This window comes from Phyllostomus hastatus, unplaced genomic scaffold (genome assembly GCF_019186645.2).
Source record: "Phyllostomus hastatus isolate PE091 unplaced genomic scaffold, TTU_PhHast_1.1 phas_scaffold_216, whole genome shotgun sequence".
NCBI lineage: Eukaryota > Metazoa > Chordata > Mammalia > Chiroptera > Phyllostomidae > Phyllostomus > Phyllostomus hastatus.
The window spans coordinates 952,562-1,096,740 of record NW_025334018.1 but is presented as its reverse complement, the minus strand read 5'-3'; the positions used below and the strand labels follow the sequence as shown (position 1 = coordinate 1,096,740).

The 144,179-nt window shown below is 39.6% G+C and overlaps 1 protein-coding gene and 1 pseudogene across 7 annotated transcripts; both read left to right on the top strand.

Annotated features, from left to right (window-relative positions):
* Window positions 1–19,929: 19,929 nt before the first annotated feature.
* LOC123804569 lies at window positions 19,930–20,813 on the top strand (annotated as a pseudogene).
* Window positions 20,814–30,019: 9,206 nt separating this feature from the next.
* BCL9 (BCL9 transcription coactivator) lies at window positions 30,020–120,970 on the top strand. 7 transcript variants are annotated; one of them, XM_045816495.1, is made up of 12 exons: window positions 73,215–73,234; window positions 76,580–76,642; window positions 100,108–100,241; window positions 102,148–102,239; window positions 105,745–106,057; window positions 106,973–107,289; window positions 108,483–108,672; window positions 110,392–110,491; window positions 113,660–115,901; window positions 116,442–116,498; window positions 117,111–117,371; window positions 118,636–120,970. In XM_045816495.1, the coding sequence occupies exons 5-12, from the start codon at window positions 106,005–106,007 to the stop codon at window positions 119,751–119,753; spliced, it is 4,338 nt and encodes a 1,445-aa protein (XP_045672451.1). In that variant the 5' UTR covers window positions 73,215–73,234; window positions 76,580–76,642; window positions 100,108–100,241; window positions 102,148–102,239; window positions 105,745–106,004; the 3' UTR covers window positions 119,754–120,970. The 7 variants fall into 7 exon arrangements, with proteins under 7 accessions (XP_045672452.1, XP_045672454.1, XP_045672451.1 ...); XM_045816496.1 differs by lacking the exons at window positions 73,215–73,234; window positions 76,580–76,642 and adding an exon at window positions 30,020–30,423; XM_045816500.1 differs by lacking the exons at window positions 73,215–73,234; window positions 76,580–76,642 and adding an exon at window positions 95,831–96,278 and having other exon boundaries at window positions 106,973–107,067.
* Window positions 120,971–144,179: the final 23,209 nt, after the last annotated feature.

The following is a 144,179-nucleotide window of genomic DNA, read 5'->3' as shown; positions in this document are numbered from 1 at the left end:
ATGAAAATACAATGAAATTCTGTAATAAACCCAGACTTGATTTTAAAAAAGAAAAAAAAAATCAGCAGGTGCGTAAATACACACAAATCTTGGTGCTACACTCAGCACTGAACCAAGAAATTGCATGAGTTACCTTCACTCTTAGAACTACTTGCTTAGTTTTACAGGGAGAACAGTTTGCATAGGTTTGCTTTGCCACTTTTTCACTACCTGCTTAGTTTTATAGGGAGAATAGTTTGCATAGAAGTTTGCTTTACAACTTTTTCACTTCCTTACCTCTGCCTGCCATTTAACAAGCTCAAAGCAGGTGTCTATTCCTAGACTGAGACAGAAGCAAAATAAAAGCAGAGGACTGTGAAATGTATTAACTCCAGAGATCTGTTTCAGCATCTGTCTTTTTCATCCAGATAGCCAAGTCTTCATCCCACTCCAATCCCCCTCAATATTCAGAGAATTCCTTTAAAAACATTCACTCAGATACAGCTTCATAGAGAAGATGAGCTAAAGAAGCTTTCTTCCCCATAGATTCAACTACTAGTCTAAAGTATGTATTTAATTTCTCTGACAATCTGCATGGAGCTTTTAATTTTTTACAAGGGACTCTTTGAGCCATGCCTCATTTATACTGGTAGGCTCCATAGAAATGGGTACAGCCAAATTAAGATATAGGAGGAAATAAGAAACATTTTCCAAAACTAAATAACATGTGCACTGAGTTAAAATGATAGTCTATGGGAAAAAAACAAAGTTAGAAAGTCCAGGAAAAGGAAGAAAAGATGAAATGAGGTGGTGAGCCAATGAGGCAGGGAGATCTAGGAGCACTGTTCTGGATGGTAGGAAATGTAGAAAAGGAGGTTCTTTTATATTTGCAGGGTTGAATGCTTATAAAAGGATAGAGGGGAGGTGGTGGTAAATCAACCAGTCAGCCAGCCAGCCAGCCAGCAGCATTTGCTGGATGCTCACTGGGCACAGATCATTCTTGGTTCTAATAACTTCAGGGAGTTAGCCAGCCTGTAAAAGACTTTCCAAGATAAGCTTGAAAGCTAATGGAGGAGACCACCACAGAAAAACAATACCTCACCCTGGCTATGTGGCTAAGTTGGTTGGAGCATCATTCCATGATCCAAAAGGTTGCCAGTTTGATTCTTGGTCAGGGCATATGCCAGTTTGTATATTCAATCCCTGGATGGAGTGTATACAGAAGGCAACTGATCAATGTTTCTCTCTCACACTGATATTTCTCTCTCTCTCTCTCTCTCTAAAATCAATTAATATATTTAAAAATAAACCACCTCTGTGAACTTATGAGAAAGCAGAATATTATTGAATAATAAACACGGCTATAACCTAAGTATGAAGCAATACAACCCCATGCACAAAAAATGACTCAAGCAATCTAGAGAGTATAGGTTTAATAAATATGTATGTCAGAGTTAACACTTATTGAGTGCTTACTATGCAGCAGGTATGATATTAAGCATTTTATATACTGCATCTTACATATGGGAAATATGAACAAGCCTAGGAAATCTAAACATCAAATAATATGCCTGTTCATTTGAGTATTAACTGAAATGAATGAAAGGATATGGAGTAGAGGTATAAGAACAGACTTTAGCATTCAAGGATTCAGCATAACTAGTTGTGACTATTCATGAGCAGCCCTTAACGTATAGGACATGGATTAATTTGCAATTTTCTCAGATACAAGAATGACTGATAGTGGGCAATGACTCTCTCTTAGCTTTAGGGAGAAAACTGCTCACTGCCCACTGTCTATTTCTCAATACAATTTCATTGTTCAATATATTTCATTGAGTTTGTCATTATTCTTTTGAAATGATGCTTTACTGCATTTTATGGAGAGTAGTATAAACTATGATTTTAACTCAGAGATTGAAAACTTACAAAAATCTTCACAAAGGCAAAAGGTTTCCTGAATTGAGAGAGATATTGAAGTACACCTTTGGGTATGGGTAAATTCTCCAATGTCTCTCTTTAATCTAGTTCTAGGGAAGGCTAGTATGGAGTCAGAAGGGTCTGTATCTGAAGTTATATACAGCTACTGCTATGGCAGACAGCTTTGCCCTTCTTAAGTCTCCTGGGGAGTAACATCTCAGTATTATTGAGAGTTTGGGAGTGAAGAATTGTAAAATATGCTTTGGACCCTGGCCAGTGTGGCTTAGTTGTTTGGAAGATTCTCCCATAGATCAAAGGGTTGCAGGTTTGATTCCTGGTCAGGGTATGTGCCTAGGTTGTAGGTTTGGTCCCCAGTTGGGGTGTGTGCAGGAAGCAACCAATCAATGTTTCTTTCACATTGATGTTTATCTCTCTCTCTCAAAATAAATAAATAAAATCATTTTTTAAAAAAGATGAACACAGAAGAGCACCTTGAGAGAATAGCTTATTCATGCTTGTGATGAACAGTATAAAGATGAAGACCCACTTTTGGGGACAGATCCACCCAGTGCCCATATGACATTTCACTGTGAGGCCACTGATGCCAGATGTTCCTGTGATGAGTCTTTCTCATATTGCCACTGGTATGTCTCAGTAAACCCCCATTGACAGAGGTAGCCCAAGGGATTGTCAGTTCCTGGAAAACAAAAAATCCAGGTATTGTCAGAGCTGGCATCAGTGCCACTGATAGATGATAGTGTGGTACTGATAGTGTGGTGCAAGGTACTGGAACCCACCACTGTTCCAGAGTGTAGGAACTAAGAATAGAAACTAAGAGTAAGTATTTGAAAACCTTAACAGAAATTTGACCTTGCTTCAACATTCAATTTTATGTCTCTTGCATCAATAAAAAATTTGAGTTTGAATTTTATAAGTCTGTGAGGTTTTTTCACTTTATTTTGGTACTAATTATTTTTATTGTGTTCTAAAAGGTATCAGTATATGAAGGATTGAAATGATAGAATATTTAAAAACTAGTCCTCCACAACAGTTTGAGTACCCTGTTTTCAAACTGAAGCCTTGATCCATAAGTTAATGGTAACCCATTAATTAGTTGTGAAATTAATTTGTGTGGATATCAGCAGTAACAAAAAAATAAAATAGGAAATATCAAGGTACATTGCATATAGTAAGGATTAGTATTATTGTGTGAAGGTTTTATTTTAAAAAGTATGTGTAAACACATACAGACACATGTGTAGTTTTGTATGTATGTACAACACAGGAAAAGGAAAAATAAAAATTAAAAAAAAAACACAGGAAAAGGAACCTGAGATCCCCATGTTCTTAAAATGTGCCTCTGCTTTTCTCATGGGTAAAGAAAAATATTGTGCATTATTGGAAAACTATGTGTTGCCCATAGCATACATTTTTGTGTTATCTGATTTTGATTCTGTGGGAGTTATTTTACTACTCTGTAACTTTTTAGGTAACTGATAATTACCAGTTACCTAAATATTTGCAAAATATTTGCAGCATTGCAAAATATTTCTTGTCTGTAGACATGGAAATTTTGTCCCTTCTGGTAGAATTTTGATCCAATTCCATACCCATTGTCAAAGAAGCCAGTTTTGCCTTTTTCTGGACACTTATTTAAGTATTCCTGACCTAGAAAGGGGTCTTCTGTCTTTTAGATTTGCTTTAGAACTTATTGTAATATCTAATTCTCTCATTGATTGAATTAAATAAGATCCCTACTCCTGGCCAGGTAGCTTAGTTGGTTACAGCATTGTCCTGATAGGCACCGAGGTTGCAGATTTGATCCCCATTCAGGGAACATACAAGATGTGACCAATGAATGCATAAATAAGTGGAACAATCTAATCAATATTTCTCCATCTCTTTCTCTCCCTTCCTCTCTCTCTCTAAAACCAATTTAAGAAAAAATTAAATAAGATATTGAATGAGTGTTCATTCTGAATCTGTACAAGAGTCATGATTCTATTCTTTCTTGAGAATTGTAACAGAGATCATGGTAGATTTTTCAAGCCATCAAAGTTGTGATGTTTGTTTAAATTTAGGTCAACTCTGGTGAAAGGGAATCAAAGCCTGGGTCCCCAGCAAGAAAGGGGCTTCTTCCTGGGTTAACTTTTTGTGGCTGCCATGATGCAAATTTAAGGGGATTTCAATTGTGAAAGATCTTTCATGTGAAAGGTCACGTGTTGGCAATGATATTGACTGCCATTCTATAATATCCCCCCCCATGCCTTATTTTCATCATATTTTAAAGTACAGTTAGTTCTTACTTAATGTGGTTGATAGGTTCTGTAACTAAGCTAAACAAAGTATAATAAAACCAGTTTTACCACAGGCTAATTAATATAAACAAGAATTAAGTTCCTATGGCATTTCATCAACATTATAAAGAACAAATGTTACTTGAGGACCTTCTATACACATCTCTTTTACTACAGTTCAGAAAAACCTGAAGATACAATTGAATGTGGACTAGGTGAATCAGAAGTATAAGATCTCAGACATAGCAAGAAAGAACACTAGACTGAGAATCAAAGATCTATATCCTAGGCCCAGCTTCATCCCTGATTAACTGTGTGATCTAAAGCAAGTTATTTAACCTCTCTGGGCCTCAGATTCCTTATCTGCACATTGACCTAAGTTAATAGCTTCCTTCCTTCCTTCCTTCCTTCCTTCCTTCCTTCTTTCCTTCCTTCCTTCATCGTTCCATTTTTTTCTTTTTCAAAAAAAGCTTGCATACAGTCCCAATTTACCAGAACAACAACACTCTGTTCAACAGTTTGTCTGCTTGGTGTCAGCTACCCACACTGTGGTGCCCTCTACTTATAAGAACCCCTCAGAACTCTGAGGATGCCATGATATCACAGTCTGAGAGACATGGAACTAAAGAACACTAAAACTCTTCCTAGTGCTATGATGTTACAGTGAATTATTTTGTCTCTGAGTTAAGGGTACTAAAAAAATCCTTTCCAGGCTATTCTACCCTTCCCTTCCTTGCCCCACCCTCATCCCAATGACTATTTGCAATTTCAGTTCTGGCCTTTGGAGTCTTTGTCCCACCCTCAGTTCCATCAGCCCCTAGGATCTACTCTATAGCTTCACTTCAAAACATATTTATTCTTTTTTTAAGACTTCATTTATTTATTTTTAGAGAGGGGAAGAGATAGAGAAAGAGAGGGAGAGAAACATCAATGTGTGGTTACCTCTCATGCACCCCCTACAGGGGACTTCGCCTGCAACCCAGGCATGTGCCCTAGACTGGGAAGTGAACCAGCGACCCTTTGATTCACAGGTCGGCACTCAATCCACTGAGCCACACTAACCAGGGCCAAAATGCATCTATTCTAATAATATGTTTAATTATTTGCTTTCCCCACCAGAATTGAGTTCCCCGAGAGTGCAAGCAGAACTTAAACCTTTCTCTAATACTAATGCTCTAGTCCTTAACCATTACATTAAAAATGAAACAGTGACTGGTGTTGTGTCCGTACCATCAGCCTTACCCTTTTAAGTCATTTTTCCATTCTACAGCCCAGGAATTTTTTTTAAAAATAGAACCCTTATCATGTATCCTCTTGAAACTTCATTGTTTTTCCTTTGCCCTGGATACAGTACAAACTTGTTCATAGCTTACTAGGCCCTTCATAATCTGGATCACTTCAACCTCTTTAGTCTCTTTTCTGGCCACTGGCATCCTTGGCTTCAGTCATACTGAATCATTTGCAGTGTGTCTCATTCTACTTCTATACCTCCTATTTTTTCTGCTTGGCAAATTCTGCCTCCCACCCCCTTTATCCAGCCAGCCCCTGGTCACACTTGAGTTCTCAGCTCAGAAATTTTCAGTCTAAAAAGATCTCTATTCCCAAAGCACTGTGTGATTTCTGACCTTGCCACTGCCACTCTGCACTGGAAGTACCTGTTTATTTGTTGGTGCTTTATTTATTTATTCACCAAAACAAGCTCCCAGAGGGCTGAGACTCCTTCTAATTTGTCCAGTGTTGCATTTTGCCATAAGTTGGTTTCCTTAGAAGCAAAGTCAAAAACAAAGATTCCTAAGCAAATGTTTTATTGAGGGAGTAGTTTCAAGTGAAACCTGTAGAAATGAGAAACAGAAAAGAGGAAAGGGAGATCAGCTGTGGGTTCAGCTGAAGTCTAGCCTCAAGCTAGCCTCCAGGAGAGCTCTGAATGTTGATGACACCACAGAATTGTTCCATCTTGAGACTAGAGGGCTGAGCTTTCGCCACCCCCCCACACCCAAAAACTGATCATTGGTGGTAGGCTGCCCCCATAGTCTATGTGGGGAAGGGGCACTACCTTCCAGGCATCACTGGTGGCAGTATTTCTCACCTGTGGGGCTTCAGAAAAGAGTGCAGCTGTGAGTCCTTAATAGCAAGCATATGGGTACACCCTGCAGGTAATGAGGATCTACTCCACACTCCAACAACTAGAACATGTCCTGCCACATCATATGCAATAAATGTCAAAAGAATAAAGGACATAATGTTTTCATTCATCTACTTCTGATGTATTCCTAACTGAATGATTTTTCTAGTGAATTAAATCCCATAATCTTCCCAGTATTGATTTTTTTTTAAAGTTCTCCAATTTTTTTCAACCTTCTCTGAAATCTAACTACAGTTTTCCCAAACTTATGTAACTCTTGTTTCTCACTTAATGTTTTTATTAAGTCTGAGCCAACATGTGCATGACTGTTAATATTTCTACAACTTAATTAGTTGTAAAAGATCTGACTGGTCTTCAGTCAGAATGTATACATCTTCTAAAATCAAATAGAACTTATAGGGAGAAGTTTTCTGTCATTCTGAAAATTATGGTCAAATTTTATCTTTAAATCATTAGCCCAGAACAATTTGCTACAGAATATCTGTATATCTATTTGGGGGTCTACCCCAACACATCTGTCAATGCTGCACAATCTGTATATGTTTTCCAGGGCTGGGACCTTTATTTAGCAGTTAGCTGCTGCATGTTCAGATGGCCTAATATCAGCAGTCTCCTCTCTGGCTGGGAAGCTACAGAAAGTCCTATGAAAGGAAAGAGAATTATTCCCAAGAATATTCCTTTCTTCAAGTGGATGGAGTCCTACTTTTTGTTCCTCAAGGACATTTTCTTTCTGGAAGTAATTCAGCCCAATCACACTCAGCCAAAAGTTAACGGCCTTAAAGATACAGCCTTGTGAAAACTAATAATACCTCACACTCACCTGTTTAAAATTACTTTCACATATAATATCTCATTTGATCATCACAAAATCCCAGTGAGCAAGGACCCTTTTACCCATGGGGAAACTAAGACCTCTAGATGTCAAGTGGCTCACTGAAGGTCATACAGCTATTAAGTGGCAGAGCCACAATTCAAACCCAAGATTTCTTATGCCAACTATGACAGGATTTTCAGATTATCTTCCTGTGTAACATATGCCCTCCTGAGCTGTTTGTTGAGTTGAATTACCTATGGCTTCTATTATTTATGTTCAGTGCTTCCTTATTTAGTATGGATAACAAAGAGCAGGTGATGAGCTGGTCTGTGTCAGCTAAAGCATTATGCCATTGAAGTCAAGGTTATTGGTTTGGTTCTCAAAAGACCAGTTACCTTCATCTCAAAAGTATTGATCTCACTTCCAGTATTACAGAGCACTCCCCTAATCAGAAAGAAATGGGCAAAAGAATTTGAATACAGTAGATCATATCCATCACTAATTCTAATTCTAAGCAATATGTGTAAGGAAATATTATTATTTTAAATTTTTTCCCAGAAGAAGGGATAGAGAATCAGTGGAGGTACCCATAGAAGATTCTGGGCCAATATTCAGTGACTTGAGGAGATCTAGCCCCAGAAGGCTTTATGAAGGAGTGGGTGAGCCAAGCTGAAGTGAGAGCAAGGGCACAGGAAGAAATGACTTCTTCCTGTCATAGCTGGGATACCCACTCTAGCACATGTCAGGTCTTCAAAGAGAAGGTCACAGGGTACATTTTCTACAAGAGATAACTTGCTGGTGAGAAGTATGAAAGTATCATGTTCCAGGGGCTAAATTTCAAATCTAGAGCACCAAACAAAACTTTCATTCAAGTTCACCTTTCATCTCTATAATTTAGCCTATGGTGTCAACAAAGAGCAAATGTTTTCAACCAAATGCTTGAAAACTGCAGAGCTATTATTGCTAATAATGTTTATACCATTCAACTCAATGATCACTAATTGACAGGCCCTATAGCCTGTTTTACATCCATCACTCTACAAGTCCCTATTAGTGGGATGCATGAAGTTCTGCCTTTAAGTTATCATGCAAGGAGTGAAAACATTGTAATATATAATTCAAAGCAAGCAAAAATGAGTGCTAATTAGTGAATGCATTCTAGGAGAGTAAGGGGGAAAGTTGGCTCTGACCAGATTCCTTTGGAAAAGATTTATCGGAAAGGACTGAAATGAATTTGAAGGGATGTTGGGATCTGAATCTGAGGGCAGAGGGGAATGGAAAGAGATGCACTCTTCTGAATCCAGTGCCCCACTTATATTCTCTGGGCCCACCTTACTATTGCAGCCATTGCTGTAGGCAATCAGCCTTGGGCAAGTGCAATCTGGCAGCACTGTAGCTTTCTGTACATTAAGCCACACCCACTTACTCTTGGCTTCTCTGTTCTGCTGCCTGCAGGAACCTATTCAGCCACTCTGATACTCAAGTAAACATGAAAGTTAACACCCAACAGACAACACTTAATCAATGGAAGCGGAAGTTGGTGTACTAATACTTACTGATACTTCTTCCACCTTGTGGGCTGCCAAGTCTGAGTATATTACATAAGGGCTCTTCAGTGGGCTTTAAGTAGGATTGAGCTCTGGTTGCCCACAGTGATGATCAGATAAATAAATTAATCATGAATTGGCTTCTCTTTCTTCACTGTTTTAATCTTCACAGACTCCAAATCCCCAAATCTGTTCCTTAGCATCACTTTCCCAAATGGATCTCCTACATATAAGACTTCATCTTGGAGGGAATCTGAACTAAGGTTAAGAATGAACTTCTTGTTTTATGTCAACATCCATGAAAAGTAGCTGTTCAAGAGATAGGAAGAAGTTATGCAATATGAGACAAGGATGGGGGTACAGATACCACACTTCTTAGTCTTCTGATCAACTCTTTTGAGGTGGCCCTATGGGGACTTCACTTAGAGCCACCAGGTGTCTTCAAAGAGCCCCCTGAGGCCTGAATGAAGAGGAGTCCCACATCTGTGTGGTATGAGACACTGAGCGGAAAGCATCCCAGTCCTGTGCCCACTTCTCCTCCCAGAGGTCTGTGAAATATGAAAGGGATTCTTATATTCCCAGGCCCAGGACTGTGGGGAGGGAGAAAGCTGTACCTTGGTTTGCCTACCATACCCTCTGTGGGAAGCCTGTGCATACCATCCTCTCTAATCCCCAGATCTTAGCACTTGGGAGGAAAGGCTAAGATCTTCCCAGGATTCCTAGCCCATTTCTAGATGGACACTTGCTCAGGCTGCAGATAGCCATGCTCCCTAGATCACTGAAGCCCACAGTGTCCCTATCAGAAAGAGTGCTCAGGGGATATCCGCCCAAGATGGAGGCATAAGTAGACACACTGTGCCTCCTCACACAACCAAAATAAGGACAACAAAAATTTAGAAACCAAAAAAACAACCAGTACTGACAGAAAATTGAACTGTATGGAAATCTGACAACCAAGGAGTTAAAGAAGAAACATTCATCCAGACCAGTAGGAGGGGCAGAGTCGAGCAGCCAGGCGGAGAGTGCTTGCAGTAAAGCGGTGGCTGGCGGACCTCAGGCATGCAGGGGGGCAGCGGGCAGACCAAGTGAGGTGGCAGTTACAGAGGGCCGCAGTGCACAAGGAGGCTGGCAGACCAGGTGGACCCATATTCACTTGCAGATAAAACAGGCAAAACTGGGGAGTGAGACAGTCCACACAACCCAGGATCCCAGCTCGGGGAAATAAAGCCTCAAAACACTAATTGAAAACACCTGTGGGGGTTGAGCCAGCAGGAGAAACTCCCAACCTCACAAGAGTGATCATTGGAGAGACCCACAGGGTCCTAGAACATACACAAACCCACCCACACAGGAATCAGCACCAGAAGGGCCCAGTTTGCTTGGGGGAAGTGGCAGAAGTAACTGAAATCTGTCAGAGAGCCAAGCAAGCACCATTGTTTCCTCTTGGACCCCTGCCTCACATACAGCATCACAACCCAGCAACCAGGTTGCCCCATCCTGATGAACATCTAAGGCTCCACCCCTCACTATGTAACAAGTGTGTCAAGACAAAAAAAGAATGACCCAAACAAAAGAACAGATCAAAGCTCCAGAAAAAATACAACTAAGCAATGAAGAGATAGCCAACCTATCAGATGCACAGTTCAAAGCACTGGTAATCAGGATGCTCACAGAATTGGTTGAATTTAGTCACAAAATAGGTGACATAATGAGGGCTACACTAAGTGAAATAAAGGAAAATGTACAGGAACTAATAGTGATAGGAAGGAAACTGGGACTCAAATCAACCGTGTGGACTAGAAAAAAGAAAGAAATATCCAACTAGAAAAGAATGAAGAAACAAAAATTCAAAAAAATGAGGAGAGGTTTGGAAACCTCCAGGACATCTTTAAACATTCCAACATCTGAGTTATAGGGGTACCAGAAGGAGAAGAGGAAGAGCAACAAGTGGAAAAGTTATTTGAACAAATAATAAAGGAGAACTTCCCCATTCTGGCAAAGGAAATAGATTTTCAGGAAGTCCAGGAAGCTCAGAGAGTCCCAAAGAAGTTGGACCCAAGGAGGAACACACCAAGGCACATCATAATTACATTACCCAAGATTAAAACTAAGGAGAGAATCCTAGAAGCAGCAAGGGATAAGGAGACAGTTACCCACAAAGGAGTTCCCATCACACTGTCAGCTGATTTCTCATAAGAGACCTTACAGGAAAGAAGGAGCTGGAAAGAAATATTCCAAGACATGACAGGCAAGGACCTACATCCAAGAGAGCTCTATCCAGCAAAGCTTTCATTTAGAATGGAAGGGCAGATCAAGTGCTTCTCAGATAAGGTCAAGTTAAAGGAGTTCATCATCACCAAGCCCTTATTTTATGAAATGTTAAAGGGACTTATCTAGGAAAAAGAAGATAAAAAATATGTACAGTAGAATGGATCTCACAATAATGAACTCACAATAATTAACAACCATACCTAAAACAAAAACAAAAGCAAACTAAACAAACAACTAGAACAGGAACAGAAGCACAGAAATGGAGATCACATGGAGGGTTATCAACAGGGGAGTGGAAGGAGCAGAGAGGGGGAAAAGGTATAGAGAATAAGTAGCATAGAAGGTAGGTAGAAAATAGACAGGGGGAGGGTAAGAATAATAGGGGAAATGTAGAAGCCAAGAACTTGTAAGTATGACATATGAATATGAACTAAAGGGAATGTGGGTGGGAGAGATTATACAGAGTGAAGGGGAGTGAAGGGGGAAAATGGGACAACTGTAATAGCATAATCTATAAACTATATTTAAAAAATAAAAGTAAATAAAAATGTGAAAAAAGAGTGCTCAGAAGGGCCATCAGATCATCTTACTCTGATTTTGGCAGTAAACCTGAATTTTTCTGAATGCAGTGCTGAGTTTTGTGTCTCACAAGTGAAGTATGATAATAAGAACTTGGAGAGGATCTAACAGGGGTATGAGTTTAAGAACCATATCTAGGCTGAATTCCTAGAGGTAATTTAGCAGAGGTAATTTAGCTTAGTGAAAAGAAAAGGTGTACAGGGATGCCCACAGTCCCGATGACTCAGGCAGACTACTCAAACCAGAGGAGTGGACATTGTATGACAGGTTAAAGTTAGATAGAACTGCCCCTTGTAAGGACTGTGAAGATTTTGAGGAGGAAGGGGTGAAAGATGGTCAGGGAGACTGAAGAGGGAAGGATTGCTAAACAGTGTTAATGCTAGTATTTTATGCTGAGTCAGGGTGGTGGTGGGCTTATTCTCAGCAAGCTCTCTGGCCCTGAGTACCCCATCAAGGCTAATTCTACCCTGTTGTATTTGAAGGGCCAGGGAAGTGATAAGGAAAAGGAGGAGGGAAGGAGGACAGTGGGAAAGGAAAGGTGACAGTAATTACTATGTGTACACAGATTGCCCACTTCCAGTAACCCTTAAGGTCCTCCAGGGTCTTTGATATGGAATCTCTTCAGGAAAGCAGTATGGCCTAGGGTTACAAACATTGGTTTTGCAGTCAGACCCAATGGTCCTAGGACTGTTTGTATACAGGCTGAACAACCATCACTTGACAAGTACCTTCCAGCCTCAGTGTCCTCTCTAGAATGGAAGCCTTATGAGGACAAGGACTTAGCCTTATTCACTATAATGTCCCTAGAGCCTCATAGAGCACCTGGTAATACATATTTGCTGAATGAATAAATAAACCTGTAAAATGGGATAATGTTAGCATTACTCCAGAGGCAATAAAACATAGTAATAAAGAACATGGACAATGGAGCCAGACTTCCTTAATCTGAATTCAGGCTCAGCCACTTCTACCACTGTCACTGTGGCAGGTAAGTGAATCTCTCTATGCCTCTCTGTACCTCAGTTTCACTTGTAAAACAGAGACAATGGGACATCTACCTCAATAGGTTGTGGTGCAGCTGAAAACAAGTTAATAGCCCTGGCTGGTGTGGCTCAGTGGATTGAACATCAGCCTGCTGATCAAAAAGTTGCCAGTTCGAGTCTGGTCAGGGCACTTGCCTGGGTTGCAGGCCAGGTTCCCAGTTGGGGGAGTGCAAGAGGCAACCAATTGATTTTTCTCTTGCACATTGATGTTTCTCTCCCTTTCTTTCTCCTTCCCTTTCCCTCTCTCTAAAAGTAAATAAATAAAATCTTTATAAAATAACAAGTTAATAGATGTGAAATATATAAAATAGTTTCTGACTATATATTTATTGGATATTATTAGTATTATGAGGGTTAATTGATAAACTCCAGAAAAAACTACTCAGCATTTCAGGTTTCATTCTATATACCCCTGAACTATTCAACTCTCATATAATGAAATGTAACAGATATTATTATTAAATATTTTTAAAAATGAAAATAAGCACTTAGCTCATCACCTTCTATATCAAGCTCTCAGTGAATGTTAACTGTTCTTATTGTTGTTGTTGCTGTTTTTATTATAAGAAAACCAATCTGATGTCCCCAGGCCTGAAGACTGATGATAAGGCCACAGGTTCATCTTCAGGGTCAACTTGGAAAAGGAGCAGGCAATGGCAGGCTTAACTAAGGAGGGATCCCCAGAAAAACTGCTGTTGGCATTGAATAAGATGGAAGTAGTGGGAATTGAGTTAGCTGAAATGTTTAGCCTGAGGCTGGAGACACAGCTTTGAACAAGAGCAAAACAGGAGAAAAAGAGGGATGTGAAGAAGTGCAGGCACTGGATAAAACTTGTAATATACCACACCAATTTCTTCTTCTGTAGTTTGTTACTTCTATTACTCATCAGAGGGGCTGGTTCAATTCCTCAAGAAGTATTTAGTACCAGTAGAAATTGGTACTATTTTTTTCAGCATTGCAATCAGGGTCTTGGGAAACAGAAGTGCATTAAAAGGCAATCTTGTCTCTGGGGTTTACAATCTCTTGAGAAAATAATATTAGACAAAAAACCAAGACTGTATGTAAATATGACCCAAAGTGGACAAAACAGATCACTACTACAAGTTAAGACAAGGGAGACATCAATTCATCTTTTCATTCTTGCATATATTCATTATTTAGTTGACACTGAGCACCCACTGTGCTGAAGATCATAAAGGATTGGGAGCTTGGGAAGCTACATGCCTGTCCTCAAGGAACACGTACTTTCATGAGGAACTGGTGGTGATCTGTATGAGAATAGCCCCAATACAGGGCAGAATGCCATCTTGTCTAAGAAGCTTGCTTGGTGTTAGCATTACCAAAGGAGTCTACCTTGTGTAGTCTTGTGCTGCTTTCTGAGGATGGTGATCCTTAATTTGATTTGTAGGGTTGGTACAGTCTAAACAGATGGGGCATTAGCATGCAGAAATACACTCACAAAAGCAAAGATAAACATGGCTTTTGTTTTATTGATTCATGAAGGCATTGAACAAATTTTTTTGAAAGTATGTATTACAGGTCCCCCACCTCCTGCTACTCAAAAGTAGAGTGTTCCTATGAAAACTTTGTATGCCAGAATTCGGTAAAGCAAAAAAGCAATTGCCATTAATTTATATGAAAAAATTTTGAGCATTCCAGATCCAAAAACTAACCTACTCAGTCATACTGAATACACTTAATTACACCAATTTACACTTTGTGTATCACCCTCACGAGCTCTCTTAAGCTTTTCTAATATCTGAGGACACATCTTGCTAATGGATACGCAAAATAAATTGAGATAAAGTACAGAGGCTAAAACAGTTCAAAGCTATGGCAACTTGATGCTGAGATGTTGAGTGTAGTTCCCAGGAAAGAAGCTTGGAGAAGACACTCTTGCAGCTAGGGGTATGTACCACCTCTATACGGAATGGTTCACAACAAAACAAATGCTGAACACTATTTTCACCATTTTTGTAAAAGTGAAAATCCTCTTTGTATTTCTTTTGGTTAGTGAAAATAGGTACTATTGTAGATCTTTTATAAAAGCAAAATGGCTTTAACCCAAACACATGAAAAGTTGGGGATATGGCTGAAAGATGAATAACACATCATTCCTTCCCTCAGATAGTGTGTGGTCTAAAGCAGGTGTCAGGCACATAAAAAAGGTAAATTACAGTGTGATAAGTGTAATGTAACAGTCGAGGTATGTGTGAAGTAGCATGCAGAAGAATAAGATAGGGGTTCAGTGAGTGACAAGGGAATCAGGGCAGTGCAGGCACAAAGGACAACCTGTACAAAGGCTCTATCAGAAGCACACCGGATGCCCATGTATAAGGCCAAATGAAGAGTGATAGGAAATAAGGTAGTTAGACAGGGAGGGATTAGATCATGAAGGTACTGAGAGGGCAGTCTGTGAACTTTGAACTTTATTCAGAGGACTGGGGAATCACCTAAAGTTTTCAGGGGACATGACGTAGCACATTTGCATTTGGGAAAGATAATGATAACAATGTCTTCTTACATGATTTAGGGCCAGCTGTGGTTTATAAGGCTTAACCTCACAATAACCTTTATCATCTCCAGAAAGATGTACCAAATTTGCTCAAGGTCACTCAAGTAGTAAGGAGCAGAAAGAAGATTTCCTGTTTTCAAGGCCAAATCTTTAACCCCTACACTCTGCTACCTCTCTCTGACTGCCGTGTGTGTGTGTGTGTGTGTGTGTGTGTGTGTGTGTGTGTGTGGGTGGGGTGGGGGTGGGGAGGATGGCAAAAGACCAGGCAAAGCTGTAGTCAGAATAAAAGATAATGAAGCCAGAACTAAAGTGGTGGGGGTAGGAATGTAGAAAAGAGAGTCCAAAAATATTTAGAAAATAGGCTCTGCTGGGTGTTGTGATTGATGATATGTATATTATTAAAAGAGGTGGAGGAGAAGAATGACTCCAGGATTTCTGCTCCTATGACTGTGTTTCTTGTGGGGCCATCAGCAATGAGAACCACAAGAACTGAAGGAAGTAGGTGTGGAGACAATAAGTTGAGGTAACTATGGGACATCATGGTGGAGACTTGAGCCACCAGTAGTGGAGTAGACCCAGCAGGAGCTCAGAAGCCAGGTCTGGGCTGGAGGCAGAGACTGGGATATCTGACAGGTTGGCTAGGATGGGCAGGGCTGATTACACTGCAGAGGACATAGATGACATATGGAATTAAGTTGGAAGACAGTTAGGAGTCACTAAGCCCCTTTCATTAGGAAAGCAACATGGTCAGTGAAAGCTTTTGAAATGTCAAATGTTAAACTAAAATATCCAAGAACTAAAATGGAACTTTATTTCTGGCCCCCATTTTACTCTGTGGTGAAAATAACACCTCGGTAAGGATCAGCCAGCAGCCCCATGCTCAGGGTCTGTGGGGCTTAGTTCTGTGGGGCTTAGTCAGCATTGGAAAAGACAATTGGTCCTTGACTGTTGTCACCTTTCATGCCAGGGATCCCAAGACATTTTAATTTCTGAGGACTATAGACTTGCTCCATGAGAGTTCCCATTATATGCTCCTTGCAGGACTTCAAGATCTCTCCTGGTCTGGATGTGGTGAAAGGTCAGAGGGGTCCCAGCTTGTGTCTTTGTTTTTCTTGTTTCTCATAGCACTTCATAACTCAAAGGTAAAGGATGAAAAAATGTTAGAGGATGAAATGGAGGGGGAAATATTAATAAATTTCTTGAAATATTATCCTGTCACATAATGCAGATCATATTTTTTGGAAACCAGTTCACAACATTGGACAGGCTCTAATGGAGTGAGGAGAGAACAGAGGAGCAGAGAGACCAATTAAGAGACCATCACCCTCACATGGGTTGAACAGGCCTGTTTTGGGGTTGTTGTTTTTTTTTTTTTTTAACTTATGCATTTTTGAGAGAGAAGGGAAGGGAGAGAGAAAGGAAAGGAGCAAAACATTGACCAGATTTTACAAACCCCCAGCTGGGAACCTGGCCTGCAACCTAGGCATGTGTTTCAACCAGGAATTGAATCAGTGACCTTTTGGTTTGCAGGCCAGAGCTCAATCCACTGAGCCACACCAGCCAGGGCAGGACTGTGTTTTTGATAATGCACTTCCCCCTCTCATTTGATCCTCACAGTGACTCTGGTCTGTCAGTTGGTACTTATCATCCGAATTTTACAGATAAGGGCATTGGGAGAAGTAAATAAATTAGACAAAAATCATCTAGATAGCAAATAGAAGAGCTCAGCCTTAAAACCTAGATCTTCTGATGAAAATCTTTAAGAGAAAAAGAATCCTTTGTGTATTCTCCAGCCTCCTTACATCCCACAACATCAAGTTGCCTCTATAGGAATAAGGTGTTTTAAACATCAGAGCCTAAAGGTGCCTTTGGAAGCTGTATCTTGAGAGAAGATCCCACTGGGGAACAAGACCACATACCTCAAAGCATTCCCCTGGGCTTTGTAAGGGACTTCCCACTGAGAGCTGCTTCCAATGCCCCAAGTCAACTTCTGAAGGTCCCTGGATCTTAACTGCTGCTGTGTAAAGCCAGCTGTGACAACTACCTTGTAATTCTCACTGATGAATCCCCCATACACACTTTCAGATTCTAACCTGCAGGTGTAGCTCCTGGGAGGACACTTTGTAGGAACTTGTTCAAATCATGTAGCCTCTATAGGAACAGTTTCTCAAAAAAGTGGTTTATAATTTCTAATCCATAGCAGGAGTGAGAGGGTGGATTTAGAGGAGGGAGGAAGTACTGATGGGGAGGCAGGGAATCCAGGATTTTGAGCAGTGAAGTTCGAAGGAGAAGGATAATCATTGCTTCTGGAGATGAGAGGCTGGTTGAGAATTCCTGTAAAGGTAAAAGAGAGAAAGAATAAGATGTGGTAGGTGGAGCCCCGTCTATAAAGAGAAACTGAAGTTTCTATTTTCTCACTGGATTGCTGGGATTGAGGGTCCCTGGCCCCACCCTCATGCTCTTCAGGGATCTCCATTTCAACCAGGCAACTCTTCAGGTCCCCCACCCTTCTCCTCCTTGCTCCCCTACAGGACCCTCCTCCTCCACCATTTCTAGAGTATGTGCATTGCAACCCCTATACATTCATTTGCCATCACATTTCCTGTATCTCTCTCCAGCCTTCCTTCTAGCTCCTTGCCCCTGGAGTTTGATCTAAGCCTCCAGCCCTAGAGGCCCATATTGCTTACTCCAATGGTTCTTAAACTCTAGCCTGCATCAGGATCACCTGGAGAGCATTTTAAACACAGATTGCTAGGATTCTCAGTTTCTGTTTCAGTAGCCCTGGGGTGGGGATTGAGAATTCACATTGCTAACACATTCCTAAGTGATGCTGATATTAATTACATGGTCATTCATTTTGCCTTAATTACACACTGTCCTGTATTGATACCTTAATTGAGTGTGTGTATCCTGCCTCCCATATGAAACTGTGAACAATTCAAAGGCAGTGATGTGGAAAGTACTTGACTGTATCCTCCACAGTACCTCCTGGCAGACTCAGAGCAGGTACTCAATCCCAATATAATTTATTAATTCATGTGAAGGGTTAGTATTGATTTTAGGTTAAATTATGAACTAGGCACTTTGCTTACAGGAACCTCCTACTCTCCTCTTCTTTCCTCCACCAATTTCTGTGCCACTCACTCTTCCTCCTCCAGGCTGAACCAGGCTCCCCCAAAACATATGCCTACTCTAAAATCCTGGCATCTGCCCCTCAGAGTTGATAGGCAATTCTCAAAAGAAGTTAAACTCAGAAGGAAAGAAGTGAAACAAGGCAGTAACTAGAAAAGAGTATGATGTCCAGGAGGCTTTCTGTTTTATCTTTCAAGATGAACAAGAGCTGAGCTTATTTAAATACTGATGGAAAGAAGCCAGCCAAGTGGGAGAGGTGATAGTATGAAAAGAGAAGGTATAATAGATAGAAGGGGTATTTGAGAAGAAGGGTAGGCAGAATTCAGAGTACAGGGAGAAGAATTAGCCTAGATAGGAGCAGGGACACCTCTCCCATTGTAAATGGAAATAGGAAAGAATTGGTTTAGATGCAGAAACAATGAGGTTTTAGACCCTAGGTGACTCCTGGCTCTAACATCTTACGAATCCATGACATTAAATCACCACAGTGTCAGAGGCTTAATATGTCACCTCTCCTTGGTAAAGCTTTAACCCAAAGAAATAAATCTTTCATGAGAGACTCTCAGGCTATAGGAGATCTCCTAGTGGGGCAGCAGGGCCTTTGCAGTGACTCTGAACACCTACCATCTTGCTATCTATACAAGGTAGAATTGAAAAAAGAGGATAATGTGTTCAACTGTAACAATGTAAGGTCTAGAGCAAGGTCACAGAGCTAATAAGTACCAGTACCAGATTTAGAACCATTCTTCTCCTCACCCCAGCTGGTCCACCTATCTCATTTATTCTCTGACTACCTAAAATTGCAAAGAAGTAGGGGAAGAATTAAGAACAGCTTCTTTGGTGCCCTTCCTCCAGGAGCTTGCCTGCACCTTTCCCCTCTCCCTCTACTTTCCCCCAGGCACTTACCTTTTTCTTACCTTTACCCTTCTCTCTCCTGATCTCAAAGGGCCCCATCTTTTGACTCTATAACTTGTTTCCTGAGCCCTTTCTTCTTCTACTCACTTCTTCAACCTCTGTAACTTTCTAAATAGACTTTTTCTTAATTAAAAAAAGAAAGGAAAGAAAAGAAAAAAGAAAGGAAAGAAGAAGGAACAGTTTTTTCCTAGCCCTTAGAATGGAGACTTGGAATGCCATGTACCTCTCAGACCCTCACAGCCCCAACCCATCTCAGGGGCTCTGAGAAAAACATGAGGGTAATAGAAGTAATAACAGCAATAATAACCAACGTGTCAAATGCCTCTTTGATTAAATTAACATGCAAAATCATAGGAAAGTGTCAACAAATGTTAAGTTGTCATCATCATCCTCTCCTTCTCTTTATCATTACCATCATCACTATGTGCCCAGGCACCATGCTATGCATTTATTTATTGATTTATTTATAAAGATTTTATTTATTTTTTCAGAGAGAGGAAGAGAGGGAGAAATATGGGGAAAGAAATAGCAATGTGTGGTTGCCTCTTGTGCACCCCCTACCTGGGACCTGGCCAACAACCCAGGCAAGTGCCCAGACTGTGAATCGGACTGGTGACTCTTCGGTTCACAGGCCAGTTCTCAATCCACTGAGCCATACCAGCCAGGGCTACATTTATTTATTTTTAGAGTACATGTTTTTCCTAATTTCCAAAGCAATAGATAGTTAATGTTAAAAAATTCAAACAGGAAAAATATAACATAAGAATGATAAGTATGGCTTCTCCCCCTCCCCCAAGGAAACATCAAGTGGCAGATGACCCTGGTGCTGCAGGAGGGCCTGGATGCCCTGGAATTGTAAGCTTCTGGCAGCTTCCATGAAGGATTTGGCAGCCACATCCAGGGCTGAGGTTGTGGCCCCGGTTAGTGTCAAGGTTGGGGTCCGGCCCAAAAATGAGGAATGGATCCCTGGCACCAAACTGGGCTGCCTGGTCAAGGACATGAAGATCAAATCCCTGGAGATCTATCTCTTCTCTCTGACCATCAAGATATCTGAAACCACTGACTTCTTCTTGGAGGCAACCCACAAGGATGAGGGTTTGAAGACTATGCCCATACGAAAGCAGCCTTGCACTAGTCAGAGGACCTGGTTCAAGGCATTTGTTGTCACTGGGGACTACAATGGACATGTTGGTCTGGATGTTGAGGACTCAAAGGAAGCAGCCACTACCATCCATGAAACCATCATCCTGACCAAATTCTCTATTGTTCTTGTGCAGTGAGGCTTCTGGAGGAACAAGATTGGCAGGCCCCATACCGTCCATCCAAGGTGACTGGGTGCTGCGTGGCTCTGTGCTGGTGCCCCTCATCCCCACCCCCAGGGGCGCTGGCTTGTCTTGGCCCCTGTGCCCCAGAAGGTGCTGATGATGGCTGATACTGTGACTGCTATGCTTCAGCCAGGAGCTGCAGTGCCACCCTGGGCAACTTGGCCAAGGTAACCTTCGATGCCATTTCTAAGTCCTACAGTATCTCATCCCAATCTTTGGAAAGAGACTGTGGTCACCAAGTCTGCCTATCAGGAATTCACTGACCATCTTATAAAGACCCACCCCAGAGTTTTTGTGCAGAGGACCCAGGCTCCAGCTGTGGCCACCACATAATTTTATACACAAAGAATAAAGTGAATTAAGCCTGTTAAAAAAGAAAAGAAAAAGAATTGTACATGTGGTGTGCTGGCAAGAGGAAAATCTCTGGATAAAGACTGCTTGTGTTTACATTATGGCTCTACTGATACTAACTGTGATCTTGGACATGTAACTTAACTCCTCTGTGCCTCATTTTCCTCATTTGCTAAATAAGGGCAATAATAGTTCTTATATCATAGAGTTCTTGGGAAATTTAAATATGATAAATACATAAAACATTGAGCAGAGTGGTTGGCACACAGTAAGCAGTTAATATAAGGTGGTTATCATGGATATTATTAATGTTGATATTTTAGAAGTAAAGTTCTCCATAATTCACATCTTAGAGGTAATATATATTGACTGTTCTTCACATATTTTTCAGGTTTTTTCTATCTATATTTACATCTCTCTATCTCTATCTCTATCTATCTGTAATATGGGATCCAAGGTATGTCATATTGTTTCACATCTCTTGGATCACTTCACAAATATTATGAATGATTCTTGAAACAGCACTACAAAGTAACAAAGTACATATTAATACACTATATTGTGTATAAATGGATGTTCAATCTTCACATCCCAAATGTTCAAAGGAAACTTCTGGAGGCTGAAGTATAGAGCATAGGTCAGCAAATATTTTCTGCAGAGGGCCAGGTAGAAATAGTCTAAGCTTTGCAACCTTTATGTTTTCTGTTGAAACTAGTTAACTCTGCAGTTATAGTGTAAAAGCAACTATAGACAATATGTGAAGGAATGATGGTGACTGTTTCAATAAAACTTCATTAATAGAGATGAAAATGTGAATTTTATATAATTTCCACATATCATGAAATATGAGTCTTCTTTTGATTTTTTCCCAGCAATTATTTAAAACTGTAAAAACCATTCTTAGACTGTAGGCTGTAGTGTACAAAACAGCAACAGGCAGCTCAATTTGGCCTTCAGGTCTTAGGGAGCAAACTGAATTGTCATTTGGAGCCTGGCTGAAAATTAGAGATGCAGAGAAGTGTAGAAGTCATATCTTAACACAAACTTCCTGACTTCTCAGTCGGAAGTACCTTCTGATTTACTTGAAATGCATTATCCCACCAAATCTGTTTAAATCTTACTCTAGGTCTAGAACACATGCCACATCCTTTGTGAAGACTTCCCAAAATTCTGCTGAAGAAATAAACACCGTTCCTTCTTCAGATTTTCATAGCACTTCTTCTACAGGACTATATACTGTATTATTTTCACTTACCAGAATCCCTAATAGGCCTCAATATTGGAAGTTCAATTTATTTGTTGTACTTTGTGTCTTAGTTTTCCTATCGGCTGCCAGAAAAAGAAACCCATTAGAACCAGTCTAGGAGGATATTTAGAATCAGCAAGATCTTACTTAAGAGACCCAAATTCAGGAATCCTCCACCAAGGCTAGAGCCATGGTTTGAAAAGATGACAAGAATCTTTTCTCTCTTTCTCTCTGTCTTTCTCAGTCTCTCTCTCTGTCTGTCTCTCTCTTTTTCTCTCTCTCAGACCACATGGACTCACATCTCTACTTTTCTGAGTAAGGTGATTTCATTGTTTTTTTTTTTCCTTACTAGTTGACTCAGTTCAAGAGTTAATAGAAATCAACTAGCTCTATGAATCCTAATTTTGAATTTCTGGGAGAGTCTTAATGGCCAGAGGAACTGGCTGCATGGTATAAATATAAGTGCTAGAGCTTATCTGAATGTAAGTCCAGGGGTTATTCTCCAAGAATAAAGGGGATGTATTGGGCATACAACTCAAAATGCCTGCAATACTTGCTGGTCTTGATTATCTCACAATGGCTTGTGCTGTGGTTACTTGTGGGCAGCTCCCTCTTTTCCACTGTCTAGACAGTATGGGCCTTTAGAACAGAAACACATTCTTACTTATTTTGGTGTCCCCAGGCCTAGCAGTGTTTTGCACATAACAGGTAATCACAGATGCTTATTAAATTGAATTGAAAACACCACCTTCTATTCATCTTTATGCATCTTTCATCTTTATAAAAGGTATATCTTCCATTGCTAGGCAAAGCTATGTGGCATAAAAGATACATTTCCTTTTCTTGGTTTCAGTATTTTTTTTAATTCAATTGTCTTTAGTTCAGATAATTGGATTATTTCCATTCCAGGTTTTCAGAGGTCAAGCAACCTCAAGTCCAGATGTACAATGAATGCAACATTATTTCAGATCAATTATCTCTTTCAGTTTTGTAAGGCAGAACAACTTGAACTCTGGAGCGAGGTTAGTGAGAAACCCTTTTATATGTACATCTTTGAGTCAGCCCAAAGTAAACTCAAGGCCTGTTTGAACAGAGAATTACTTAGCTGTGGCTAGTGGCCTAGGTAGCTGCTGCCAATATTGGTTTCTAAGCAGGCTTATGAGCAGCTGAGTGCCCTGGATCATACCCTCTGCCCATTAAGGAAGGCTGGGGTAGCTCAGCCACTTACAGACACCAAGGTCAGTCAGGAAAGGCAGTCCTCTCCTAGCTGGCTCAGTAACTGCTGCAGAGTGTCTCTCCATTGTTGGTTACATCTCCTTTGATCTGTTCCCTTGGGGGAGATGTTGGCTCATTGTTTACCAAAACCAGTGGCTCCCACCAGTGGCTCTGCTGCCTCTTTCTGCACTGATGAGCTGTAAACTTCACCAAAGAGAAACAGATTTGATTTTCACGAGGAGATACAGATACAGCCCACAGCAAATGTTATGGTGTTATGTTATAGCATTATAGTGTTATAGTTTGTGTATTCTGAGCCTTGGCTAACGTTGAGTCTTTCTTGGATCTTCTAAATTCCCTTCTACATTCTGATTGGAAGAGAGAGGAGAGGACAAAGTGTCTTTTCTGTCCCACTAAAACACCAGTTGTATTATTACACATACACTTTGTTCATAATAGGCACCCTAAGACTTTCAGAGTTGGGATACTTAATAATGTGGTTCAAGCCTGATCTTTCTCCCAACAGGACTGTGTGTGAGTGTGCAATACAGATGTGCCACATCTCATGAAGTGCATAGAACTCCAATTTATCATTACTTAACCCACTTAAAAAACAATTATAAATATGAGTCAAATACATATGAACTCAAGCAAATTTCTGATTAGCAGTCTCTTTTAAAAAGCTTCATAGGTCTTTCACAACAATTAGAGCTTTTTTCAGAAAGTTGCCAGGAAAAGGAAAATATTAAATAAATGTGCTTTAAAAAAATGGTGTGATAATATCTTGGGGCATTTAGTTTGTTGGCCACTTCCAGGATGGTTATTTCCTCAGCTTACCCACTGTGAGCCCATTCTTCTGATTTATTGTAGTGTAAGAACAATGAAAAAGCTGTATTCTTTGATTCTGAAGGAGGGAGATTTGTATTTTTCACTACAATAATGGTCTATTTTTACCTGCCATCTCTCACCAGAGTTCAGTAATGTGAATCACTTATTAATATATTTTTAAAAAGTCAGATGTGTTTCCTTCAACTTTTTTTAGGGGGAAGGCTATAAAAATCATAGTTCTTAATTTTTACCCATCTCTTAAGGCTTTGGGGGGAAGTATATTATAGTTTGTGTATTATCTAGATGCTTTTGTCTTCTTTCTCTTATACTGTACCTTTTGGCCACTTGATTTAGTGACTTGAAGCTTATCTGGGAAGAGAAGAAAATGAAATTTACACTAATAATTTTTAAATTCTTTTAAAAAATGTTTTGTTTACACTTTAAAAATATTTTATTTATTTTTAGAGAGAGGGAGAAGGGAGGGAGGAAGAAAAGGAGAGAAACGTCAATGTGTAGTTGCCTGTCATGTGCCCCCAACTGGGGACCCAGCCACAACCCAGGCATGTGCCCTGACTGGAAAGCAAACTGGCAACCCTTTGGTTCTCAGGCCATCACTCAATCCACTGGGCCACACCAGCAAAGGCTAATAATTTTTAAATTCTAAAACAAAAGTTTGTGCCCAGCCCTGTGGCTTAGTTGGTTGGGCATTGTCCCACAAACTGAAGAAAGATCACAGGTTTGATTTCCAGTCAGGGCACATGCCTGGGATGCAGGTTTAGTTCCCAGTAGGGATGCCTATAGGAGCCAGGCAATCATTATTTCTCATATCAGTGTTTCTTTCCCCCTCTTTCTCACTCCCTTCTCCTCTCTCTAAAATCAAAAATAAAAATAAAACATGAGTTTGTCACATGCTGTTCTGAGATTCTTGAACTCTACTCTGGATTACTTTGAGGGATTCTTTCAAATAGTATTTTTAAATAACAACATCATTTCTCCTAAGATGCTCTGTATAGAAAATATCTTCCTGGAGTAGTTATGTTTACAGACTAACAGTTCAAGTGGAACCTAATTAAAGTAAAACAAATGATAATGCAATTAGTATGTCTTTTCAATTATCTGTGGTTTAGAAAAATCAATGGCAAGATAGATAATATGAAAGCAATAAAAAGCAGGGGCTCTGCATCAGACAGAACCAAGTTTGGGACCTTTATATCTATAAGCTGTGTGACCTTGGGCAAAGTACTTAATCTCCCCAAGTCTAAAATGACAACAAGTGTGACATTTAACATTTGTTGATTACTTTTCATGTGCTGGGCACTGTGCTAATTATGTCACATGCATTTGTTATCTCATTTCTTCCTCAAAATAATCCCATGAGAAAGGTACTATTAATATCCTCACTGTACAAATGAAGAAATTGAAACTCAGAAAGCTTGAGTAATTTGTCCAAAACCACAGAGCAGTAGAGTCCATAACTCAATGTCATGTTTGCCTGGCTCTAGAGACAAAGTACATAAACACCATATAATCTCATGTCCCTATAGTAGCACTGTCCTTACAGGGTGAGTTGGGAGGATTAAATGCATATAAAGAGCATACCTGGTTAGTGTTCTTAATTCTTATGACATGTTATCACATAGTATCAGCTAAAATTTGTATAGCAGTTTACTATTTATAAAGCTTCTTAACATAGTAACTCAGTAATTCATGATATCATGGGAAATATCAGAAAATTGTGGCTCAAAAATGTTAAAAGACTTGGCCAGGGCCATTTAGCTTATAAGCTAAATTATTTTGGAAACTCAGATCTTTTAATTCCCAAACCCAGTAACTTCACCATGCTTTTTAATAATTGAGGGGTGGCTTTATTTTTATATGATTTATTATTAGAAGATGGGGCTGTTTTCAGTTTGGTGAGTTCTAACCTTGCCTGCCTCTAAATTGCTGTTTTATCTTTCTGTTTCTTGATTTTCTGCCTGATTTTCTCCTTTACATCAGATAATTCATCTTCCAGAAATGTGTAGAAGAGAAAAGCCTTTTTTGCCTGACTCCTGTATTTTTTTCCCCACACTTAAAAATATATGGCTAGATAGCTATCAAATTGTGAATGGGCTGTGTTTTTTAACTTTAATTTTAAGTAGGATGTTTAGAAAGCTGAGCATTTTTCCCTCATTAAAAAAAGGCACTTTAAATGAAACTTAAGCTTCAAAGACTCATAGGAACCTTCAAAAGCATGTGCTAGATGCAGGGAACAGGGGAAAGAGTACTGAGGAATACGAAGCCAGGATCCTTCTTTCTTTAAGTCCAGACTTGCCCCAGATAAGAAGATTTTGAAGCAGACTATTTGCCTCTAATATTTCCTCACCCTCTCATATTTTATGCCATCTCCTAGTGCCCCTTATCTTTCTCTTGCTCTGATCAACCTCCAAATCAGGCCTATGTTAACAGTAAAGAGTATTCTAAGTTCTAAAACTATCTACCTGCTTCCCCTAATCTTTCCACTTTACTCTGAAATCTAAATGGTTATTTTGGTATGAACTAGGTATTTGGAGGAAAATAGCCTAATGAAATAATTCACACTAATAAATGAGAGGCAATGCTCCTTATATCTTCTAAAGGTGTTTGCATTTTTAAAAAGATTATTACTAATGCAAGTAAATTTGTTATTGATGAGAATTCTAGCAGTGAAACTAAATAAAGTGAAAAATAGCTATTATTTAGAATTATTTGGAAGAGGTGTGCTGTAATGTGGGTAGACCAGCCCAATGGGTGTCTTTTCTTACTCTTTCTCTTTGTGCTACCATGCTCTCCAGCACACATGCACACATTTCATCTTTTAACTTGGCTTTTAATTTTTTCCTCATTGACTGGACAATTATTAGAACGATAACATTCCATTGCTGGAGAGGGTTCAAGAGCTAATGTCATTAGCTCATTTTATAATTGAGGAAATAAGGCTCATACAGCAGGGCTTGGTTCACACACTGTTGAATGCTAGAACTGGCACTAGAATCCAGGTTTCTCCCCAAGAATCCAGGGCACTGTTTTCTACACTCCAAGTTTAACATTCAGAGACATCTTGTAAAAATAAACTTAGAAACACTCATGCATTGACTTTGCTCATTCATCCACTTAGATTTTCTTTTTTCTCTTTGGAGTTGGCAGGTAGAAGCCATCAATGCTGGAGGCAAGATAATCTTACCTGTTGTTCCTATCAGCATGTTCTGATTCAGAGTGGGGAATCTCTGTCTTCTGCAATTGTGGAGGAATTGGAAAATTGAGGTTGTTTGGGGGCCTTTGCATATGCTTTTTCATTTTCTACTCATGGGAGATATATGATTAAACAAGACAAGTAAAAATATTAGGATTATTATTGCATCTCTTCTTTTTCTCTTACTGAGCATTTAGATTTATAGTCAAATAACTAGAACCATTCTTTTCACTTCTTAAGCAGGACAGCATAGTGATGGTGATTGTGGTCTGTGGAGAGGCTGGCTGTCTGGAACCATACCTCAGCCAGCACTTCCGACTGAGTGAACTTAGACCATTACTGAGCCTCTGTGCCTCAGTTTATTCATCTGGAAAATGGGAGCAATAATAGTTTATACCTTATGGGGTTACTTAATATATGTGTATGCTTAATAAATGTTAGCTGTTGTCATCATCATCATCATCATTAATACTTTGTGGGTGTCGTTAATTTGTTTTTTAAATTTTCTTAAAGAAGGGAAGCCTCCTTGGTCTATGCAATCCACTGCCTGGCAATCTGTAAAGTGTGCAGTCTTTGAGGTTAAGTTGACCTTCTGTACTTTCTTGCCTAGGAGGCCTCCATATGTGCACAGTGAGTCACCACCACTTAGAAGAGGACAGTAAGTCCATAGCCTGTTGAGTGGAGGTCAGAAGTTCCACTGGCTCAATGAGAGGATCCAAACCCAGCCCTGGGGTGCAGAAAGGAACAGTATGCTTTTATGGCTAGCAGGACTTGGGGTGCTATGGAGAAGCTGGGCTACTCAGATCAGAGGGCATAAAATGATGAATTGAGCTGGGTCTTTGGAATCACATAAACCTGAGTCTGATTTCAGCTCCACTTCTACCTTGCTGAGTGACCTCAGGCAAGTTATTTAACCTCTTGATACTTCATTTTTATCATCTATAAATGGAGATAGTCTTAATAGAAATGACTTCATGTATAGATGTTTGGGAAAATGTTTAGAATCAAATAAGTACTCAATCAAAAGGTTTTATTATCATTATCACCACCACCATTGTCATGAATGGGACTCATCAGGACAGACAGCTCTAAGGATCAGTCCAGATGAAGAAGCACATTAAGGAGAAAAGGAAGCAGGGACAAGAATGTCTTGGATGTGGTGAGTTTTAGGCAGTGACAAGCAATTTAGTTAGTACTAAATGTAAAAAGTCACAATGCTATTCCTATTGTACCACTACGAAAGAGTAAGTGATATGTGTTCACATCATTTGAATTTAGTAGAAAAAGATTCTGAAGAATTTATTATAAACTACCTTCATGCAAAAATACAAAACTGGTTTAGTGCTCCACTTAGTTTCCATTCAGATCCTGCTGAGCTTCCATTCAGATCCTGCTCCTAGAGGGGTAACCATCCTGGTCTGGGCAGACCTTGTCATGCTGGTGACTCCACGACATGCTAAAATTATGAATGTCACATAATCACCCTGTCATTCTTTTTTTTTTTTAAATCTCAATTGGCCCTCCTGATTTCATGCCATCTGCAAATTTGCACATCCTTTGTGCTTCTTTTGCTCACATTTTATGCCTGCCTTTGCCATCTCATTCACTCTGCATGTTTCAATCTCTAGGCTTCCATTTTTCTTTTTCATTTTTAATGCAGTACTTTTTTTTCTCTTTCTGTTCCCCCCTTTACATCCCCACCTTCCCCCTCCACACCAATCAAATTCCTGCTTGCTTCTTGCCATGTTCATTATACTACCTCATTCCCATCCCCCCCACCCCATTCCTCGAAAACAGCTCAGAGACTCACCCTTCCCCCTCCAACTCGAAATGCCCACCCTCCATAAATTCCAGCAGCCTGGCAATCAGTAACTTTAGCATCACACTTCACAGCTCTCAGAGTTTACACTACTTGTTACTACTCTCCTTGTGACTGCTCTCTAGGATTTCAGCTTTAAATTTTTTTAAACATCCACTTAAAAAATATCCTCAGTACAAGTTGAACCTTCTGTTACATTTACTCACACATTTACACATTTTGTGGATTTATTTTAACAAGTAGCTCAGGTCTGTGCTCAATTATACAGTGAAGAAAGGCTAGATCCTTGGGGAACACATTTTTCCTTACTATAATGAAGAAAACCATCTAAACATTCAGCAGAAACCCCAGTACTGGGTCCACCCGTTCCCTTATCTCTTCACTCCCCCAATCTCAAGCTGACGGGAGTCATTTTCTCCTCTTCCTGGAGCTCAGACTGTCTCTCAATGTGTGCATGTGAACATATGTGTGTGTTGCCACTGCTGTTTTTCCAAAAGGCTCACCTTTCTTCTGCCATTTTACCAGGACCTAGAAGGTGGCTCTCCCGCTCTCCCTCTGCCTCTCTCCCTGCCCCCAACTCAGCTTAGGCTTTCCCCTGTTTCTTAACTCCACCAATGCAGCAGCATCTAGCTGAGCTACTCTAGGGTGGAGGGGTGAGGAGAGAGAGAGAGAGAGAGAGAGAGAGAGAGAGGGAAAGAGAGGGAGAGAGAGGGAAAGAGAGGGAGAGAGAGGGAGGGAGGGGAGAGAGAGAGAGAGAGAGAGAGAGAGAGAGAGAGAGAGAGAGAGAGAGAGAGAGAGAGAGAGAGAGAGAGAGAGAGAGACACTGCATGTGCGTCTAGGCCAAGCCGGTCTGTCGCTGGAGAGTTTTAGTTTGCTTTCAGAAGAAAGGAGGAGGGGAGACAAGGGAAGAGGAGGAGGGAAAGGTGGAGGGGGGAGGAGAAGAGGGGGGCGCAGAGAAGGGAGAGAGAATGTCTTGTTTGTGGCTTGTCAGCAATTGCTTGAGACAAGCTTCCATGTGTGAAAGCTACTTGGCATGAATGCCTGGGCTGTACCAAGTGTCACCGCAGCAAGAGGGGGAGTCAGAAGAAAAACAGATCAGACCAGAGCAGACAATAGGCCCCTAAAGTGTTCCCCCTAAGTTGCTTTGATGTTGTCCTGGTGTCTTGATACCAGGAGCCCAGGGACTGAAGGAAAAGGGTCTTTTTTTGGTCTTCATTCACTTTCTCCCCTCAGTTTCTGAAATGATTCTCCAGAATTTCTCCTCATAAAACAGGTAAGAGCCCTAACAATTCCTTCTTCTGTGGCAGGCCCGTGCCTGGTAGTGGGGGTCTCATTCCTGCATTGCTCAGGAGCGCTGGGGTCCTGGGATGCAAGCTCCCGCCTTGCCCCTGAAGACTTGCAAGGAGCTTGGGGCTAGGGGTGGCCCCTCTTTCTGGGGAACCCCAGAAACACGATCTGTGCCTCTGGGTTGGTGGGGGAGAAGGAGTGGATGGAGAGGGTGGGAGTAGGGTGTGAGGAGGAAAAAAAAGAAGCCTAAAAGAGAGGGAGAGAGCAGAGCTCTCCTTCAGAGCAGCCCCAGCCGGAGCCCAAAGAGGCCTTACCAGCCGGGAGCCGTGCGCCCTCAAGCAGAGCAAGGGCTGGCCGGAGCTCTGCTGAGTACCTGCAGAGGATGCATGGAGCTTTGTGCATGCGAGTGTGCCGTGGGTCTGTGTGTGTGCATGTGTTGGACTTCCCACATGCTGCCCTGGCGTGCCTCATTGTGAAGGGGAGGTACCCCAATCCTTATCCTGAGCCCAGACACTCCAAGGCAGAGTGGCATAGCAGGCAAGAAGGGAGAGCAAGGGAACTCTGCCTGTAGACAATCCAGAAACTTTCTGGTCTCGGGGGTTTCTTTGGGGGTGGATACTGTAAATGAGTTGACGGGTACCCCGTGCCTCAGTCTCCCCGTCTGTAAAATCCAGAGAGCTGACTGGGATCATGTCTACCTCCCTGGGATTCGGGGAAAGAGCATAGATGATTTTGTCTGAAACGCGAGGAGAAATCTTCCAGCTAGAAATGCTGGGCATCATAAAGTGGAAGGATTATAATTATTCTTGATCATTACCATTATGATGATCAAACCATTATTAAAGACATCCTGAGATAAATAGATTGGGAACACAGATCAAGTGTCAGAGCATTTCTAAGGAAACAAAAAGCCTTTTCCACCTGTTGGCTTCTGTCCTTTTCTCTTGTGTCTTTTCATTAGATTTATTGGCCGATTTGTTCAGAGAAGGGTTGGAGGAGTTGGGTTTTCCCTTTTCCTCCTGGGTGTGTGTGTATTTACATATACATATATATACATACATGCATATATATATTTTTTAAGGTCAATGTGAGATGCTTGGGGAAGAAAATGTGCCTCCTGTTTTAGAAGTTTATTCAAGACCTTGTGTTTTCTGGTGTTGGCAGGGCATGCAGACACATCTGTAAACTCTGCCTCGGAGGTTAAACATTTTTATTGTGGCTTAAATGAGATTTATTTACAATTGCTGTTTATTAGAGAGTAAATATCTTACTGTGTGTATGAGGGTAAGAATGTGAAGGCTGTCTACTCACTGGTGGCTTTGTGGATATAACCTTTTGCTTTCTAAAGTGACATCTTGAGAGATGGGAGTAGAGGGCTAAAATCAGTTCCTAATAGTCATCTTTACAATTTTTTTAAAGATTTTATTTATTTATTTATTTTTAGAGAGGGAAGGGAGGGAGATAGAGAGAGAGAGAGAGAAACATCAATGTGCGGTTGCTGGGGGCCATGGCCTGCAACCCAGGCATGTGCCCTGACAGGGAATTGAACCTGCGACACTTTGGTTCACAGCCCACGCTCAATCCACTGAGCTACACCAGTCAAGGCAATCTTTACAATTTTTTAAGGAAAAATGTCTGCTTTTTTTCTTGAATTGTGGCTTTCCTTTCTTCTGTTCTTACACAGTGATTGCTTCAAGGTTCTCAGTTGTAGCTCTCTTTGAATTCTCTGGGGGAATTTTGCTTTCTACCTAATTCTAGGTTTTCTGTGACTCTGTTACTTGTCCAAAAAAATCTGTAAAGGTCTGGGAAGTCATGCCTTCTTCCACTCTGACTGTAAATCACAAACTCCCTGTGATAGCTAGAGATTGAAGAAAGAGCCAGCCCTGGTTAAGAACATTGATGTTCTTCCCATAGAGGCCCAGAGAGCCCGACTTCTGGGTATGGGAAAGGAAGCAGGCAAAATTATTAATTGGCTTGGATCTGGCAAGAAGCTCCTCTCCCTCTCTGGCCTCCATATAATATTTCCTCATTGGAATAGAACTGAACTTCATGTTTTAAAACTTAATTGTTTTCTATTTTGTAAGCAGAAGATCTTACCATGGTTTGTCTCTGGCAAGATTTTGGGGACCAAATGTCTTCCAAAAATGTTAGAATTTCAGAACTGTAAAGGAAAAGAAAGCCTATTCATTGAGTTTTAAATGAGGACACTAAAACCTAGAAAAGATCAGCAATGACCTGAGAGGACTCAAAGAAGCTGCACACCTTGGGGTTTGGAGTACGCTGAGGGTCCTCATGCCAGCTACTCTTTTACTGGCCTCTATACTTGATTTTGCACAGGCAGCCCTTGGGCCAGCCACAGATAGGCACCTTTTGGAGTTCTGCCTACTGTGCTGGATTATAGCAACACACTCAGCCCTGCTCATGGCCAGGACACAAACATGGCAAATATGTCACAATGTTAATTTTCATGAATTAAGCCCTATATTTGTTCATTCAATTCATATTTTAGGGGCTCTTACTATGAGCCAGGCACCTTGCTGGGCACTAAGGATGTAGGAGAGATCAAGGCCAATGTGCTCTTGTTCCCAGGGAGCTTGCTGTCTTGGTGATATAATCAACATTATTCACATAGTTAAACAAATTGTAATAATATTGATAATATACATTGAATGGCATGCAGATACTATAATGCAGGGCATAAAGTTGTGTAAATAATTGACCTAAAGTTTGTAACTAGACATAAGGTAACTGTCCTTTTCCTTTTGTGGCTGAGTTTTTCTTTCCCTAGCCAACTTATGCTCACACAGTCCAGTGTTTGCAAAGACGCTTGAAAATTCCCTCTCCTTCTCCCCAACGTCTCCCACCCCCTACACAGTACAACAGAGACACAAATAATATCTGCTAACCCTTTACACTTGTACCATTAAAGAACTTCGCACTCGTTGTGAGCTGGCCTATAAAGCAGTCATTGTCTGGGTGATTCACGTTGGTTATGGCCTCTGTGTGCTGTTAAATCCTAATGTACATTGGAGAGGACGTGTGGTCAGTGTGGCTCTCTTCATTTTACTTAGTTCATCGTTCTTCCAGTTGATACTGAATGCTTAGCTGCAGGAAACTACCATTATAACTGTCATCTTGGAATTCCAAAGACAATAGTGAAATGAAATGGCTTTCCTCATTCCTCCCAACAAGGACACATATCTATAAAAGGAAAAAAAATTAAAAACCTCTTCAATGAGTCTCCTTTCAGCTGTATTATTAAAATCTTACTGGTTTCATGAAGTAAAAGGTAGGAGTATCTCCCCCTCCTAACCCCTCTCTGCCCATTTGTGGTCTGGAGAGAATGTAAGGTTGAAATGCTAGTCACTTCCTTGGAGGCAGATTTGTGTTAATAATGCTTGTACCACCATTTTCAACATTTTCTTTCTCTAGTACTTGGAGGTGTTGTTTTCATTGTTGTCAAGACCTCACTTATTTTAGGTTAATTTAGCAGTTTAAAAGGAAGACTAACGTGCCCACTCACACATAAATCATAGGTTTGGTGCCTATACTTTGGGAACCCACACAGGTTGTGTGATTTAAGTCTTGTGGTGAGCAAAATCATTTCTGCGCACCCGATGTTGTTAGGCAGTGAAGTAATCAGCCCACGTTGTAGTGACAACTTCACCCAGAGCTTGCCATCCATCTGCATTTGGCACCTGTAGCCATTGCCTTCTCTCATGAGACATATGACTTGATTTGCAAGACTTTGATCACTCCTCAGCCCCCCTCCCGGGCTCCCAATGTGTTACACACTGGGGAGCTGCCTGTGGGGGAAGCATCTGAGTCTCCTTGGAACAGTAATTCACAGAGTAATCTGAGTGAGGAGTTAGTTACAAAGTGCATAAAACAAGAATGTGGTTGGGGAAAAGATTTAACAGAACCTTGGGAGCCAGACAGCAATGATACAGGTCATCCTTAACCCTAGAGGAATAAAAATGAAGACCGTGATGATATTTAAAAAGTTGCATTGTGTGGATACTGTGTATAAATAAAAGCGCTAGAGCTGCTAATCCTTCAGAAGGTAAAATCAACACAATGTGCAGGAAGTTCCCCAAAGTTCCCTGGTTACAAATACTGCTTTTGCTTGTAGTTTTATTGAAAGTAATTTTGTGGGGTTTTTTTTCCCTCCAAGAGACATAAACAGAAGATATAAAATGGAAATTTTCTCCCTTTTATATCTGCTTAGTTCTCTTTTATAATAGCCCTGTGAATTAAGTAATATTATTATTCTTGTGTTATATTTGAGTAAGGTTATGGGATTCACTCAAGAACTCACAAGAAAATGAAGGGTGAGGTGGGTAGCTGATCAAATTTCTTTGTTCAGCCAAATGTCTTCAAGAGATGAGAAGCAAAGAAGTGAGAAAATCACCATGATATTCAGGTCAAAGGTGTTGTGTTGACATGGCATTAAAATAATTGGCTTGATTTTTCCCCTTCATTTAAAGACTAAGATTTAGAGTGTTGATCCAAAAACAAAAACAAAAACAAAAAAAAGGCGGGGGTGGAGGGGGTGGATTTCCCCAATACTTATTTAATAATTACATGGTTTTTATAAAGTACATTGGACCAGTTTCTGGTTTGGGTTTTGCCAGTCGATGACCCAGGACTTCCCATTCTGTTTCTCTGGACCTCTTTCAGAATGAAAGTATTGAACTAAATCATCTCTAAGTTTCCTTCTGACTGTTATTCAGTATTTCTCTGGTTTTATGAATAGGATCTTCCATGTATCTGGTCTTTTGGTCACCTTATACAAAGCCCAGTTCAAGAACTGTAGTTGTCAAAAGGGAAATGTTGCGAGCTATGTGGAAACACGGGATTCATTCCTATACATCCAAACCATGTTGATATTTTAAAGTGTAAAGTGCAATAGGAAAAAGTAGGATTGTGTTTTATTTATTTTTATCTTTAAACATATTTTACTTATTTATTTTTAGAAAGAGAGGAAGGGAAGGAGAAAGAGAGGGAGAGAAACACCAATGTGTGGTTGCCTCTCACACTCCCCTTACTAGGTACCTGGCCTGCAACCCAGGCATGTTCCCTGACTGGGAACTGAACTGGCGACCCTTTGGATTGCAGGACAGCACTCAGTCCACTGAGCTACACCAGCCAGGGCAATATGTGATAACTCTTAACACAATTTTTAGATCCTCAGAATAACTTCCTCTACTGTGTTTTAGAAATATCTTGCTTATGGCAAGGGAGACCAGTTCTAGGCTGCTTTGACAATTAGTAAATCAATGACTCAAAGAGAAGGACTCTTTGAGTCATTGATTTCTACCAAAAAAAAATATGTAAGATATAATTACTTTCTTTTCTCTTGCATCATTTTTCCTTTATTTTTTAAATATATTTTATTGATTATGCCATTACAGTTGTCCCATTTTTTCTTTTCCTTTATTTCCCTCCTCTCTGCACCCCACCTCTCACCTTAGTTCATGTCCATGAGTCGTAATATAAGTTCTTTGGCTTCTCCATTTCCCATGCTACTCTTAACCTGTCCCTGTCTACTTTGTACCTACCATTTATGCTTTTTATTCCCTGTAACTTTTCCCCCATTCTCTCGCCTCCCTGTCCCTGCTGACAGCTCTCCATGTGATCTCCATTTCTGTGATTCTGTTCTTGTTCTAGTTGTTTGCGTAGTTTGTTTTTGTTTTTGTTTTTAGGTTTAGTTGTTGATAGTTGTAAGTTTGTTGTCATTTTAATGCTAATATATTTTATCTTATTTTTCAAGATATAATTACTTTCTAATTGCATAAGGAAATTTTGGAGACTATACGTAATAATTTTTGACTTATTTTGTTCCTTTATTCTTGGTTGCTTAATATTCCTAACATTAGATATGTTGTTTAACTTCATAATAATCTTAGGAAGTAGATACATAAGAGAAATATATTATTAACTATAAAGATGGGTAATAAACTTCTGAAGAGGTATACTAGCAAACTTTTTAGAATGTAAGAATATACTCTCTAGAAATATGTGACATGTTTGGTTATTGATGAATGCTAAACTATAAAGGAAAACAAAAAGCATATTCTATATGTTGTAATTACCAAAAGTGTTTTAATGTTATTCACTTAAAGATTCAAAATGCCTCTAATCTAAAGCTTTGAAGAGTATTAATAATTTTCATAAAAACCATAGGCACTCTTTTCCTTGACAAATAATGCACAAACTCAAAATTAACAGTAGTGGCAGTTGAAAAACGCCAAGCCATCATTTGTTCAGAAGAGAAACTTGTGAACCTAGAGGTAGTTTTTAAAAAAAATCTAATTCTAGATATATTGGATTTTCTATTTTCCTTGGGGCTTGTATAGTAAGTATAGCTTTGAGGAAAAATTTGGTAAGGGTCAAAGGCATACTTGCTGTAAGATGCCTGAATTGGTGATTTATTGTATAGAAATCTGTAACATACTGGAATGTTGAAGGCAACAATAATTAAAAGAATGCAGGATTTTAGCTCCTATGCCAGCGCAGAGGCTGCTACGTTTGCCTGGCACATCCTTCTCTTTACAAGCCAACTCCTAGTGCTCTTTCAAGACTCATCCTGGGCATTTCTTCTGGGATGCTTCTCAGACCTAAACCACCCTATCTCTCCTCCACTGATCCTGGGCTGGGCCTGCACTTACGTGGCCCTATTATACTGTCCTGAACTCATCTGCCTACTGCTCTTGGCTGTGGTCACCTCAAGGGTTCAGACTGTTTTTAGTTTTTGTACCCCTAATGTCTAGCACAGGGCAAAACAGATCAATAAATGTTGTTGAATGAATAAGCAGTTCAAATGGAAATATAGCTTATTAATTACTATAACTGAATTCAAAAAGAATAACAGTTAAAAATCTTAAATTATACAACCTTATGTACCACATCAGAAAAAAAGAAATATTCTTTTGCCCTGGCTGGTGTGGCTCAGTGGATTGAGCACCGGCCTACAAACCAAACGGTTGCTGGTTCAATTCTTAGGACACATACCTGGGTTGCTGGCCAGGTCCCCAGTGGGGGGGGGGCATGTGAGGGACAACCACACATTGATGTTTCTCTCCCTCTCTCCCTTTTTCTTTCTCTAATAAATAAATAAATAAATAAAATCTTTAAAACAGAAAAAAAGACATTTTCTTTTATATTAGGGGATTTACTTTTCTCCCCCTTTGCAAAACATAAATTACAATTCATAACAAAGTATTTTTTATATCCCTGAATCCTCGCTTTTCTTATGTCTAGCTTTTCTACTCTAAAGTTTGTTTTGTTTTCCATTCTTGGACCTTGTGATTCTCTACCTAGGAGTTTATTTTTCATGTCAAAGAATCACAGGTGTCAAATGAGTTGGTGAAGGTTGTCTTGATATTTAGGTAGTAGCTGAAGATGAGAAGTTTCTTCTATCTTGGAAACTGGGAGAGACCTTTGAGGAAGTATGGAAAATTAGGACCTAGTCAGATAAATGATTGACTTCCAGGAATCTGCATTTGTGACTCATCTGAAACAAAGGTGGAGTGATGCAATTTAACATTCACTTACTAAAAAAAAAGTTTTATGTGTTGAACCTTCTAGAAAAAGGGGCATTGATTGTGAGGATATTCACAGAGGGAACCGAAATCAGAATTGGAAATGTTTCAGATACTGAGGCAGCTCTAAGAACAATCTCTTCTCTTATATCAACCTTGTTCTCTCACTGTGTGTTTGTCATCTATGAAGGAGTTTCCACAAGACTATCAGCTGATTTCTTAAAAGAAACCTTGCAGGCAAGGAGGGGCTGGAAAGAAGTATTCCAAGTCATGAAAGGCAGGGACCTACATCCAAGATTAGTCTATCCAGCAAAGCTCTCATTTAGAATGGAAGGGCAGATAAACTGCTTCCCAGATAAGGTCAAGTTAAAGGAGTTCATCATCACCAAGCCCTTATTCTATGAAATATTAAAGGGACTTATCTAGGGAAAAGAATAAGAACAAAAATATGAACAGTACAATGACAACAAACTCACGACTATCAACAAACCAGACCTGAAAAAACAAAAACAAAAATAAACTAAGCAAAAACTAGAACAGGAATAGATTCACAGAAATGGAGATCACATGGAGGGTTATCAGTGGGGGGAAAGAGTGAGGAGAATAGGGGAAAAGGTACAGGGAATAAGAAGCATAAATGGTTGGTACAAAATAGACAGGGTGAGGTTAGAATAGTATAAGAAATGTAGAAGCCAAAGAACTTATATGTATGACCCATGGACATTAAATAAGGTGGTGGAATGATGATGGGGGAGGGGTACAGGGTAGAGTGGAATAAAGGGGAGGAAAAAAATGGGACAACTGTAATTGCATAATCAATAAAGTACATTAAAAAAATAAGAACATGGGAACAAATAGCACATTTATAAACAGGAAAGAAATTGGGAGAGGAAAGTGTATTAGAGTTAGTCCTTAGATGAGTGACATCATTTAATATATTTATTAAAAAGTAAGAGTAGCTGAATAGTGAAAGCAAGACTATATTGGCATGAATAGCAGAGGCTAATTTAAAAAGCACGCATAATCTTGGAATTAGGGACCGGGGTAAGAATTAATAGGAATACCAAACTTCTTAGGGAGTTTCTACCTATACTTTCTTCCTGTATTTTCTTCCTTTACTTTCCTATTCCTGGAATAATCTATCACCAACTAGTGATATAACACTGGGATGATCATTTATTTTCTCTGAAACTCAATTTATTCATCTATAAAATAGGGATAATAATTATTTCAATAGCTTATTATAAGAATTAAATTAGATCACAGGCATATTTTATTTAAAGTGACTGGTGTACTTTACCTAGCATGTAATAGCTGCTCAGTCCATTGTAGCAATTATTTTAACACACAGACATGAAGGAAACTTTAAGCAATGTGCTGGGGAAACTTTTGCTTGTTATATGATTTATTCCTTATAACAACCCTGAAGGACTTATATTATTATTTCTATTTTATGAACAGGTTACAATAATAATATTTAATTTGTATTTGCCATGTTTAAAGTGCTGATCTGAACCCTTTCATATGTTGTATTATATAACCCAAGATAGATGCTGTTAATATTTTCATCCCATAGTTGAGGAAACTGAGAACTAGAGAGTTTAACTTGCCCCAAATCATACAACTAGTAAGTGATCATCAGAGTTTATATACAAGTCTATCTGAACTTAGGTCAATCTGACTCCAAAGTTTTCCAAAGTTTTATCTGATGCAAGTTAATGTGACTGAATCAAGACTCAGGTCTTCTTTAGAGCAGTACTTCTTCAGTTCACTACCAGAGAGAGATACCTGCTGACTGAGTGAAAGATTGTGCATCTGAATCTGAGTGCCATGATTAGACAGATGAGAAAATTTTGGAAAGAGTACAAAATAAAAATATTTTTAAATAATTAAAATAGATCAAGTAAGTTTGCTCAGACCTGATGAAATAATTTGACAAATGTGTTGAATATCTATTGTGTATCAGGCTATGAAAAATGAGCTTGGCATTGTAAGAATGCCAGATGAGTAAGGCTGAATTCTTGCCTGCAAGGTACATTCATTATGATGGAAAAAGATAGATGCTGAACAACCAATTATAAAGCATATAGCAATGAATCAAGAAACAGTGGAAGTCAAAAAAGAACAATTTGGTGGTGAAAGAATGGTGGAGAAAGGGAAAGCAGAAGTTTTCATGTAGGAGATGACATTTGTAATGGTCTTTGAGGGGACAAATATGGAAGTATGAGAAGCCTTCCATAGTCTCCTTTTTTCTTCACACCAATTGTTTTATAAAGGTTGGTATAAAGTAGCTAACTATTGTGGTAATATTTTGACAGATAATAATGTTTTCAAAGACTAGGTTCTTTGCCCTGGCTGGTGTGGCTCAGTTGGTTGGGGCATTATCCCATAAAACAAAAGGTTGTGGGTTCGATTCCCAGTCAGAGCACATACCTAGGTTGTGAGTTTGAGTGAGTGTGAGAAGCAACCAATTGATGCTTCTTTCTCACATCAATGTTTCTCTTCCTCTCTCTCCCCACCTTCCTTTCTCTTTAAAATCAATAAGTGTGTCCTTGGGTGAGGGTTTTTTAAAATAAGATTAGTTTATTTGACTAAAAATGTAGAATTACCTACTTTTATTAATCATAAGAATATATTGACATTTTCCTGGTTTGCACTTACACATATTTCCATGGAAGGAATAAGAAAATAGAATCTTCTGTTGTGTGCATTGTAGGTTGGGGACCTATAGTTGTCTGACAATCCAACAGGGGCTTTCAAATTCCTCAAGTGACCCAATGGTACACCAGTATCAGTTCTTGGGTGTACTGTGTGCTATTATGTAGTACTAAGGTGCTGTGTGGTGGGGTCATTTATCTATCTACACTGTGGTTGGAGCTTGTACTCTGTAGTTTGGAATTATCTATTTTCTTTACATGCAATACCAGGCTTTCTGAATTTTTTTGAGATAGTCCTAATTTAAAACATTGTGTTTTGTCCCCGTAAGTATGATTGGTAGTCTACGTATTCTGATTTTAGTTCATGTTACTAATTAGAGTTCCCACAGCCTAATCCTCTTTAAAGACATCTGCATATAGACTTTATCTACTTGAATTGAGAATGTACATATTCGTCTTTGCACTGTAAAGTGAAAACCCAACTAAGATCTCTGGTTTTGTAAACAGGAAGGCAGGGCTTCAGGTTCTCTTTACTTGTCTCTCAAAACACCCAACAATGTCCCTGCCTTACAAGTGTGGTGTTCAGTGTTGTTTACTAAAATGAATTGAATTCCCAGCTCTGACTCCAGTCTTTTTGGGAAAAAAAAATGCTTAAAAAAATTTGACTTCCAGCCACGCTGTAGGTGTAGATAGATACACTTTGCCTCCTCATACAACTAAAAGAAGGACAACAACAAATTTAAACAAACAAACAAAAAACAGAACTGCCAGAAAATCGAACTGTATGGAAGTCTGATAACCAAGGAATTAAGGAAGAAATATTCATCCACAATGGTAGGAGGGGCAGAGACAGGCAGCCAGAGAAGAGAGAACATGCAGCAAGGCAGCAGCTGGTGACTAGGAGGTCCCACATTTCTGTGTGGATAGGATAAACTGGAAGGAACAACTGGGGAGCAAGACAGACTGTGCAATCCAGGGTTCCATCCTGGGGAGATAAAGCCTCAAAACCTGTGGGAGTTGTAGCAGTATGAGAAATTCCCAGCCTCACAAGAAAGTTTGTTGGAGAGGCCCACAGGATCCTAGAATGTACACAAACCCAGTGACCCAGGAATCAGCAACAGAAAGGCCCAATTTGCTTGTAAGTGGTGAAGGAAGTGACTGAAAGTGGGGCGAGAGCCGAGCAAGCAGTATTGTTACCTCTCAGATCCCTCCCCCACAAACAGCATCACAATGTATTAATGTGGGCAGCCCTGCCTTGGTGAATACCTAAGGCTCTGCCCCTTACTACTAACAGGTGCGCCAAGACAGAAAAATATGGCCCAAATGAAAGAACAGATCAAAGCTCCAAAAATAGAACTAAACAATGAGGAGATACCCAATCTATCAGTTTCAGAGTTCAAAACAATGGTAATCAGGATGCTCACAAAAATGGTCCAATATGGTTACAAAAAAAAAGAAAAAGAAAAAAGTGAAGGCTATGAAAAGTGAAATAAAGAAACATATACAGGGAACCAACAGTGAAAGGAAGGAAGCTGGGACTCAAATCAACGATTTAGAGCAGAAGGAAGAAATAAACATTCAAGCAGAACACAGTGAAGAAATAAGAATTCAAAAAAATGAGGAGAGACTAAGAAACAAACCTTCTGGACTTGAAATGTTCCAACATCCAAATCATAGGGGTGCCATAAGGAGAAGAGGAAAAGCAAGAAATTGAAAACTTATTTGAAAAAATAATGAAGAACTTCCCCAATCTGACAAAAAAAAAATAGACTTCCAGGAAGTCCAGGAAGTTCAGAGAGTCCCAAAGAAGTTGGACCCAAGGAAGTACAAACTAAGGCACATCATAATTACATTATTCGAGATTAAAGATAAGGAGAGAATCTTAAAAGCAGCAAGAGAAAAGGAGACAGTTACCTACAAAGGAGTGCCCATAAAACAATCAGCTGATTTCTCAAAAGAAACCTTGCAGGCAACAGAGGGCGGGAATTAAGTATGCAAAGTCATAAAAGGCAGGGACCTACATCCAAGATTACTTTATCCAGCAAAGGTATCATTTAGAAAGGAAGGGTAGATAAATTGCTTCCCAGATAAGGTCAAGTTAAAGGAGTTCATCATCACCAAGCCCTTATTCTATGAAATGTTAAAGGGACTTATCTAAGAAAAAGAAAATGATAAAAAATATGAACAGTAAAATGACAACAAATTCACAGCTATTAACAATCGAACCTAAAAACAACAACAACAACAAAAACCTAAGCAAACAACTAGAACAGGAACAGAATCACAGAAATGGAGTTCACATGGAGGGATATCAGCAGGGTAGGGGAGGGTGAGAATGGGGGAGAAGGTACAGGGAATGAGAAACATAAATGCTTGGTTCAAAATAAACAGGGGGAGGTTAAAAAATATATATGAAATGGAGAAGTCAAAGAACGTATATGTACGACCCATGGACATGAACTAAGGGGTGTGGGGAGATGAGCTGCGGGGTAAAGGGGAATAAAGGGGAGAAAAAATGGGACAAGTGTAATAGCATAATCAATAGAATATATTTTAAAAAACATCTTAAGTGATCTTAGGATGGAACCACATAATATAAACAGTAATTGTTACTATTATTAATAAGCATCATTAAAATAGCATGAACTGATATAATTACTTCCTTTGCATGTGTTTTTCCTGGTAGAGTGAGCAGGCTTCATAAACCAACTGGTCTTTTATGGAAAAATCTAATATTTGTGATTCTTTGAATTTTTATGTAGATAAGTACAAGCTAATGTATACTGGAAGGAATGATTGAAACAGCTCATAGTCAGTGATAGGTTCTGAATTACTTTATTTGTAAATGCTCAGGAAAAAGATCTCAAATTCATTGTGGATTGCTCAATGTATACAACTGCTCATTGCACAGTGGCAGTCAGAAGAATGAATGAGATATAATGGGCTGTATTAACTTTGAGAATGGGATAAAGAATAATGCAGGGAATAATATAGTGCACATAATTTGGCATTGACTATTTCTGTAATTACAATAAAACATTTTAATGATATACATTGATGTTATGACTTCACCTTAAAATTGGAATTTAGTGTGGGGTCCTTTCATTTCAAAGAAAACAAAGCAGAAATACAAAAGATCCAGAGAAAAACAACAGACGGTCTCTAAGACATACAAGGGATTTGCTAATAATGAGAATGAAAATACAAGCCCATTTTAATTTGGATAAAGGAGTGAGGGGATTGCATTCTATGAATTTATTTAAAATTAATGAAAGTTTCAGAAAATTGCTAGAGCTAGCTTCTGATTATCCTTGGTAATGGAGGTCAGAGATAGACAGGATAATTAAAATCCCTGATAATCTCCAACCCTCATTTTAGCTATTAGTTGTAGCATCTTGTCTTATGAAGTTTTAACAGATGAACAAATGCAAGGCACTGCTGCCCAGGGTTTGTGAGCTAAATGGCCCATGAGAAAGACAGCCTGGGGTGTTGGGAAGCCCAGAGAATTTGGAATAAGGTGACCAGAGCTCTAGACCCACTTCTATAATTATCATGTGTACAATTCTGAGTGATATACTTAACTTCTATGAGACCCAGTTCCTTCATCTGTAAATTGGAGGTTATAGTAATATTTATTTTATGGGTTTGTTGGCAGAATTAAATGAGCTGATTGGGAGTAGTGGGTGAGCTGTAATGTGTGATGTCGAGAGCTGGTTGTTAAGAGCCTGCTTCCTATTTGGCTTGCCCATCTCAGGAGCAGACATGGCTACCAGGACCTGGGGGTTTGCTTACGTCATGCCTTCCCTTCTCTTGAATCTTCTACTGCCTATGTTCATAGCAGGAGATTTTTAGAAGAGGTATGCAGCATTTCCTTCATCTCCAGATTCACCCTCAGCAAGCCTATTATTCCCTTGCTCTCAGGAAGACTTAACATAATATTGCACGTGTTTTTATTAATGCACAATTCTTTAAAGGTCATCTCTTATAATTTTAACAATAGCCCTTTAAGGTGCATACTGCAGTTATCCTCATCTTCCAAATTCAGACACTGAGATACAGACAGTTCACTTAAGGACACACAGTAATGACAGAATAAAGAGTTAAACCTATGCAGTCTTGATTTACAAAATCTAGAAAACTGACTTATGTGACTATACTGATCCCTTCATCAGGGAGTGACTGGCTTTTGCTTATTTCCCTAGGAACTCCTATTCTCTCTGGCATACAGTTCACCGTGGTGCCTGTCCTAAGCCTTCTCTTGTCCTGGAAAAAGTCATTTTGTCTGCCTTAACACCCTGCCTTAAATTGTAGCTGTTAAAACATTATTATGCTGACAACTGTAGAAACTCTTATACTCTATTCAATTAATAGTTGGTGATTTAGCTGAACAAGTTAGTTAAAGCAGGAATCATACAAAATGATGGAATTATTCCTTAATCCTTTATTTCAACATAAAACATCCCTCAATTTTTTTTTTTACATAGGGCCAAGGCCTCGTTATTTGAGTGTCATCCTCCATTAGAGCTCTGCGTCCTATTTGTTGCATGAACCATGCCTCTGAGGCTTTTGCAGAGATTTTGTCTTAGTTTCGTTAAAGTAAAACAAGATCTTAAAACATTTTGTGAGGCAGATTTTTATAGGTTTAACAATGTTTTATAGTTGGCTCTCCCATGCCTCAGTTGAGAGCACATTTTTTACTAACTCATCTTTAATGTACCTTTTCCAAATATTCAACTTAGATCTTGTAGATGCAGCTTATCTCTTCAGTATTCACATTTTATTACTGTAAATTTAATTAAATTGTGTAATTACAATGATAGGAAGAACTGGCACAAATAGGTTCAGGAACACACTGACTTTTGATGAGCAGACAGCTCTACTGGTGAGAGTAGCAGAGGGCAGGCATCCTAGAATAGCTTACTACTAGCTGTGATCACTCAGCATGTCACGGGCCTTATGTCTTCACATTTACTGAAGTAATGGAGACTACCAATTAATCAGTAAGTGCTGGTCACTTAAGAGAGCCCCTGCTCAGTATAGCTTCTGGTCCATGTCTGGCTTAGAAGACAAATAAATGCCTTAAAGGTCTAGCTTTTATTATTCTAGTTAGTCCCAGAACCTAGCACAGTGATCTATATGTAATGGGCCCTCAATAAACATTGACTAACTAGCTAACTGACCATATCAACAAAAACAAAATTCAGGTTCACTACTATACGACTTCTGGTGGGACGAGGTGGGGGGTTCTTAGCAACAATCCGCTGTCTAGAAGAATTGGATTAGGAAGAGTGAAAAAGACCTAGCAAATGAATTTCTAATATTGTTGTAATGTAAGGTATATATATATTTCTAGTTAAATGTAAAGCAGCTGTAAAGAAGTGCATTTTGTGTTATATGTAATTAACCTGAGTAATTCACTAACACAAAATAACAGTGAAACAATATGCTTGATACAATTTTATGAAAGCTTAGATATGTTCTTACAGGGGGAAAAAATCCACAATTACAGCTACAATGTCTGACTATAAAAAAGTCTTTGTAATGATTATGTTTAAGGCCAGCCAGGTCAAGAAAAAGTTTTCCTTACTGATAATGTCCTTGCAGCACTGAGTTTATTATATGCTTCTTGTGACAAAGTAAAGCATCTTCAATTGAGCACCTGAAGAAGAAAGAATTCAGATCTGAAGGATATTAAATTTCATAATGATATACTGTGGTGGGTGACTGGTTTGGGAGATGAGGGTAAAGTCTTGGTGATGGCAGGAATATCCTCTTTCCTAAAATAAAGCAAGCAAAAACATTTAGCTTTGAGCAGAGATGGAAAATTACAGAAAGTTTACATGACCATAGGAAATGGTCATGTAAATGGTTATATATATATATATATGGAGAGAGGAGAGAGGGAGAGAGAGAAATAGAGCTAACTCTCCATAGGATCTGGTGTGAACATTCTCATGAATTTTTAATATTGAGAGTCTGTAGGCCAGTTCTAATGAATCATTCTCAAGGACTTCCCTGTTCCTCAAGAGGTTACGAAGTCATTGTCTAGAAAAGGGAAAATGAAATTAACACTGTATTGAGTACTCATTGTGTGTAGTTATTATGCTAAGTGTTTAATATATGTTAGTATATTACTTTGAATATAAGTTGCAATTGATTTTTGTAAGACCCACATTACTTTATGTGCCATTATAAAAGAAATAAACCACTCCCAATTAAACTATGGAATACCATCAGTGTTAAAATTTACCTGACTTCAGAGGTATTAAAGTGGGAAAAATAAGCATCTTGGAATCAATGAAATATGCTATCTCATTTAATCCTTTCAACAACCCTTAAACTAATACAGTATTAATATTAACAGATGAGTAAAGTGAGGCTCAGAGAAATCAAGTCATTTGCCTCAAATCAAATAGCAGGCCAAGTGTCAAAGCTAGAGTTTGACCCAAATTAGTCTGTCTCCAAATCCACTGCCCTTTTCATAATACTATGCTGCTGATTAAAATCAGTGCTTTCTCAGGACACAGAAATTTAAAAAAATAATAATAATAAATTATATTCTACTAAAAATATTTACCTTTGGACTTATCTCCCAAAGACCTTTCCTCGGTCATGGGGTGGGGTTGGGGGGGTGTGTGTCTGTAAATGACACCAGAGTAAATGATAGCTATGGATTACTCAGGGCAGAAGGAAAACTTGAGTTTCTCTGGTGCTTGAATCCCTGATAATAATTCTCCCCAAAGAGTCACGTGGCCTCTGGGAAGTACCAGTATAATAGGGCCACGCAGGCAGCTCTGGGCACCTGTTGTGAGCTTTGCTCACTGGTCCTAGTTCTCTCTGTGGACATATATAAAGCTGGTCTCACTGTTTTAACACCACTTGGCCCTTCCCATATTTTAAATAACTATTAGAGTCCCTCTAAGATTTCTTTCCTCCAAAGTGAACATTCTAATTTCCTTATAGGACATGGCATAGAAACATCTCTCTCTGCCTGCGGTACTGAATACACTTTAGTTTGTCTGTATTCCTTTTAAAGAGAGACATTCAGAACTGATCATTTCACTGTATGTAAAATAGACAACTATTACTTCTCTTGCTTTAGGTAAAACCTGTGAGTACAACTTATTTTTCCAGGTCCTCATCTCAGAAGTGTAAACTTCTTCTTCCCACTCTCCTCCTTTACTCTTCTCTCTTTCTTCTTTTTTATTTTTATTTTTTTTAAAGATTGTTTATTTATTTTTAGAGAGAGGGGAAGGAAGAGAGAGAGGGAGAGAAATATCAATGTGCAGTTGCCTCTCGCATGTCCCCCACTAGGGACCTGGTCTGCAACCCAGGCATGTGCCCTGACTGGGAATTGAACCAGCGACCCTTTGGTTTATGGGCGGGCACTCAATCCACTTAGCCACAGAGGCCAGGGCTCGCTCTTCTTCTTTTTTTTTTTTTAAACATGTGATGTTTTGTAGGCAACATGGAGTTTAAGATTCATTTTGTTAGAATTAATACTTTGAGGATTTTTTACTTTGGTTTTTTTCCACCATCTGATGATCCTCTCTTCCAATTTTGTAACATCCACAAGTGAGATTTTTTAAAAAATGTTTTCTATAGCTTTAATTAAATCATTGCTATACCAGTTAATCAGGACAGGGCCAAAGACAGAGCCCTTTGGGAGGTCAGAGGAAATCTTTTATTTTTTATTTGTTTATTCATTCATTTATTTAATATCCTCACCCAAAGACTTTTTAAAAATTTTTATTTCTTTATTTTTAGAGAGAGATGAAGGGAGGGAGAAAAAGAAGAAGAGAAACATTGATCAGTTGCTTCTCCTACATGCCCCAACCTGGGGCAGAACCTGCAGCCAAGACATGTGCCTTGACTTGGCAATGAACGCCCTAGTTTTCACTTTGCAGAACAATGTCTAACCAACTGAGCCACACTGGTTAGGGCCCAAGGACATTTTTTCATTGCTTTTCAGAGAGAGAGAAAGGGAGAGAGAGAAACGTGGATGAAAAAAGGAAGCATTGATTGGCTGCCTTCCATACAAGCCTGGGGCGGGAATCATGTGTCCGGACTAGGGATTGAACCCAAAACCTAGGTGTGTGCCCTGACTGGGTATGTTACCTGACTCAGGTAACACCTGAGTGTTAACCCTTTGGTTAAGGGGTAACACTCCAACAAACTGAGCCACACTGGCCAGAGCATAGTTGTTTGGTTACTAATTCACCAAATTCTTTTGTCATGCCCCTGTATTTATCTTGTTTATAATAATGTTAGAGCTTTACATGATATCCCATTTAACTTGGACAAAACCTTCACATACCAGATATTATTATTCCCATTTCACAGTTAGGCAAATTGGGCCCCAGGCAGGGGAAGTAGCTTGCCCAGGATTACCTGTTGGTTAGAAGCAGAACCAAGGTTTGTACCACAGTCTCCATGTTCCTTCTCCTCTACCATGGCTGCACCCCCTGTGATTTACTTTGCTGAAATCCAAAGATGGTATTTTTACTCCATTTTCCAGAGCTATAGGAGAGCACTGCTGACTTCAAAGAGCCAAGTCATAATAAAAGTGCACTCTCTTCCTTTTCTCCCAGAGAACCATGAGCAAGAAAATGGATACCATACTCCTTGCTAAGCATAGGGCTCATACCCCCACCTTCTCATTCACCTCTCTTAGAAACAGACAAAAAGAGTGTTTGAAAAAGAAGACTCTTACCTGGACCCTCTTGGAAGTGGAACAGTAGTTGGTCTGAAAGCCAGAACCTAAGTCCAGAGAAAGAGATTTTTAGAAGCCAGCTAAAGCTAGTTACCTAAACTCTTGGTAATAAATTCGTGTTCTCTCCCTCTCTCTCTCTCTTTCTCTCTCTCTCTTTCTCTCTCTCTCTCTCTCTCTCTCTCTCTGTCTCTCTGTCTCTCTGTCTCTCTCTCTCTCTCTCTCTTTCTCATGTGCACTAGGAAACAGAGTTACAAAAGCCTTGCTTTCAATCCTTTCTTCAGGTCATGCTATGAGGACTTCATATTTCAGAATAAATTACCATTGTAAAGTGAAAAAAGAAAGGAAAAGAAAAACACAAATGATACAGGGAACTACCCCTGCTACTTAGACCACAACTGGTATGCAGCTTGTTGGTAGGCAACGAGGCATGCTGGCATGGGATGGATTCGTGAGGGAGTGCAGCCCAAGCTGAGGTAAGCCACACACTGAAGAAGTACCCATGGTCATGTTTCTCTCTCCCTAAGGGACTTATCTTTGGAGGATCCATTACTCTTCCAGGAGGAGTCTTTTTAACTATTAAGGTGTAATACAAACAAGGTGCATTACTTCATGGGCACTTCCTGATTCTCAGACAAAATTAACAACAGGTGGTTTACAACTAAACAATGTACTAACAATATGGATAATTTACATAACAACAGGGACATCTAGTAAAGAGAGTGAAGGTCGGTCCATGAAGCAAAGGATAGTGAGTAAAGAAAGATTGCCTTGCTTATCAAGCAAATGTTATACCCATTTTCTGCATAAATATACTTGGCTTCAGAAGACTTTGATGAAGTTCATTCAGTACCTTTCTTCCAAAGCAAAGTCACTTAAGATAAATGAACTCACCAACACAATTGATTGAGGTAAACCCCAACACACCAATACAGTCTTTCTGGCCTGCTAATATAGTATAGTGAAGAATTAGGGAATTAGCTGGAGCTTTTTTCTTTTTTTCTGAAAAGCAACTGCTCAACTCAAAATTAATTGCTAAGAAAAATGGTTCTATATTATTTCCCATAAACCTATCTTGGGGATTGAAGGACTGTGGGTAGTGGGAAGCCACAGACATGGAATCTATGTCCTAAGGCACTGTTAACACCGTGCATGATTTCAGCAACTCTCAAGTGACTTTTTCTAACATCCATTCCATGTAAAACAGTAGAAACCTATTTCCATGCTTCTTTGTGTTTCCTGGGAGCCCTTAAATGCCATGGTGAAGATTAAAGGGCTAGACCCCTTTAATCCCTCTTGTGATTATTTATAATTTTCAAATATAATTTTCAAGAGGGAAGAATAATCCCTCTTATGATTATTTATAATTTTCAAAAATCATCTTACTGAGCAACACCACCTAAAGATGAATTTTAGGTCTAATTATCTGTGTGTTTATTTATTCATTCAACAAATATTTATTAATCACCTTCTGCATTCTGTGTTCTCTGCTAGGGACTAACAAGAATAAAAAATGAATAAGATTCAGTCATCACCCTCAAGGAGCTAATAATTTAGTAGAGAGTAAGACATTTGTGTTGCGATCCTTCACAGCCAGTCAGGTCCATGGTAATTGTGCAGATAGAATATTCACAGAGTCTTTGGAATGTCTGGCACACCTTTATTCATGGGTTCATGGGTGGGTGAGCTATGCACACTGCAAGCTGTGTGTCTCCCTGCATGTCACATGTCAAGCCCCTTGCTCCCCAGCATGGCACCCAGTGTGGCACCTGTCCCCTTGTGTATCTCTCTGCATGTCTCTCTAGTGAAAAGCCCCTACTTGTTTAAGTACTACAAAGAACAAAGCCAGAAAAAAATGACAGAACATTACATAACATAACATAATTCTGCACATGCGAGCCCACTTCATGTTATAGGAATAATTTATTGGACCCAGTCTCGAGGCACACTGCTTTCCTTATTTACCCAGACACCTGGGTGAGGAAGCCACACTGCCTCCACTTACCCTATAACATTATACACAGATAACTGGAATACAAAGAACAATATAATAAATGTTTCAAACAGGTTCAGACAAAAACCCATGGGAGGTTCACATCTAATCAGAAAGAGCATAGAAATCATCATGGAGATGGTATCATTCAACTCTGGGGATTGAAAAGTATAAGATCTCAACAGATGTAATTGGCAGAAGCATTGATTCAGGCCCAGGAAACAACATAAATAAACACAATGCATGTTCTGAGAAGAACAAGGAGACTATTTGGCCAGAGCATAAAATGAATGTAGGTAAGAATGAAGAGAATAGCAGTTCAGGATACATGGAGGGCCTTAAACACTGGGTTGGAGAATTACAATTTAATTTCTTGTGCAGTGAGGAGCCATTGAAAGTTTTTGAGTAGAAAAGTGACATAAGCAGAAGTTTGCTTTTGGAATATTTATTTGGCAGTGGTATGTGGGCTGGAAGTGTCAGGCAAGTAAGAGAGCTATGGAAGGACTTCCTGTGGGAAGTGCAGAGGACTTGAATTAGAGTGATGGTACTGGAAATGCAAAGGAAGGAATGAACTTCAGAAACACTAGATAGAGGCAGAGGATAGTATCTGGCAACAGATTAAAAGGGGGTGCGGAAAGACTCACATGACAGATAACTGGCAAAATGATGATGCTTTGAAGAGAGTGGGTATGTGCACTTGTATTCTTACACTTCTGTGTTTGGGCAAGGGTATGCAGGATTAGTAATAATCTTTTTAAAAGAAATCAGATTTCATTGTTTCCTTGCTTAATATCTAAATGCCATTCCACTGACTGCATTTAGAATCAAATCCAAAGTTCTTACCATGGCCTAGCATACCCGCTACATGATCTGGCCCCTGATCCACTCTCAGTTTTAGCCAGAATGGCCTTCTTTCAGTTCCTCAAATGTACCAGCTTCATTTCTACCTCAGGACCTTTGCATTTGCTATACTCTCTGCCTTAACATAATTGACCCTTTCTTGTCAGTCAGGTTGCAGCTTACATGTCATCCCCTCAGAGAGGCCCTTTCTACCAATCAATTACCATACCTTTAGCTCAAAACCACTCTTTATCTATCATCCCACTTTTTATTCTTTATGGCACTTACAATAATCTGAAATTCTTATGTGCTTGTTTACTTTGTGTCTGTTTCCCTCTACCAAAAGTAAGTTTTAAGAGTGTGTCTTATTCCCTGGCCAGGTAGCTCAGTTGGTTAGTGTCCTCCCGATATGCCAAGGCTGGGGGTTCGATCCCCTATCAGGGCATATAGAAGAATCAACCAATGAATGTATAAGTAAGTCGAACAATATATTAATATTTTCCTCTATCTGTCTCTGTTCCTTTTTCTCTGTAAAATTAATCAATAAATAAATTTTAGCCCTGGCTGTTGTGGCTCAGTAGATTGAGCACCAGCCTGTGGACTGAAAGGTTGCTTGTTCAATTCCCAGATAGGGCACATACCTGGGTTGCAGGCCAGGTTCCCCAGATGGGGAGCATGCTAGAGGCAACCAATTGGTGTATCTCTCGAAAACTGATCTTTCTCTCCCTCTCTTTCTTCCTCCCTTCTGCTCTCTCTAAAAAGTAAATAAATAAAATCTTTTAAAAAATTAAAAGAAAGATTGTGACTTGTTCATTGCTGTAACTTGATTGTTAGGTCAAAGCCAAGCAGGTAACAAGTGCTTTGTAAATAGTTGTTGAATGGTGAATGAATGAGTGAACAAACAAATGAATGAGTGAATGTGTTGTCTTTGGGGAAAGTTGGCTTTTTATGCAGGTATCATATTCACATAGAGATAGGCAACAAGAACTTTGATAGGTGGGATTAGAATTCAATAGGGCCAGGTTTGACATCCATCTTGTGTGAAATGAAAAGTCAGGACAAGCAAGGCATCACTTCATTGCTTCTGCCTCAGTCACTGATCCAAAACCTATAGGCTCCCACTTAACTGACTTGTCCAAGTGTCTTTTGTCCTCCAGAGATTGTCTACTTGGTAGACTTGAGCAAAAATGATACCTTGTCTGAAGTAGTTTTTGAATTCCTATTTTAGAATAGGCCACAGAGTCTGCATTACCTTAGTAAAATAGAAAATGTTAATAACTACCATGCACTAAGCACTTATGCCAGGCTCTGTACTAAGAGTTTTCACACATTTATAAATTCATTTAATCCACCTCCAAAACCTTGTAAAGCAGTCAAGGAAACTGAGACTCAGAAAGATTAAATCCCTTGAACAAGGTCAGATCTAAAGTTCAAATAAAGTCTGAGTAACTCCAAAGCCTGCATGCTTAACCACTTTGCAGTATTCTCTGTGATGAGGTATATAGGGGGCAGAGTACTTGTGGGAGGGTAGGAAGTAGGTGGGAATTGTTCTCTTACTTTGAACTGTGAATGTGACTTTTGAAAACAGCCAGGAGCTGTAGAACAGAATCTGGTTGTGCCACTTGATAGGTGTGTAATCTCAGACTAGCAGATTTCTCAAAAATAAAATGCTGCTGAGAATGCTGTCTCATAGAATTGGTCCATCAAGTACAATTTGTACTGTACCTGGTTTGTAGTGGGACTTAATTTAATTATAATCATTTTTTACTCCTTTTTTCCTTTTATTCACTCTTTTCTTTTTCTCATAATAGACACATGTAACTTCTGAGTCTTCCAGGGTTTATCTAGGTGGTGGATTATTGAATCTCTTGCTTTTTCTCATCTTTCCTATTCTTATTGTATTTAGGAGTATTGTATAATTTATAACCACTTCCAGATAAAGTTAGGCAAGAGGAAGGATTGGAGGTTGTACCGTGTGTGAAAGGAACTGGAGAAATAAGTCTGGAGTGATTAACTTACTACTTCATTACTGTTTTAAGTCTGGAACTTTAGGCAAGCATTTGGGTCTCAATTTCCTCATCTGTAAAATGAGTACTATTACTTGTTTTCTATATCATGGGTTGTTGTGAAGATCAAATTGTAGTCATGAAAGAACTTTGGAAAGCATAAAGTTATATATAATTGCAAGGCATCATTACAACAATAGAGTCCATCTTTTTCAGAAAGTCTAAAACAATAATAGTGCTCTATTTTTTAATTAATAAAATTAAAACCAGGCCTTCCTTAATTATTCTATTGAAACAATTCTCAAACCACTCTTTTATTTACTTTTACTTTTATATTTAAAGTTCTGGTTTAAATGAAGTTTATATCTGACCTACCTAATACGGCAGCCAATATCCACATGTAGTTGTTTACATTTAAGTTAATTATAGTTAAATAAAATTAAAAATTCAGTTCTTCACTCACACTGGCCTCATGTCAGGTACTCAGTAGCCACATGTAGCTAATGGCCACATGATATTGGACAGTACAGATAGAGAACATTTCCATCTTTTCAAGAAGTTCTATAGGACAGCACTGCCATTTTCTTGAGTCCCATATTTCCATGCTTTCTCATAACCCTTTAGCTATGCTAAGACCAAATTAGTTGTTCTTTAGATGAGGAAATTAAGACCTTGACAATGACTATATGATAGAATATCAAGAAATGAAAGAATGTTAGTCATTGTCTACTTGAACTTGCTAATTTCATACATGAGAAAATTTAGGCCCAAAGAAATGAGATTATTTACTTGAGCCCACACAGCTCTTCAATGGACTTCCACTGTTCTTTCCACAGCATAACTGTGAAAACATGAGTAATAGACTAGGCTTATATTCCTGTTTCAGGGCTACTAACACTATGCATCTCAGAAGAAAATGTGCCTGATACAACTCACTAACAACAAAACAAACAATTCAAGTAAAAAATGGGCAAGGAACCTGAATAGACTCTTCTCCAGAGAGGATATACAATGACCAATAGAGTATGAAAAGAGGCTCTATGTCACTAGTCATCAGAGAAATGCAAATTAAAACCACAATTAGATATCACCTCGTGCCTGTCAGAAAGGTTATCATCAATAAATCAACAAACAAGTATTCCCAAGGAGGATGTGGAGAAAAGGGAACCCTTGGGCACTGCTGGTGGGAATGCAGATTGGTGCAGCCCACTGGAAAACAGTATGGATTTACCTCAAAAAAAAAAAAAGAACTGTTTTATGACTCAGCAATTCCACTTCTAGGAATTTATCAGAAGAAACCCGAAACACGAATACAAAAAAATATATGCACCCCTATGTTCATTGCAGCATTATTTACAATAGTCAAGATTTAGAAGCAGCCCAAGATGAGTGGATAAAAAAACAGTGGTATATTTACACAATGGAATACTACTCAGCCATAAAAAGAAGAAAATCTTATCTTTTGCCACAGCATGAATGGACCTGAAGAGCATAATGCTAAGTGAAATAAGCCAGTTAGAGAAAGATAAGTACGATATGATTTCACTTATATGTGGAATCTAATGAACAAAATAAACAACCAAACAAAATAGAAATAGACTCATAGATAGAGACAGACTGACAGCTGCCAGAGGGGAGGGCTGGGTAAAAAAGGTGAAGGGATTAAGCAAAACAAAAAAACAAAACTCATAGACACAGACAACAGTATGGTGATTACCAGAGGGAAAAGGAGGTGGGGGACATAGAAGAGAGTAAAAGGGGAATAAATGATGACAAAAGGGGATAGACCTTGGGTGATGAGCACACAATACAATACACAGAAGATGTATTATAGAATTATACACCTGACACCTATATAATTTTATGAACCAATGTCACCCCAATAAATTCAATAAGAATTTTAAGAAAAAAAGAAAGAAAATATGCCTGAGATAGAACTTACAGCTTGCTTATTGTTTCATTTGGCATGCTTTTCCTGCCTGGCCAGTGCTGTTAGTGAGCCCTCACTATATGTCACAGTTAAGATGTGTGGGAAGCTGGAGAGCACATGCTTCCACAGCTATTTCTATTAAGTTACAAGAGCCCTAGAAGACTTGAGAACCAGACTATTCTGTGATTCAGAATTTGAATAAATTCCCTAGACCAGCTCAAATTCTATGAGGTTGGCCTTACTTCCTCTTTACATGTATTTAAACCATGAAATATTGGATTTTAAAAAATATTTTATTTATTAATTTGAGAAAGAGAGAAACATTGATTTGTTGCATTCATTGGTTGATTCTTGAATGCATAAATAATGAATGCATAAATATTGCATTCATTGGTTGATTCTTGTATGTACCTTGACAGGGGATTGAACTCTCAACCTTCGTGTATTGGGACATTCTAACCAACTGAGCTACCTGAACTACCAAGCCAGGGGATGAAACATTGAGTTTTTAAGCAAACTGCCAGGGAATTTAGAATGGGTATTTTTGTTTCACAAGGTTATATACAATATGGGTGTAAAATACTGAACAGGTCTTGGTACATAGTAGGTGCCCAATCAATGTATAATTCTCTGCTTTCCCACTCTACACCCTTCTACCTCATTTTCTTAGCAGCTGCCAACCCTTTCCTAGATAGCCAAGACAACACTTTCACTTCCCAAGTTGCTAGATCTTAAACTACTGTTTTTTAAAATTCTTATCTCTTTGATTAATCCTTATAGAGAACCTACAATCAAAGGTCCAGTTTATTTTTAAAAGTTGTAAAGTTATGGGGGAGTGTATTTTAAAATTTATCATTAAGACAAAGGATCTGGGTAGTATAAAAGCATTTCTAGAGATAATAGGATACATTTAAAGCAGGAAGTGTGCCAGAAAGTAGTTGCTCTATCCCTCTACATGTATCTGTGGATAGAGCAAGTGTGTCAGGTAAAATGCCCTTTGGATCCTTACTGGGAAACAGGTTAGTTAGCTGGGCAGTTGAGAACAAAACATGTATGCAGGCAGAGGTGTCTCAAGTTTCATGGAGTCCAAGGCTTCTTCACTTTGGGAGGCCTTCCTGAAGAAAAGTATATTTAAAATTACTTAGGTAAAGGACTGTGGAAGGGGGTTATGAAAGGGGAGGGCCCTGAAGCTAGAGCTTTGTTGGCTTTTGGCTTTTGTGGAAGGGGTTACTCCTGTGCATATTTCTTCATGTTTAAGATGTCACACATTGGAGGTGTAGAGGGGGGAATGCTAGGTGGAAGCTAATCATTGAAATGATTCTAGATACATATGGTTATTTTATCAGGAATCTTTTATTAACTGATCTTGTATGGAAGCTAGAGAAAAAAGGTTGAGTTTGACCCTATGGGAAATAGAGTCTGGATGGATAGGAAGTCTAACAGGGACAAGGACCTCTTCTAATGAGAGGCAGAAAGTTCTCCCCAATATTTAAATCATCTGTTAGCAGTTTTATTTGACTTGATGAAATGATATTGTATTGTTTTTCTCCTCTCTTGTTGCCTAAAGAAAGCAATTCCTTATTCTCACACACACACACACACACACACACACACACACACACACGGATTTTACAAATCCATTGGCTTTTTAAATGATTTCTTGTAAGAGTGAATTCATGGACTGTACAGATGCTAGGAAATTAGGAAATCAGGTTAAGTTTTTCAGAAAAGATTTTTTTAAATCTCCTTATCACGATGCTATTATAACAGCAATATCATCAAATTACAAAGAGAATTTTACTCTGGCTTGCTTTTCACAATCACGAATAGCTTATTTCAAAAATTATTCTAATTGAGTTTTTACACATACTTGGTATTATATCTATCTACCTAAGGGAAATTTAGAAGGGAAAACCAGAATGGAAACCATTTATTTATTTTTTAGTCAAGTAAAAGCCAGAAAAAAATGCTTCCTTTAAAATCATAAAGAGCAGAGCCCTGGCTCATGTGGCTCAGTGGATTGAGTGCTGGCCTGCAAACTAAAGGGTGGCTGGTTTGATTCCCAGTCAGGGCACGTGCCTGGGTTGTGGGCCAGGTCCCCAATGTGGGGCATATGAGAGGCAACCACACATTGATGTTTCTCTCTCTCTTTCTCCCTCCCTTGCCCTCTCTCTAAAGATAAATAAATAAAATCTTTAAAAAAAGAGAACAAATATGCTTAACTATTAATGGTAAAAAAATTCAATATATTTTTAGAGCATCAACTTGGCATGTAACTGACCCTCAATGGGGAATAATGCCTAACTTTGTTGAAAGAAAGTATGTGAGGAAATAATGAGACCCTAAGAAGTAAAAGCAAATTGTGTTCCTGCATAATGAAACCTAAGTCTGTTTTTGTCTTCAGACTCCCATCAACCTCAGGAACCAGTCTCTCCCTCCTTCTAATTCAGAGATCTCCTTATCTACTTTGAGGGTGGCATTGCTAGTGACCTAGCAGGTATGATTGCCTTTCCACTCAACTAGTAGCTATCTATTTCACATTTTATGTTCCTTTTCACCTCTAATAATAGCACTTTCAAATGTAGGCACCCTGCTCTGCAACTTATTTGTGTATACAAACATGAGCAAACCCAATACAACTCTCCTTGACGAGCATGAAGTTTCCTTTCTTAGGGAAGCCCTTGCATGTCAAGCTTTAGGTTTGTTCACCTACCGCTGTAGGCAGCACCTTATCTTTTTAGATGTTTAAGCTATCCATGCATCCCAAGAAAGTTCTAGTCATGTCGCTTCTCCTAATAAGGTTCTGTCATAGGATTGGAGTGCTTTAGGGAAAAACCAACATCAAATTATTTAGTAAAAAACATGTTCCACAGGCTTGAGGTATATTAAATACCTAATAGAGCAAACTCTTCCTAACAAATACTTTGTTGATCAGTACTACCTAGAAGGCCGGGCTTCATGGAACTACAAAACTTCAAAGCTGGAAGGAATCACAATTTGATCCAACTTCTAACTGAATGCCTTCTCTCATTAAATTTCATACCTGGGCAGTGCTAAACCAGAAAGTTTGTTGTGGAAAAAAAAGTAAAGCAAACCAGTTTCTAGGTCATTTCACTTGCATCCAATCTGAACAAAAATTAATAGTTTATGATTCCTACACACCTACCCAGAAGGACTCTTACTTGATTCTCTCTTTTCCACGGATCCTAAAAGACATATTGAAATAATTAGACATCTTTGAAGAAAAGCTACCTTCTGTCTAGGTCCTAGCAGAGGACATTCCAAGACAAGGTGCATTTCTTTATATGTGTCATTGTATATTTGCTTACATTTTCCCCATGGCTTCTCTTATATGTCTGTCCTGTTTCCCCCACCATTCTCACTCATTGATTTATTTATTTAGTCATCCCCTGAGTACTTACCATTGTGCCAGGTGCTAGGAATGCCCAGATAAATGTCTTCCTTTCAGGGAGCATACTATGTAGGATACCAATGAATAATCAGTCCAATATAAAATAGTAAAAATTATTAATAGAAGCCTAGAAGAGAGAAGGTGACCACCAGGCAGCTGGAGAAATCAGCGGAAAAAGAAAACTCTTAGATTGGTTTTACAGGTCAGGAGTCTTCTGGGTAAACAAATAGGAAAGATAGGCAAGTGGAGGAAGGGCACCCAATAAAAGGAAACATGTGCAAGGTCAGGGAGCCATTTGAAAGCAAGCCTTTTTAGTAACTAATTATTTTCTTGAAAAGAATTCTTTTTGGAGAGAGTAGAAGGAAACAGAGCAAAGGGACAGAAAAGGAAGGAACTGTCCCATAACAAGGAATTTGAACTTTATCTTGTAAGATTCTGACAGTACTTTGAAATAGGGCAAGAATGCAGTCAAAGATATTAACAGAGGTGGTGAGGGTCATTGGCAATGAGGATGAGGAGGAAGGGATATATTTAAAACATTTTGGAGATAGAATCTGTAAGATGATGTGGGAGTGAGAGAGGGAAAAGAGTCTAGAGTGACTCGGTTTCTGGCTTTGCCACCTGGGTTTTAAAGGTGCCATTCTCTCAATGAATAAGTACCTATCAAAATAACTTTAATGTAAATGGATTAAATGCTCCAATCAAAAGACATCACATAGCTGAATGGATGAGAAAACATGACCCGCACATATGTTGCCTACAAGAGACCCACCTCAGGGCAAAAGACCTACACAGACTGAAAGTGAAGGGTTGGAAAAAATGTTCCAAGTAAATAGACAGGAAAAAGAAAAAGCTGGGCTAGCAATATTTATATCAACAAAACAAACTTCAAAACAGACCATGAAAAGAGACACAGAAGGACACATCATAATACTCAAGGGAAGAATCCATCAAGAAGCCATAAATATTGTAAATATATATGCACCCAACATAGAAACACCCCAAATAGATAAGGAAAATTTTAGAGGATTTCAAGAAAGATATAGATAGCAACACACTTATACTAGAAGATTTTAACACCCCACTGTCAACAATGTCTAGATCTTCCAAACAAATTATCAAGTATACAGTGGAACTGAACAATGTATTAGATCCAGTGGACTTAACTGATATGTATAGAATATTTCATCCCAAAGCAGCAAAATATACATTCTTTTCAAATGCACATGGAACATTTTCAAAGATAGACCACATGATAAGACACAAAACAAACCTCAACAAAGTCAAGAAAATTAAAATCATATCAAGCATTTTCTCAGACCACAAGGGCTTGAAACTAGAAACCAACCTCAAGAGAAAAATTCAAAAAATTTCAAACTCATGGAGAATGTATAGCATGCTATTAAACAATGAATGGGTTAATAATGAAGAAATAAAAAAGTATCTGGAAACAGGTCTGGCTGGCGTAGCTCAGTGGATTGAGCGCAGACTGGGAACCAAAGAGTCCCAGGTTTGATTCCCAGTCAGGGTACATGCCTGGGTTGCAGGCCATAACCCCCAGCAACCGTACATTGATGTTTCTCTCTCTCTCTCTCTCTCTCTCTCTCTCTCTCCCCCCCTCCCTTCCCTCTCTAAAAATAAATGGATAAAATCTTTAAAAAAAATCTTAAAAAAAAGTATCTGGAAGCAAATGAAAATGAACACCCAGCAATCCAAAACCTATGGGACACAGCAAAGGCAGTCCTGAGAGGGAAGTTCATAGCAATGCAGACCTACCTAAAAAAGATAGAAACATTTCAAATAAACAACATAACAGTAAATCTATAAGAAATGGAGGAACACAACAAAAAAAGCCTAGAGTGAATGGAAGGAAGAAATAATCAAGATCAGAGCAGAATTAAATGACCTAGAGAATAAAAGCACAATTCCAAGGATCAATAAATCCAGGAGCTGGTTCTTTGAAAAGATAAACAAATTAGATAAGCCTTTAAGCAGACTTATCCAGAGAAAAAGAGAGAGGACCCAAATAAATAAAGTCAGAAGGGGAAGAGGAGAAATTACAACTGATACCACAGAAACAAAAAGGATTGTAAGAAATTACTGTGAAGAACTATATGTCAAGAAATTTGACAACATGGGTGAATGGACATATTTCTAGAAAAAAATAAAATCTTCCAAAACTCAATGAAGAAGAAGCAGAAAGCCTGAACAGACAAATAACAGCTGGTGAAATTGAAGCAGTAATAAAAAAACTCCTGGTATGCAAAAGCCCTGGACTGCACTGTTTCACAAGAGAATTTTACAAAACATTTAAAGAAGAGCTAACCCCTATCCTTCCCAGACTATTCCAAAAACTACAAGAAGAGGAAAGACTCCTAAGCTCTTTTTATGAGACCAGCATCATCCTAATCCCCAAACCAGACAAAGACACAAGAAAGAAAGAAAATTATAAGCCAATATCATTGATGAATATAGATGCTAAAATCCTCACCAAAATATTGGCAAATTTGCGTCCAGCAATATATGAAAAAGATCATACACCATGATCAAGTGGGATTCATCCCAGGGATGCAAGATGGTATAATAAACATAATATATCATATAAACCAAAGGAAACACAATCAGATGATGACATTAATAGATGCAGAAAAAGCATTTGATAAGGTACATTACCCATTTATGATGATAGTACTGAGCAAAATGTGGGTAGAGGGAGCATACCTCAACATAATAAAGGACATATATGAAAAACTTACAGCCAACATCAAAGTCAACTGGCAAAAACTAAAAGCTTTCCCACTAAGATCAGGAACAAGGCAAGAATGTCCACTCTCACCACTTATATTCAACATAATATTGGAAGTCCTAGCCACAGCAGACAAAAAAAAGAAAAAAAAAAAAAAAAAGAAAAGAAAAGAAAAAGAAATAAAAGGCATCCAAATTGGAAAGGAGGAAGTAAAGCTGTCACTGTTTGTAGATGACATGATAGTGTACATAGAAAACTTTATAGACTCCAACAAAAATCTACTGGATCTAATAAGTGAATTTGGCAAAGTGGTGGGATACAAAGTCAATATTCAGATATCAAAGGCATTTTTGTACAACAACAATGAAATACCAGAAACATATATCAGGAAGAAAATTTGATTAGCTATAGTAACAAGAAAAATAAAGTACCTAAGAATAAACCTAACCAAGGAAGTAAAAGACCTATACTTAGAAAACTATACAAAACTGAAGAAAGAAATTAAAGAAGACACAAATAAGTGGGAGCATATACTATGTGCATGGATTGGAAGAATTAACATCATCAAAATGTCCATACTACCCAAAGCAATTTATAGATTCAACACAGTCCCTTTTAAAATACCAATGACATATTTCACAGGTATAGGACAAACATTTCAAAAATTTATGTGGAACCATAAATGACCCTGAATAGCTGCAGCAATTTTGAGAAAGAAGAACAAAGTAGGAAGGATCACAATACTTGACATCAAACTATATTACAAGGCACAGTAATCAAAACAGTCTGGTACTGGCCTGAGAACAGACACATATAGCAGTGGAACAGAATAGAAAGCCCATAAATAAACCCATGTCTCTACAGTTGATTAATATTTGACAGAGGGAACAGAAGCATAAAATGGAGTAAAAGTAGTCACTTCAACAAATGGTGTTGGGAGATTGGGACAGCTACATGCAAAAAAAATGGAACTTGACCACCAACTAACACCAAACACAAAAATAAACTCAAGTTGAATAAAAGACTTAAATATACATTGCAACACCATAAAAGTCCTAGAGGAGAACATAGGCAGGGAAATAAGATATTCCATGCAGCAATATTTTCACAATATGTACCCTAGAATGAGGGACATAAAGGATAGAATAAATAAATGAAACTTCATTAAATTTAAAAAAAGCTAAATGAAACATCAGCAAAACAAAAACGGGACCAACCATATGGGAAAATATACCTGCCAATGATTCCTCGGACAAGGGTTTGTTCTCCAAAATATATAAATACCCTACATGACTCCAATCCAGGGAGACAAACAATCCAATGAAAGAATGGGCAAAGGACCTGAACAGATATTTCTCCAAGAGGACACACAGAGGGCCCATAGACACATGAAAAAATACTCAGTATCACTAGACATTGGAAAGATGCAAATTAAAACCACAATGAGATACCACTTCACTCCGGTCAGAATATCCATCATAAATCAACAAACAATGAGTGCTGATGAGATTGTGGAGAAAGGGGAACCCTAGTACACCATTGATGGGAATGCAGACTGGTGTAGCCACTGTGAAAAACAGTATGGAATTTCCTCAAAAAACTAAAAATGGAACTGCCTTTTGACCTGGCAATTCCACTGCTGGGATTGTACCCTAAGAATCCCAAAACACCAATTCAAAAGAACCCATGCACCCCAGTGTTCATAGCAGCACAATTTACAGTATCCAGGTGCTGGAAGCAACCTAAGTGCCCATCAGTAAATGAGTGGATCAAAAAGCTGTGGTACATTTACCCAAGGAATACTACACAGCAGAAAGAAAGAAGGATCTCCTACCCTTTGCAATAGCATGTATGGAACTGGAGAACATTATGCTAAGTGAAATAAGCCAGGCAGTGAAAGATAAATACCGTATGTTCAGCTATAAGTGGAACCTAATCAACAAAACAAACAAGCAAGCAAAATATAACCAGAGACACTGAAACAAAGAACTGACAGTAACCAGAAGGGATAGGGTAGGAAGATAGAAGGGGAAAGAAGGGGAAGGGTTGTCAAGGAACATATATAAAGGACCCATGGACAAAGCCAAATGGGGTTAGGATTGAGTGTGGGAGGTGGGGGTGGGTGGGTGGGGTAGGAGATAGTAGGGGTGGGAAAATGGAAACAACTGTATCTGAACAACTAAAAATTAAATAAAGTAAAGGTGCTTTTTTCTGAATTAAGAAACAGGGGAGAGAGTTTATAAAAAGAGGATCAGCCACAGGAGATTTGTTCTGTTTATGTTAAATCTAAAGACTCTATAGGACATCTTGATGGTAATGCTTACCAGAGCTTGTGGTTGGAAAAATCCAGCTAGTATTGTTCAGCCAACAAATATTTATTGTCTACTTTCTATGTGCCAACTTGTGTGTCCAACAGGATGCCTGGGCTAAAGATATTGGTTTGAGTTATTGTTTGTAAGTGGCAATTGAAAATAATAGAAAATCACTCAGGGACAGCATGTTGAATGAAAAGGGAAGTTTTGGGATGGAATTCAGGGGATCCTCTATATTTAATGAAAAGGTAGAAGAAAACTGAGGAAAAGTGAGAAGCATGAGAAGTAGAAAGGTGTTACCAAAGAAGCCCTGTCAGGGAAAGACCTGCAAGAGCCACTGAGGTATCAACTGCACAAATCCCATGAAGAATCAGACAGATGTAGGCTGGAAAGTACCTTTTACATTTGACAATACGAAGCCAATTGTGAAGAGGTGAAAGTAGTTTCTACCAAGTGCAGCAGATTGGAGTGTTACATTGTCATCTTTTTAAGGGGGAGCATGTTTCCAAATTTTTATATATTTATGCTCTCTACCTTTCACTCTTCTTCTTCATCCTTGTCCTTTTGCCTACCCCACAGCCACTTTCCCTGGTACAACATTGTTGACTGATTTTTCACCTGAATTCCAGACACATTTTCAACTACTCATTGGACACCTCAACCTTGATCTTTATGGGCAGTTTGAGCAAAACAAAACACATTCACTTCCATCTAAAAAGACAGAATCTCCTCCTCTCTTCCCTCTCCTGGTTAAATAAGACCAGACTTTATATAATCCCCCAAGCTAGAAACTTGTACTCCTTGAACTCTTTTTTTCCCTTACATTGTACATCAAATAGTAATGAAGATCTATTAAGTCCACTTTAAAATGTCTCCAAATTAAGCATTTTCTTTCTCCATTTAGCACTGTGTACATACTTGTTTTAGGAATTATTTTATTTTATTGTAATTTTGTATACGTTCATGTTTTTTTCTCTGAATTGAAATCCTTGAGAGTAAGGTTGTTGTTCCCTTAAATAATCTTATAATCCTGCCACTAGTATAGTACCTGGCAGCTGGCAGATGCTCAATGCATAAATGTGGAATGAATGAGTGAATGAATGAATGAACAAACGAACGGACAAGACCTTTTCATATTTGACATTTGCTTTACTGTCCAGAAGCTTATGGAAGCCTTTCTCTCTCTGTGGTTCTGTCCTTCCTGTTTTCTGAACTGCCTGCCAACTCACCTTCTGCACTTTAGCTCTAGTTGGATGACATGTGACTTTTGCGTGAAGAAAATCAGCTGCATTAAACGAACCAGTTATGAATTTTCCCCTCCACCTCTAATAGAGGAAAATATTTCTCAGATGAAAAGAGTGATAGATAATCTAGTCATGGGTGGGTAGAGGTGTGGGTAATTACTCGAAAGTAAATTACTCCTTCATTGCAGGGACACTCTCTCTCTAAGATTACCCCGATGTGTGACACAGAATAGGAACCCAGTATATGCCAGTTGAACAAATGAATAAATGAATGAGCAAAAGCTCGAATGCAGAGGAGAATGTGAATCAGATCCCTGGTTTCAAAGAACCACTTTCATTATCACCAGGAAAGATTAGCTTTAAGGACTTTTTAGGCTGTGGGCTGTTAGGTGAGGTTCTTACTAGGGAGATCCTAGGCCTTCAGTCTCCAAAATGTGTGATCATATTCTGTTTAACTGATACTTTAGATAACAGTTTCAGGGACAGGCATATGCCCTAAAGGGGACTGGATGGATGTAAACAGTCCTAAAGAAATCAGCCCCATTGGGCCAAATGAGGGAAGAGGAATGGACAGGACATAGACTCCCCGATACCTCTGTCTCAGGCAACTTCCTTTCTGTCCTTTGCAGATGCCAGCCTCAGATTGCTGAGAGTTCCATATTCATCAGGCCATTTCTCATACCTTTACGTGGAGGGGCCTTATTTATTTATTTATTTATTTATTTATTTATTTATTTACTCTTGGCAACGTTGTAGACATTTTTTCCCCTATAAAACAAACAAACATATTTTATTTTGCCTCAGATTAGAAAAGCTGTATGTTGTCTTAGCCAATTATCCCAACATGGCTGTCTTTAGAGGGGCATAGTTGTATGGGTCACATCATGTAACCTTTCTGGGCCATAGTTTTCTCATCTGTCAACTGAAGGGGATGGTTGACTTACTCAAATTCTCCCTTAGACCTACCATGCTGTGATTTGGGGGTTCATAATGCTTTCCTCATCATGCTAGTCACAGAGGCTCTCCCCTATTTGTCTGACATGCTCTTGTAGCACCAAAAATGATTAATTAAAACTTTATATTCACACAAAAGACAGAAGAGAATCAGGAGAATGGCATGAGGCTTCCTCTTATAAAAGGTTTCTTCATTTTACCAAAACATTTATTTATTCATTAATATATTCATTTATTTTTCATCTTTTAAAATTAATCATTAATTAAGTTCATTAAATTATTTTTATAGTTTGTTCTAAGAGGCAGTTTCCTGCTCTCATTCAAGATTCCTTAAAAGTGTGCTCTTCCAATAGGTCAAACTAGGATTACCTGTGACCAAGGGACTTTCCCTGAGTCCTTCTCTTGCCAAAGTTGCCCATACTCTTAGCAGTGGTAACTAACCAATCCTTGTGACCAGCAGAAAATAAGGAAGGAATCCTTAGCTCCCAAAGGTCTTCACCCATAAAAATTCTTCCCAGCAAAGCAAAAGATGGAGGCCAGGGAAGCTATCTGTGTGTTACCACAGCTGAGGGCTAAAGCTCTTGTACTGTTCTGCCTAATGAGCAGCTGGAACCAATCTCTGACAAAGACAGACTCAAACTTGGTCTCAGGTAACCTGCCTGTGCATCTTCCATCCATCAGGCTGTACCCCATGGGGACTACCCAGATGACCCTGATGACACAGTGGGTCACAAATATGCCTAGGCATGTCTCATTACAATTAGAGACAATTAATTAGTGGGCAAGAGGCAATGCTCAGTGTTCTATGACATTCGCAGTGTGCAATCAGTTGTGGCATTCATGATCTATTCTGGGCCTTGTAACTCCAAGGTGGTGCAGACGATTGCTCGTATTAACTCCATTTTACATGGGAAGAAAGTAAGGCTGCCTGGTCTGAGACCTGAGTTTTCTGATTCCAAATCCATTGTTCCTTTCTTCTCCTTGTGTTTTACCAACCATCACTGATGCTCCCACTTTGCAGGTGAGGGACAAACTTGATACCACCCCTGGGCCGTTATTTCAGACATAGGCAATGGTGGTTCAGTGTTTTCAGTCTCCATCAAGTTTGCTGCAGACAGAGATCCTCTTTTCTACCACAGCCAAATCACTGGATGGAGAGGAGATTAAATGACCTGGGCATTTGGTCAGGGTTTATCAGCCCCTCCCGAGGGTGACATTGAGATCCCTGGGTTCTCCCTCAACAGGGAAAAAACACCCCTTCCTGCACCCTATTCCCATTTTCCTCCACGGAAAAATCCCTGAATGATAGGAACTGTATTCACCACAGGGTGTAGCTGTGGGCAGTTCTCCAGAAAGAGAAGTCAAAGAACAACCTCCAACTTCTGAGGATAACCCCCTGATGAGATGGCACAGGAAGCATTTACTAAAGGTCAGGGAAGATGTACCTTCCTAGACCTCCAGATTCTGAAGATGTGTATAAGCTCCTTGGTTTTGCCCCAAACTAGTGCACATTTGCTCCACATACATTTATTGAACATCTACTACATGTCTGACCCTGTTCTGGGTAGTGGAGATGAAAAGCCATATAAAACAATTCTGTCCCTCCTGGAATTTATCTTCTAGGGGAGTATAGACTATAGGCCAGGTTTGGCCCAGATTTTTGCTGCAAAATTCCCTAAGAGCCAGGTGGCCTATGTTTTTCTATTCTAACCTCTTCAGCAATCAATAGAAATAACTTCTGGGATAGGCTGCTGCTCAGGTGGCTGAGGCAACTCTTCACCTGAGTTGACCAGAGGTGACTGGCCAATATTACAGTCTGATCCCCTTAAAATTTCCTTCGAAGAAAGTGTCCATAGGCTGAAGGTTCAATTCCCTGTAGTATTTAAGAACAGAAGCTTGGGCTTTGTTTATTGGTTTTTGTTTTCCTCAATGGAATACCCAACAAAGAATAGTTTTGTGTGTGTATCCACATATCTGAGTCTCTTTTTAGACTTTGAGAATTAAAGAGAGCCAGAGAATCCCTAGAACTTTTTTCACAGAAATAAATAAATAGAACTCAAGTGTTAGAATCCAGAAAAGATTGTGTAAGAGAAGATTTTCTACAGATAGAAGTTGTGAAAAGAGTTAAAATACATAATTCTGATAGGGGCAAATATTTGCCACAGTATAAGAATTCTAAGGCACAAAGTCTAATTAATAGAAGTTCCTTGGGGTGCTTGTGTTGGTGTGTGGGGGAGCATCTTATTCTCCTTAGAGTGGAGCATGTATTAGACACTCAATAAAGACTTTTTAATTGATGAGTATTGCTGGCTAAGAATAAGGTTGAGAGGCTCACCCTGTACCATAGAACCACAGGTTCTCAGAGACAGAAGGAACCTTGGAGATGTCTTCTCCAGTTCCTTCTGTTACAGATGGGATGGGGTGGGGGAAATGTACTTCTGTGTGACAGTGATTATATTGATTACAACAGTGAGGAGTCTCTGGAGTGGACCCAGGTTTAATTCCTGACCTTGTCATTTAATAACAGTGAGGGGTTTTTGTTTTTGTTTTTGTTTTTTTAAAAATTGCTCATTTATTTAGTTCTCAATTACCTAATCTCTAAAATGGGAAGTATTGTTGTGAAGGTTAAGTCAGAAAATGCATATAAAACGGTCAACATGGAAGAAAAAGTGACTTGCTCAAGTCACACAGCTAGTTAGAGATAAACCTGAAAATAACTAGGTTTCCTCACTACCTGTCATGTGCTTTTTTTCTGCAACCATTGCACTATGCCAGAAAAGAGTAGCAGGACAGGTAAGATGTAGGTTTAGAGTGGGTATTCCTATTATTTACTAAGGGCAACTGTGTGCCAAGTACTACCAGCATTCCATATGTGTTAATTTATCAATCCTACAGAAACATTACATGGCATTATTATCATCCCTAAGCTAGATATGGACAAACAAGGCTTAGGTAGACTAAATAATTTACCCAAAATCAGATCTGTCTGACCCCCTAACCCAGGCCTTACTCTATGCTGTGAACACTGTGGTAAGAATATTGAGGTAGATTACTGCATTTTGCCATGTATAATGTGTACTTTTTGCCCAAATTTTTGAGGGAAAAATAAGGATGAGCATTACACATGGGTAGTACTAATTCCATATCTATATAAATGTTAATCTTTATTCATGCTTATGCATTAAAAGTGTAACTTTAGAAAGCAATAATGATATCCATATGCAAAATAATACCCTTTATAATATAAAAAACAAATACTTAAATATAAAAAAAACTAAAAATTGAATGAAAAAATTTAAACATGATTTTTTTCAAAAAATCATGAAAGGTTGGGCCAAAAACATGGGTGTGCATTATACATGGCAAAATATGGTAATTGTTAAGTGCAAAGAAGAGGGACTCCGGACAAGGCTGTTGGTAGAGCACTTTCTACCTTCTACCGTTGTCACTGATCTTAGTGTCTGCCTCTTCATGAGACTGATTGTCATTTGTGGAAGGACATTATGATTTGAGTGGATATCATTTTTACACTACTTGTTTCACTGTGTAGGAGAATCTGTGTAGACAAATGAAGAATCTACTGCCATCTGGGACCAAAATTACAGAAGAACAAACTATCTGTACACCTTGATGGCAGGTGATGGTGTTTTATTTCCAGTATGAAATGCCAAAGAGTTCAGGAATGATAAAATTATCCCAGTTTTTCTTATGAACTCCTAGAAGTCATCTTTGTTGGTATAAATGAGATCATTTAGCCTAATTAGTTCCAAGCTTAATTAGCAGTAATTATCCCAACATGGGAGTAATATCCAAGCAGGAAGTGCCGAGTCCTCGATTAGATAGATCTCTAATTGGTGTTACAATATTGTAATTAAAGCGTGTTTGTACTCCTCTGCTGCTGTACGCCATTTGTTTCATGTCTGGTTAAACAGGGAGACCCATCAGCCTTTGTGGGGCCAGGACATTAAATCTGATTAATATAACATGTTAACCTCCGATACAAGCGGAACCTAATCAACAAAATAAGCAAGCAAAATGTAACCAGAGGCATTGAAATTAAGAACTGACAGTAACCAGAGGGCAGGTGGAAGGGGATAATGGGGTGGAAAGGGGGAAGAGTTGTCAAGGAACACATATAAAGGACACATGGTCAAAGCCCGATGGGGGTAGGATCAAGGGTAGGAGGTGGGGATGGCTGGGGATGGGGGGGTAAAATGGAGACAACTGTACTTGAACAACAATAAAAAAATAAAAATAAAAATAAAAAAACAACATTGGGGGACCTGCCTCCATGGTCATGGTAACTGTGCAGCCCTGAGCTGAGGACAGTCTTGCCGAGAGGATGAGTGCTAGGTCCACTCATCCCTTCCACTCCTGTGTAGCATGTGCAGGATAATTTAAATTTAAAAACATAAGTATTTGATCAAAGGGTCATTTTGTAAGTTTTATAGTTTTGAGGACTGCCTCATATTATAACCCAGAGGAGACTGTACAAAAAGAACAAATAATAATAGCTATCTTTTATTGAGCATTTACTATGTTCCAGGTGCCATGCTAAATGCTTTAAATAGCAAAACTCATCAAATCTTCATAGAAAGCTATTGTAACGCTTGTTTTATAGACAAGAACCTGAAGATGAGGGAGGGGCTTCACCAGGCTAACTCCAAGATCATCCCTTCAGGTCTCACCTTGAACATCACTCCTCCAGAAGGCCACCTCTGACCTCTTGACCAGGTTAGCTCCCTGATATAGCTCCTTGTCATTTTTCCTCACACACACTTTATTATACTTTTATTATCCATCTTCCCCACCATATGATTAACTCATATGTGCCTCCTTTTTACTGCTCTGTGCCCAATGCCCAGCACCTAGCAAAGTGCCAGCCATGTAGCAGGTGTTTAAAAATAAGAGCTAAATGAATCATCAGTCACCCAACTTGAGTGATTCAAACTCAGCTTTGTGTGATTCTTTAGTCTTTGTGTTTTCCATTACATCATGCTTCCTTTTTTTAGTGTTTAAAATTCCAAAATTAACTTTCTAGGTAGTACAAGTACAAGAAATAAGTATTTTGGGAAGGGATAGGGGGATAGATTTTCTTTCCTCCCATTTCAAAATGTTGTATTACAATTTTGCAAACAGATCCCTTAACCATTCATCATATTTATCAATTTAATGCTGCAACCTTATGTTATAGTTTAACAACTTTTGTCCATATGCAAATAATTGGTAATTGGGTCTAATGAGCCCAAGGGAATTAAGTAAACCAGATAGGATTTATGCACATTTACATATTATTAGATCTGCAAATTTTTAAAGTGTAAGTAGCACATTCTCAGAATCTGTAATTTAGTGATTCCCAGCTATAGTTTTGGCATACCCCAGTAATGGCCAGTTATTTTGGACAACAACATAAAATTCTCTGGAATTTATTTTTCAAATTAACTTTGCTGAGTATTTAAAAAGACAATATGGCACATAGAACATTGTGGAGCAATAAGAGGCAGGCTGGATTAGAATTGGTCCAATTTGTATAAAATATTAGAAATCAACTGCTATTTAATCTTGGTCACTGCTGTAACATATTTAGGGATTAAGAACCTCAAAAAGGATATTTGTTTACTCATTAAAACAAATTTTAAACTTAAAGTATAAAATTCACAAATGGGCATAAATGAAAAGGTCCCCTTCCACCTTGCCCCATTCTTCAGTCACTTCAGAAATAACCAATTTTTCATCTATCTATCTAGAGATATTCTATGCATATGGAAATATATACATTTTAAAAGGTATTATTTCTTGATAAAACACCATACTACACAATGAGTCATAAAGGTGAATTAGCTCACTTTCTAGTCTAGGCAAAGACAGGAAGTGAGAATGAGAAATGCAATACACAGAAACCCAAAGTACAAAGCTCTATAAGTCTATTTTCTTATAAAACTAGTTGTAAACATTGTGATGAGAGATTGAAATTTGAAATATGTTACTAATGAATGAGACATGTTGTTTGACTTACAAAAATAATGACATCACCAAGTATGAGTCCTGAGTCTTTTTGGGTTTTTCTGTTCTAACTCAGGATGATGTTTCTATACTGCTCTTTATTTAATACCAGCATGAGGCAAAAGAGATGGGTTCCAGTAACTGTGAGCAACTTAACTTGCCACTGGTCTCTGTCATTAGAGGACTTAGGTGAAAAAAAGTGAGGATGAATTCATGCAAATTTAGTACCATCAAAAGGGAAAAGTTTATATAAAGGACTTCATCATCACATTGTTTTGCATGGACAGGACTTGAATATCATGGATGACTTTTTTCAATTTTTAAAAATATGTTTATTAATTTTTAGGGAGAGAGGAAAGGAGAGAGAGAAACATTGATGTGAAAAAGAAACATCGATTGGTTGCCTCCCTTATGCACCCCGACTGGGGATTGAACCCGCAAATTAGGTATGTGTCCCAGAATTGAATCCCCAACTGTTTGGTGTACAGGTCAATGCTCCAACCAACTGAGCCACACCAACCAGGGCTTAGATGACTATTTTAGTGCAAGAAAATCCACAAAGCTTCCTGTTGCTATTACACTAATATTTGGGGGGAGGAGTGCTTTTAAATAACCAGAAAGAATCTAATCATGATATTAAGATAATTGGATTTGCATTTATGTAAGTAACAAATAAGCCAAATTAAAATTGTTGCAATATAAGTATCTTATGATATGTAAGGAGTGCCCTAGCCAAGGTCATCATCAGCTTACTATTATTTATATTTAGAATTTATTGAGCCCTGCATGTGGTAGGCTTTGTAGAAAACCTGGTGCCCTGGGGACTGATAGTCTTAAGTTATTTATCATCTCATTTTGTTTATCAAAGACTTGCCTAGAGTGCCTGTGGCTTTTCTTTTCACCAAAGTCTCACCTTTGATGGAAATAGACTCTGATACTTCTTTTATGACTGTGGAAGGCTCTCATGACTCTAAGTGTGATTCTTTTTTGAAATGTGCCTTTGGCAAACAATAGGAACAATGCAGTGGAATGTTACGGAAATATCATCTAGAACCACAGTAACCTTTTGTCCTTATTTTAAATATTCTATTTTATTACATGTATAAATGCACTTGTATTTTGTGTTCCAACTTTTAGCCTAGAAAATATAAGCACTAGGGCTGGAACAAAGTAGGTTTAGTTTGAGGCTCAACCCTTTTTCTTTTCTTAGTGGGAAAATGAGTTTTGCTTTGTTTCTTTGCACCTCAATCTTTCCATTTGATCTCTAAGGCCTCTTTTTTTCTTGGCATTATACTAGTTAGTATGACCTTTGGAGCAGTGCTCCCAAAGTTTTTCACCAATTGTCTTTTGTATGTGTGTTTTCTTTCTTTCTTTTTAAAAATGTCTTCATGATATCAAGCTCTAAATGAATCTGGCCACAATCCATATGATTAATTGACATTATGTCTATAAGGAGAAACTCCAGATATATTTGAAATATAAGTTAATTGATTGTTTTCCTTTTACCCAGCTTAACTTTAGAAAACCTTCTACCTCCATGAAACCTTAATATAATTTGAGTTCTCTCTTTCAAGATATATATCCTCATGGCTCCTAGCCAGCTTTTTCTTGCCATTACAATATTTCCAAGAATCTGCCTGTCTCCTCCTTTGGCAAATAACTGTCTGTGTGACTTCAGGTATTCTCTTTTTGCCGTAAATAAATTTAATTAGTACTGCTGTGTTTTAGGGCAGGGACCAGGTGACATTAGTCTTACTGGGTTTCCTCCTCTCTATGCCAAGGTCTTTGCACATATTAGGCATTCACAAATGGTGGCTAAATTTCTGACAATTCATCCTCATCACATCCATCAGACCCTCCTTCAAAGAAACCTTTATGGATTAATTTAGTTCAGACTTTCTGTTCCTTTAATTTGCATTCCATAATATTTTTCTATAGATGGTTTGTGTCATATTATCTTGTGTAGTTATTCATTCTAGTGATTCCTTTTGAAGTATGAGTAAAGCATAAGGGAAAGGTACCCAGGTTTGGAATTAGGAAGCTTGGGTTCTACTTCTCTGCTAATTTACTAATTGAATGACCAAGGACAGTCATTCAACCTCCCTAGGTTTCAATGTTGTTGTTTTTGTTGTTGTTGTTATTGTTTAATCTAAAAGATAATGGGAGGATAGGTCAAATGATTCTAGAGTTAGAATTATGATTTAGGGCATATTGGGTCCCTACCAAGATTATAAACTTCTCAAAGACAAAGGATCTCCTTTTTCTACAATATGGAATAGAGATACTACTTGACAGAGATGGTGCTTAATAAATTTTTTCTTAGAAAGATTGCTATTCTACCTCTTCCAGTGAGAAAGTTAAATCTGAGAGTGTCCCTCTGATATCAGAGCCCATGAACACCTGAAGGGGCTCTCAGACCCACTGTGGAAAACGGTGTTCTAGACTTGGACATCAGGAGCTAAGAACACCGTATCAGTCATGAAGTTGAGGGGTACACCTAACAGCTTTGCTTTTTTGAGTAAATGTGTTTATGGTTTGTGCTGCTTTCCTCAGTCAGATCATTTCCTTACAAGTAATGAGGGCTGTGTGTGATATGGTTGAAATCAGTCCCTAGCCTGAGATGGGAAACTCACGTGATGCTGAGTGGGGCCCATTATCCCAGCGGCACTCACAGGAATGCTAAGTCTGGCAAATATTAACTCAGGAGCTGCAGCAGCAGTTAGGAGATAGCAGTCTGTCCACTTCCTGAACCTACCACTTTGAGAGGGTTTTCAGATTTTCCTTTCCTTGGCCTGAGCATTGCACTTATTTCTCCCTTTATTCATTCTCCCCTGTTTAAAAAAAGCAAAAACAAAACAAGACATTATATTTCCTCCATTTGTGTCCAGCTGGAAACCCTGATATTCTCATTCATTTTGGGACAGAAAGCTTTTCCTCTTTTGCCCAAATGGTGTACAATATATTTATTCATCTTCTCTGCCTCCAAGCCGTAGGCCTGGGCAATGAAACAGTTCTGGAGTATTCCAGACATCTCTGGGAATAGATTCTCATGCAGACAGCTATGGATAGAATAGGTGGGTTGTTAGAGGAACTCAAAACCGCTCCTATGTGCTGGACAGGCTTTCCTTGGAGGAAGAGAAGCATTTATTTTCCCATATGGCAGAGAATGGAGGAGTGACATATTAGGTGGAAGAAAGTTAATACACATCTGAATGCATGTAAAGAAAAGACATGACTAACAGGGAGGAGTTGTGGTTTAGGTTAAAACCACAAAGGAAATGAAGGACATTACCATCTTCCTCTTTGTGGGTAGAGGATTCTCCTTTGTCTCATCTCATGGGCTATGTGAGACTGAATCTTCCTATAGGAATATATTTATTGCTCCTACCCTTCTAGGAAAGCACTGTGCACACTGGCTTGTGGTCTTAAAGCGTTTAGACTTGATTTTTAAAGCGTAAACATGCCATAAAATATCCCCATTTCCAAATCTGCTTTCACAAACATGCTTCTTTCATCTTAATTAAAAAAGGAAAGAAATAAAGCTCTCTGGGAAATGAAGGGAAGGAAAGACTTTTCCCAAGTTACCCAAGTAATTTCATGACTTTAATTCTCCTTTATTTTCCTGGAAGAGAACTTCTAAAGTTTGATGTAGCGAAGAAAATTATTAGTGGTTGTGTTCTCCTAATAGCAACCATTTGTTGAGGACTTACTATGTATTGGGTATTTTCCTTATATTATCTCTGAACTTCCAAAGGTCTGAGATATCAATTGTATTATCTCCATTTTTATAGGTGAGAAAACTGAAGCTAAGAAAAAATCAACTCATACTATGTGATCCTGAAGCTTGCACTCAGGTGTGTTTGCTGGTAACACTGTGCTCTCCCCTGCCTCTTCTTAAAATCTGATTTTAGAAATATTTTAGCCACTGATGCCACAAACTTGGAACATTTGAAACCTCATTCTGCCTCTTACTACCTAAAGACCCTAAGCATATTATTTGACCCCTCTAGACCTTATCTGGTATGTCCTGACTTGAATGACAATTGCTTAGGTAATGTTGGGAAAAGTCCTCCTTAGTGGCCTCTTATTAAAATTAAATGAACCAACTGAAATGAAAGTATAGCATATCAACTGGCACACAAACCCCCCCAAAGATAGTCATACATAATTGTGTATAGGTGAGGTTGTAGACCAAGCTGTGAAAGAGATGAAGTTTGCCTGAGGGAACCTTCCATTTCCTTAAACTGCCTTAAGTTATCTCTCTCTAGCAAAAGGTCCATCCAGGTGTAAATGGCTATGTTACACCTGGAAGAAAAAAAGCCATTACTCTTCAAAAATGAAAACAAAAGGACCTGCCTAGTGTGGCTCAGTGGACTGAGTGCAGGCCTGTGAATGAAAAGCTTGCTGGTTCTATTCCCAGTCAGGGCACATGCCTGGGTTGCAGGCCATGTCCCCAGTTGGGGGCGTATGAGAGGCAACCTATCAATGTGCCTCTCACACGTTGATGTTTCTCTCTCTCTTTCTTCCTCCCTTCCCCTCTCTCTAAAGGTAAATAAATAAAATCTTTAAAAAAGAAAAAAAAGCAAGCATGTAGAATTCTGTCCTCTTAAAGCTCAAGACAAAGATTGTTTCTTGGTTTATTGGTATGGAATGGTGGGAGTGTTGGGAGGGGAGTAATAAGAAGCCATCTGAGTCCCCCAGCCACGCAGTGCAGGAGGACCCAAGGCAGCCCTTTAATCTCATGCTTTTACTGAATATGTTCAGTATAGGATCAGTCATAGATTCCAGGTCTCAGCTGCTTTTGATCAGAATTTTTTTTTCTTCCTCTGGTGATTTTGCATGAATTTTATACCCTGGCGACTTGCAGTTGCCCAGGTCTGTTTTTCATTGTGGATTTTGTTAAGATTTTACATCTAGGTTGCATTTGAAAGGTTTTTCTTTTCTTTTTTGTTTTTTTTGTCTCTATTATGTGTGAACTTCAGATTCTGGATTTTTTTCAGTTTATTTTCATTTCAATATAATGTTAGTGTATTTTCCTAATTACAAAAAATAGTAACTACTCCGTGTCAAGAATTAGAACAAAAAAATAAAGAAAAAATTGAATCATGCATGAACCCAGCATCTAGGGCACTATTCACAGTTTGATACATTTCCTTCAGTCTTTTCTGTATACATATGTATGTTTGTTTCTAACTGTATAAATTATCTATCTATCTGTACATATATGTTTGCAAAATTAGGATGTACACATATTGTATCCTGCTTTTTTCAGCATTTTTGTATCAGTGTTTTTTGCACATAACAAAATATACTTTGCAAAAGATTTATGGCTACATTACATTTCACTGCATGCATGTACCAGGGTATATTAACCATTCCCATTCTGCTGGATGTCTAGATTTTGCTTTTTATAAATTTTTGTCTGAGTTTTGCATTGCCTTTTATAAATAATCCCTAGAAAGGGAGTTATTAGGACAATTAAGGAAAAGGGTATGCACTTTAAAAAAATATTTTATTTATTTTTAGAGAGGTGGGGGAGGGAGAAAGAGAGGCAGAGAAACATCAGTCAGTTGCCTCTCATAGGTGCCCGGACTGGGTACTGAACCTGTAACTCAGGCATATGCTCTCACCAGGATTTGAACTAGCACCTTTAGTTTCATGGGACAACACCCAACTAACTGAGCCACACTGAACAGGTCAAGAGTGTATACTTTTAATTTTTTTAAAGAAGTATTAGTACCTGATTATTTTAATATTGACAGCCTGTGTGTAACTTTTTAAAAGCCTCTTGATATATAAAGACAAATTGATTTCCAGAAATGTAGCTCTAGGACAGGGCATATTGTAACACATGGGCCAAATCTGTTTTGTGGCCTGTTTTTGTATAGCCCAGGAGTTAAAAATTGTTTTTATATGTTTAAATGGTTGGGAAAAAATCAAGAATATTTTATGAAATGTTAAAATTACATGGAATTCACACTTTAGTTTCTATAAATAATGTAGATTTGGCAGCTCTCACCCTATAATGCAGAGCTGAGTAGTTGCAATAGAGACTATATGGCTTGAAGACTCCAAAATATTTACTGTCTGCCCTTCACAGAAAGTTTGCTGACCCCTGCTTTAGTATGTAATCTTACAAGTCATATGTGTGTTCATTTGACCACACACTCAACATTGGGATTCTCTTATTCTTTGTTAATTTGAACAAGTCAACAAATATTTACCAATTGTTTACCATGTGCCAAGGCCTCATAAAAAATTTACAATTTACTTCTTATTATTTTGATCACTAGTTAGAAGGAATGTTTCTGTAAGTTCAAGTGATTTTTTTCCTATTAATTTTTTTTGTGTGTGAAATGTTACATTTCAACTCAGGTATTTATGTTTTTCATATTGCTTTGCATAAACTCCTTATGTATAAAGAATATAAACTTCTTTCAGTTATATGTGTTGAGAAGATTTGTTGGAAATATTTTGTTTCCATTAGATTGCTGGCCTTTTAGTTTTATAACTGTTTTTACAGAATTTTAGATTGTTATGTAGTCAAATCTCTTGAACTATTTATTTTTATCTTTTGGTTTTAATCTAAGAATATGTGTCCCTGTCCCCAAGGTCAGATAAATATTCATCTATATTTTCTTCTAAAGTTAAAAAATGATTTTTATATTTGTCTTTAATCTCTGTGTAATTTTTTTTACATGATGTGAGATGAGGATCTTAAGTTTTGTCCAAACAGTAAAACAATAATTCCAACATTCTTTTTTAAAAATTTTTGTTCAACTACAGTTTTCTGCCTTTTCCCCCACCCCTCCCCACCACCCCAGTCCTCCCCACCTCCCTCTCCCATTTCTACCCCCCCTTGTTATCGTCTATATGTCCTTTATAATTGTTCCTGTAAACCTTTCACCCTTTCCCTCCATTATCCCCTCCCACCTCCCCTCTGATCACTGTCAGCCTGTTCTCAATTTCAATGTCTTTGGCTATGCTTTGCTTGCTTGTTCATTTTGTTGATTAGGTTCCTGTTAATGGTGAGATCATATGGGATTTTTCTTTCACCACCTGGCTTATTTCACTTAGCATAATGCTCTCCAGTTCCATTCATGTTGTAGCAAAGGGTAGGAGCTCCTTTTTTCCTGTTGCATAGAATTCCATCTTGTAAATGTACCATAGTTTTTTTATCCATTCATTTACTGATGGGCACATAAGTTGCTTCAGCACTTGGCTATTGTAAATTGTGCTGCTATGAACATTGGGGTGCATAGGTTCTTTTGTATTGGTGTTTCAGGGTTCCTAGGATATAATCCTGGCACTGGAATTGCCGGGTCAAAAGGCAGTTCCATTTTTAGTTTTCTGAGGAAAGTCCATACTATTTTCCACAGTGGTTTCACACAGTCTGTATTCCCACCAACAGTGTACTAGTGTTCCCTTTTCCTCACAGCTTTGCCAGGACTTGTTTGTTGATTTGTTTATGATGGCCATTCTGATTTGTGTGAAGCGGCATTTCATTGTGGTTTTAATTTGTATCTCTATGATGGCTAGTGATGCTCAGCATCTTTTCATATCTCTGGACCCTCTGTATGTCCTCCCTGGAGAAGTGTCTGCTCAAGTCCTTTGCCCATTTTTTAATTGGGTTGCTTGTCTTCTTAGAGTGGAGTCATGTGATTTTTTATATACTTTGGAGATCAAATCCTTGTTTGAGGTATCATTGGCAGATATGTTTTCCCATATACTTCATTCTCTTTTCATTTTAATGCTGTTTTCTTTAGCTGTGCAGAAGCTTTTTATTTTGATGAGATCCCATTCATTTATTCTTTCCATTATGTCCCTTGCTGTAGGGGACATATCAGTGAAAATATTGCTGCGTGGAATATCTGAGATTTCCTGCCCATATTTCCTGTAGGACTTCTATGGTGTCAAGGCTTACATTTAAATCTTTTATCCACCTTGAATCTATTTTTGTGTGTGGTGTAGGTTGGTGCTCGTGCTTCATTTTTTTGGATGTAGCTGTCCAGCTCTCCCAGCACCATTTGTTGAAGAGGCTATCTTTGCTCCACTTTATGCTCCTGTCCCCTTTGTTGAATATTAATTGACCATAGAGACTTGGGTTTATTTCTGGGCTCTCTAGTCTCTTCCATTGGTCCATGTGTCTGTTCTTATGCCAGTACCGGGCTGTTTTGATTACAGTGGACTTGTAATACATTTTGATATCAGTGATCCCTCCTCCTTTGCTCTTCTTTCTCAAAATTGCTGCAGCTATTTGGGGACGTTTATGGTTCCATATAACCAACATTACTTCTTGACTAACCCTTTCATGCTCTACTTCTCTGCGACATCACCTTTACTAAATTCTTTATGTGTCCTGGGATACGTTTCTGACCAACATTTCAGTTCTCTTAAATGGCGCTTGTGTGTACAATTCTGTTTGTGTCTCACTGTTGAGTCTTTGTGGATATCCACTGGGTTGTTCCTGATTAGGTGTGTATGGTATACAGATTCTGGCTGGATTTTTGAATTGATATGTTTTTATTCCTCCAGTGTATTACTCCTTTGTAATTGGCAATTTCAGTAGCATCATCCCTTCTCATGGTCAATTTGACAAGAATGCAGTACAAGATTATCTCCTAAAAGCACACAAATAGTAAGGAAACAAAATATAAAGGGTGAGGGCCAGGCCTCACATATATGTGAGCTGTGAACCGTGCTCTTTCATAACAACTCCTGGTTTCAGAGGCTTTAGCATTTGTAATTTAGGAGGTTAGAGGATTTCTAGCCAAAATAGTATCAAGTGGTGTAAAAAGAGCAAATCTCTGGAAGGAGTTCCCAGAAGAGTTGTTACATGATGCACAGCCCTAACCTTCTGTTAACTGCTCACCCCAACCTGACCTTGGTTCACTGTGGAGTTATTTACCAGGTGTGAAAATTGGCTTTTATCACAGAGGAGGGGAGTTATTAACTATCAGATCTGCTCTTTAGGGGAGCGGAAACTGTGGTAGGATTTGTAAGAGATTTGCTATGCATGCAACGTGTAATTAGAGATGTGTTCCTTTAAAACGGATTTTCAATTTTTGTCATTGTAGGAGTGCTATATTTTGTCTTCATTTTTCTGTCTGACAGCCTTCTTTCCTGTGTAGGTTCTACACCTAAGATCTGAGTATTTTATATGGAACCATTCTGCCAAAAGAGGAAATTCAGGGGTGTGAAAGAGTACAGCATAGGGGGATGTGGGGGACTGACTGACTGTAGTTTGAATCTGATATTAGTCATACGTTGATACTAAGAATAAAGGGTAAATGATTAAGTAATTTTCATGTTGATTAACTTCTGTTCAGTCTAGGCCTCAGATTGATGGAGGTGTTAGTGTCTAATGAGGGTATTCTTCAAAATCAAGAGTTTAGAATTACCTGTTTTTAGAGACTATATAGAGAGCCTCAAAGTTAGTGTCTGGTTAACCACATCTGCTTTTTTTAAAAAGACACCTTGTTTACTAATGTGGCAAAGTAGGTGACTGACTTTATTACTCTTTAGCATTTCTAGCATACTTTGTTCTCACTGAATGCCTTAAACTTATTTATGTATGTATATTGGATGATCTCTGCAGCACTCCAATGAGATGAATGGGTGATAAATTTTATTATCACCTGCTTTTCCAGTGAAGGAACAGGAGCTCCTGAGAAGAGAATGGATTTGCCTGGGTTTGCAGCTCTGAGCTGCCATCATCACTTTGTTAGGGGATCCTCAAACATATGGTGATAAAGACAACCGCTCACAGCCTTCCTCTGCTCTCTCCTCCCAATCCTGATGTGCCACCTGTGCCTCATCCTGTGTCCCACAAACCACAATGAGCACTCCCTCAAAATAAAAATCATCACTATTCTTGGCCTCTGACTCCGAGTGCATTTTACATCCAAACACATCCCCTGCCTCACAATGGTGCCTTACTCCCAGGAGTCATCTTGACTCAGTCCCTCCTCCCACTTCAATTGCCCAGTGAGCCATGTAGATCCTGTCCTCCAAATGTCTTTACATTTGTCCCTTCCCTCCACTTCCCCCTGCCATTACCATAATTCAGGCCCTCATGATTACCTGGACTACTGTAATAGCCCTTACCTAGGTATCCACACCTCCCACCTTAAACTCTGCTGTCCCGTTCATCTTAAGCAGGGCTTTGATAAATACCACTCTTCGTCTGGGGTCATTCTTAGGAACTCCCACTGCATTTCGAATCAAGTGCAAATTCTTACCCTGAGCTCAAAACGCACCTTGCTTTTCAGCCTTCTCTCCTTCTATAAGTCTGAAACCAACTTTGTTGCGCATTAAGAATACCTGGGGAACTTAGTAATCAGATGAGGTCCCTCAGGTCTGCTTAGCGGGTCTGCTTCGGGGCCCAGAACTTAGGAAGTTAAAACGCTGCCCCGACCTCTGGCTCCCCTAGGCGCTCCCGCAGCTGCACACTGTACCCACGCACCGTCCCAGCGCGGTTCTTACCAAGCCATACACTTTCAGCCCCTATGCCTGACAATGCTGTTCCTTGAGCCTCAAAACACTCCCCTCCCCGCCGCATCTCCACCTGCTGAAATTTACTCATGCTTTAAGGCCCAGTCTGTATATCTCCTCCTTCATAAAGCCCTTTCCAATTGTTCCAAAGGGATAGGATGCAAATTCCTGAGCAATAAATACAAGGTCCTTTCACACAGCACAGCCCCTCTTTACAATTCCAGTCTTATCTCCTGCCTGATTCCTCCACTACTCCTAAGCTCCCACTGAAATGCAGTCCCAGAACAGGCCCTTTACACACACCTCTGCCAGGAATGTGGTGCCCCTCCCCCTCCTCCCTCCCTTCCCCCATTTCCCTCTCCCTCCCTCCCTCTCCCTCTCTCTCCTTCCCTCTCTCTTACCTCTCCTTCTCCCTCTCTAACTTTTCCTACTAGGCTCAGCTCATATGTCACTTCCTCCGCGCCACATTCATCATAACCCACAGTCTTTCTAGACTCTTCCCCTCCCCCCACCGGCACTAAGTCACTCCCTCAGGGCTTCTTTGGCCCTTTATACCTAATGGAGAACTCAAGGGCTGTAGTTTACTTCGTGGTTTACCTGTTTAACTTAATCCTAGGCAGTGAATTTGACTAAGGTTGTGTTCTGAGGACCTGGCACAGACTCCACAGTCAGTCCTAAAATGCACGCATGAAGGAGTCCCTTTCCTCCCCAGCCATCCTGCCCCCAGAACGATCTTTGCTCTTTGCAGTTTTCTCGAAGCATTTCTCTTTTCCCGTATGTTTCTGCACTTTTTAAAAATTTCTCCTACTAGATTTCAAGTACCCTAGACGGTTGAGACCTGGGAGGTTTTCGGTCTCCATCCCCAGGGCTGCTTCCTCACCCTTGGCAGGAGCTCGATAAATGTTTGTTTAATTCAATTGCGGGGTGTTGCACTCAGCTAGCTGCTAAACAACTCCCTTTAAGGGGTTAACTGATGCCACTCGGAGTTCTGCTTTTGGGTTATTTGCATTTTAATGGCAACCTTAAAAACCCGAAGGAAACGTGCTGTAAAGCTAGGATTGTGGGATTGTAGGGAGGCTCATTTTGTGTGGTGCTGGATGGGAACTGGAGAAAGTTGTTCTTCCAGCCTAGGAGCCCTTCAACGTTTTTGTAACAAGGACTCCCTTCTGATGAAGCCTAAGTAAGGACAGAATAATAATTTTAAACCCACAAAATAAAATAAATGGTGTTACAAAAATAGGATCAAAATATTAAAAGCATCCAATTTATGACAGTAATGTATGTGCTTTTTTTAGAGCATTAATAAAAAGCCGATCTAATAACTACTATAATTTTGTTGTAGTGATGAGTATAAGCAATATTTGGGATATCTGCCACAACTGTAAGGTGATATGAAAATATCTGTGATACTATTGGTGAAAAAGTCATGGGCTGCTCAAACTGAAATCTAGTGCCTTCATTCATAACTGAAGAAAAGTATAAATTTCTGTTAGAAGTTGGTGAAATAACGGTATATTTTTTCCTCCATCCAAATTCTAACCTTAGACTCCATCATGGACCTGGGATTAAGAGACCCTATTTAGCTGCCATTCTGCTTCTCCACATGATGTAGGTGGTGGGTGGTCTGGAAGCCAATGTTGCTAGACCCTGGGCTCCGTTTTAATACTTCACTGCTTCCTTCTTGAGCCCCCAGATTCTTATCCTTTTTACCCTTTATTTTCACAACCAAAAAGAGTAGTCTAAATTTGCTTCGTTTACAACAGAAATGAAAACAATTGTTAGGCCTTGGGGGAGGGAGGGGATCTTTGGTCCCTAGCCTGGGAGGGGCCCCTCCCCCAAGATTCTAAACTGGATGGGAGTGGGATCTAGAGGAAGAGCGACCGCCTCGTTCTGAGATGGAAAAGTAGCTGCAGAGTTTACCTGAGTTTCTGCTGACTCTAAATTCAGAAGTCAATATTGGGGCCAAAGAGCCTGATTTGAGGGGTGGTGCAGCATAATACCTGTCCTTCTTGGTGGCTAGTGACTAAGTGAAATATCATTGCTCTTGAAACACCGCACTCCTTAATGCTGATGATATTTCTAATTTGGGTGAAAGTGTTTGTGCAGTTCTCTTTTTAGCCTCAAAATACAGGGAACAGATTCAGTCCATCCCAGTTATCCTTGGGTATTTTAGTCACTTAGAGGCAATTTTTCCCCAGATAGATTTACCCTACTGTTTACCATGCTGTAGGGCACATACCTCTACTCTCAGCGCCTGTATGCTTAGTGTATGCAAGTAAACTTTAGTATTAGTGGGACTTACTGCTACCAGCGTGAACACCACATTAATTTGCCCAGGCAAAATAACAGAGGAAGTTTTGCCCTTGATATCTTCCTTTTCTCTTGCGTGCTTTTTCCTTTTGTGAGTTCATTTATTTTTATTGCTTCAGCTGTCACCTCTGCACCTCCAGCCTACCCTTTCACCTAGCAGGACATCTCCACTTTAGTGTAAATTGTCATTCTAAACCTTAACTCTCTTCCTTAGCAAACCAGCTTCACCTTTCTAAAAAAAAAATAGCTTTATTGATATATAATTATATACTATAAATTCACCCATTTTGAGTGTATGATTCATTGATTTTTTTGTTAAATTTACATTTCTTGTGCAACCATCACCAAAATCCAGTTTTAGAACATTTGCTTCACCTGGAAAAGATCATTCATACTCATTTGCTATCTATTCCCATTCCCCATACCCACTAATCAATCTGCTTTCTGCCTCTACAGATTTGCTTTCCCTGGACATTTCATGTAAATGAAATTATACAACATATAGTTTTTTGTATCTGGGTTCTTTCACTTAGCATAGCAATTTTGAGGTGCATCCATGTTATAGCATGTATCAGTACTTCATTCCTTTTTACTACTGAAGATATTCCATTGTATGCATGTACCACATTTTATTTATCCATTCATCAGTTGATGGACATTTGGATTTTTTCTACATTTTGGCTATTAGGAATAATGCTGCTATTAATGTTCACATATAAGTCTGTATGAACATATGATTTTATTTCACTTAGAAATGGAATTGCTGGGTCATGTGGTAAACTTATGTTCAACTTTTTAAGAAATTACTAAACTGTTTTTGAAAGTGGCTTCACCATTTTACATTTTTACCAGCAATGTATGAATGTTAATTTCTGCCCAATGTCACACTTGCTATTTTCTGTCTTCTTTTAAATTTTATATTTGTTTCAGATACACACTCTAATGGTTAGACAATTATTTAGTTTAGGAAGTGATCCTCCTGATAAGTCTCGTACTCACTGGTCACCATACATAGTTATTACAATATTATTGACTATATTCCTATGCTGTACTTTACATCTTGTCTGTCTTTTTTATTATAGTCATTCCTAGCTGGTATTTAGTGCTATCTCACTGTGGACCAGTGCCATTTTTGAATCACTCCCATTTCTGATTACAATGCCCCCTTTCCACCAATTTTATGGCTAGAAAGCAAACATAAGCTATTTTTCCTTAAAGTGAATGGCTGTAGCCTTCCTCAGTAGCCAGATTTGCCACCTCTTTGATCCCCCTTAGCTCCCCATCTGGGCCTGCATTATCTCACACCTAAAAGTCTGCTGTCCTCCAGCTACTTCCCCTGCTGCTTGCAGTTCTTTCTTTAAATCTTCCTTCCTATACCTGTAGATGAACTGTCAGAGTAATAAGGTAAAAAGGGTATGCATGGATGTGAAATCAGGGGATCTGTGCTCTACTCCAGGAATCACACTCATTGTCATGACCTTGAATTAGTTCCATAATCTATTGGAGCCTAACCTCCTTCATTGAGTTACTTAACCTCTCTGAGCCAGTTTCCTCATGCGCAAGGTAAGAATAATAATAAAGCCTATTTTATAGAGTTGTTATAAGCTGACCATACAATCCATGTAAAGTCCTTAGCACAGTGTTAGGTATATAGGGAAAAAAATCAGTGTTTTAATGATTATCATGGCTATTATTGTTATTCATTATGTGGAGGTATCTTCCAAACATGTCACATGGTTATCATAAGGATCAGATGTGGCTTTGAATATGAAATGCTTTGAAGACTACCATGCAAATTGCAGTGGTATTATTTTTATAGTTTTTCCCCTGCTCAAAGAGAGAGAGAGAGCAGGATAGCAGCAAGAACATAGTCGTTGCCACCAGCCTAGCATTCAAACCTGGGCTGTGCTATTTGACAGTTGTGAAGCTTAGTCAAGTCATTAAACTTCATTTTGGTTTTCTCATCTGCAAAATGGATATAATTATGAATCACAGGATGATACTGTAAAGAAAGTGCCTGTTTCATAAGTGGTATTCAACAAATTGTGGCTTTTTTTGTTTGTTTAAACTCAGTGTATCCTTCTGTGTGCTTATATTCTGTGTAACAAATTACTACCTTCTTTAATCAACTGTATTCCCTATTGTATGCCAACACCCACACTGATGAGAGGCTGTTCTGTGGGGCTGTGAGAGCTTTCCCCTCAGACTGACTTGGGTTTTAATCTAAACTCCCATTTAGCTGCATGACTCTAGAACAGTCACTTACTCCTTGAAACATCTGGCCCCTCAACTGTAAAATGGGAATAACAGTTTACACCTCATGGGTTATTATGTGTATTAAATGAGATAATATCTCATTAAGGTAGTACTTAGAATAGAGCTTGGCACATGCATACAATAGATAATAAAATGGCAGCTATCATTATGACTGTCTATAACCACCCTTACTATTACTATTTTCTGTCCACACATGGACAGAAAGGCTGTTCTTTCATTCTCTGGCTTGACTCTTGGTCTCTCCCTCTTGAGCCATCTTCCACTTCTGGAACTGCTCCAATCTGTTCTTCTGATTCTCCAAATTATTGCTTGCTACTCCAGTCTCTACTAACTGCCTTTTTTTTTTTTTTAATTCTGGAAATTCAGAGTTTGTGTCACATCTATCATGTCTATAATACAGTTTAGGAATTAATTGTTATTAAACTTTTTCTCCCTCAACTGGCCTGTAAGATTCCTGACAAGGGCTATTTCTTTAGCTTCTAATAAAATTCTCACTATACTTAATTCATCACTAGACACATTCTAGGTGCTTATTAATTTTTGATTGATAAACAATAACTAAGAGAGTAAATGTCATTATGAAAATTTAAAGTCATTAATATAAATCAGGACTGATCTGGAGCAAAATTATTCTGAAACACAGCACAGAGTGGATAAAAGAGTGGTGGATAAAGAGTCCCAAAATCAAGGTCAGCACTGTTTGTTAACTGACAAAAATGACCTTTTCTTTTTTCTTTTCCTCATCCTTTCTTGCCATCTCTCTTCAAAATCATCCCTTCCTTCAATCCCAGAGGACATATTGCCCTCAGAAAGTCCTCTGAGTGTTTATTTCCAGCTTTAATTTCTGGGAAAGGTTCTCCAGGCTTCAGAATTAGCCTTTTCTTTCTTCCCCACAAGAGACCCTCAGTACAGTTAGGAGTTTAAGGAGGATAGGAATCTGGCCAGATAAATTATTAAAATAAAAGAGGGCTAACCCTTTACTGTGTCACCCTTCACAAGGGCTTGGGAAATTTACATCTTAAATCCAGAGGTATGAATTTGTAATAGCAGAACTTAAAGAAGCATGTTAGGAGACTGGAAGAGATACCAGTGAGTGAGATTTGGTGTGAAAATAAGTGAAGTATTGAGGAAATGATCTTTTTAGTGCTCCTAAAATCCTTCCTAAGGCAATTCCATTATAGATAATTCAGAGATACCACATGTAATAATAATAATAATAATAATAATAATCATCATCATCATCATCAACATTTATTGGGCACTTACTATGTACCAGGCACTATTCCTACATGCAGTCACTCATTTATTCCTCATGCTACCTTTTAAGAAAAAATTATCCTTTCTCCACTTAATGGAAGAAAAAACTGAACCCTAGAGAGGTTAAGTAATTTTTCTAAGGTCACACAGCCCTCTTATGGCAGCGCTGGGATTCAAAGCCAGACAGTCTGATTGACAGTCTTTCCACCCAGATAAGACTGTTGTTGGATCATGAGCCTTCCCTTGTAAGCATTCTGGAAAGGTTGAAGAGGCCAACTTCATGAGAAAAACCATCATAATCATCATCACCATCATCATAGCTGATGAGATGTGGTACTACTGTGTGCAGACATACCTCAAGACAAAGAGGCATCTGACCATACTGAGTGTCTTCTGAATCAACCTGATACTTGGCCCCTTCAGGTTGCCTCAAATACCACCACTTCCATGAAGCAGTTTGTGCTTACCTGACCCAACCCCTAAATGATAGATCTCCTTTAATTGCCATTTTGCTCTCTGCCTCTCTTCTACCACTTATTCATTACTTTCTATCTAATAGTGTTGTTGTTTATATAACCACATTGTCACACAGGTGAGCCTTTGTACATTGCTGAGTCCTTTGTCTGGCTGACTCTGAGATCTTACTGCATTCCCAACTCTCCTATCTGAATCTGACAGATACCTCTCCTCTCTGTGTCCAAACACATGGTATTTATCCATATCATAGATAGCACTTACTATAATTATAAGTCTATTATAAATGTTTATTTGGTAGCATTCCTAACTAGATAGATCCTACATCCCAATAGCAGGGAACATGTCTTATGTTTATTTGAATCTTCAGTACTTTTCACAATACCTGACACAAATAAGGCACTTACTAAAATCTTTTTTTTAATGAATGACCACATCTTCCATGTAGGTGGGATTACAGTTTGAGGACAAAATTGAATATCTGACTTGTGTTTCGTACTTCCCAAAATGTTCCACACATAGTAGGTGCTCAATAAATATAGCAATGACTAAATGGCTGCAGAACACAAAGAGGTATAAGGTCCTGCTCTCAAGATATATAAGACTAGGAACTATGATAAAAGGTAGATGATATTAAAAGTTTTCATATGTTCTAAAATTAGTAGATATAAACATTTACTAAATGTGAAAGAAAAATAACTTTTTTTCTTTTGTTTGAAGCTATTTGTCTAGTAAAAGACAGTTCACTATTCAAACCCAGGTCCAGGTGACTCTCTAAAGTCAATATTTTTTCTGTTATAACACACTTTTGCAATCTTAGGGTAGACAGGCTCTAGTTGGGCCCAGAAGAACCAGTAGGGCTAAAGTAATTACAGATGAATTGGCACTGCATGAACTATAATATATATATATATATATTTTATATATATTTAATATATATTAATTTATATACATATAAATAAAAGCAGGTCTTTAAGGAAGATCTGTCTGTAAAGAGCATGGAGAATTAACTGAGGAGGGGAGAGTCTGGAGACAGGAATGTCTATTTGGAGGCTATTACTCCAAATAGCCTCAATGGGAACAGTCTCAACTTGGGAGCAGAAAATAAGAAATTGATTTAAAGGATAAATTTGTGGACACTGTTGACTGAGAAGATACATAGCCAGATGGAGATTTTGAGTTAGGATTACTCCAAAGTTTTGGGCCTAAGTGAAAGACAATGAATTTAGAGGTAAGTCTTAATTTTGAAAGATGCTGAGTTTGTTTTTTGATGTGTTAGGTTGATTTCTAGGTTGGTAAGCTGAGTAGATAGAAATGCAGTAATTAAGCTCGAGAGAGGCCTGAGCTTGACCTGTGATGAGTAAAGTTTGTGAGAGACAGCGTAGAGAGAATTGAAGAGAGAAAGGATAAAAGAACCAAGGACTTTAAGGAAATAAGAATTATGAGACAAAAGGAAGGATTTAAATGAATAAAGATGACAGACCTCTAGGTATCTTATCTGAAGAAAATGAAATCATTATCTCAAAGAGATATCTGCACTTTCTTGTCCATTGCAACATTATTTACAATAGCCAAGGCAGGCAAACAACATAAGTGTCCATCAACAGTTGAGTGGATAAAGAAAATGTGGGGTATATATGGTTGAATATTATTCACCATAAAAAATAAAAGGAAATCCTGACACTTGCAATAACATGGATGAAACTTAAGGGCATTATACTAAGTGAAATAAGTCAGACAGAGAAAGATAAATACTGTGTGATCTCATGTACATCTGAAATAAATATATATAAAATAGATATGGTCTGTTCAGAGGTATCCCCCCAAGTAATATGAAATATTTCAGACATTTACTGAAGAAAATACAAGGTACTAGAAACATAGTACATAGGACAATGACACCTCAGTCCCCTTCAAAGTAGGCATTTTGAGAACTTGCACAGTTCTCTCAATCACCATCAAACTACCTCACCATATTCTTCTGAATGTCATTGGCAGCTTGAAATCTCTTCCATTTCTAAGTTGATTTTAGTTTTGGGAAAAGCCAGAAGTTACAAGGCACCAAATCTGGGCTGTAGTGGGTGGGGCTGAGTCACCTGGGTGATTTGGTGTTTCACCAAAAAACTCTGCATGAGATGTGATGCATGAGTGGGTATGTTATTGTGATGAAGCTGCCAATCACCAGTTGCCCATAGCTATAGTCTTCTGAATCATTCAAATAGTTTCCACGGAGGAATATTCAAATTTAACACAAAATTTGATGCAGATTTTGTCATTGCTCTACTTCCTCAGTCATTTTGAATGCAATGGCCACAAAGTACACATGCTCACTCAATGGCATCTACCACCTCCACAGATTAGTACAGTGAAGTTGTCATTGTTCACGCATGCACATTCCAGTCCACTTTCCTTGGCTGCCCAGTTACATCGATATTGAGCAAACAGTTCTCAATATATTAACAATGGCTGGATGTTTTCTGGACAGACCTTGTATACATATCAAACTCATAAGAAATGGAGAACATATTGGTGGTTACCAGAGGGAGAAGGTACAGTGCGGGGGTAAATGGGTGAAGGTTTCCAAAAGGCATAAAGTTCTAGTTATAAGATACATAGGTACAGGGATGTAAAGTATAGGTTGGTAATTATAGTCAATGATACTGTATTATATATTTGAAAGTTGCTAAGGGAGTAGATCTTTTAAAGTTTTTATCACACAAAAAATAATATCTATATGAGATGATGGATGTTAATTAAACAATATGGTAATCATTTCACAACACATACACATCATGTTATATACCTTAAATTTATACAATATTATATATCAATTATATATCAATAAAATTGGTGGGAGGAAGAAGACCATCAGAATATCATTATCTTGGAATTCAAACTATAAGAGATTCAGAAAGAAAAGGATATTCATTGGATGGATTTGGCAATTAGGTTTGGCCACGTTGAAGAGGGAATTTTGGTAGAATGGTTGAATTGCAGTGCAAGGAATGTAGGTTACCCCTTGGATAAACTGGGAATAAAAAGGAAGGGGGGAAAGAGAGCATTGGTATAAGAAAGATTTTACTGAACATACTGAAGCAAAGCATAAGTTAATGCAAGAGATACAGCTGAACAAAATCCTTCAGAGGTGGGATGAGATGACAAGTTTAGTCTTCCAATGTAGAAGTAGTGGATAAAATTTGGAGTAAATGCTGTAGGAAATGATATAGGAGGCAATGAAAATACATAGAAAGGTTGCCAAGTAAAAATACTACAGTTCAGTTGAAGTTTCATTGCTTACATTTTGATTGATGTCCAATTTTCTTGGTTCATGGGTTTTTTTCTAAGTAATGTCTGGAGGCCCAGGAGTGAAAAACAAAGAAATGTGCACAGCATTAGGAATTTCCATTGCTGGAAAGATGGGTTGTCTGGGATTCCAAAAAGGCAATGCGGCCAGTGAGAGCAAACTGGATGCAAAACAGGGAGGTGAGGTCAAAGCTGTGATGGTTGGGCAGCAGTTTCAGAGAAACTGGGGAGAGGTGTAAATTTATCAAGAGCTAAGGGAACAAAAGCATTTCAAAAGTGGAGTTTACAGGTTAAAAAAAAAGAATGGAAGCAAACTTAAACAACAGATGCTGTGAATAGTTGAAGAACTAAGAAGCCAATCCTATATCATCCATGCTTACACCACAGTGAGTGCTTATCATTAGAAGAAGCAAATTTCAGAAAGAAAAAAATAAACAAACAAAAACAAACCCAGGTCTCTTTAGTGTCAAAATCCTTCCTTTTTAAAACAGTTTCACCATTTGGATTAAAAAGTGACTTATCTTAGAATTTCTAGAGTAGCAGAAACAGTTTGAAACTTTTATTTATAGGGCTCTTTAAAAAATTATTTTCCATTCTCCATTAGTACTTACGTGTAGACAGTGCTTGATCCCTATACAGCAAAATAGAATTTTTTTCTCAAGTGAGATGGAAATGTATGGACGATGGAAAATTCAGATTTTAAAAGTTTAGTAAAATAAATATTTGATAGAATATATCATTTTAAAACACATTTTTATCCCAGGTGCAATGCAGCTAGATTACTATTACTGCGGCAATCTTAATAATTAAATTGCATGACTTTTAGCATCCTTAAATGCTTGACATTATTGCCATTTTACTCTAGTTTTGCGTTTAATATTCATTATATTTTTCTTCTGTCTCATTAAATAATTTTGAACTTTGACACATACAGTAGAGAGAGGGTGTAATGCCTAATAAAATGGTTAAGATGTTTTGCATGTGTATTATTGTTATAATGAGCTGGGTTTTTTTTTAGCTTCCTGAGTAAAGGTGGTCTGGTCTGGAATGCCCCAGCCCAGACCTTATTTTGGTAGTGATTTTTTTTTTGTATAGATACAGTCTACGAAATCCCTTATTTCCACCTACAGTAGCAATCTCAAGTGTTTCTTGGGTTTAGTTGTCTTTTCATTTGCCCATGAACCTTTTTCTTCTTGCCTTCTTTTACAGAGGTTTTTACCTATATTACATCAAATGTTTTACTGGCAAAAATTGTCTCAAAAAAGCATTTTATTTTAATTATATCCCATTTGGAATCCTTCAACTGATCTTAGATTTATATTGTTTTACCTACTATTGTCTTTTTTTTCTACATTTATATCCTCAGTCATAATGGAAGGCAGAGAAAATATATTGCTGTGAAAAAGTTTTTCATAGGATCTAAGCTGGGGAAGCATGGTATATATACTTACATGACCAGTCAAGAGTTTTAAATGGTTTCCAAAGCTTTTTACCACTCAGGGCTCTCCTGTACCATCCTTTACAGCCAGCACCATTTTTTAAAAGGTTGCCCCAAGAAAGACTTCCTATTGTAGACAGAGAAGCTGATACAGAAATAAGTAGCCTGGTTAAAACCATGGGCGATAGAAACAAAAACAGAAGAAAATTTATCTACTTCTCTTGGCCATGTTGCCTCCATTTATCTTTGGGGAGAATACGTAGTACTTTATAACATAGATAGGCTTAACTTAGGTGCTTCAGAAAAGCTGTGGGGCCAGTGCACATAGCTGCAGAAACATCTTAACATCTAGACTCTACAAACAGAGGTGTAACTACAGTGTGTTCTGGGGAGGGCTGTGGAACAGACAGGTCTGTAATAACCACTGATCAGGGTAGCAACAAGGGCCATAAAGATAAAACAGAAGTAGCTGGACTCAGTTTTATCCAGCAACATGCGCTCACCATGATGCTGTCATTTTTTCCTGCTGAGAAAAAGTTCTAATAGTTTACTTTCTCACTTCACGGAGGACAGTGCCAGGATGCCCCGGCTTTGCGCTCCCTAAAGCAGAGGTATTTCGAAGAATCTGGGGAGTGTACTGCTATTAAAAACCGGTAGTGCAGCGATTGAGGATATTTGGACAGAAGGTCTCCTATGAGCACTAGGTAGTGATGCATGAGCGAGGCTGGGCTGGAACGGATATGGAACGAGAGACCCCGATGCAGCTCCTGCAGGACCCTTGAGAGAATCTGCTTTGAAGAGGGTGGAAGGGAGTGCAACCGCGAGAGGGGCCTGCTCCCCTGGGAGGGGAGAAAGCCAGCCAAAGCAAAGGCAGTGCAGAGATTGAGGGGTGAAAACAGGGGACAACAGAGGGGATGGGGATGCATCCTGGAGACGTGAAGAAGTAACCTTGAAGACTGAGGATTAGGCCGGGACCAGGGAAGGCACGCAAGTGTGAGGGAAAGACTCCTTCCTTTCAGCAGCTCCCAAATCGTTTCTGTCAAAGGTGGCCAGATTCCACGCTGCCCTTTCCCCCTCCGCACCTTTTCCAGTCCCCTTGGGCTGCTCACTAGTGCTGCGGAAGGCGTTGGGGGGACTGTCTGGGTGAGTGTGTGCCTAGGAAGAAGAGATCCTCCCTGGCCCACCCCGCCGGCCCTTGGGGAGGTTCAGTTGCGCAAAAGGACTCTGCCGCTTTAAGGTGGGGAGTAGGCGTCTCTTCTGGCCTGATGGCTAATTGGGGAGGGAATCCGATGGGAGTGTCCACGCAAAGCAGGAGGTAGTACCGGCGGTGGGCGGTCCCTTAGTAAAATATTGGGAGGGAGAGGCGGGGGTCTAGAAGGCGGGGCTATTTGGGTAGGCGGGGCGAGGGCGGTACCTCTCCGGGAAGGCAGGGGAGTGGGAGGAGGAAGCGGCCGGGTTGGTACCAACGCGCGAGTTCTGGGAGGGGGTCAACTGACATTCCCTCGGATGGGGGTGGGCCCTTCCCGGCGGCCCGGCCGGGCGCTGTGGCGGATAAGGGCAGTCTCCTTCCTTTGCCTTACGGGGCGTCGAGGCCGGGGGGAGGGGGCCCTACTGTGCCTGCGTCTGAGGCGGGTCTGGCAGTACAGTTCTTGGCGCGGTGCGGCTAGGAGGAGGGCAGAAGGGAGAGGGAAGGGGCGGTACCGGGAGAGGATAGCCGGAAAGGGGGAGGTGCCGGCGGACAATGGAGCCTATGTGTGTCTGCGGGAGTGGGACGGAGCCGCCGCCGCCGTCGCCGCCGCCACCGGGGGGAGACGCTGCGCTGCTGCTGCAGCGGCTGGCCCTGGCCCCGGCCCCGGCCCCCTGGGGCTGAGAGCCGCCTGGGACCGAAGCCCCTCCCCTACTCCGAGACTCTCCCCTCCCCCACTCCTGCCTTGGGGGTAAGTGGCACCTCAGGGGGAAGGGGGAGGGGAAGGACCGGAGCCTGGGCGGTAGGGGTGGGTTGGGGGAAACGGGTCCGCGCCCGCGTGTTTTGAGCCGGTTTGGCGGCAGGGGCAGCCACGGTCGCTGAAAGCCGTGGAACTGGGAGGCGGGGACGGGGAAAAGGAGGGGGTAGAGGTTGCGGATTTAGTGAGTTGAGTCTGGAGAAACCTGTGGGGGTATGTGAGGGATGTTCTCTAACCTGAGCGATGGGGGCAAACTGAGGCACCTCGATTTTTTTAGGTTATGTCTCAAGCAGTGCTTGGAGAAGCTAAATGAGATGGGACGGTCCTAGAGTCCTGGAATGAAGGGGCATTTGAGGGGCGAAATGGAGAGCTAAAAATGGGAATTCGGGTTGAGTTTGGTGGGGTCTGTAAGTCCCCGAAAATGGATAGAGAGGTAAAGGGGACTTTGCAGGCCAGTGACTTGTTGGAGGGTGGGGGAAAGTGAAAGCCAAAAAGACTCGATGAATAGTAAAAGGACTCAAGCAGGTGAGGTAGTGATGGTCACCAAGTCATTATGGGGGTAGTGGACACACCAGTGATTTCCATAGTGGATCCCCAGTCAGTGACCTTTGAAAGTTGCAAACACTATTAAGATGTCACTAGTTAGTGTTGGGTGAGCCTAGTGAAATGGAGATCCCCCAAGGGAAACAGCAGCAGGTTATGATGTTCAGAGGGAAGAGCCAGAGGCCTGTAATAGTGTTTCTGGGGGTCTTATGTGAAGGCGCCTAAGCCTTCAGGACCTGAAATCTGTCCTCCAAGGGCCGTGGTCTGTGTTGGAGAGGAGTGGCTTAGAGCCTAAATTGCAGCCTACTGCCAGTGTTTTAGTGGGAAAATGCTTGAGTGGCTATGTGAAGAGTTACCTTTTGATCAGAGGCACATGGTGGAGTATTTGCTAACGTTTTATATATTCAAAAATTAAATATTCATTCTTGAGCCAGAGATTTGAACTCGTAGATTGTTCACAAAGCAATGAATCAGATTTGGCAGGTGGGAGGGATAACTGGTGAAGTATTTGAGAGATTGGGTAGGGGGGAAAGGATATTGGTGGGTAAGACTGATGTGTGAGTTAAGAACCTTTGATTCTTTAGGGAGATCATGTAAGTAATAGTCCTGTTGACTTTTTTTGCCTGGGAGCTAGTAATTTGGGAAGTTTTAGCAAAGAAATTAATGTTAGTGTGACTAATGTTATGGTCCTGAGTACAAATTTAAGAAGAGACCTCTTTCAGCCCTGGCTGATGTGGCTCAGTGGATTGAGTGCTGGCCTGCGAACTGGAAGGTAGCAGGTTCAATTACCAGCCAGGAGGGCACATACCTGGGTTGCCTGCCAGGTCCCCAGTGTGGGGTGTATGAGTGGCAACCCTATTGGTGTGTCTGTTGCACATCGATGTTTCTCTCTCATTCTTTCTCTCCCTTCCTCTCTAAAAATAAATAAAATCTTTAAAAGAAATAAAGATCTCTTAAGAGTGACAAGGGCTTAAGCTGTGGCGTAAGAATGCTTTGAGGACTGAGGATACTATTAATTGGTCGTTTTGACAAGAAGAGAAAATGTAATGCAAAATTGAAACAGGGGTGACATTGCATAGTTTTAGGACCTAGGGTCTAATGATATTAAACCATTAGAATATTACTTTGTAATAACAGTTTTGGATGTAAGATAATAGTTTCATAAGATAGAGTAGATAGATAAGAAGGTGATTGACTAAAAGATGAAGGAACAATTTCCATACTGTTCTTTTTATATAAGGCAAGTTGTATGTAATTTGGCTTTTGAGCTAGGTAGGGATTCCTCACCTGGGTTCTTAGATGACTAGCATAAGTGAAAAAAAAAGTACTTATGCACATTGGAATTTATTTTAAGGGATATTTTCCCTCTGGCCTTCGGAAGTGTCTGCTCCTCTGAATCAAAAGAAAATGCTCTCTGGCTTGTAGGAGAAGAAAGTACAGAGGTTTCATAAGCATTATAATCAACCAAGTATTTGATCATGATGACTTGGTATAGTGGTTAGAGATACCAGGAAGTTCTCCCATTAGCTTCGGTGTCACTTTGAACAAATCTTAATTATTCTCCAGTTTTCTTTTCCCACTTAAGATGTGGTGATACCTCTGCCCAGATGACTTGTAACTTATTGCAGTGCTTAGCAAGTTAATGCCTATCTGCAAAGTTCTTTGAACACTTCTGAGAATGAGAGATTATTACATAGCACAACCTTTTTCTCACTTCTAAAAACCTGCCTCAGGAACATACCAAATTCAGCATTTGTAGCAATTATTAGCACAATCGATTAAGGGACAAAAAGGAGTAGTTTATACATCTGTCTTGTTCTGTTGTCTGGGTTTTGGTTTTTTATTAGTTTCGAGAGGTGATGTTTGTTCCCCATTTAGTGGCAAGACAGAAATAGTGACAACAATTTTAAGAATGTACAATTCTTGGTCCCTATTGCAAAGGTCCCTGTGGAAGAGTGGGAATATACATGCTGTGAGTGCTAACCTGAGATTGATACCAATTCTAAATTTGTGTGACCTTGGACATGTTACTTGGTCTCTTGGTGGCTTAATTTTCTTCAAATATGAAATAATACTGGTGGAATGATTTACTTGTCTGTCTGCCTTGATGACTATGATATCAGGATCTAGAAATTTTATTTGCAGTAGACCAGGGATTCTTAACCATCTATGTCCATGTACCTCTTCAGCAATCTAATGAATCATTAGGACCCCTTCTGATAATTATGTCTTTTTAAATGCATAAAATAGAATTACAGATGAAATGTTAAATAGGTGTGACACAGTCATTTATATGCTTCTTTATAACAGTAAATAGCAAAAAGTAGCAGCAAGTCTAATGATACTATAATTTTGAAGTAGTCATGAGTGTAAATACTATGTGGCCATATGTGCAACAACTGTAATGTGATGTGAAAGTGTCTTTGTGGTTTCTTTTGTGTCATAGTCACAGGATCGCTAATACTACGAACACCAGTTGTCACCTATGTTCACATTTAAAGGCAGTGCTAAGTTTTACTTAGAGGTTGGTGACTATGAAGATGAAAGTTTTCCTCAGCAAGTTCACAGCTCCCCTCCACCTGCAAGTCTCTTCACAGATCCCTTGAAGTAGTAGATCCCAGGTGAAAAATTCCTGTCTAGATCAACTGATTTTTGAAAGTTAAGTTATCTTATGGCCACTTGCATTTTATGCTTTTTAATATTTTCTCAGCATCTCCTCCATGCTAAAAGAAAGGGCATAGAAAAGATATGAAATAAAAGGCCACTTTGCAACCAGTGGTGACTGGTTTTGGTTGTGGAGAAAGTCAAAAACAACAAGAATGAGGCTTTTGTATCTGGTGGATTTTGCTGTTTCTAAACTTCCCAAGTCTTGATTGGGATGGATTTGGGCTGTAGTGCTCCAGTTTGCATTTTGAATTTTAGTGGTTTGCCTTCCTTTCCTATTTTTGACCTAGACCAGGGGTGTCAAACTCATTTTCACAGGGGGCCACATCAGCCTCACAGTTGCCTTCAAAGGGCCGAATGTAATTTCAACTCCTTAATAGTTAAGGAGTAGTTACATTTATACAGTCCTAAAATTATTGCCTTTGAAGGATGTGGCCCCCGGTGAAAATGAATTTGACACCCCTGACCTAGACCTTCCTAATCATTCCAAATATTGTTTTGTTCTCAGTGCTTTGGGGAATTGGTGTGTGGTGTTTTTTTGTTTTATGGTTTTGTGTTTTTTTTGCAATTGTTGTGAATTGGAGTATGAAATTTTCCATTCTTCTCATCCCTGTAGGACTAAATGTGGGACTAACTGGTGTTACTCCACTTTGACCTAAAACTTCCCATCTGTGTGGGAGGTGGAGATCATTCCTGGAAAAGTTCCTTTGTCCCAATGTAGAAGAGATAGCAAATTGGACCTCTCGAAAGGTAAAGAGCCTAATGATAAGCCTATTACTTCTGGGATTTAGTCTGAGTGTGTTGTATTTTTTGTGTATTTTTCTGTAGAGTCTCTTGTAAGTTAAAACTGCATGTGTTTATTATTATAGCAGTTCCCAAGGCAGAGGTCATCTGAAATGCCAGGCAGAACTGTCAGTGCAGTTACCTTATACTTTTCTGTGACCAGGGCCTTGTGCAATAATGCACCTCATAGGAAAAGGCAGGTGGTGAGGAGCTAAACAGGTATGTGTCAAGTCATAATTGGTTGGTGTGACTGTGAGGCAATGTAGCAATGTGCAAGCCCCAGGTCATTATTCTACATGGATCCACCTGCATTTAGGTCAGCCTGACTTATCTAGCTGCGTTTATTGAGTTTCTGTTGGGGGTTGTGAGGTGCTGAGATGATGAACTTTTTCCCCAGGGGCTCCCTGCCTGCACATCAGAGGGATACATTTTATCAGTGTTATAATAGTGTTGTGTATACAAGACTGTGGGGCCATGGAGAACATTCTTGGGGGTAGCTGGGACTCAAAGAGAATTTTATTTTAAAAAAAGCATTTGTGCTGAAATTTTACTTTGAGGAGCTATTACTCTAAATGATGGTAGTTGAAATTCATTTTTGAATGCTTACATTTTGTCAGTGCTTTAGCTTGATACACATTTTTATATGCTTGCTTAAAGTTTGTTAGCTTTAAGGATGGTAGATATACACTTTTACCCTGTGAATATGAGAACAAAGTAGTGTTTTGTTTGTACCAACGTTTTCTGTACATGCCAATTATATAGTTGTTTTTTTTTTCCACCACATGTTGGGGAAAGATTGGTTCTTTCTATTGTGTACTTTTTCTGAGAGCAAGCCTTTTAGTATTTGGCATGTCAGAAGGTAAGAATGAGCGAGGAATGAAATCCTGAGGCCTTTTAGTTCCACATTATAAGTTTGATGCTATGCCTTTTATGGAGCAATGGTCATAGCCTAGAAAAATTGTTAAATATGACATAGTTGTAATAAACTTGACTTTTTAGAGCAGGAAAGTGGGAAAGCATCATTGGAAGAGTTGAAATTGGAACCATAGAGGTGATTCTGGCATTGGTTAGATTAATTTGTAAATTTATTTGGGCAACCTTGTAGAACCTTCTTTTAACGTTTCCTAAATAATTTGGCCATAGAATACTCTAGAACTTGTTTCTTCCTTGCAATTTGACAACTATACATTCTGGGCAAAGGGAGAGGCTCAGTGATACAATTCTAATTTACAAGGACTCTTGTTGGACATTGTTTTACTTGACTAGAACTTCAGTCTTTTATTGACTTATATAGCTCAACTTAGGATAGCATTTTGCACACAGTAGGCATTCAAGCAAAGGAAATCATGTGGCCCAGTTGTTCAGCCCTATCTTCCCCAAAAGGTTATATGAAAATAAATCTTCTTGCTGAATGCTCACCATGCAGAGTTACAGTTGAGAGTAGGGAGGAGCTGTGAATGGTATTCACTTTCTGAATTCAAAAGTGTGTCTGGAATTTAGTCTCACTTTTACAGTTAGTTCTCAATTCTCTATATTAATAAGGAATGTGCAGAAGCAAAAATAGTTCTTTTTTCTACTAAATGCCCAGAAATTTAAAAAGTAGAAGTCAGTACTTACAAGAAGTAAGTACTTACTATTTCTCTAGTCTTTGAAAATACAGTGTGCAGTTGGGAAGGAGGGAAAGTCACAGGGCCTTGAAATATTTACTGATTGGGTAATATATCCTTTATATTCATTCTGTTTACATGAGAGATGACAACTTCCTCTTAAACTCATATTCTAGATTAAATAGAGAACCTGTCCTTCTCTTTGGATATTCAGTAGCAATTAAATCCACTTAGGAATTTTTCTTCTTTACTTTATTCTCATCCAGAGGAGGGTCATCTTTGAGCCAGGGGTTCCTGGACTTCTCCAACTTCTCATCTCCAGGATGAGCACTGCAGTATCGTGACCCTGGGGGGTTTGGTGAGTAGCCTGATGGATGATAACACTAGAAACCATGCCTGACTTAGAAAAATGATCTTGGGGGAAATTTTCCATTTTTATTCAGCAAATATTTTCTGAGCAAATACCATGTGCCAGATACTATGGTACATGCTGGGGTTACAGGGATGAACATACCAGTCTTGGTCCTTTCCTTCATGGAGCCTAGTGAGAGAGATGAATGTAGCACATAATTACAAAACATGGAAAATGTTGCAAAGGTAAAAGAACATAGGATGCTCTGAAAAGAGTATAATGGAGAATTTCATGCAGATCAGTGGCTTTCAGGTATCCTTTCTCTCTGAAGAACAAACAACTGAGGCTGAGACTTAATTCAGCAAAAATATTCAAACTTAGTATTTAGGTTGGAGTAAGGGAGAAAGGTGTCAAGAATGAACCCCACATTACTGACAGGTGGGTGGATGAAGGTGCCATTTACTAAAATGTGAAATATCAAGGGAAAAATGTTTTTGGGAGGGAGGTTAGATAGAGAAGAAGACTCAGTTTTTGATCTTGTTAACTTTGAGATGTTGAGGGTGATGCCAGATTGTAGTTGCGTGTGTAGGCCTACAGGCGGAGATATAAGAATGGGGTTGTTGGCATGGTGAGAACTGACAGAATGAGAAGAGAAGAGGACCCAGGGTAGAGTCCTGGGGAACTTTAAACTGAAGAAATTGCATAGAGAAGCGGCCAGCAAAGGAAGCAAAAAAGGACTGGAGTGGTAGGCGGAAGCCTAGGAAAGTGTGCCATTTTGGAAACTAAGAGAGTGAATCTTTTCATCTGTGAAATAGGAATAGCAGGGACTTCTGGGGTGATTGTGAATGAGTGAATATATATGGACAATGCTTGGAAGAATGACTGACACATACTAAGTGTTTTAAGTATTTTTTTTAAAGATTTTATTTATTTACTTTTTTTTTACAGAGGACAGGGAGGGAGATAGAGAGAGAGAAACATCAATGTGCGGTTGCTGGGGGTTATTGCCCACAACCTAGGCACGTACCCTGGCTGGGAATTGAACCTGCAACACTTTGGTTCGCAGCCCGCGCTCAATCCACTGAGCTATGCCAGCCAGGAGTATTTTTTAAGAAGAAAAGAGGAGTACGTATATGTAGATCTAAGGAGTTAGGAGATTCAGTTACATTGGGAAAAGTAATCTTTCTCTGGCTATTAACCATTTTTTTAAAGATTTTTTCCAGTCCTTAAAAGTAAACAGTTGAGCACCAACCTGCAAATGTAGGAGCTGAAGAGCCTAATTTTATTCTTTAGAACTATGTGATAAGATACTTGGCAGATTTTTTGTTTAGTTGTTTTAAGTGTCAGGAAGGCTAAAGCTGTGGTGACATTTCAACTACTCCCATGGATTAGGGGTTGAAACACCTGTGTTTTCCCATCACTAGGTGAACCAACATGCTTGTTTCAGCCTTCTGTGGGTCTCTCCACCCATAACGTAATGGTAAGAAGATGACTTAGGGCAAAGAGCCAGGTCACTTTGAAAATAAAAGTGTTTTGGAACAGAATCACAGAAATGGAGATCACATGGATGGTTATCAGCAGGGTGCGGGCGAGGGTAGGGGTTAAGTTACAGAGAATAAAGAACATAAATGGTAGGGACAAAATAGACAGGGGGAGGTTAAGAATAGTATAGGAAATGTAGAAGCCAAAGAACTTATATGTATGACCCATGGACATGAACTTAGTTGGGGGAATGCTGGTGCAGAAGTGGTGGTGCAGGGTGGAGGGAAATAAAGGGGAGGAGAAAAAAATGAGACAACTGTAACAGCATAGTCAATAAAATGTACTTTTAAAAAATCAAAGAACTTTAAAACAAGGTTTTTTCTTCAAAGAACATAGTGTTTGTACAGTATACACATAAAACTATTCAATGCAACATATGATTGAGTGCTAGAATGTATGATGCAGACAGAAAGTACCAGAAGAAGTTACAGAAAGGGACTATATAGGTGGTAACAGCTTTTTTTTTCTTGAGGTAAATGTTTTCTGATGGCTTTCTCCATTCAAGATGCATTTGCTATGTCTGTTTTACCAGTGATTTAGTGAGAAGTTACAAAATGGTTTATGATTGTGTATGTCAAACTTGACCACCACAATCAATTTTATAATCTAATCTGAGGGGGGTGGGGAATGCGGAAGGTGGTAGGGGATAAAAATACAACCTTAAATATAATTAAGACCAAAATGTTTTGGGAGATACTTTCTCCCTAAGGTCAACATAGAAATATTTCATAGCATTTTATTCATGTAAAAAGAAAAGAATGTAATTGTGTGCCTCAGAACTTCCATATATTACTTTCACAGTGTCTCAGGTAAAATAGCTGGAACTATTGCACATTTCTAAATGAAGAAGTAGACACATCACACTTGACAGTAACCATACACAGTGCCAAAACCTCAAATATAACTAATCTTCCCAATTTTAGTCCAGCTCTTAAGTCTCCCAAAGTATATGTAAGCTGTAACACCTGAGTTACTTCTAACTCCCTTGATTGTTTAGCCATTATCCTGTATTTAATATCCTTTTTCTTTAGTCCTATACACCACTGGTGAAATATCAGAAGGCAGGGAGGGGGGGTAAAGGAACAGTGGTTACACAGAGACCATCTTTTCCCTAAATGAAGGGCTTTCTCGTTTGTACTCTGCCTATGTTTGGGAATATTTTCTTGACCTTCATAGGAATATTTTCTTGACCTTCATACTTTAAATTAGCCTTGCAAATTGGTTCTAAAATATCATAGCCTACAAAGGTGTTCTTTTACCTTCAGCATTATGGATCATTCCCATGCTTACCCATGCCTGCAATCCCTGTCATTAAGCAGTGAGAACACAAGACGTGTGCTTGACATAACTTAACAGAAAGATCATGGAAATCAGAGAAAATAACTGATGTATTTAGTATTGGCTCTATAGTTGATTTCAGAAATATCTCTTTTAACGTCTCCCCACCCTAAGGCTCTAAGAATATAAGCATAGATTAATTTGTTTCATGGTTTGAAGTTGGGATGGGTTTGTTCCATTTCGGTTGCATTGTTTGTCATCAAAGGTGAAACACCAGAGAGTTGCTATGGATTTGGAGAACCCATGGTTTTCAAAGCATTGTTTTGAAAAAGTAAAAACTCAAGTTTTTGAGGGTTTTGTATTCGGAAGTAGAGAAGTGTAATAGAGAATATGTGGCTCAAGATAAAAATGTTTTTCTCATATCTGCTTGCAAATGCCTGCTACATGATGCTTGGGTGGGAGGCTGGTATGCTTGGCAGAAAGTCTTAGCCATTCTTCAGCTGCTTTAGTACCAGAGCCTTTTGGCCAGAATATGAACATCACCCTGTCCTTTAACCCTGATGGAAGCTGAGGAATGATCTAGCTGCTGTGTTGTCGAGTTGGCTAGTGCTTTAACCTTGATCCTGTTCTAAGGGTATTCTATGTCTCTGTGTTTTTGCCCAATTCTTTTCTGGGTGGACTGTTCATACAGTGTGCCCTGGAGATGCGAGATTTTCCTTTGGCAGCAGGAGGCACACACCCAGAGAATGCTGGAGCTGCAAGGGGAAAGGACCCATTTCCACAGCAGAGGAAAACAAAGAGGAAAAAGGCATACAGGTGGCCAGCACTAAGGGACACACCCAGCAAGCAGTGGGCCGCTGCCACTGCCCGCAGTATCCATTTCTGCTGTAGCCCGAGACGAACTCGGGGAGCCTGTCCCTGTTCGTGACTGCAGGCTCAGGATTTCAATCAATGCATTCCAGTAACCCAAAAGTGAGGAACTCTCCGTCAGGAAACACACAGAGGTAAGGGCAAGAGCTGTGCCTATGACCACTTGGGGATGTGTAGGGGGACCAATGTGTAGAACTAGAAGTAAATGAAACCAAATGGGGAAAGTAGGAGAAAATAGATAAGTAAACAGTAATAGGATAGTAAACAGGCAACATTTATGTTCAAAGTTTTTCTTTGCTATTCTTTTGTCCGTCATCCCTTGACCTCTTCTCCTTACCACTCTCTCCTCACCAAAGCACAAATAAAAGAACCTTAAAGACTACTCAGTACAATGTGCTCAACTTGGTAAATGAGGGAACTGAGGCCTGGGATCGTGAGGAGAACTAAGGTCCCTGAACTAAAACAATGGCCCCTGGACTGTGAAGCTTTTTCCTTTGGTCCATAGCACTTAAACTGACATTTTACAAGAATTTTTCCTAGTTCCCTGGGGGTAGGGGTTAGTGTATTTGCTCTGTGTGATGCTGCTTATTGGTGAGGTGGGGGTTGAGATCTGGAGGGTTTTCCTAACCTGGCAGTCACAGAGGATTTCCACACTCTTCTGGACCTGCTTGTATTTTCCAGCAGGGAAGCTGGACTCCCGTTACAGCTGTCCCATGTCATCAGCTGCCGGGGGTTCGGGGCTGGGTAGTATTTTGATCTTCATGATGCCTATTTGTTTACTCTGCACTAGTCTTAGTGTAAGACTCTGTGTACCATTGTCCTTTATTGACAGAAGCCCTAGAGATGGGTCCCCCTGTGGCAGGCCATTCTGTTTGGTCCTTCTCTCTGAGATGGGAGCAGGGGTGTAGAGAACAAGCAAGTTGCTAAGGTGAAACGTGGAGTGGGTACTGAGGCTTCAAGTAATCACCGCACTGCTTCTGCTTCCCCCTAATTTGTGATGACCAGCTATATCCAGTGTCTGATCTCCCTTTGTTATTTGTCTCTTTTAGTAGCCCTAAGTCAAAGCAGGAGGTGATGGTTCGTCCCCCTACAGTGATGTCCCCATCTGGAAACCCCCAGCTGGATTCCAAATTCTCCAATCAGGGTAAACAGGGGGGCTCAGCCAGCCAATCCCAGCCATCCCCCTGTGACTCCAAGAGTGGGGGCCATACCCCTAAAGCGCTCCCTGGCCCAGGTGGGAGCATGGGGCTGAAGAATGGGGCTGGAAATGTTGCCAAGGGCAAGGGGAAAAGGGAGCGAAGTATTTCCGCCGACTCCTTTGATCAGAGAGATCCTGAGACTCCAAACGATGACTCTGACATTAAAGGTATGTCTATAAGATCTTTGAGACTCAGAGGGATATAGGTATTCCTGAGGGAAGGCCTCTGACATTGGTGGATGTTGGAGAACCTAATAGCCAAGTGAGGAGAGTAGGTGTCAGATTCAGGAGTTTGCAGTTTAAGATGGAACTGCTTCTTCCCATTTTCCTATACTGAAGAATAGTTTGGAACCACCTAATTGAGGAATTCTTGCCCTGAAGGATGTGCAGGTTTTGGGGGTTTATGGTCACATGTTCCATGACCCTAACCATGTTCTGATGGATGTGCTTCAGTATCAAGCCAGTAGCTCCAGTTAGTCAATGCAAGTGGCCCACACTGGAGCAGTTTTTCTAGCCTTTCCTTTTCTTCTCCATCAGACTAATTCTCCAAAACGTGGGTTTTGTGCTGTCTGGTTGCCACTTTGCCAGAGTTGTAGGCACAAGGGGAAGTCCTGGCACTAGTCTAAGTTTGTCACACCTGATCTCAGTGAGTGAGTGGCTACATGTGATAGAGATCAGGTAGGCACAAAAATGGAGCAATCCAGCAAAAATATGGAACCAGTGGCTGTGGTTTTCGGCCTTTTTTCTACTGGTTTTAGAAAAAGTCTTTAACTGCAGGTCAGAACATGAAGTTAGTATTCAAGAAGTGGAAGTGTGATTCTCAAACCCAAATTAGAAATGAAAGCCTGGGTGAATATTTAGCTGTCTTTCCTTCCTCCCTCAGGTGTTTGTGGGAAGCCTGTTAGTAGTGCCAGCACTGTGCTGGGTGTGGGTGGTGCCATGGCCAGGAAGACAGATACAGTTGCTCTCCTGAAGGATTTGAGTGCACCTAGACAGACCATTAAACAATCTCGATAACATTTATAAAATGCTAAATGCTAAAATAAGAGAAATTAGGGGCTCTGGGTTCAACTAGCAGGGGTATCTGGTCCAGTTCAAGAGGTTCCAAAGAGGTTTCTGGGAAGAAGAGACATTTATGCTACTATCTGAAGGATGTATGGTAGAGGAGATGGGGGGAGAATGTTTTATAATTAGTCATTTAGAGAGAAGCCTATTTCCGTTTTTTATGAGTAAAAGAGGTTTTCTCTTAGCAAGGTACTTCCTCCTTAAAATTCTCAAGGTGGGTTTGTGTTAGGAATTTGTATATGCTGGCAGAAGAGAGTTTTATTCCTTCTATGACATGAGTCTTTTCATTCTTTCAGAATGTAATTCTGCTGACCATATAAAGTCCCAGGATTCACAACACACACCACACTCGATGACCCCGTCAAATGCTACGGCTCCCAGGTCTTCTACCCCCTCCCATGGCCAGACTACTGTCCCAGAGCCCACACCTGCTCAGAAGACTCCAGCCAAAGTGGTGTATGTGTTTTCTACTGAGATGGCCAATAAGTAAGTTGATGGCTGTGTCTTGCTGTTGACTTGGCTTGCACATTTGGGCACCTAAGTTCTTATTGATCCTTTTCTCCCCCCATCCCCCACACTTAAGTTAACAGCACAGAAAGAGGTCAAATAAAATATAAAACCTCCCCAGCCCTGCTTCACAGAGGCAGCCACAATGATAACTTCCTTGGCTTTCCTTCCAGAAATATTTTGTGCTTATGCAAATATACATATATACCTTTTTAAACACAAAAGGGATTGATTATGCCATATACTTTTTTATACCTTCCTATTCTTTTTTTTAAATGATGTAATAAATACATGTCTATTTTGGAATAATTAAAAAATGTAAGTAACTAAAAAGAAAAATATCTCTGGAATTCATCAAGATAACTACTCTGAACATTTTGGTACATGTGTTTCTGGTGGATGGATGGACAATGGATTTTTACTTATTTATTTATTAAAAATGTAAAAATAGCCTACATACAGTTTTCTGACTTTCTTTTCAATTAAGATTTTAAAATTAATGTACAAAGTGAATTTTGACAGCCTTAGTATCATTAGGTGTTATGAGTGAAAGGTTTTCTTAGGCTCCGTTGAGGAATAAATGCCAATCAGCCACAAAGTTAGGCAGTATAGAGCTTTATTGAGGTTTGCGCACCTAGGCGAGGTTCTCCAGTTCACACAGTGATGCCGGGGAAGTCACCCCAAGCAGGGAATATGGCAGGGTTTTATCTTGGCTCTCTTCGTGGGAGCTGGGGATTGGTCCCCTTTGAACAAAGCGGCAATATACCATTGGTGGTTCTCTTCGCGCCCTGGTTTGACGTTAGCTGTCTTTTCCAGGTTATAGTTCAGCCGCCAATTTCGAACTAGGCTTTTCTATAAAATACCCACCACAGTGTACTGGTTTGAGGTAGAAAATCTTGGATTTTTTTTGTCTCTTTTGAGATTTGCTAATGGCTATCTTTTAGTTTCAAGAAGTTTAATGGTAAATGGTAGAAATATGAGGGGGGGCTCCCCCAAAACAAATTATCTTCTAGAGGCCATGCCCCTTGTAGTACAGGATTCCCCCCAGTAGATGAGTGTTCTAGGAACCTTTCTGTATCAGTGCACCAGCTGGTGGCATTGTGAGTGGCTATATTAGGCTTCAGTGAATTTTTTTTGAAGGCTCTTTTAACACCTTTGCCCACTTCATGATGGGAAATTTATGAGCACACCTGCCGTCCCTGCCCACACTGCACTGAGTGTTCAGCAGTTTTTGACCAACAGGGTATGACCCCTGTGCCCCACCCTTCTTATTCACCTGATCTCACCTTGCCCCAAGCAACTTTTTTTTTTCCCCCAATGAAAAAGTCCTCAAAGGGAAACATTTTGCTGAGGTGAAACAAAAAATGGCAGAAGCACCTTAAGGGATCAAAATCGACAAATCCAAAAAGGAAGAAAGTCTTGATAGGTGTATTGCATCAAATGGAGAGTACTTTGAAGGTGACCAAAGTTTAAAATGTAAGAAAAAATACATACTTTTTAATAAATAAATTGCAGGGTTTTTTGGGGTCCCCCCTTGTATAATGATAACCTATTTCTGTTGCTCTCTTCAACATTTCTGGTGGTTCTCTATACTTCTCCTTCCTCCCTCTTACAAGTTCAGTATGGGGCGAAAGTGCTTTGGACTTAGAGTAAGTGAACTAGAAACAAACCTCTGTGTGTGCCTTTCTGTCTTTGCAGAGCTGCGGAAGCGGTATTGAAGGGCCAGGTTGAAACAATTGTCTCTTTCCACATCCAGAATATCTCAAACAGCAAGGTAGAGAGAAGCACAGCCCCCCTGGTATGTCATTTTGGAATTGATATAATGATTTAAAGGTTCTGACTAAAGGTGGGAGATGGGGAATGTCATCCATAGGGCAATAGTCTTGATGTTATAAACTACATTCTGGGCATTTAACCTAAATTTGGTATTGTGGTTTGAGGCCTGTCACACTATACTGGCCTTTTCTACTAGCCAGCTGGTAATATTGATGAATTACTAGGAGGGAAAAGATGGAAAATGAAAAAGGAGTTAGATAGATATCTTATGATTTCTTTCATGTAACTATCTCTGGGAAAATCTAAATTCTAAATTAAAGCAGGATTTAAAAAAAACACTCTCGAGTTAGATGAAGAACAGAAAAAAGCAACAACTAAAACTATAATAGTGGAAGTACATGCCAGTAAATCATAGTCATAGAATTATAAGGTCGTAAATAAATCAGAGTCTTGGTAATTTTCAAAATGATTCTTAATTATTTCAAAATAAGAGTAATTAAAAATATTCGATACTTTTGATTGCTTGATATTTTCAAAATTATAACAAAAGTTAGTCTGTTTCCTGCCTGGAACTTAAAGCACTTAACATAAACTACATTAGAAAAAATATACAGTGGTTATTTTAACATAGGCAGTGTTCCAAATTAAACCAAAAGATATTTTTTGCGTCTGGCATTGTTAAGGCATTTCACTGAATGCTATGGGGACACTGTGAGGTTCAAGAGAGTCTCTGCTTTCAGGAAGCAAAGCATCTAATACTGGGATTACTCTTGAACATGGGAAAAGTTAAATGGCAATAAATGACTGAAGTGACAATTCAAAATAAAATAGATGACATTTTGTATATGTTGTATATCAACAAAGCTCCTCTCTGTTAACAGAGTTTGGGTTTCCCTAGACTTGAAAAAGAAATTTTATTTTCCGCATGCATCTCTACTATGTAAGGACAGAAGATGGACATATCTAATATTTAAAATATGTGTTTATCTGTATATATGTTTTTTAATTTATACTTACATAAATTAAAATTTTATATTGTCTTAGGATGCATAGGATATAATGCAGTTCAACATTTTATTGACTTAATGACAGATTTTCTAAAGAAGATTGTATTTATTTATTTTCAGAGAGAGGGAAAGGGAAGGAGAAAGAGAAGGAGAAAGAAACGTCAGTGTGTGGTTGCCTGTCACATGCTCCTAACCAGGGACCTGGCCTGAAACCCAGGCATGTGCCCTGACTGGGAATTGAACCAGTGACCCTTTGGTCTGTGGGATGATGCCCAACCCACTGAACCACACCAGTCAGGGCTTAATGATAGGTTTTAATACAGTTTTTTCCTCCACCTTCTCTGATGATAAAATTAAATCAGAAAAGGAGTTAAACAGGAAATTAGGAATAGTCAAATCACCATTGTTCCAAATCTAAAATGAAAGAGTTGGTACTGTCCCTGGCTACTGTGATTCAGTTGTTTGGGAAGTTGTCCTATAACCAAAAGATTGCAGATTCCATTATCAGTCAGCTCACATTCCTAGGTTGTAGGTTTAATCCCCTGTCAGGGAGCCTGTGAGAGAGGCAACCAATTGACGCTTCTCTCTCATATCAATGTTTCTCTCCCTTCCTCTCTCTCTAAAACCAATGAAAAAAATGTGATCAGGTGATGATACAAAATAAAAGAAAAAAGTATAAGAAAGGTTGGTACTCAAATATTTCTTCTGTCATAGTCACCTTATTTGAAATCAGTGCCCACCCCCAGCAAAGAGAACTTGGCTGACAAAACCAAACTTAAAATGGCACTGGAAGGAAATGAAGGTAACCCCCACAATCAACTTAAAGAGTCAGAGATGTGGAAAACACTTTGACCATACAGAGTCCTATAGATTCAGCCAATCCTGACCCACACCAGTCTCTGCAGATGGATGTGCGTGGATACCTGCAAGTGAAAAACACTTACACACAGTCACAGAATGTGAACACTCAAAGATGTGCCTTTGAGTAAATGCAGATGACTGCTTGAGCAACAATAAAATAATTTTTAAAAAATGTGCCTTTGTGTTTGTGCAACAAAAACTGTTCCTATGCAGAGATTCACAGGTAAACATTCCAGAGAGGAGATGGAGAGGTAAGCAAGATCCTTAGGGTTTTGGAAATAAAGACTGGATTAAGTGAACAGGTAGGAGCAAATGAACAAAAAGGGATCATGTGGCTCCCTGGAGGCTGGTGAAAGATCTCTGAGGTGGTGTTTGTAGGCTGGTCAGTTCTGTTCCTTAGTACCTCAAGCAATGCCAAAGTTTAGACCCAGAACATCCACGTCCTTCTTCCAAGTACTAACAGCATTCATGTCACCTGCTGTAGGTGAGTATGCTTTTACCAAGGACTCAGTATGCATTGCTACTTAATAAATAATAATAAGGCAATCATCCAGCCTGTAAAAAGGGCAGTCTGCTATCCATTGGAAAGAACAGATAAAGAGACACCATGAGCTAGATAGCCTCATATTTCTCCACAGACACTTCCTGCCTGCAGATTATCTTGCTACGGTTAATGTACAAATTCTTATCAAACATAGAGTCAGTGATCACAAACTGAAAACAGAAACCAGTGATGCCAGGCTCCCTGGAAACTCAAGGAGAGGAGTACATTGGTCATCACTCTGCCAGAAGAGACACTGAAATGGGGTGGCCTTGCCTGTGGCTTCTGGCTGGTAGTGGATGGGGCTATAACAAGTACTCTCTCTTTCAGTTGAAAACATCAGGCCTTTTGATTGGGATGTCTGCATATGGAGTTATACTTTCAGGGAAAGAAAAAGGTGTTAGGTACAACCTCCCACATACCAAGAAACTAATCTTGCCCCGAATCAGAAACACATAGTAGACATGTGATATCAAACCTGTTCCTGGAAATAGATACTCAAATATATTCACTTTGGCAGAGTGGCTCTCCCTGGCATGCTTATAAAGTTATTGAAACCTAATCTTCAGCCAGGGGAGGACAGTGCCATTTGACAGTAAAGTGAAAGAAAAAAAAAAGTCTCCATGTCCAAAGTGGGATTGTACACGAGCAATTTTACAGCAAGTGTCAGGGTAGATTTGTGTGATTGATATGAGTCCTTTATAGCATATCTTGCTGTTTTAATTGCCTTTCTATTCAATTTACCAGTGATTTTTACCTTTTAAATCTCATTTATCTTCAGAACACACAGATATCTGCTCTTCGGAATGACACGAAACCCCTCACACAGCAGCCCTCAGCTCCAGCCAGCCAGGACCAGAATTCTTCCCAGAATACCAGACTACAGCCAACTCCACCCATTCCGGCACCAGCACTCAAGCCTGCTGTGCCCCCTCGGGCACTTGACCGGGATAGTCCTGGAGTAGAAAACAAACTGATTTCTTCTGTAGGCAGTCCTGCCAGCTCCACTCCACTGCCCCCAGATGGTACTGGGCCCAATTTGACGCCCAACAACCGAGCAGTGACCCCTGTCTCTCAGGGGAGCAGTAGCTCATCAGCAGATTCCAAAGCCCCCCCGCCTCCACCAGTGTCCAGTGGAGAGCCCCCAACACTGGGAGAGAACCCTGATGGACTGTCTCAGGAACAGCTGGAGCACCGGGAGCGCTCCTTACAAACACTCAGAGATATCCAACGAATGCTTTTCCCTGATGAGAAAGAATTCACAGGAGGACAAAGTGGAGGACCCCAGCAGAATACTGGGGTATTAGATGGACCTCAGAAAAAAACAGAAGGCCCAATACAGGCCATGATGGCTCAATCCCAAAGCCTAGGTAAGGGACCTGGGCCCCGGACAGATGTGGGAACTCCATTTGGTTCTCAAGGACATAGAGATGTGCCCTTTTCTCCAGATGAAATGGTTCCATCTTCCATGAACTCTCAGTCTGGGCCCATGGGACCTGACCACTTGGATCATATGACCCCTGAGCAGATAGCTTGGCTGAAATTGCAGCAGGAGTTTTATGAAGAGAAGAGGAGAAAGCAGGAACAAGTGGTTGTACAGCAGTGCTCCCTCCAGGACATGATGATCCATCAGCATGGGCCTCGAGGAGTGGCCCGAGGGCCTCCCCCTCCTTACCAGATGACCCCCAGTGAAGGCTGGGGACCTGGGGGTGCAGAGCCATTTGCTGATGGGATCAACATGCCACATTCTCTGCCCCAAAGGGGCATAGCTCCCCACCCCAACATGCCAGGGAGCCAGATGCGCCTCCCTGGCTTTGCAGGGATGATAAACTCTGAAATGGAGGGGCCAAATATCCCCAACCCGGCATCTAGACCAGGTCTTTCTGGAGTCAGTTGGCCAGATGATGTGCCAAAAATCCCAGATGGTCGAAACTTCCCTCCTGGTCAGGGCATCTTCAGTGGTCCTGGCCGAGGGGAGCGCTTCCCCAATCCCCAGGGATTGTCTGAAGAGATCTTTCAACAGCAACTGGCAGAGAAACAGCTGGGTCTCCCTCCAGGGATAAGCATAGATGGTATCAGGCCCAGCATGGAAATGAATAGGATGATCCCAGGCTCCCAGCGACATATTGATTCTGGGAATAATACCATTTTTCCTCGAATACCAGTTGAGGGCCCTCTGAGTCCTTCCCGGGGTGACTTTCCAAAAGGAATGCCTCCACAGATGGGCCCTGGTCGGGAACTTGAATTTGGGGTGGTTCCTAGTGGGATGAAGGGAGAGGTCAGTCTAAACATCAACATGGGATCTAACTCTCAGATGATACCTCAGAAGATGAGAGAGGCTGGGGCGGGCCCTGAGGAGATGATGAAATTACGCCCTGGTGGCGGAGACATGCTGCCTGCTCAGCAGAAGATGGTACCCCTGCCATTTGGCGAGCACCCTCAGCAAGAGTATGGCATGGGCCCCAGGCCGTTCCTCCCCATGTCTCAGGGTCCAGGCAGCAACAGTGGCTTGCGGAATCTCAGAGAATCAGTTGGGCCTGACCAAAGGACTAACAGCCGGCTCAGTCATATGCCACCACTACCTCTCAACCCTTCCAGTAACCCCACTAGCCTCAATGCAGCTGCTCCAGTTCAGCGTGGCCTGGGGCGGAAGCCTTTGGATATATCTGTGGCAGGCAGCCAGGTGCATTCCCCAGGCATTAACCCTTTGAAATCGCCCACAATGCGCCAAGTTCAGTCACCAATGTTGGGCTCACCCTCTGGGAACCTCAAGTCCCCCCAAACTCCATCACAGCTGGCAGGCATGCTGGCGGGCCCAGCTGCTGCTGCTTCCATTAAGTCCCCACCTGTCCTGGGATCTGCTGCTGCTTCACCTGTTCACCTCAAGTCTCCATCACTTCCTGCCCCGTCACCTGGATGGACCTCCTCTCCAAAACCTCCCCTTCAGAGTCCTGGGATCCCTCCAAATCATAAAGCACCCCTAACGATGGCCTCCCCAGCCATGCTGGGAAGCGTAGAGTCAGGTCAGTATGTTCACATCCTCACAGCTGCACCTTGTAGCTAGAGATTACAAAAGCCTGTTTTGTTTACTTTTAAGAAATCTGGTGTCCTCACTTGATTGTGCAACCACGGTAGGCAGCCTTTGCCCAGATGGACATATTTGTTGGCAGGGTGCATGACCAGTACTTCCATAGGGTTATGCACAAGTTTCTGATCCTGGCAAAGAAAACAGGCTCTTACTGCTGAATATATTTGCTAAATAGGACTGTTAGAGGAAAAGGGAAATGGGGAATCTGTAATTTCACAGAACAATTTGCATTTGCACAGTGAACACATTTTGACAAAATAAAATGTCAACATTGGATAAATGTGTCTTCTTTAAATATTAGACCTACCCTTGTGTCAAGAAATTCTGAATATAATCCCAAGCAAAGAAGAGAGTCTTCTGAGAGACTTCAGTGGTTCTCATAAATGCATGTTGACCACAGAAACAGTTACCAAAGCTCCTTAGTAGACTGCTATTTTCATAGATCAGCTACAATTTATTGGTATTTTCCTGCTAGGAGAAGCTCTCACTGATAATGGTGGTTGTGAATGGGACCAGAGGTGGTCAGTGGAAGGTGAGTACTGAGGTGTAAATTGTAAATACTAGGTGTGAGCTGTCTCCATTTGAGAAAGACTAAAATCAGGATAAGATAGAAGATTTACCCTATAAGCTAAAGTGTTTGTTGTGTTGCATTTCACAAAATCCGTACAGTAGAATAGCCCCTCAGACCTTTTTAATTCAGATATCTTGTATAAATTAATCAAGAATGTATGTAGGGTGATGGGTTAGTACCTCAGGTCAGAGCACTAGTCTGACCTCACAGCATACTAATCCGAGTTGAATTCGAAATTGCAGCTCACAAGGGAGCAATCCACTTATTCTGCATTCTTTTCAGTGAAATAATTGTGGGTAAACCATGTGTTCCCAAGCTTGAACTAATATGTTTAATGCACTCTTGGTGTGTTTGTCTTCCCCTCTGCAGATCTGTCACCTCCACATCACACCACTGTCTCCCTCAGCACACGTACTGAGCTTGACTAGAAGATTGATGATTTGTGTCCTGGGTCTAATAACACTGTCCTGTTCCTCTGTCTCATTCCTGACCTTGCTAGTTCATAACTATAGGACCACTAGCCTTCAAGAGGATTCTAATTCCCTGCCCATTTTTGTTTTCTTTTGCTTGTAGGAGGACCCCCACCTCCTACAGCCAGCCAGTCTGCCTCTGTGAATATCCCGGGAAGTCTGTCTTCTAGCACACCGTACACTATGCCTCCAGAGCCAACCCTGTCCCAGAACCCACTGTCCATTATGATGTCTCGAATGTCTAAGTTTGCAATGCCCAGTTCCACCCCATTATACCACGATGCTATCAAGACTGTGGCCAGCTCAGATGACGACTCTCCTCCTGCTCGTTCTCCCAACTTGCCATCAATGAATAACATGCCAGGTAAGAAATTAGGAAGACAGGTTGTGGTAGACAAGAGAAACTTATTGCATGTTTTCTTGATAACTATAGACCCAATAGATGGAGATTCAACAAGTTGAAAAATATACCATTTAAGTTTCAATAGAATTAAAGTGTCTTGACTAGAGGAAGATAACAATAATTTTTTATTAGGTTGATTCAATATGTGTTTATAAGAAAGCAGGTTCCTTATAGTTCCTTTTAGAAGTTCTGATACTTCTATTACCTGGGTTTTTTGGGGGGGATCCTTCTGGAGCAATACTGAAAGCAGTTTAATTTTAACATGTTGATTGAAATATCTTTAATTCTCAAGTATTTTCCTGAAAGGGCAGCCTCAAACCACACGCAACCACAGATTTCAGACAGTGGAAAGCCTCTATTTCCTAGAGAAGCACTTTGCTTAGAACTAGAGAAAGAAAATTCCTTCATTCTGTATCCCTGTACCTCCTTCACTCCTCTCTACCTCCTGCCCTCCAAATCTCACTAAACACTACTAAAGGAAATCATCTGAGGTGGTGAAGGTGATCTGCAGAGAGACCATGACTTTTCAGCCATTGTGATTGCTAGGAACTCTCTTTATTTATCAGCAATCCTAATTAATCAAGTTAGATATGCTATGTAGACAGCATAAACACCATCCTTATATACTGAGTGGTAACTGCATAGAAATACCAAATATTTAAATGTCCCAGACTATATGGTAGAACCTACATGCTTTCATTTTTCATTCAAAGTTACCATTTCTTTAACATTTCAATGCTTTCTGTGTAAGGCACTATAAAATGATGCCAAATGTCAATTGATGAAGGCCTGTTTGGTTTCCTTGTTGTTATTTCTGATTCTTGGACTTATAGGACTACTTAATCCTCCTTCTCAAAAAAGGACCATACTTAAATCATTTAGATAAATTGTTTGCTGATATATTAAATGTCTTTAGTTGAAGAATATTATATACTCATTTGCATATTTATTTGTAACTTTTCACACAGGACACTTTCTTCCTAGCTGTCTTCTACATACTCTGTGTCATATAATTTAAGACAATAATGTATTGTCTTGCTGAGCTGTTGCTTTGTTTGCCCCTAAATGTGTTATAATCTTATTGAGGGCAGGGGTAGTGTGTTGTATATATTCCTAGTATGGTACCATGCACATCTTATGCACAATAATTTTTTTGTTAATTTGATTTATTACAGTTCTTCTGAGTTGCTTTTAGTTGATTCCTTTGATATTTTTATTTTTCTAGGAATGGGCATTAATACACAGAATCCTCGAATTTCAGGTCCAAACCCCGTGGTCCCGATGCCAACCCTGAGCCCAATGGGAATGACCCAGCCACTTTCTCACTCCAATCAGATGCCCTCTCCGAATGCCATGGGACCCAACATACCTCCTCATGGGGTCCCAATGGGGCCAGGCTTGATGTCACACAATCCTATCATGGGGCATGGGTCCCAGGAACCTCCAATGGTACCTCAAGGACGAATGGGCTTTCCCCAGGGCTTCCCTCCAGTACAGTCTCCTCCACAGCAGGTTCCTTTCCCTCACAATGGCGCCAGTGGGGGGCAGGGCAACTTCCCAGGAGGTATGGGTTTCCCAGGGGAAGGTCCCCTTGGCCGCCCCAGCAATCTGCCCCAGAGTTCAGCAGATGCAGCACTTTGTAAGCCTGGAGGCCCAGGGGGTCCTGACTCCTTTGCTGTCCTGGGGAATAGCATGCCTTCAGTGTTTACAGACCCAGATCTGCAGGAGGTCATTCGACCTGGAGCCACCGGAATCCCTGAATTTGATCTGTCTCGCATTATTCCATCTGAGAAGCCTAGCCAGACACTGCAATATTTCCCTCGAGGTGAAGTCCCAGGCCGTAAACAGCCCCAGGGCCCTGGTCCTGGGTTTTCGCACATGCAGGGGATGATGGGCGAACAAGCTCCCAGAATGGGACTAGCATTACCTGGCATGGGAGGTCCAGGGCCTGTGGGAACTCCGGACATCCCTCTTGGCACAGCTCCATCCATGTCAGGACACAACCCAATGAGACCACCCGCCTTTCTCCAGCAAGGCATGATGGGACCTCACCATCGGATGATGTCACCAGCACAATCTACAATGCCCGGCCAGCCCACCCTGATGAGCAATCCAGCTGCTGCCGTGGGCATGATTCCTGGCAAGGATCGGGGACCTGCTGGGCTCTACACCCACCCTGGGCCTGTGGGCTCTCCAGGCATGATGATGTCCATGCAGGGCATGATGGGACCCCAACAGAACATCATGATCCCCCCACAGATGAGGCCCCGGGGCATGGCCACTGATGTGGGCATGGGTGGATTTAGCCAAGGACCTGCCAATCCAGGAAACATGATGTTTTAAGCTGCTAAGATTGGATGTGCTGATCCTTATCAAGATGAGATTTCAGGTCCTGAGGGCTGCTTTGGGGGAGTTCCAGGAGACTGTTGATCATGCAATAGGAGAACAGAGACCCGAGGGCTCCTTTGGGGGAGGGGGGAACTCGAGAATGTATGGATTTACCTGAAAACAAATGATTCATTTAATCAACAGGTGTGTTTTTTTTTAAGATTTATTTTTTAAAAATTATTTTTGTGGACTTGGGTATCCCATGATGGCACCTACTTTTGGGAATCTGTAGCTGTGCTTTAGAATTGCCATCGGTCGTGTGTTGCACCATTCTCTGTATGTTTACGTCCTTTGGACTGGCTTCTCCCAGGATTCTTTTTTGGTTTGTTTTTTGCTTTGGGCTTTATATTTTGTGTACTGTACTATATTGTAAAAGGAATTTTAGCAGAGACTTTAGTCTTTGGGACAAGAGGAGAACAGGAATGCTGGGCTGTTTACTTTAGGTGGAGAATCCATCTTCAGACCTTTGGACTATTTTCTTTCAACTCCAGTGTATAGAAAAACCAAACTACAACCTCAGAGCAGAGTATTAACGAAAAGCACAAAAAAAAAAGGAACTAAGTTCAGCAAGGGGTGGGGGGAGGGGGAAATGTTTCTTTTTAAAAATAACGTCTAGGGCATTTTGTTTTTCAGTTCAAGTGCTCTTTAGCGCCCTCTCCAAGTCCGCAAATCCACCATCACATTTTTCTCTGGTTTTCCCTCCCTTGTCCTTCCCCACCTTGGTTTTAAGCGTGTTTTCTTCTCTCGTGTCCCCATGGGTGACCCCCACTTCCCTCCTGTCTTTTTCCCTTTGGCAGCTGCAATACATGGTTTTATTTTGGGGAAATACAACAAAAACTTGCCTTCCATGCTGGGCATCATCCTGGCTTCTGGATGGAGAGGCCTGTCTTTGGGATGCGTGAGGATCTTTTCCATCTTTTCCTCCCCAATATACCCTACCCTGCCTACCTTGTTTTTTGTTTTCCTTTTATTAGGAATTCCCAGATGAATTTTATGAATGTGGGAATGAAACAGATGCTAAAAGCTACCCAGGATTTTTTTTTAATTTTGTGGTTCTTCCCCTCTCTCCTCCCATGCGTAAAACGTTCTGTGTAACCTACATTAAATTTGGTACAAAACCACTCACCAGAGCTGTGGTGTCAGAAAAATAAAATATATTGTTTCTTACAAAACTGAACTGCCTTTTTCTTTTTTTTTTGGATACCTGTTGCCACATGACTTAGAAGCATAGCATCTGTGTAGTGGAGTTGATTGACAGGGTGCAGGTTTGGGGAAGTATTAGGTTGGCTAAAAAGTCCATTTATTTTTTTCCATAAAAAACATATTTTTCATTTTCACCAATAACTTTATTGATGTGAATATTTTAACTATGTCAGCTATCTCCCATGTGGTATAATGTTGATTGTTCTCACTTAATGTCTCGATTTCATATCAACTTCAGTTGATCTACCCAATTAGTGGAACATCGTCCAGTGAGAAATCTCCAGCACAAAACTTTGGAAACCACTTTTGACACAATCAGTCACAGCACCTTCTCCATACATTATAGAAATCTTTTCTTGCCTTTCAGTTGTATTTTTACCTCTTTTGAAATCAATATGCTGAAAATGTTGCTTATTTTCTTCCATCTTCAGTATTAAAATGGCTACACAAAAATTCACCAGTTTTGATTTTTTTTCATGCATGCTGATCATGACAGCTGTCACAATACAATCTAATAATTGTTTGGAATGAAGTTAAAGACAACTAAGCACCACTAGAGCCATCTTAATAAAAAAAAATGAACTTTTTGGCCAACCCAATATATGAAGTGCCTTCACAGAGGTAGCATATTTCTTGCTATTGAGTATTTTCTTGTAGATTTATCCTGTACTGTTCCTACCTCAGCCGTGAAATCATAGTTGAAGGCAGCGGAGCAACCCTGGTTCCCACTGCTGAACATTACCTCTAGATGCTATTAATGGTCTTTACTAGGAATTTTTTTGAGAGCCAATTCAATGCTGTGCAGTAATTAAGGCCAAAGTTACAGACATTTGGGTAAGTTGAAATATCCCCAGAGCTTGTTAAGAAAAAATATTCTCACTATACCTGCAAATCATGGGTTTGCAGTTTGTGGGTTTCTGTGGTTCTTTCTGTCTCCTTGTCTCACTGCCTGCCCACTGTCCCCCTATGTCAGCCCTGCTCAGTCTGCACAGTTCTCACTGTACATGCCTTCAGCACACTGGTGTGTATCTTGCAAGGGACCTAAGGGACTAGTTGTTTGTGTTTCTTTGCAGTTAGGTTTGTTTTGGTGTGTGCCTTTCTTTGAGTTGTAGGTGTTTTAGCTGAGTGAGTGGGCCTCTGTGCGTATTGGTTCTTAGGTGAGAATCTCAGTCAGGAGCTGCAAGTGCAGTCATCTGCAGACAAACTCATACAAATTAGTCTCTGCTGGTGTGCTGTAGTCTGTTCTACCTGTAATTGTTTCTTTCCGCAAAGTGGCTCTGAGAGCTGTTCTCTCTTCCACTTTCAGCAGCTTTCTTTTTCTCAGTCACACATGAGCCCCAGACAACGAAACCAAGATGACCACTTGTGTTCTCTGGCTCATTTTTGAGGGTCCCTATGAAGTCAGTGATAATCCTCCCATTTGCAGATGAAAAAACTGAGCTCACTAGTTTAAGAATTCTGACACAATCAGATCTATTCAGATGGTCCTAAGTGGTAAAAAGTTTATCCTGTGAAAATTAGGAGAGTAATATGAGGGTTTTGTTTCATGACTTACGCTCTATTCCTAGGTTCTCTGGCTTTGAGGTATATAAAAATAACAATAACAACATCATCATCATCAACCACAACAACAACAAAAACCAGAAACAGCTAAGATTGGAGAGCATGAGATGGGGCCCTGACTAAGGAAGTTTAGGACCTGGCATTTGTCCACTGGTCTGGCCTCATGGGAAGCCCCACTTCTTGCTGCACATAATAGTGCCAGTCACTAATGGTGTGTAGTCCCCAGGAGAGAGCCAAGGGCCTGTAACTAGTGAACCTCTCTGGAAGTGCCTGGGGATGGGGCACTCCTGGCACAGCCCCCCTGCTAAAGAACCTGCAGATGTGCAAATCGGCTTCCTTATTTCAAAGTAGTTAATGTTTTTTAAAAAACACTTCATAAATTTTCATTTATCAGCGTATACCTACAGCATTTCATCATGATGATATCTGAGAAATTTAAGTTCATTTGGGGTTAAATATACAATTTCTAATTTACTAAGATTGCTATGAAATAAAATCAGATTTGAGAAATGCTTTTGCATGGGGAACGAATGATGCTAGATTTTAAAAGTCAGTGAAAGGGTGATAAAGATGTATAATGTTAACATAATCTTGTGAAAGCCCAGCCAGTGCCCCCACCCCTCAAATTTTGGTGTTGCATGGAGGTATAACAATGATGCATTTCTTCATTCCAGGGGTAATTGGTGAGGTGTGGATTATAGCATTACTTCTTAGGAACTAACGAGTAGTATGTGGTATTTTACCTAAAACAGTGAAACAAAATAATTTACTTTTTAAAAGAATCTTCAGCTATAAATTAAAACAAACAATTGTAGGGGTCGTATGAAAGGTGGGCATGAGAAAATAAATTTTAGAATAACAATCTTATATATGGGGTGGGCAAAAGTAGGTTTACAGTTATGAGTACGCAAAACAAAGATTATTCTTGAATTATTATTGTATTATAGTAATACAATTGTAAACCTACTTTTGTAAATACATTGTAAACCTACTTTTGACCACCTCTGTACTTTAAACCTACTCTAAAAATGTGATACAAACTTTTCCCCAGGCTCCCCACTCTCCTGCTGTCACTGGGGCAGCTATGCTGCTTGCTGTACAGGGCCCTGGTTTGTTTTAATGCTCTGCTGTCATCTTTTGAAATTCTTAGTCATATTTGAATAGGGAATCCCACATTTTCATCTGCTCTGGGCTGTTGTGAACAAGCAAAATTACAGCAGCTGTATAGTTGTGCTGGGGTCCTGGTCTCTATTCTTACTTTTGCCTTGTGTGATTGCTGTGTTCCATTTAAACTGTCTATACTTTAGTCATTTTCCTTTACCTTTTCTGAGTACTTTCAAAGTGCTGACAGCAAAGGAAAGCTGTATTTCACACAAGGACTCATTTATTCAGCAACTGTTTAGAGTGCCTCCTGTGTGTCAAAAATTGTGCAAAGGCTTAGAGGAGGGAATATGTGCAGAAACTGATCATTACAATACAGTATCATCATTACTCTAGTGGAAGTGTAGACAGAGTACAACAGGGCAGAGAGGAAGGTACAGTAAAGCCTCAAGGGAAAGGTGATTTTTGAATTTACTTTTAAAGGAGGGAACTGTTTCCTGGGTGGAGGGTGTTGATGGGCCTTTAAACAGGAAGTGGGAGCAACAAAGGCCGGGATGGGCTTTTAAAGGAGTTAGAGGTAGGAAATGAGTCTAGGGTGAGAGGGCAGGTCACTGTAAACCCAAAGTGGTCCAACTAAGGAGTATGAACTTCAAAGTTATAAGCAAGGGAATCAGGTGATCAGATAGGCTCTTCAGAAAGCTTACTGGAAGGCAGGAAGATCACTTGTATAACTTGCTTATTCTATAAAATCCTTAGACTCATATCTTTTGCTTTAAAAAACATGAAATTATATATCCCATGTTGTTTAAATAACTTGAGCCTTATTACCACTTTTCTCTAACCCACACCAGTAATTTCTTTAAAAGTCACAAACCCCTGTATTTAAGAAAAATCATGAAATCTTAATTTGGTGGTAAAATTGTAATGACACATGTAAAGCAAATGGTTGATAAAGCACAAAGAAAAGAAAAACAGTTTGTGGCCAAACATTTCCTATTGAAGGGTGTTAAATAACCTTTTAAGATAGATTAAAAAGAAGGTATGCGATGAGGATTATAGAAATAAAAATTATCTCTCCCGTTTTAACAGGTCTCCTTACCTGGGTTACTGTAACAGATGTAATCTGTTTGTTGCCTATAGGTGACCATACTTCAGCTGTTAACTTTCTGGCACAGTGTTTAGTTATGTTGGCAGCCAGTACTGCTAAAGGGAGAAAGTGAGTGTATGATCACAGAAAGAGAAGATAGAAAGAAGATTCGGAAATAATTTCCTCACATACATTTTGAAGTATGGAAAAATTCAGTTATTTCACCAAACACATGGAGACTCAGTCTTCCCTTGCAAAATACCCCTTCAGCAATTAGGGGACCCTGTGCTTCCAAAGAATGGGTTTAAAAAACACCAGCTCTAGGAAAGCGGGGAGAGGGGGGATAGGACTGGATGGGACTGGGTTGCTGTGAGTCTCTGGGAAGCTTGGTTCTTCTTACATTACACCCTGCCCACAATTCTGCTAGACAAAGTGACTTCTCTAGTGTTTGGAGCTACGGTTGAGGGCTTAAAGAACTTACAGATCTCAGTGGTGTCTAATTAATTAGTGGTGAGGGTGGATTTGAGTTTTCAGGATGTTTGAAATTGTTATTTATTTTTTTGCCACAGTCCAAGTTCTTTCTGTTAAAGGCTCCTGGGAGCCTGTTTTTATTTATTATTGTTACTATGCTTCCAGGAGCTTTCATTTCCTCCGTGCTCCACTTCCAACATAGAAACCCCACAGCTCCTTGGGGAGCTGATTTCCCTGGAGACTCCTGCCTATCCCCATGTATCAACTCCATCTAAGCCTACACTTTCAGCTGTGCTTTAGGAGCTTCGAGTACTGGCCTCTGGCCACATCAAATGCATTCAGGCTGGGCCCAGCACCGTGCTGGATGACTGAGTCATCATCACTGTCTTCAGTCAAAATGTATGTGGTTATAGGGGGTCATTGATTACTGTGATTTATTTTGTTCTCCAAACTGCAAAAGGTCTAGGCTTTGTGAAGTTCTCTATTCTAGCTGTCAGTAGAGTTGAGCTACTGAAAATTGTTATATACACAGATTTATTTATACAAGTGTGTATGTACCTTTAATATACTAAGGTATGCAAATAATTAAATGCCAGTTCTGAAATGTCAACACACTGCCATGAATATTATTTTGTTTTTTCCTTGTCAGTGAAGCTGGAGAATCACCAATATTCTCTTCATTCCTATTGTACTTAGTGCCTGCAAAACCTTTAAAATATAATCGTAATTATTTAAAAGGATAATAATACTAATGAAATATAAGGACCACATTCCATACAAAATATGAGCCAGGCATCACTTGGCCCAGGAAAAAAGGATCTTTAGCATTATGTGACAGAATTGTTGGTTTTAGCAAGGACCTTTATAAGAAGGTCTTACCACTACTTAAGCATTGAGCATCTACCTTAAATCCTGCGCTGAACTGGCACAATGGAGCATAAAGAAAGTTTAATAGCTGCCTACAAGGAATCTGCATCTATTCAAAGATATATACTGGCAATGACTGCATAATATAAATAAATTCTCAATATTATTACATTCCATATAGAAATAATTACTAAATTAGCCAATAAGGACCATAGTCTTAGGGCCATACAGAATAAAGTTACTGGTCTTGTGATCAGACCTCTCACCCACTTCCTACACTATTAATCCCCTTTCTTCAGCATGCGCCAGGCTTGGTCCTAGGCCTTCTGTTAACTCTTCTAATTTATCCAGTCACAAATCACTAAATACATCTATATGCTGATAACTCTAGAGTTACTATCCCTCTCTCAGCCTATTCATGGGAGTTCTAGACTCAGCTACTCAAATGGCACCTCGACACTGCCTTTTGAGTGACTTGCAGGCACCTTAAACTTAACAAGTCCTAAACTTCTGAATTTCCTCCAGGTCTAATCTCCATACCACAATTCCCCATCATGGTAACTGATAAATGTTTATCCACCTAGTTCTCATATAGAAAACACGAGAGTCATTCTTAATTCTTTACTCTTCCATATAATCACCAGTAAATCCTTTTATGTCTATTTCCAAAATCCATCTCAATTCCATCTACTTTTCTCCATCACTTTATTTAAGTTACTATCTTTCACTTAGCCTTTTACATTAGTTTCTTAATTTCTACTTCCACTCTTGCTCTCCCTCAATCTATTCTCCACATAGTAGCTGAGTGATCTTTAAAAGTATGGATCATATAAATCAAATCACTTCCTTAATACACATTAATGGCTTTCCAATGTAATTTCTGTATGCAGGATCTCTAACATGACCCTAGGCCTCTCTTCAGTTTCACACCATGCCCTTCCCTCACTCGTTATGTTCCATCGAAACTGTTCTCATTCCAGTATCTCTAGTATGCTAAGCTCTTCTTGCCTTAGGACCCACTCACTCTGGTTCCTTGGATTTGCATTTGACTCTAACCCTTCCTGGTGACTGACTCCTTACAGCTATCAGGTTTCAACTTATTTGTTACCACCTCAGAAAAGACCTTTTCTGATTAGCTCATCAAAATACACACCTAGACCCTAAACACACACACACACACACACATACACACTCACTCTGTGTCACAACACCCTGTTCATGTCCCTTTAGCAATTATTTATTCTATCTCACCCACTCAGTGAAAAATCAGATTTTTCTTGCTTATCACTTGTTCACCAGCATTTAGCATAGTGCCTGCATTCTAAGAGGGATCCATAAATATTTGTTAATGAATGAAAGGAAGGATCAATGTGAGTTTGGGTGGCCAGGGAAGATTTCATGGTGGTTGTCATACATGAGATGGTCCCTACAATAAAGCTGGGGGTGGGGGGACACACAGAAAGGGACAATAGAAATGAGAGAATGGAAGTGGCAATGAACAGGTAAAGATGATCAGGCCAGTTAATATTGAGGGGAGCAGCTTAACCAAAATAGTTGTTTTAAGTAATATAAGTCAAAAATAGAAAAGACAGAAAGAATGACCCCAAAAGCCAAGATATTTCTTCATGGCATGGGAAAAGAGAAAACCACTCTTTGATCTTGATCAGGCCTGTGAGGCCCGTATTCTATAAAATGGGCCTCACAGGGACATGCAGAATGGACTGAAGCAATGGACAGCCCTAAAGCTGGAAGCACTGACTGGCCGGCCACCTGCAGAAATCATTCAGCATTTTTGAGAAGGTGAGGCTGTTAACAATGGTGATGGAAAGTGAAGGATGAAGCCAAGAGAGCTGTGAAGGAAGAACCCCTAAGACTTCATCAGATATTGGGGAGAAAAAGAGGGAGAAGTCAAACGTAAAGCCAGAATTTTGAGAAACTAAAAGAACCCTGGTGTAGAAAAGGACCAACCTACTGCTCTACAGTATTCCTGACAGGTGAATGTCATCAGTTCTAATATTTAGAAAATTCTAGCACACAGAATATCAGGCTTCTTTTCACTTTTTGTCAATCTCAATCCTGCCCTTAGAATAAATACAGAATAAGCACAGTACTTATTTCACATGCCAGTTTTTCTGATAGTTGAAAATAGTTATATCCCTCCTAATTTCTTTTTTCCAAGGCTAAGTCCCCTGTTCTGTCAATCAAGACCCATGAGATCTAGTTTTTAGTTCCCTAATAGCCCTCATAGTTTTATCTTGCTTTGTTACAGCTTATAATTTTTAAAAAAGTACAATACTAAGAACTGAAGACAGTGTTTGGTGCCCCATTATTGTCTGATCAGCACAATGAGACTTCCTTTTATCTTAACAGTTCTACTAATAGGTTAAAGTTTTAGTTTTACTTTTTTTTTCTTGCTATGGGGTTACTTTGGAGTTTTAGAAAATAAAAACCCTACAATCATTTTAATACAAAAGAAATCATTTCCCCTAGTTCTATGTACTCTTGCTTATTTCTATTCTGCAGTCAGAGTTTTACACTTATTCCTCTTTAATTTCAGTATTAATTTTGATCTATTATTCCAGAATCTTAAAGTCCTTAGAAACTTGTTCTAACATTCTTTATATTGGTTCTAATTTTTCTATCAGAAGGAAAGCTGTTAAGATATTATCCAAGTGATGAAAGGACCCAATCCTGAAGCTCATAATTAGAGCTACTTTCTTTTTGCCCATTTCTTTTTATTGTGGTTTAAAAATACATAACTTAAAATTTACCATTTTAAGTGTATAGCTCTGTGGCATTAAGTATATCATTGTTGAGCAACCATCACTGCCATCCATCCCTAGGATTCTTTTTATCTTGCAAAACTGAAATCCTGTACCCAATAAACAATAACTCCCTATTCCCACCCCCACAACCTTTGCCCTGGCAATCAGCATTTTATTATCTATAAATATGACTGCTCCACATACCTCATACAAGTGCAATCATGTAGTATTTGTCTTTTTGTGACCTGCTTATTTTACTTAGCATAATGTCTTTTAAGGTTCATATATGTTGTAGAGTGTATCACAATTTCCTTCCTTTTAAAGGCTGCATAATATTCCATTGTATGTATATTCCATGTTTTGTTTATTCGTGGACGCTTAGGTTAATTCTAGCTTTTGGTTATTTTGAGTCATGTGCTATAAATACACCTATACAAATATCTGTTTGAGTTTCTGCTTTTTCATTTATATATTTTTTTGCTTTAACTTCTTATTTCTTTTAACTTCTTTAATTACAAAAATGGAATTGCTAGATTCTCAGCTTAATTTTTTGAGGAATTGCTATACACTTTTCCACAGTGGCCATACCATTTTACATGTAAAAGAGTTCCAATTTCTCTGCATCCTTGCCAACATTTGTTATTTTAGAGGTTTTTAAAAAATAATAGTCATCCTAATGGTTGTGAAGTGGTATCTCATTGTTTTAGTTTGTATTTCCCTGATTACTAATGACGCTGAGAATCGTTTCATGTGCTTATGGGCCATTAGTATATCTTTTTTTTTTTTTACTCCCCCCATTTGTGTATCTTTAGAAAAATGTCTATTCTGGTCCTTTGCCTGTTTTTGAATTGGGTTGTTTTGTGTGTGTATGTTCAGTTGTAGGATTTCTTTTTATATATTCTGGATATCAATCCCTTATGATTTGTAAACATTTTCTCCCATTTCATAGGCTGCCATTGTGTCCTTTGATGCACAAAAGTTTAAAAATTTTGAAGTCCAACTTATCTATTTTGTTCTTTTCTTGCCTGTGCTTTTGATGTCATATCTAAATCACTGCCAAATCCAATGTCATGATGTTTTTCCCCTATATTTTCTTTTAAGTGTTTTGTAGTTAAAGGTAATCTTTAGATTGACATTAATCAGTAATTTATTTTTAAATGTACTTTTGTACTCATAAATCTATTATAATCCAGCTCATACTTTCCACCTAAGAAGAAGTAATTAATTCTTGTATTTATTTTCTTTAATCAGTACCTACAAAACTAGGAACTATGACTACAGCAGTGAAAAATGGTCCTAGTCTCACCTTGCCCTCACCAAGCTCATGGTCTGTTGAAGAAGTCAGACACTAAACAAGTGATCACAGACACAGATATGACATAAAAAGAAGAAAAGGGAGCTGCTGACATGTAATATTAAGAAACAAACTAACTGGAAAGATTTTATCAAATTTCTTGGGAACCTTTGATCTACTGGTCTATTAATCCAAACACATTATTTTTCTTTCTTTTTTTTGCATCCATTTATTTGCTTATTTGTGTTTTCTAATTTGATCCAAAATCAAGGAAAAACACTTTGGAGTTTTGTTTTGTTTTGTTTTATACCAGAAACTAAATGGGAGAGGGAAAAAGTAAAGAAGCCACAAGGAAAATATCCTAAAAGTTAAAACTGGTGTTCACTGGGTAAGCCTAAAGGCAATCATTCTTCTCATTCTTTTTTCTCATTTTATCTACTCTTTCTACAATGACCATTCTTTGCTTTGTTTTTATAATAATAATAGCCAACATCCCTATACACAAAGCAAAAGACAAGATGTTTTGTTTTTTAAAAAATGTGAAAGACTAAACCATACCCAAATATAAACAGTGGTTATTTATGGAAAAAAAGAAAGAAAGAAAGAAAGAAATAGTTTACTTAACTACTGATTCCTAATGGTGATTACTGCTTTCTTTCCTAAGTGCTCATAGACTGTTGTTTAAGAGTCCAGAATGGACTCTACTAGGACCAAGGAGCTGTAGGCCTTCAGATTCTGGAGTTTATAATTTCACAGGTTTACAAAAACTAGGACCATATCTGCCTTTGTATTTTGGCTTTCTGAGACTAAAATCTGAATGGTTTCATTTTGTCTCTCTTCTCTATTAAATCCCTTTACCCAGATATGGTGCTTACTTTTTACTTAATTATTTCCTCATAATATAACTTAAAAGCCCTTAGCTTCCCCTTCCTTCCCTGCCTAACCCAAGCATGTGGTATGGTGGGTAAAAATCAGGGAAGTTGGGGAAGAGTGTTTGTTGGGGGTCAAGGAAGCATTGAGTGTTTAGTGATGATGTGGCATCTATGTGTGGACAGTTGGAAATAAGGGCAAGAGGATGAGTGATTTGGCCAAACTATGGAGATATGAATTCCTCCATGTGGAGATGAGTATGGATTATCTCTCCCCATGGAAATAAGAAAAGAAAGCCAAATGGAGGGCCAAGAACCAAGTCAGGATAGATTGGCATAGTCAGGGGTTGGGGGAAGAAGTTCCAGGAAAAGAAACTGAAATTCTTAGAATAGGAAGAAACCTTAGAAATGATCTAGCCCAACTTTTTCATGTAACTGATAAAAAAAATGGTGTCCAGATTAAAAACAAAGGGTCAGTCATGGGGGTAGCAACAAAAGTACAGAGTTGCATAAATCCAGGGATGGGGAGGTGAGAGAGTGGCTTTCAAAAAATAGAAAGTGGTCCACAGGGCCAAGTGCTACTGAGGAATCAAGGAAGGTGAGGATACTAAGAATGGTTCCCAAAATTGATTGATTGATTCTTTGGCCTCCCAGAATACAGTTTGGGTGAAGTAGAAGAAATGGAAGTCACATTGCAAGGGTAAATATTAGGGAAGAGGGTTTGGTATGAAAGGAAGGAACAATGGTTACACATACTCAGTTTGGCAGTACTAGGCAAAAGAAATAGGATGATAGCTAGAAGGAAAGCAAAAATAAAGTTTAAGATAATGGAAATATTACTATTTTAAGACAGAAAGGAAGGAACCAACTGAGTGAGAGGAATTGAGGATACAAGATAACTCCTGCCATCCTAGGATGACAAGAAGATCACAAGAAGCAGGAAAGGAACCAGAACACCAGTGGAGGTAAGCTTTGGAGAAAGGAAGATACAAGGAAGTAAAAGGAAGAAGGTACCACATGAGGTGGAGTCAAAGAAAAAGGAAAGCCACATTCCCAGAGGAGAGATGTGGGGATACACGGAGAAATCCAAGCTGACCCCAAGGTCAAATGTGGGAGTTGGAATCCTGCCTCTGCCTCTTCTGGATCATTGACTTTGATCTCTCTGAGCCAGCTGCTTTACATTTGAGTGTTGCAGAGTTTTTATGAGACTGACATCAGGTAACATGTACACATGCGTAATACAAGCTGAGTTATTAGAACATTTTGAAGATTCATCCCAGGGCTCATAATACAGAGACCTGAAATGGCTGCTCTAGTGAGTAAATGCAAAAGCTCACAAGATGTGCTTGGCTGGGCAGTAAGAAGGTTCTAGCTGGAGCTGAAAATTGTCTTTTTGCTTTCTTGAGGCTCTCCTGGGCACTGAAAGGTAGCAGAGGAAAGCCTCAGAGAAAGATGCACCAGAGTGGAAATCTCAAGATGGGATGGTGGTAGAAGCAGCAAGAAGGCCTTTTCAATAGGTACTGTTTGGTCGGCCAAAAAGTCCGTTGAGTTTTTTCCATAAAATAAAAGACAGATTTTTCATTTTCACCAATAACTTTATTGATTTGGGTATTTTGAGTATGTCAGTGCTCTCCTGTGTGGCATAATATTGATTGTTCTCAATTAATGTCTCAGTTTAATTGCTATCAACTTCAACTGGTCTACTCAATGGTGGAGCATCATCCATTGAGAAATCTCCAGCACAAAACTTTGCAAACCACTTTGACACGTTCGATAGATCACAGCACCTTCTCTATACACTGCACAAATCTTTTGTTTTTTTTTGCATTTCAGTTGTATTTTTACCTTTCTTGAAATAATAAATCATAATATGTTGTAAATGTTTCTTATTTTCTTCCATCTTCAATATTAAAATGGCTACACAAAAATTCACTGATTTTGATTTTTTTTTTATGCATGCTGATGTGACAGCTGTCACAAGGCAATCTAACAAAATTGTTTCAAATAAAGTTAAAGACAACTACGTGCTACTAGAGCCATCTTATGGAAAAAACCAAACAAACTTTTTGGCTAACCCAATATTTTCTAGTCTCAAAGCCCTAGTGGCCCAAGGTGGTGGTAGCAACAACCTCTTCAATAAGGTTATACTGAAGTCACCAGATTCTCAAGCACTTCCCTCTTCCCTCTTTAAAGATCAGAATCATCAAATTAGAGGACCAAGCCCTATTCCTGACTACATGAAAAGCAAAATGAGGCCTGTCTCTGACTCACTGTTCACAGGAAATGAAGGATGCTGTGGAATTATAGAGCCACTGATTTTCAGGGTGAGTGGAGACTTTAAAACCCATTTATTATTTAGTCCAATCACCTAGCTGGTATGTAACCCTTTACAATACTGTGGCTAAATGCCAGTGTAAGCTCAAAATCCTTCAGTGATGGGAAACCCTCCAAAGTAGATCAATTTACCCATGGCCAGATCATTATGTCAAAGATTTTCCTTATATTGACCTGAAGTCCTTGTACTTATATTCTGGTCTGAGTGTGGACTTTGGGGCCCACATTAAAAAAATGGGATAGCACCTTTAACCCCTCCTGCTATATGATCCTTCTCCAGTTGACATGTTTGCCTATCTCTGCTATCAAGCCTCTTTTTCAGCTCTGAGCACAGTTCTATGGGTGTGGTCCAGCTGCGCAGGTTGAAACAGAACCATTACCTCCTTTTTTCCAGGCACCAGTGCAGCCACTGCACATTTTGAAGTTTGAGGAATATATCATACTGAACAAATTGGTCACTGCAAACCCTATCCTGTTGTGAGCATTGACTTTGAGATCAAGAACTTATTTATCCCCCATTTAGTTTCATTTCATAATATTAGCTCAAGATAAAAAAATATCAGCCTGGACTATATAACACACTCATCATAACCATTTATTCACTCATTCAGTCATTCCTCCCAGTTTTATGTCATTAGTAAATGTGACCAGCCTGTACTCTGTATGTTTATTCAGCTATATTTTTATGTAAACCATTTAAAAAGAATTCCAAAAGCATAGAGGCCTACCACATAACACAAAATACCTTCTTAAAGAACAAATGACCACTGAATTACTTCATAAATGTGTTGAGGCCCTACTATGTGGCTGGTCATGATCCATATGCTGGAGAAACACATAGCAGTGAACAAAACAGATGAAGTTCCTGCTGATTACATTGGGGGAGATGGAGGACAGCAAAATAATTCTATTAATAGCTAACATTTATTAAGCATTTTCTTTGTGCCAGGAATCATTCTAAACACACTACATGTTTGTTCTTCACAAAAATTTGAGGTAAATACTATCATTCCCTTTTTATAGATTACGTGTACTGAGGCACATAGGAGCTAAGTCACTTGCCCCAAAACATATATATCCTAAAGGATGCAGCACTGACCTAGGCTGTCTGACTTCAGAGTCCATGGACTTTTTGTTGTTGTTTTAATCCTCACCCAAGGATATGTTCATCGATTTTAGAAAGAGAGTGAGGGAGAGAGAAACATTGACTGGCTACCCCCCATACGCTCCCCAACAGGGGATTGAACCTACAGCATTTTTTGCTGTGTGAGGTGATGTTCCAACCAGCTTAGCCACATGACCAGGGCAGAGTCCATATGTTTTAACCATTGGGCTTCTATCATGTCTCTGAAAAAAATAAACATAAATTAAATGTACACACAAACACAAGGAAATACTCTCATATGAGGCAGTGTCACATTTAAGCTGAGGTGTGAAAGGCATGAAGGAGCAAACACCTCATGATCTGAGGGAAGAGCAAAAAGAAGGGTAATAGGGGTGAGGTTGGAGAAGTGGTCAGGGACCTTGCACATGGGGGTCTTGTGTACTAGGGAATGGTAGGGATTTGGGCTACAAGAATTCAAACAGTTATAAATAAGCCTAACTGATTCAGTATCCAGCCTACATATAACCATCTTGTTCACAACTACCATGAATGATTTCCTTTTCTGATCCCTACACATGATCAAAGGATGCCTTCTTTACACTCAGAGCAGCTCCCTCCCAGTTGTCACCATCAGTGTGGAACACCAAGACACATTCTGTGTGCACAATCAGAATGTAGAATCCATTACATCGCCATCTTGCTATAGTATCTCGGCCAAGTCACAGCCTCTCAGATCTTCAGTTTCTGAGGATTTCTCCCATTGCTTAATAATGTTACCTTACCCCTAGAACTGAATCACTAAGGAATGAAGCATTTTGGGACACTTTGATCTAGGGAGCAATCACTCTCAACCTTTCGCCTTCCTGATCTCTTCCCTCCTCTCCACAAGGCCCAGGTAAACTATGTCTAACTTTGGCTTTAGTTACTAAGAGCTCCAAGGACTGCTTTCTCTTTTCCCAGAAGCCCTATTGGTTTGACCTCATCAAGTTCTACTTACCCAAGTGTTATACAACTATTCCCTTAATTACACACTCAATCAGTTCCTCCCCAGCTCAGCAATTTGTCATCTCCAGGCATTCCCTACCTTCTTTTTTGGAGGTAGCTCTAAGGCTGGGCCTTGGCAAGATTCTGAAACCCTGACTGAGTTTCTAAGGCCATGGTGCCCAGAGTTGAAAGCCTTGATGCTATTTCACACTATTTCCTTCCAAATTAATTCTCTTATTAATATTATCCTTTGCAGTAATTCAGTGTGAGCTATTTATTCAGATCCTTCCTTTACCTTTGAGACTTTTAATCTTTCTTAACTCCAGGTTTGCCTCTGTGGAATCCTGCCTCAGAGAAAAATGTCTTGTTTCCAAACAATATAAACAGCCCTACCACCACTGGCTGCAGCCTTGTGACACTTCTTTTACTGGTCTACCTAGGGTGTACCTTTGATTTCAAAGCACATATTCACCTTCTGTAAAAATCTAAACCGAGAGGAGCAATTGACTTCTGGGGAAGATAGTGAACCACTGAATTCTAGTTTCTTTAAGCCTCAAATACATGATTATGCAGATTTAAAGTTTGCATTTGAGCAGCTACATGTTCCAGACCCTTCCACCTGCAGAGAACATCCTTCTCCTCAATATACAGATAGAGACCTGCATGTTCAGTGAGTTACCCAAGGTTGTGGGGCCTAGGAAAGTGGTAAAACTGTAATTCAGATCCCTAGATCTTTATTCCATGGTAGCTGCTTCTTTCACCACCCCTAAAACAATCACCAGGATCTTATCATCAATGGCACACCATCCAGCCTAGGCACCCACTGCCCCAGCTGCCTGAGGCACTCAGAAGTAGCCACAAAGAGGCTTTTCTGACAATAACATGAACAATGCCTTATGTTTGTAAAACACTATGCATTATGAAGTGCTAACATACCTAATCTAGGCGATCCCAGGATACTTATGTGAGGGATTCCCATTTTACAAAAGAGGACTTGTTAACAGGAAGTTAATGGACTTGCCCCAAGTCACACAGATAGTACATAGAGGTAGGACTCATGACTCCAAGACAAGTTCTCTCTCTAGTTCTCAGACATTAGATTGGATCTTTACTTCAAAAATTAAGGTTGTGGGCCCTGGCCAGTGTGGCTCAGTTGGTTGGAGTATTGTCCCATAAACCAAAAGGACATGGGTTTGATTCCCTGTCAGGGAACATGCCTAGATTGTGGGAAAGGCAACCAATAGATATTTCTCTATCACATAGAGGTTTCCTCCTCTTTCCTTCCCTTCACCTCACTCTAAAAGCAGTGAAAAAAAAATGTCCTCAGGTGAAGATAAAAAAATTAAGATTGTGGGCCATGCCACTCCCCCACCCTCCACCTTCAGGAAAGTGTACATTTCAAAACCCAGGTAGACAGGAGACCTGGAAAGACCAGCTTTTGGGGGGGGGGGCGGGGAGGGGTAAGTGTTTTTCAGCTCTCTCTCCAGCCACCCTTAGACAGGGTCCAGGTTCCTAGAGCCTGACAGGGTACACTCACAGGGTTGGGACTGCACAGCCAGTCCCCTTGGCCACTAGAGGGCAGGGTCTGAACAATGCACACAGTGGTCTCCCCAGAGAATTCCCAGCCAGCTTGAAGGGGCACATTCTTTTCGTAGTAGCTCCAGGGTACACAACAAATTGCAGCTCTAGCCCCAAATCTGAAGGATGATAGTTCCTCAGCATATAGCAAATAAAGCTGTTTTCTTGACCCCCTTCCAACCTCCTTTGCAAGTAGATGGGCCTCGAAGATTCCAGCTGAGGAGTACTAGGTACTATTTGCAAAGACCTGAGAATTTGTTTGTTTGTTTCAACAAATACAAACAGGTCAGCATGCCAAGTTCTGGTGCTCTGAGGACTGAGGGTGGGATGGGAACTATCCCCATCCAGGCGGGCCCTTCAGAGTTTTGATACTCTTGCTGTCCTTTCAAACTATCTACATGAAACTATGAAAGGGGTATCAGCACATAGGAAAGAGCTCTGAGTAAGATAAGACAAGATGCTCTAAGGAAGGTTTGTCAAGTGAGTCCTGATGATGTCAACATACCCAAGTAAGCCCAGCTATGCAGAGGAAGAGGGGAGACCACTCTATCCTGGCAGGCCCTTTACTTTCAAGGGTGGGATGACCTCTGTATATTAATTTAATCTTTACTTTTTAAGTATATTTTAATGCTATAGTATTTATTTTAAATTTTTTTTATTTATTGTATTTTTTCCATTGCCTTTTAGCGCCCTTATATCCCCCTCTCCCCACAATCACCACTGTTGTCCATGTCCATGAGTGCTTTTACCTTTTTACCTGATCCCTCTACCCACTAAACTCACCCCGTTCCTCACTATCATCCTGCTCTCTACCTATGAGTCTGTTTTTATTTTCCTTGTTAGTTCAGTATGTTCATTAGATTCCATATATGAGTGAAATTATATGGTATTTGTTTTTCTCTGACTAGCTTATTTCACTTAGTATAATGTTCTCCAAGTCCATCCATGCTGTTGCAAAGGTTAATTTTTCTTTGTTATGGCCAAGTAGTATTCCATCACATACATGTCCCAAACATCACATAGATGTTCCATCATGTAAATGAGTGGAAAAATGTTCTGTCCACTCATTTATTAATTTTAGTGGGCTGCTTCCATATCTTGGCAATTGTAAATAACACTACAATGAACATAGGGGTACTTATGTTCTTTCAAATTAGAACTTCAGATATATTTCCAGAACTGGGATTTCTGGGATAAAAGGCAGATTCATTTTTAATTTTTTGAGGTATCTCCATACTGCTTTCCATAATGGTTGTATGAACCTACATTCCCACCAACAGTGCAAAAGTGTTCCCCTTTCTCCACAACTTCATCAGCATTTACTTGATTTATTGATGACAGCCATTCTTAAAGGTGCGAGGTGATATCTCTTTGTGGTTTTAATTTGCATTTCTCTGATGATTAGTGACATTGAACATCTTTTCATGTCTATTGGCCATCTGTATGTCCTCTTTGCATAAGTGTCTATTCAGCTCATTTGTCCATTTTTTAATTGGATTTTTTTTTATGTTGAGTTTTATAAGTTCTTTATACACTTTGGATAGTAATCCTTTATCAGATGTATCTGTGAATGTTCTCCCATTTGGTGAGATGTCTTTTTATTTTGTTGATGATTTCCTTTCCTGTGCAAAAACGTTTTAGTTTGACCTAGTCCCATTTGTTTATGTTTTTCATTTCCCTTGCCTGAAGTGATTAGGAAAAAAATGCTATGAGAAATGTCCAAGAATTACTACCTATGCTTTATTCTAGGATTTTTATGGTTTCAGGTCTAATATTTAAGTCTGTGATCCATTTTGAATTTATTCTTGTGTGGTGTAAGAAGGTGGTCTAGTTTTGTTTTTCTGTATGTATCTGTCCAATTTTCCCAACACCATTTATTGAACAAACTATCTTTAGCCCATTGTATGTGCTTGCCTCCTCTGTCAAATATTAATGGATGATAAAGGTGTGGGCTTATTTCTGGGCTCTCTATTCTGTTCCATTCATCTAAGTGTTTCTTTTTATGCCTATACCATGGTAATTTGATTACTATGGCCTTACAGTATAGTTTGATATTAGGTACTATGATTCTATCAACATGGTTCTTCTTTCTCAGGGTTGCTGTTGCTATGCAGGGACTTTTGTAGTTCCATATAAATTTTTGAAATATTTGTTCTAGTTCTGTGAAATATGTCACTGGACTCTAGGAATTGCATTGAATCTATAGATTGCTTTGGGTAGCATGGATGAGACTAATCGAATCTTCACAGCACTCATTGTAAAAGCATTAAGAGAAAAAAGTCAAGGCCAGGGGCAAGTTAGGAGTTTATGAAGTAGTTTTCACATCCATCCTCAGGACAAATTGTCAGGTAGGCAAATATTAATGTCCTTTTTTATAGGTGGAAAACATAAACATGGAGAAATTAAATGATTTGCCCACAGTCACACAACTGGTGAGTGACAGAGCCAGGGTTTTCCATTTACATAGGGACACTCCCCACAGTAAGGGCAAGCAGAGAGGAGGCACTGCTTACAGAGAGCATTTCCAAAGTTCTGTATCAGTTGAGAAAACCTCTCACAGCTAAGAAATGAGTCGGGAAAAATAGCAAAAAGATAAAAAAGAACACCTGAATGCCCTTACATTTATTCAGGTAAGCCCTCACAACAACCTTAACAAATAGGTATAATTACCTCCATTTTACAGGCTCAGAAATATCTGTCCAGGGGTCACAGAGAAACATACAGAGTAGTGTCAGAATTTGAACCCAACAGAAGCCTTATTTTTCTTTACTCCATGTTTTCCCCTGGTTGTGTGTGGGAAAGAGCACACAGAGCCATCTTTGTAGGAAGAGTTCAGAATCCATTCAGTAAATGTTTCTTGAAGTCCACTTTGTTCCAAGCCTTTACTGGGCTCTAGAAATACAAGAGTAGACAAGACAGTCCCCACTGAGAAACAAACAGAAACATGTAAGGCATCACAATGAACAGAGACTTAAAAGGGGCAAAAGGACTGTGTGTCAGGAGTGGGAGGCCAGATTTTTCTTAAAATGGTTTTGTCTGGCCAAAGAGGATGTGTGAGGGATGTGAGGGATGTGAGGGATGAGGCTGGAGAAGTAAGCAGGAACCAGATCTCAAATGGTAACAAAAGGCAAAAAAGGGTGTAACCCATTAGGAAGCCATGAAGTACCTGGGAGGATGATTATGGGCCCAGGAAAGTAGTAATGGATATGTTCACTCATTCAACAAATGTTTGAGAACTTGCATGCAGGAGGAACTATTCTTTTTTTTTAAAGATTTTATTTATTTATTTTTAGAGAGGGAAGGGAAGGGGGGAGAGAGAGAGAGAGAGAGAGAGAGAGAGAGAGAGAGAGAGAGAAAGAGAGAGAAACATCAATGTGCGGTTGCTGGGGGCCACGGCCTGCAACCCAGGCATGTGCCCTGCCTGGGAATCGAACCTGCAATGCCTGGTTCGCAGCCCACGCTCAATCCACTGAGCTACAGCAGCCAGGGCTCAAGAGGAACTATTCTTGATGCTGGGGATGTATCAGTGAACAAGGCAAAGTCTGCTTTCATGGAGCTTATAGTCTAGTCAGAGATAAACAAATAAATATACAGATGTATAATATTAAGCACTGATAAAAGTCCATGGTGGCAGAAGATGGGACAAGGAGTGTTGGTTTACTAGGGCTACCATAGCAAAATACCACAGATCAGGTGGCTTAAACAATATAAATATACAATATTTTCTTACAATTGTGGAAGCCAGAAGTCTAAGGTCATGGTGTCAGCAGGGTTGGTTTCTTCTGAGTCCTTTCTCCTTGGCTTGTAGATAGCCACTTTCTTTCTCTGTCTTCACATGATCTTCCCTCTGTGTTGGTGTCCTAACCTCTTCTTGTAAGGATACCAATCACTGGACAGGGTGCCCCCACATGACCCCCCCTTTACCTTAATTGCCTCTTTAAAGGCCCTATCTCCAGTCACATCAACATAAGAATTTTGAGGGGACATAATTCAGCCCATAACTAAGGCTGGAGATAGAGAAAAGGGAAAGGTCTAAAATAGTTTATGTAGGATAATACGGTAGGATCTCTCTCAAATGACACTGAGTTGAGATCTGAGATCTGAGAGGGAGCCAACCATGTATAGAACATTCCAGGGAGAGGGAATAGCTTATGCAAGTATCCCAGGTGAGGACATGACTTAGGGCTATGTGTCATACAAGATAGTAAGAAGGCGAGAAAGACAGAGAGAGGAGAGGATGTCATAAAGCCTTGAGGACCATTATGATGGCTGGCTCTTTGATAAGGGAAGCCAGGGGAGAATTTTAAACAGAAGAGTGGCATGATCTGACTTGTGTGTGTGTGTGTTTTAAAGATTTTATTTATTTATTTTTAGAGGGGGGAAGGGAGGAAGGGAGAGAAACATCAATGTGTGGTTGCCTCTTGAATGCCCCCTACTGGAGTCTTGGCCAGCAGCCCAGGCATGTGCCCTGATTGGAAATCGAATGGCAACCCTTTGGTTCACAGGCTGGTGCTCAGTCCACTGAACCACACCAACCAGGGCTGGCTTGTGTTTTAAAAGCAATGGTTATGTTGAAAATAAACTGGGGAAGAGGGGAAGAGCAGAAACAGGATTTTGCAATAAGTCCAGGTGAGAAATAATGCTGGCACTAAGACAGAAGCAGTGAAAGTCTTTGAGAAGTGGTCGACTATGGATATAGTTTGAAGAGAGACACAACAGGATTTACTGATGGATTAGATGGAGAAATCAGAAAAAGGGAGGAATCAAGGGTAATTCCAAAGTTCTTGGCCAAGCAACCAGGTGAATGGTAGTGCCATTCATCTAGATGGAGAAGCCTGTGGAAGAAGTACATATAAGGAGGAATACTCATAAGAACAGAGAGTTGATCATGGACAGTAGAAAGTTTAATACCTATTATATATCTTAAATATCCATGTAGAGATGTTGAGTACACAATTGGAAATGAGAATTCAGGGGAAAGGTGCAGATTTAAAATATAAATTTAGGAGATACTATATAAATACTGTGGAACTGCTCAAGATCACTGGGAATGAGTGCAGGAGAAAAAGTCAAAGGACTAAGCCTTCAGACATTCCAACACTTAGAGATCAGAAAAAGGTAGAATCAGCAAAAATCTGGGAAGTTGAGAAGCTGGAGGAAAATGAAGAGAGCTTTTATCATGGTAGCCAAATGAAAAAAAAAACACATAACAAGATTGCTGATGTGAATCTGTGTAAGACTGGAAACTGGCTATGGATTGAACACTCAGAGGTCACTGATGATTTTGACAAGAGCTGTCTTCATGGAGTTGGAAGGGCTGAGTACCTAATCACAACTGGCTCAAGAAAGAATGGGAAGAAGGGAAGAATCAGAGATGGCAAGTATAAACAACTCTTTTGAGAAGTTTTGTTATAAAGGGGAGAAAAAAGTATAGTAGTTGTTCAAAGATGTTGAAAAAATTTAAGATTTTACAGCATATTTGTATGCTAATGGCAATCATTGATAGGAAGAGAAAATTAATGCAGAAAAGAGATAAATGTAGGGATCAACACAAAACTGGAGGGTTGGCCTTGGATAGGAGTGGGGATGGTTCATTCTTAAATGCAGGAAGGCCTTATGGCCACTGATTCAAATGCAGATTTGGTGGTGGTGGTTGGGAGACCAAAGATCTCTTCAGATTGCTTTTACTTTCTTATAGGAATCATTAAGAGTGAAGATGGGAAGGGGATATTGAAGATCAAGGATAAAGAGATGAGAATAGATTCAAGAAATAAACTAGGTAGAATGGTCCTGGTTAAGTAGCTTAGCTGGTTAGGGCATTGACCGGATATGCCAAGGTTGCAGGTTCGAGCCTTGGCCAAAGTACCCAATGACGGCTCAGGTTTCTCTTCTGAGCTTCAGACACTCCTGTCCACTTGGATGTACCACAGATAGAAAATTTCCTGTGTCAAAATCAAACCCTTCTCTTCTCCCAGACCTGCTCCTTCACAGGCTTCCTTATTTGAATGAAAGACACCTCCACCATCCATTCAGTTGCTAAACCAGAAGTCTATTTTTGTCTCCTTACCCTCACATTTTCCTGTCTTAATCAGTTAAGTTCTATCAATCCTACCTAGTTTCTTTTTTTTTAAGTTTTTATTCACTGGTTTTTAGAGAGAGAGGGAGAGAGACAGAAACATTGATTTGTTGTTCCATTTATTGATGCAGTCATTGGTTGATTCTTGTATGTACCCTAACTAGGGTCAAATTCACAACCTTGGTGTATTGAGATGATGCTCTAACCAACTGAGCTACCCAGCCAGGGCTTTATATTTTTGAAATGAAAACAGAAAAAAAAAAGAACTGAAGTCTAAAGCCAACACAAATCTATAGGGTTATGATGTTCCCAGCCTATGTCATAGGCAGATGCTTCTGAACATGGAAAACAAGCCACAATATAGGAGATATCCTTTCGATCTCAACATTCAAGAAAAGACCTTATCCCGGGCTGGTGTGGCTTGGTTGAATATTGTCCCGCAAACCAAAAGGTCACATGTTTGATTCCTAGTTGCAGGTTCAGGACTTGTACGGAGGGCAACCTGGCCAATGTTTCTCTCTCACATAGATGTTTCTTTCCCTCTCTTTCTCCCTTCCCCTCTCTCTAAACAAACAAAAAAAAAAATTAAAAAGAGACCTTAATATTACCTGTAGGAAGGAAATACCCTTACCTTATGTTAAAGCACATTAACTCTTGTTCCTGCCTTTCCCAAACACAATAGCCAGAAGCATGGTGTAGAGGCATGTTATTTAAAAATCAACACATCCTGCTTGGATAATCAGTCACCCTCTATTTCCAAGTTCTACCACCTGTACTTGAGAGCTGAGCACGTGATATTTTTCTGGGTTTCAGGTGTAAACTGGCATGGTGTTGAAGAAGTTGTCCAGTGCACAGAGCTGGTCAGGGCAACCTCTCAGCACTTGCTCTTGTGGAAGAGACATTACTCACCAGGACCAGGACTCTGTCTTGCTGATTTTTAGCTCTGTCCTATGGTCTGTGTATGCACACATATTACAGCCAAGAAGACCCCACTGCTCAGTCAGCCTCCAGAATAAAAGTACTATGTATGCTTGTAAAATTCACTCAAGAACTGTTGAGTGAACTGACTGGGAAGACACAGTCA

Excerpts from the sequence above, each read along its gene's own strand:
- BCL9 (XM_045816498.1), top strand. The coding sequence starts at position 106,005 with ATGCATTCCAGTAACCCAAAAGTGAGGAACTCTCCGTCAGGAAACACA. Across the intron at positions 108,673-110,391 it reads TCTACTGAGATGGCCAATAA|AGCTGCGGAAGCGGTATTGA; the intron begins GTAAGTTGATGG and ends CTGTCTTTGCAG. Across the intron at positions 116,499-117,110 it reads CCAGAGGTGGTCAGTGGAAG|GAGGACCCCCACCTCCTACA; the intron begins GTGAGTACTGAG and ends TTTTGCTTGTAG.